General features: G+C 39.9%; 4 protein-coding genes, 1 long non-coding RNA gene and 5 pseudogenes across 12 annotated transcripts; 5 read left to right on the top strand and 5 right to left on the bottom strand.

Annotated features, from left to right (window-relative positions):
- Positions 1–11,924: 11,924 nt before the first annotated feature.
- Gm31171 lies at positions 11,925–13,072 on the top strand. Its single transcript, XR_389572.1, has 2 exons — positions 11,925–12,313; positions 13,035–13,072. It is a non-coding gene; the product is annotated as a predicted gene, 31171 (long non-coding RNA).
- Gm14589 (predicted gene 14589) lies at positions 23,286–24,017 on the bottom strand (annotated as a pseudogene).
- On the bottom strand, positions 35,949–38,991 carry Gm38663 (annotated as a pseudogene).
- On the top strand, positions 48,114–52,212 carry Gm14599 (predicted gene 14599; annotated as a pseudogene).
- Positions 52,213–70,424: 18,212 nt separating this feature from the next.
- Xlr (X-linked lymphocyte-regulated) lies at positions 70,425–91,023 on the top strand. 6 transcript variants are annotated; one of them, XM_011249650.1, is made up of 8 exons: positions 70,425–70,509; positions 71,891–71,998; positions 72,305–72,368; positions 72,639–72,673; positions 80,141–80,258; positions 80,952–81,051; positions 83,551–83,649; positions 83,969–84,188. In XM_011249650.1, the coding sequence occupies exons 2-8, from the start codon at positions 71,929–71,931 to the stop codon at positions 84,107–84,109; spliced, it is 627 nt and encodes a 208-aa protein (XP_011247952.1). In that variant the 5' UTR covers positions 70,425–70,509; positions 71,891–71,928; the 3' UTR covers positions 84,110–84,188. The 6 variants fall into 6 exon arrangements, with proteins under 6 accessions (XP_011247952.1, NP_001278677.1, NP_001278676.1 ...); NM_001291748.1 differs by lacking the exon at positions 83,969–84,188 and adding an exon at positions 89,741–91,023 and having other exon boundaries at positions 70,435–70,517; positions 71,921–71,998; NM_001291747.1 differs by having other exon boundaries at positions 70,435–70,509; positions 71,921–71,998; positions 83,969–84,407.
- Positions 91,024–91,746: 723 nt separating this feature from the next.
- On the top strand, positions 91,747–95,455 carry Zfp36l3 (zinc finger protein 36, C3H type-like 3). Its single transcript, NM_001009549.2, has 2 exons — positions 91,747–94,091; positions 95,188–95,455. Exon 1 carries the CDS (start codon positions 91,896–91,898, stop codon positions 94,071–94,073), a length of 2,178 nt encoding a protein of 725 aa, NP_001009549.1. The 5' UTR covers positions 91,747–91,895; the 3' UTR covers positions 94,074–94,091; positions 95,188–95,455.
- Positions 95,012–95,362, bottom strand: Gm14593 (annotated as a pseudogene).
- Positions 95,456–105,122: 9,667 nt separating the features above from the next.
- Positions 105,123–105,353, bottom strand: Gm6025 (annotated as a pseudogene).
- A 4,817-nt stretch (positions 105,354–110,170) lies between these two features.
- 1700013H16Rik (RIKEN cDNA 1700013H16 gene) lies at positions 110,171–125,240 on the top strand. Of its 2 annotated transcripts, NM_001200013.1 has the most exons (9): positions 110,310–110,379; positions 116,285–116,631; positions 117,055–117,118; positions 118,093–118,127; positions 120,201–120,318; positions 121,100–121,199; positions 122,390–122,488; positions 124,685–124,789; positions 124,955–125,240. In NM_001200013.1, the coding sequence occupies exons 2-9, from the start codon at positions 116,298–116,300 to the stop codon at positions 124,973–124,975; spliced, it is 876 nt and encodes a 291-aa protein (NP_001186942.1). In that variant the 5' UTR covers positions 110,310–110,379; positions 116,285–116,297; the 3' UTR covers positions 124,976–125,240. The 2 variants fall into 2 exon arrangements, with proteins under 2 accessions (XP_006535424.1, NP_001186942.1); XM_006535361.3 differs by lacking the exon at positions 116,285–116,631 and having other exon boundaries at positions 110,171–110,379; positions 124,955–125,239.
- Positions 125,241–129,575: 4,335 nt separating this feature from the next.
- Positions 129,576–143,486, bottom strand: Ct55 (cancer/testis antigen 55). Of its 2 annotated transcripts, none has more exons than XM_006535359.2 (5): positions 143,093–143,486; positions 140,495–140,774; positions 134,282–134,414; positions 131,754–131,866; positions 129,576–130,475 (listed from the first exon to the last, which is right to left on the bottom strand). In XM_006535359.2, the coding sequence occupies exons 2-5, from the start codon at positions 140,570–140,572 to the stop codon at positions 130,284–130,286; spliced, it is 516 nt and encodes a 171-aa protein (XP_006535422.1). In that variant the 5' UTR covers positions 140,573–140,774; positions 143,093–143,486; the 3' UTR covers positions 129,576–130,283. The 2 variants fall into 2 exon arrangements, with proteins under 2 accessions (XP_006535422.1, NP_083418.1); NM_029142.1 differs by having other exon boundaries at positions 129,919–130,475; positions 140,593–140,774; positions 143,093–143,310.
- Between the last annotated feature and the right edge of the window lie 693 nt (positions 143,487–144,179).

Raw genomic sequence — 144,179 nt, 5'->3', positions numbered from 1 at the left:
TGCTCTGGTTAGGACTTCAAGTACTATATTGAATAGGTAGGGAGAAAGTGGGCAACCTTTTCTAGTCCCTGATTTTAGTGTAATTGCTTTAAATTTCTTTCCATTTATTTTAATGTTGGCTACTGGTTTGCAGTATATTGCTTTCATTATGTTTAGGTATGGGCTTGAATTCCTGATCTTTCCATGACTTTTATCATGAATGGGTCTTAGATTTTGTCAAATGTTTTCTTAGCATCTAACAAGATGATCATGTGTTTTTTGTCTTTGAGTTAGTTTATATAGTGGACTAAGTTTATGGATTTCCATACATTAAATGATCCCTGCATCCCTGGGATGATGCTTACTTGATCATAAAGGATGATCATTTTGATGTGATCTTGGATTCAGTTTGTAAGGAAAAGTAATTGTTCCTTTCTGTCATTTTTGTTTTCAGAGTTGGAATTCTGTTCTTGTGGATATCTTCTTTTAGGTTTGTTGAAGGATTACTTTCTTGCTTTTTCTACGGTGTGATTTCCCTCCTTGTGTTGGAGATTTCCCTTTATTATCCTTTGAGGGGCTGGATTCATGGAAAGATATTATGTGAATTTGGTTTTGTCATGGATGGGCAGTGACTTGGCACGAATTTACTCCAGCACCTGCACACATTGCTTGTTTAGTAGTTAGGCACTGAGGAAGCCAGCACCATATTGTAATGGCGATTGTGCACGGCTTCCCACAAGATTCTATTTTCTATCTCTTGTATTCTATTGTTGATGCTCGCATCTGTGGTTCCTGATTTCTTTCCTAGGATTTCTATCTACAGAGTTGTCTCCCTTTGGGCTTTCTTTATTGTTTCTATTTCCCTTTTTAGATCTTGGATGGTTTTGTTCAATTCCATCACATGTTCTCTTATGTTTTCCTATAATTCTTTAAGGGATTTTTGTGTTTCCTCTTTAAGATCTTCTACCTGTTTTTCAGTGTTCTCCTGTATTTCTTTAAGTGAGTTGTTAATGCCCTTCTTAAAATTCTCTACCAGCATCATGAGATATGATTTTAAATCTGATTTTTGCTCTTCAGGTGTGTTGGGTTATCCAGAAGTGGCTGTGATGGACTTACTGGGCTTTGATGATGGTGATTGGTTTTGGTTTCTGTTAGTAAGACTCTTACATATGCCTTTTACCATCTGGTAATCTGTGGTGTTAGATGTTCTAACTGTCTCTGGCTGGAGCTTGTTCTTTCTGTGATTCTGTTAGCCTCTGTCAACATTCCTGGGCGTCCAACACTTTCCTGAGTCCCAGTGGTCACAGCACTCTCTTCAGGCAAGCTATCCTCTTGCAGTGAGGGTGCACAGAATTCTGGAGCTCAGATCCACCTCCTGAGTCCAGAGCCAGAGCCGTCCCTGGAGACAGACTCTTCTCTGGCAAGGAAGGTGCCCAGGGGTTTGGATTTTTGTCCTGCCTCCTGACTGAGGATAATGGCCTGAAGGAAGTGTAGTCTCCTATTCCAACCAGCAGAAAGGAACGACAACACTACATTCTTCTCAAAGCAGTTTATTCAGGAACCTTTCAACATCATGCATGAATCTCTCTCCAGAAATCAATCTCTCCAGGAAAAAACAACAACAACCAAACCACCCCCAACCACAATCCCTTATATAACCTCTCAACCATGCCCCATCAGCCCATTCCATGTAACAGCAGTCCATTGGCCAGAATCATCACTTGTCATATGATCCGATCTTGCATCATGGTGCACCTGTGCAGTTCTCACGCTGGTCGTGGCTTATTTTCAGGTGTATGAGGAAGTCAGGTGCAAGTCATAAGACTTAACTGCAGTCCAGGGCACCTTCTTGTGACTGCTGCCACACCCCCTCCTCACAAGGAAGGCCTTTATCTTCTGCTGCTCCATGTGCTCTCCTGTGTAGACTGGTCTCAGTGCTCCCAAGATCTTGGGTGTGCCAGGGCCTGCCATTTCATGCCCAAGATGGTGCTGGGCTGGAGCCACCAGAATGAATCCCAGCTGCTAGTTAGGTGGGTTTCCTTTATTCCTGTTTCTGCTGGCACAATATCCTCTGGGTTTTTTGGGACAGATTTTGTGTTCTACTCATCAGTGACCTTAAGATCCTTAATGTGCTAGGGCGCCTGCAGCATGGAGAGTCCTCTGGGGACCTTGGGACCCTCTGTCAAGTTCATGCCCAAGATGGCAGGGGGGGGGGGCTGGAGATGACCAGAATGAACCCCAGCACTGGTTGGGCGGGTTTCCTTTGCCCCTGTTCCTGCTGGCACAAGCCCTCTGAGATATTTTGGAACAGATGTTGTGTTCCACTCACCAGTGATCCCAAGATCCTGGGTGTGCTAGGGCACGGGCAGCATGAAGAGTCCTCTGTGGACCTTGGGACCCTTCTCCCAATTTTGTGTAATCTTGAATTAATGAGGTGAAATGATTAAAGTAGTACACAAGGTAAAGTTGAATATTCACTAAGTTACTTGCTCAACAGTCTATGACATATCTTGCAAGTTTTATTAAAGGAGTCTTCATCTTGTTTTGACACAGTCAAAATTATATGATCCCATTTGTATTCCTGATGAATAAACATGGCACACATGTAGAATTTCAGTTACTAGGTAAAAATTGGAAGAGAACAACAAAATAGAAGACTATTTAAGGTGCCCAATGAAAAATAATGAAACCCAAACTTAACAAGGAGGTAGAGCTGAAAGAGCTGAGTTGAGATAAAATAAATAGTAGTTACAATGGATTTAATAAATGTAATAAAACAAGGGGAAAAGACGATTCTTGGGTGAGCTGTTATTTTCTAGTTTGAGTGACTGGACAGAATAATGTCCACTCAATGAAGTGAATTACAACAACAATGACCTGTGACATATTAATTACTTTAGAATAATCTTTTTTTTGTCTATTGAGAGTTGGAGATAAAGAACTTAACAATCTAGTCCACAGAACACTTATCATAAAGAATTCCATTTGAACCTGAGGGGATAAAATTCCCTTCAAATGAATAAAATGATTGATAAGCACTTTGCCTTTCATTGTTGAGTAGATAATGAATGTTGCTTATAAGATAGATAGATATCTTCATATTAGATGGGAGAGTACAACAATGTTATAAATATGAGCCTGAGTGCCAAATGGTTAATATTCTCTAACAATTCAAACTAACTTCTCAAAAAAAGTTCATCAACTTTCATGTATATTGTAACATATGTCAAAAGAAAGAATATTGCAGTTCAAATTCCTCAGCCAATCAGAAGTGCTGACAGAATATTGGAAGGTAAACAATAGAGGGGTCCAGACACTTTTATTTAAAAAACTATTTGCCTTATAATTTTTTGCTGCAAGTTGTTGTCCAGTACCAGTTTCCTCTCCTCTGTGAATTTAGATTCTCCCTCTACTTTTAGTTTTACCTGAATAATTTCACCAAGTGTGTTTTACTAATTCTGTCTTCCTTTTGTTCTACACCAGTTGGCTATTAGGCTTTCACATGTTGCTAATCTAAATTGACATTGGTGTTATGGCTCATTCTTTGACTTCTCAGTTCCTGCATTTCCCATGGAAAGTTTCATACTTATAAGTCTTTGATTGAAATATTCATATTCTTTCTGGTTTTCCATCTTTAAAGGCACTGGTACAAATGATTAATAATATGACACATCACAGAATGATTTAAGAGGAAATGGCTCAAGAAGAAATCAAGGGGTTATACAATTAGGACTTTGATTACCTTTGAGTATACTGTTTTAGGAGAAAGTGAGATTGTTTGTAATGAGATATAAACTGAAAAAGTGAAAGATGCAAACACAAGGTACTTCTACAAATTCAGCAAAAAAAAAAAAAAAAAAGCTATGTAGTACAAGTATCCTGACAGGTGCACATACTACAACAACTGCTGTATACTATCTGTTATGTGTCATGTTACTTAGAAAGCCCATTATATGCTTTGGATATCTAATTAATTCATTCGGGATTATCTGACCTGAGAATCACAGATCTACAGAGCCCAAAACAATACACCATCACTTTTAGCACCACATTTCCTACAAAATCAATCTTAGAACATTTCCAAGGAAAATACAGATATGAAAATTACTCAGCATTTTTTGAGAAGTAGAGTGTGTCTACCAAGCAAGCAATGCAACATAAAAACAGATTGAGAAAAAATATGTTTCACATCAGAGAAAGTCATAATACTTGGCGTACTTGAGATTATATCTAGGATTAAGATTCTGATTGTCTGATTTCTTAAGGAAGACACAATCATAATTTAGAGCACATGCTTTAGTTACTGTTCTGTTGCTGTGAAAGAACAGCATGACAAAGGCAACTTATAGAATAAAGAATTTAATAGGGAGTTCACAATTTCCGAGGGTTATTTCACTATCATCATGGTGAGAGACTGCATGACATGCAGGCAGCCATAGTGCAGGAGCAGGAGCTGAGAACTTACATTGATCTATAAGCATGTGGCAGAAAAAGAACTGAAAATGGCATGGGCTTTGAAAGCTCTAAACCCACCCACAGTGACATATCTCCTCAAACAAGGATGTCCCACCTAAACCTTCCTAAATAGTACACCATTTGGAAAACAAACATTCAAACATATAACCCAAAAAGGTCCATTCTCATTCAAGCCAACACAGCATATTAACAAGAGCAACAGAAAAACTCAAGAGGAATTCTATATCAATAAGACTTTAAGGTAAGTAACTGGAGATCTTTGGAGTTAAGCAAAGGTTGATTTTGTTTTCTTTTTATTTACTTACTAGCTTCTTTAGCGCATTTTCTTTTCTCGTGTGTGTGTGTGTGTGTGTGTGTGTGTTTCTGTGTGTGTTTCTGTGTGTGTGTGAGAGAGAGAAAGAGAGAGAGGTGCAATGTGTGCTTTGAGCTTTACTAAAGTTTCTTTAATGAATGTGGCTGCTCTTGTATTTGGAGCATAGATATTCAGAATTGAGAGTTCCTCTTGGAGAAGCTAACCACAAAAAAACCAAACAACCCAATTAAAATATGGGGTATAACAACCGAGAATTCACAACAGAGGAATCTCAAATGGATGAGAAGCACCTAAAGAAATGGTCAAAGTCCTTAGTGATCAGAGAAATGCAAGTCAAAATGAACCTTATATCCCACTCTATACCAATCAGAATGGCTAAAATCAAAACTTCGGGTGACAACACATGTTGGTGAGGATGTGAAGAAAAAGAAACATTCCTCCATTGCTGGTGGAATTGCAAACTGGTACAACCACTTTTGAAATCAATCTGGAGGTTCCTCAGAAAATTGTAAATAGATATACTTGAAGATCCAGCAATTCCACTCTTGGGATTATACCCAAAAGTTGCCCCACCACACCATGTTCATAGCGGCCTTATTTGTTATAGCTAGAAACTGGAGACAACCCAGATGTCCCATCACAGAAGAATGGATACAGAAACTGTGCTTCATTTACACAATAGAAGACTACTCAGCTATTAAGAACAAGGACATCCTGAGTTTTACAGGCAAATGCAAGGAACTAAAAAATATCATACTGACATCATCCTGGGTGAGCTAACTCAGACCCAAAAGGACATGCATGTTATATAAATGGTATGCATAAGTTGATATTTATTAGATAGATTTGGGCGTTTAGATTTTATTTTTAACTTAGAGTACCCACAGATGCCAGAAAACAAGAAAGGAGCTATGTGGGGATTTTAAGAAAAGGCAATAATAGAACACATGTTGTATTAAGAGGGAGAGGGTGATTATGGAATGAAGGTTTAGGGGTGAAGGAGGAGGCAGTATAAACCAGAGGACATGCTGCATGGAGAAATAACTAATAATGAGGATGTTTTAAAAGGCCATCCATGGAAACTTAAAGTGCTTTAACCCAATTATATATGTTAAAATATATTTATATCTTATACCTGGATTGGTGGCAGCAGATAATGTTCCTACACGAAACCATACTATATAAAATTAAAATAGCATTGCTAAGTATGAGATATTACACTTCAAGTTATAGGTTGCAGAAGGGGTCCTAGATACCCCACAGAACAATATAAACTTATTGACATTGTTTTTTTTTATTTTTTCCCATCATAACTTGATGTTAATACCATATTAAGAAAATGCTAAATACTTTGACAAGACATGATAGGGAAGAAACTCAGAAAGTCTTATCTCAGCTGAGGAGCTCTTGGCAGATGGAAATTTCCCAAGGGAGGGGCAGTCAGTTTGTAGGGATGTGACCTATGTTCCAGTGGCTAGATCTCTATGATCATGCACACAGTAGCAGCACGAACTATACTCTGGGCTAGAAAGGAGAAATAAGAGAGGAGATGTGAGCACTGTGGGAGGAACAACACTAACTAGTTCCTAAGCCAAAATAAAATTAGACTTGAGTACTATGGAAGGAGTTAGAAAAGAAAAGTAGAAGCAAATATTATCTGCAGTTGTAATATTCAACTTTTAAATGACGGTTTTTAATTTAGTATATAGAATAACAGACATGCATATTATTTTGTTGATAGATATCCACTGTTTGGTTTTGTTTCCAATAAATAACCACTTATTGAAAAGGCTAACTTTATTTCAGTGCATGTTTTGACACATTTATTAAAACTAGATGTTCATAGTTGTGTGAATTTATCTGAGTCTTTTATTATGTTCCATGGTCTACATATCTAATTTTCTTCTAGTATAAGGCTATTTTAGGCACTATGGTACTGTTGTGCAATTTAAGGTCATTTAAATAAAATGCTTTAGCTCTTCTGAATAGAATTGCTTTGGGTGAGCATCATTATTTCATATTAATTTATGGATTAATTTTTATCTCATTCCTTGAAGAGTGTCTTTAGAAAAATGTTTGATAACAATGAATCTATAGGTTGACTTTAGTGCAAGAGGAGAGTCGGCCTACAGGGAGGGCTCTAACCTCAGGACACAGGAGGTGGATCAGAGCTCCAGACTTCTGGACAACTGACCTGCAAGAGGAGAGCTTGCCTGTAGAGTGTTCTGACCACTGGGACTCAGGTGAGAGTTGGACTCCCAGGAGTGCTGACAGAGGCTACCAGAATCACAGGAGGATGAAGCTCCAGACAGAGACAGCTAGAACATTAACACCAGAGATTACAAGATGGCGAAAGGCAAATATAAGAATATTACTAACAGAAACCAAGAACACTGGGCATCATCAGAACCCAGTACGCCCACCACAATGAGTCCTGGATACCCCAACACACCCGAAAAGCAAGATGCGGACTTAAAATCATATCTCATGATAGTGGTAGAAGATTTTTAAAAGGGCATTAATAACTCACTTAAAGAAATACAGGAGAACACTGCTAAACAGGTTGGTTGGACTTCCAACCCAAAGTTATCAAAAAAGACAAGAAGGGGCCTTTAAAGAATTACAAGAAAACACTGCTAAACAAGTAGAAGTTCTTAAAGAGGAAACACAAAAATCCCTTGAAAATTTTCAGGAAAACACAACCAAACAGGTGATGGAATTGAACAAAACCATCCAAACTTTAAAAATGGAAGTAGGAACAATAAAAAAAATAAAAAACAAAAACAAAAAAAAAAAAACAACAACAACAAAAAAAAAAAAACAAAGGGAGACAACTCTGGAGAAAGAAAACCTAGGAATGAAATCAGGAAGAATAGATGCGAGCATCAGCAACAGAATACACGAGATGGAAGAGAGAATCTCAGGTGCAGAAGACTCCGTAGAGAACCTGGACACAACAATCAAAAATAAATGAAAATGCAAAATACCCTAGCTCAAAATATCCAGGAAATCCAGGACATAATGAGAAGACCAAACCTACAGATAATAGGAGTAGATGAGAAGGAAGATTTTTCAACTTCAAGGGTCAGCAAATATCTTCAACAAAATTATAGAAGAAAACTTCCCAAACCTAAAGAAAGAGATGCCCATGAACATACAAGAAGCCTACAGAACTCCAAATAGACTGGACCAGAAAAGAAATTCCTCCCGACACATAAAATCAGAACAACAAAGGCACTAAATAAAGACAGAATATTAAAAGCAGTAAGGGAAAAAGGTCAAGTAACATATAAAAGCAGGGCTATTAGAATTACTCCAGACTTTTCACCAGAGACTATGAAAGCCAGAAGATCCTGGATAGATGTTATGCAGACACAAAGAGCACACAAATGCCAGCCTAGGCTACTACACCCAGCAAAACTCTCAATTACCATAGATGGAGAAACCAAAGTATTCCATGATAAAACCAAATTCACACAATATCTTTCCACAAATGCAACCCTTCAAATGATAATAAAGGGAAAACACAAACACACTCATGGAAACTACACCTTAGAAAAAGGAAGAAAGTAATCCTTCAACAAACCTAAAAGAAGATGGCCACAATAACAGCATCCCAAATTTAACAACAAAAATCAAAGAAAGCAACAAGTACTTTTCATTAATTTCTCTTAACATCAATAGTATCAATTCCCCAATAAAAAGACATAGACTAATAGACTAGCTACACAAACAGGACCCAACATTTTGCTGCTTGCAGGAAACCCACAAGAGGGACAAAGACAGATACTACCTTAGAGTAAAAGGCTGGAAACAGAAGTAAAGTGGGAAACAGCTTTACAAGGTACGTCTGGCCTTGAACTTTCTAACGAAATTCAAGACAGTCTATCAGAAGTAAAGTGGGAAATAGCTTTACAAGGTATGTTTGGCCTTGAACTTTCTCTAGTGTTAGGAGCCTTTTTGTTCCTTTTCACATGTTATCAAGTGGTTAAGGCAGGGCTGAAAATTCTGGATGAAATTCAGGGCAATCTATCAGAAGTAAAGCGGGGAGAGAGAGTAGGAGCAAAGAGGAAATATGGTACACAAAATAAGTATACAGGCCTTTCCACGGGTCTTGAACCCGAGGAAAAGTTTAGGTCAGGTAAGAATACCTGGGGAGAGATTAGAAGGAAGGAAAAGAAAAAAGAAAAGAAAAAAGATCAATTAGCGGAGGTTTCTAGGAGAAGGAACCTATACTCATCACTAGATGAGCTCAAGGAGCCAGTTCTTAATAGTTCTGAATCAGATGAAAAGGCTATTAGGGCCTGGAAGGCGCTCTCCCGAGCAGGTGAAGCCACTGGACAACTAACAAAGATCGTCCAGAGACCTCAGGAGTCATTCTCAGATTTTGTGGCCAGAATGACAGAGGCAGCAGAGCGTATTTTTGGAGATTCAGAGCAAGCCGCACCTCTGGTAGAATAGCTTATTTATGAGCAAGCCACGCAGGAATGCAGAGCGGCCATAGCCTCAAGAAAGAACAAAGGTTTACAAAACTGGCTTAGGGTTTGTCGGGAGCTTGGGGGACCTCTCACCAATGCAGGTTTAGTGGCCGCCATCCTCCAATCCCAAAAATGCTCCATGGGCAGAAATGAATCAACGCATAGATCTTGTCCAGGAACAACTAGATGTATTATGGCAAATAGCTCAGCTGGGATGTGAACAAAAGTTTCCGGGATTATGTGTTACTTCCATTCAATATGAGAAATTTACTAGGGCAGCTAATTTGTCAAAAAGTCTTTCTCAGTATATGTTACAGAATTGGACGGCTGAATTTGAACAGACACTTCGGGAATTGCCATCATTCAGGTCAACTCCACGCACTTGGACCTGTCCCTGACCAAAGGATTACCCAATTGGATCTCCTCAGCATTTTCCTTCTTTAAAGAATGGGTGGGATTGATATTATTTGGAGATACACTTTGCTGTGGATTAGTGTTGCTTCTTTGGTTGGTCTGTAAGCTTAAGGCCCAAACTAGGAGAGACAAGGTGGTTATTGCCCAGGCACTTGCAGCTCTAGAACATGGTGCTTCCCCTGATATATCTATGCTTAAGCAATAGGTCGCTGGCCACTCAGCTCTTGCACCCCACGAGGCTAGTCTCATTGCACAGGATAGAGTGAGTGCGCTTCAGCAGCCCGAGAGAGTTGCACGGCTAAGCACTGCAATAGAAGGGCTCTGCGGCATATATGAGCCTATTCTAGGGAGACATGTCATCTTTCAAGAAGGTTGAGTGTCCAAGTGTCCTTCTCCCCAGGAAAAACGACACGGGAGCAGGTCAGGGTTGCTCTGGGTAAAAGCCTGTGAGCCTAAGAGCTAATCCTGTACATGGCTCCTTTACCTGCACACTGGGGATTTGACCTCTATCTCCACTCTCATTAATATGGGTGGCCTATTGCTCTTATTAAAAGAAAAGGGGGACATCACTAAAATGCAAATCAAAACATCCCTGAGATTCCACCTCACACCAGTCAGAACGACTAAGATAAAAATTTCAGGTGACAGTAGATGCTGGATAGTATGTGGAGAAAGAGGAACACTCCTCCATTGCTGGTGGGATTGCAAGCTGGTACAATCACTCTGGAAATCAGTCTGGCGGTTCCTCAGAAAATTGGACATAGTACTACCGGAAGATCAAGCAATGCCTCTCCTGGGCATATACCCAGAAGATGTTCCAACTGGTAATAAGGACACATGCTCCACTATGTTCGTAGCAGCCTTATTTATAACAGCCAGAAGCTAGAAAAAAACAGATGTCCCTAAACAGAGGAATGGTTACAGAACAATGAATTTATGAAATTCTGAGGCTAATGGATGTATCTGGAGGATATCATCCCGAGTGATGTAACCCAATCACAAAGAAGTCACTTGATACGCATTCACTGTTAACTGGATATTAGCTCAGAAACCTGGAATACCCGAGACACAATTTGCAAAACACAAGAAAATCAAGAAGAAGGAAGACCAACGCGTGGCTACTTCATTCCTACCTAGAATAGGGAACCAAATACCCATGTAAGGAGTTACAGAAACAAAGTTTGGAGCTAAGACGAAAGGATGGACCATCCAGAGACAGCCCCACCCAGAGGTTCATCCCATAATCAGCCACCAAATGCAGACACTATTGCCTAAGCCAGCAAGATTATGATGAAAGGACCCTGACATAGCTGTCTCATGTGAGGCTATGCCAGTGCCTGGCAAATACAGAAATGGATGCTCAGAGTCATCTCTAGGATGGAACACAGGGTCCCCAATGGAAGAGCTAGAGAAAGTACCTGAGGAGCTGAAGGGGTCTGCAACACTATAGGTGGAACAACAATATGAACTAATCAGTACCCCCAGAGCTTGTGTCTCTAGCTGCATATGTAGTAGAAGATAGCCTAGTTGGCCATCATTGGGAAGAGAGGCCCCTTGGTCTTGCAAACTTTATATGCTCCAGTACAGGGGAACGCCAGGGCCAAGATTTGGGAGTGGGTGGTTAGGGGAGCAGGGTGGGTTGAGTGTATAGGGGACGTTTGGGATAGCATTTGAAATGTAAATGAAGAAAATATCTTTAAAAATTAAAAATATAAGAAACATGCGGATTGTAATAAAATTTAAAATCACAATAAAAATCTAGTAGAGTGGTAATAAACAAAGAAAGAAGGAAAAATAACAGGACAGTGATGGCGCATGCCTTTAATCTCCGCACTTGGGAGGCAGAAGCAGGCAAATTTCTGAGTTAAAGGCCAGCCTGCTCTATAGAGTTAGTTCCAGGACAGCCAGGGCTATACAGAGAAACCCTGTCTCGAAAAAGAAAAAAAAATCCAAAAAAGAAAGAAAGAAAGAAAGAAAGAAAGAAAGAAAGAAAGAAAGAAAGAAAGAAAGAAAGAAAGAAAGAAAGAAAGAGAGAGAGAGAGAAAGAGAGAGAGAAAGAGAGAGAGAGCAAATTAATAGACTTTATACATTTCTTGATCAAAAAACATGATGATGTGAAAAAGAAACTAGAGAAAATATTCTATTCTCTTCATATTTATGTTTAGAATTAGTGAAAACAAGATTTTGGTCAAGGTAAAATAACCGGTCTCTCTTACAGGTTGCCATGACTACTGCTTTCCTTCTCAGCAATGACATGACAATTGGCACATCTGGCTGGGCCTGTGATGTAACTAGTAAAGTAGCATGAAGTCCTGTGGATGCTTTATAATCCTGCCTGAACCAGGAAGGAGCTGTTTGATGTTCCAGGGGAACTTGCCTTTTTTCATCCTTTGGCTATATTTTCTTCACAAACTTTGTCATTTAGTCATGGACAAAGATTTAGTGCTTGATTCAATTGAGTGGCTGCTTGTCACAATTTTGATCACATGGACAGTACTGCTCTTGTTCCTGATAATATTCTTCATGAACCTATGTGTCGCTCTCTTCCATTTCATTCGTAGAAAGCGCAGCTTTTTCAACATACTTTAAATAGAATGTGGCCACTTTGGATACAGCCGCATATCAATATTGGTGGAAAACATCAAACTCACAGGTCAGCTTTTATTTATGTTCCTAGTTAACTCAAAAACTTCTATACTTTCAAAATATTATAGCAAGGCAGTATTAAGCAGTATGGCATAAATAGCATTATCTTTATAAAAGATCAAAGATGTAGTGACTTTTATGTCTAGTGCTAGCTGGCTTATATCAGAGATCAGGATTTGAGAAAGATGTAATATAAAATTAAAATATAATTTTGGTAATTAAACATATTTCTATTAAAGTATCAGAGAATATTTAGTATGTTTAGAAATATATCCTGTTCCTTTCACAAGTAATTTCAAACTTCAGTATATCTGAAACAGTTCTTCAATGAGAAAGTTGAAAGACAATTTTGACAATATTTAAATTATACTATACGATGTTCAAAAAGATAAAACTATGTCAACAACAAATGATTAAAAATAAAAGAGTAGTAATGAACATATATGTTTTTCACTGACTATCCTTTAAAAGTTCTTAAATAGAAATTGTAAGTGTAAATATTTAAAAGAAATTAGCTCAAATTTGATATATATATTTATCATATATTAAAATATTATCATTTTATTTAAAAATTAAATGGATTTTAAGATTTCCTTGGAAGACATCAAATTTTAAGGAAGATCATACATACTATAGAAAGCATTAATGCTAGAAAATTTGCTATACTCATCACTGATTTTAAAAAATGAGAAGTTTTAAAACCATTTGTATTTTATCTTTCTTCACAGGCAAATATGAAATCTAAATTAAAAGATCTCACCATCAACTGCTATGTGGATCCATTTACTAAGTACTAGTGATGCTAAAACATAATTAAGATTTAAATTTTTAAAATATAATATTTAGCTTTGGCAGTATAATTTTAATAACTAAGGTCATATAGCTTGAAATATTAAATGCCCAGATATAAAATTGTGAGACCCTCATCTTGAAAGTTATGGTAGAAATTAGGCATGAATCTATCGGATAACCATGTATCCTTTAGTAATGTCTAATTGCATATTTATTGTCTCTAACTACTGAATGTTTCACATCTCCAGGCTGTCTCTTTCTGTCTCTGTCTCTTTCTGTCTCTGTCTCTCTTTCTCTCTTTCTCTCTCTCTCTCTCTCTCTCTCTCTCTCTCTCTCTCTCTCTCTCTCTCTCTGTGTGTGTGTGTGTGTGTGCGTGTGTGTGTGTATGCTTGATGTCCTCTGAAAACATCTTTTAAAATTAATTAAAATGTTTAGCTTTATCATTTTATATAGTTTTTCATATAGAACTATCATTTTTAAATAAGTATACAATATAATATAATTTGTCATACATAAATACAATTGTTCCTTCTTCATTAAACTATTCTCCTTGCCTTTCTTCAACCCTGTCCAGACCCCTTGACCCCAAAATCTTCTGGTACTTTCTCATACACACATTTATGTCTGCTTTATGCATGAAACAACCATGCAATATTTTCTTTCCTTTCCACATCATACATTTTAAAGTTTCTGGCCACATTGCTCCAGACATCTTATTTCTTTCAACATAGAACTCTCCATCTTTAACACAAACACACATACACATGCACACACACACACACACACACACACACACACACACACACAATTTTTTAAAAAATATATGCTTGTTTTCCTAAAGAAAACATCTCTTTATCCTGGATAACCTTCTTCAATGGACAAACAAAAAATATGATTCTATATAAATGATCTTGATTAACCAATTCATTTACTAGGCTACAAAAGCATGGTTGACTCAACCACAGATATAAGAACATAGTTGACTCCAAAACAGCTGCATCACTGAAAGGTCTTATTCAGTGTGGAAAACAACTTTCTCCTAGCACCTACATAGTGTTCCTCCTTCAGTTAACCTTACACATCCTGTATACACTTATATCTCCCAAGACCACTTGTAGGTATTTTTTCCCTTTAAGTCAGTTCTCTATTTCTCCAAACATATCATCTCTCCTATTACTACTTGTGTGAACTTCCATGGTCTGTAATGAATTATGTTGGAATTTTGATGGGAATTGTGTCGAACCTTTAGAATGCTTTTGGTAAGCTTGCCAGTTTCCTATGCCATGAGCATGGGAGATCTTTTCAGCTTCTTATATTTTCTTCAATTTCTTTCTTCTTGTCATACAGGTCTTTCAATTAATCAGAATTTATATGGATTTCCTATCAGCCCTCCACCCTCCTTGTATTTATTAATAGTTAACTGCCTATATGTCTCTGAGGAAGAACATGGAATCATGATCCATAATAGCTATAGAAACCATTAACTGCTGATGAATCTTGGGGAGGTTTGATGTATCATCTAACTTGTTTTTTTTTTTTTTCTGTTCCAACATGAAGTCCAAAGTACCACTATCTTGAGTTTCTTTTGATTTAGGATAGTGACTACCTCTTTTATTATTATTATTATTATTATTATTATTATTATTATTATTATTATTCTTTAGTTTCTTATAACTTTCATGGTCAAGAAATTCATTAGAGAATCTGTAAGATATTACCTAATTCATGTGTAATGTTTGGAATATGGTTTTCCATGTATGACATAAATATTGTCCTCTTAAATTATCAACAGTTATGTTAACATGAAGGATAATTGCATAAGATTATGCCCATTTACTTTTGGATAGAGGGGGGAGGACTCATGAATCCATTCCCTTCCCCCAAAGGTAAGTATGCAGTTAACAGTTTCTTGAGGCAGGGCCCCATGATGATTCATTCTTCCCCAAGATTTATAGGCAGTTAACAGTTTCTATGGGGATCAAGAGTCATGAGTCCTTGCACCTACCCCAAAACATATAGGTAGTTAAAAGTTAATAGTCACAAGGAAGGAAGGCTCATGAGGACTCAACACCTCTAGCAAGACTTCTAGACAGTTAAGAGTTTCTGTGATGAGGGTACCGATAGACCATACCTGTCCCCTAACATATAGAGACCATTATTAGTTCCTATGGGGAGATCATTCATGAGGCCATTTACCTCTTCATCTTCACACTGTACCATGCTTTTCCCCTTCTGCTGTATTAAAGCTGAGACCTGAGGAGTGTCTTCTAACATGTCTGGTTTACTCTTTGTCTAACTCACAATTTCTGCGAAATCAATTTCTAGTGCTAAGTTCATGTGGCCACACTCAGCCCCAAGGATATATAGTATATAGACTGTTAACAGTTCCCAGAGATGATGGGGGTGTGTGGGGGGGTGTTCTTCACTATGTGTGGGGGGGGTGTGTGTGTTTGTGTGTGTGTGTGTGTGTGTGTGTGTGTGTGTGTGTGTTCTTCACTGGCAGAACTGCACATAAATTACCCATGATAAGCAGGCTTTTACCCATACATGTATGAATAACCATAACTAAATTTACTATTTTATCAAACTAAGCTTGAATGGAATTATTTCTTGAGTATATCAACAGCTCCTGAAGTATATAGAGATTTATAAAGATCCCCAGGAAGTGATCTCACAGTATTTCATCCCCTGATGTGAAGCATGACAAGAGCAATGAAGAGTTTGATATGACCCTTTTGTATTATTTCTGCTCTGTATGATAAGACATGCAACTGAAGCTAAGCTGTCTGAGGATAGAATGTCTTGATGGCTACCCTGACACAGCTGTCTGTCTTCTATGTGTGGCATGGATTAATATAATTTCTGTCTGCTGTGATAGTTCATTTTCCTTGCTATGGGTGAAAATACATGCATGTGACTGTAGTTGATCTCCATGAAGGCAGATGTCTGTGGGAAAAAGCCCAGAGTACCTATTTTTCTCTACAAAGTGTGGAGCTACAAAGTTCCTTCATGAATGGTGTATTACAAACGTGAAGTTAGCCCCTAAGCTATTGATTGACTTGAGAACATACTGTTTTTGAACATAGGTAGTATGGGACAGGGTTAAAAATGGGTCATAATGTCAGCCACATGGCCATTGTTGTGAATGATATGATTTGCAACTATGTACTTAGGTTCATGCTGCTTTCCAAGAAAGAACTTGATCACCTATGGGAAAAATTACAAAATCAACACAATGCCCAAAACATGTGAATGTTATACCCTGTATTGTTTTATGAATTGTCAGGGAAAGGGAAAAGGGGGAGGGAGAGGAGAGAAAGAATCAGAATGAAAGTACAGATTCGTTCTGTATTAAGAATAAACCCTGCTTGGAACTTTAAAATCCATGGATGGAATCAAATAGTGAATAGACAAAGAATGAATAGATGTCCTAGAGGATACCCCTTGAGTCAATCAGCATAGATACAGAGGAAGAAGAAAACCATGGTACAGTGTGAATATGCAGGTCTTATTAATGAGTCAACACAGGATATTGTAGGAATTAGGGAATATTCTATCACTGAGCTGTTTAAATGGAGAAAGATTATAAACAAGAAGTGAGAGGGATTCTCACAACCTGGCTGATGGGTTACAGCACATGAGACTGGTTTGAGTAGTATGGATGCAGAGAAACTGTGTAATTATTTACCCTTCAAGACAAAGGTGCATAATCTGAGATGGTCTGAGGAAATCAGTACCTGATAGCCTGGCACATGGAAGTAATAGAGACACTTGATTACTGCCAGATGAGCCTTCCCATGAATATCAAAAGCAAGAGAGGAAGTGTGTATATTACTGAGAAACTCAGGACAAGAAAGGTACTTGATGGCCAATTTACTATACTCATAGGACTATGTTCATAAGAGAATTAAGAATGAGGTTGATTCAGAAGGAAGCTCAGGTGGGATATGGGGCTTTAGTAACTATGCTGAGTTCCATGCTGAGACATGATCTTTATGAGACAGGAGAGGCTTCAGCAGATCCAAATGACCAGAATGTAAATTGTGTTTATAAAGTCCTAAAACAATCAAGAAGGACTAGGACAAATAAAAAAAAAAATACCCTGCCTATCACTCACAATGAAATCTACCAACATTTGTTCCCTGCTAAATACTCTAAGGAAAAAGGCCAGAAAGCTAAATTCAGGGCTGTGAGCTTCGGTAAGGGTAAAGCCTGGGCAAAAGTTCATATATGCCAGAGGAGTACAGGTGGAAAAGACTAAGGTTGTTTCAGGGGTGGGGAGCTATTCCCCCAAAGAAATCTATTTATATTTCTCTCAAGCAAGACAGTATAATGGGTATGCAAATTGTTCTCCACCCCCATGCCTTCATAGCATCCAGACATGGCCAATTGAGACCTAATAGGGACTTGAAGCTAAGGCCCAGAAACTGTCAGGCTCAGGGGCATGTGGAGTGCATCTTGTGAGAGCAACGCCAGGTTACTACTTGGGCCTAGATCAGTCAGAGCAAAAAAGTCAGCCCCAGTTTCTCCAAGCCTCTTGAAGGTCCACAGGTACCCTGTGGCAATTCCAGAGGATGTGTAGACTTTGCATGGCTCAGGAGAGGAAGCATAGATTGAAGAGTCTTAAGGAATGCAAATCCTCATATCCACAATGTTTTGCCAAACATCGATCACTCAAGAAAACAATTGAAGCAAGTAAGGAAATCTTCATGCTGCAATAGACGCTGCCAACAGTTTTATTTAGTAGAATTGTAGCTTCTCCAGAGATCAACTGGCACATCCTTGAAATGCTAGGTGGTGAACATTCAGTGATCCTGTCCACATTTTACTAAGACATTTCTTACCATGAATAAAAGTGTGCTCATCTCCTGAGTGTTTTACAGGAACATATACACATAACATTCTAGAACTCCAAAAATATGTGTGTATGCAAAAATGCAAACTCATGTCAAACAGGCCACAAGCAATAGATGAACACATCTATGAAATTCTTGAAACTTGTGAATTTACCAGCAACTTTATGCTTGAGGGAGTCATAAGTTACACACAAAAAGATGAGTGAGAAAAATCCTCCAATAGTAAGTAACTGTTAACTTCAAAACAATGGTAAGTGCTTTAATGAAGGTACCCTATGTGTATGTGTGTAGAAAAGATGCTCCAAGATGCATAAGTTTATTAAGTGAAAATATACAATATGAGATCTCTGGAAGATTCTTCATTGAAGGAGATGTTTCTTAGAAGGATAAATATATTATTTTATTAAGGGGATATTTAGTTCTTTTTACTTTTTCTGTATGTCTTCAGGTAATAGAATTCCTGGAAGAGTATACTTTTGATCATTTTATTTATAGGCCCAACTAGATTAACACTTAAATTTCCATAGCTTAGAACAGATAAACCTCATATTTTATTATTTTGACCAAGAACCATTTTTCACTGGGTTTCAACAAAGGTCAGATATGTCAACATTTTGACATGGTAATTCTAGTTAGGTACCAGCTTGATTTTTTTTCTTATTCAGTGAAATATTTACATGTTCTCTTCAGCATGGAGCCTTACAGTCAGTTTATGGAGAGCAATTAGTAGCCCTGGCAAAAGCCTGAGTTGCTTAGGAGTTCCCATGAGGTGTCTATATTCAGCAACTCAGTCACTTGTAACCTACTCCTGGCACTGGAAGCTTCACTTGGTGCCACGAGAGACCTAGTTGGGGCTTTCTCTCTATGTTATTTGTTGAACCCATAGAAATTTATTTCATTTATGTATGTATGTTAACAGGTTTCTATTATAGGTTTACATATGACCGCTCAGATGGTGGTCCCTGTAGTCCCTCCATACCCAACTTTAAATACTCTGATCCATTTAATCCCCTCATTACAGTCTTCCATGCAGCTGTCTTTCAATAGCTGTATATCCTATTTCTACTTCCTCAGTAAACCCTTCCCTCACCCTAGTCCCTCCCTCTGTATCTAATCTCTGTAGTTATATCAATTATGAAATACCTATCAAGGGCTTAAGAGCTAACATACACATACTTATAAGAGAGTAATTATTGATTAGTTTTCCCATTACCCCACATCCTCACCAGCATGAGCTGTCATTTGTTTTATTGATATTGGCTATTCTGACTGCTGTACAATGAAATCTCTAAGTAGTTTGATTTACATTTCACAGATGACTAAGAATGTTGAATATTAATTTAAAGGTTTCTCATTAATGTTCATCTGTTGAGAATTCTCTGTTTAGATCTCTACCTCATTTAAACTTTGTTTCCTTGATATCCAGTTGTGTGTATGTGTTGTATTTTTTGAGTTCTTACATATTGTATATATTGTACCTCTACCACATGTGTAATCTTTTGCCCCTCTGTAGCCTATCCTAATGATGATGTCCTTTGCCATTCAGGTTTTCAGTTTCTAGAGATTCCATTTATAACTTTTGATCTTAATGTCTGTGTTATTTCTGTCTTTGTTTACAAAGACTTTTCCTATGATAATGAGTATAACTATAAACTATGCACCACTTTGTTTTCTATCAGAATCACTGTGATTTTTCCAGGTTGATAAATATGTATATGTACTCTTCTACATGTAGCCACCCATTTTGAACAGCATCATTTCTGGAAGATATTATCTTCCTTGCCATGTGTATTTATGAATTTCTCATCAGAGATCAGATATCCACAGTTGTATGGGCTTATGTGTGGGACTTCAGTTTCAAATTTAATTGATTAATTGCTCTATTTTTGTCAATAATATGCTGTTTTTATTAATATGGCTCTGAAATACAATTTGAGACTGGGGATCGTGATAACTTCAGCAGTTCCTTTATCATTAAGGATTGTTTTAGCTATCCTGTTATTTGTTATTATTTTGCTTGGCTTTTATTTTCTCTTTCTTTACTTGTGTGTGTGGGGGGGGGGGTCCACATGTGCACAGGTTTGTATGTGTGTGTGTTTCCATATGAAGACTAAAATTGTCCTCTCAAGTTCTTTGACGAATTTTGTTGGAATTTTGATGAGGATAGCATTGAATCTGTAAAATGCTTTTGATGGAATGGACATTTGTACTCCTATTAATCCTACTGATCCATGAAGATGTTAGATTTTTCATCTCTGATATATTCATTTTTTTTCTTCAATGCCTGTAAGTTTTTAGTATGCAAGTCTTTTACTTGTTTGGTTAGAGTTACTCCAAGATACTGTTTTTGAGGTTATTGTGAAAAGTGTTGTTTCACTGATTCCTTTCTCAGTTCATTTGTATATAAGACGGCTGCTGATTTGTTTGAGTTAATTTAATATCCAGCCACCTTGCTAAAGGTGTTTACTTTTGCAAGGCTATGGATGACAGAGAGAAACAAAAGAACAGAGGAAAAGGCTGACAGAGGCTTGAACGAAATGACAAGGGGGTCCTGTTCTCACCTAGAGGTGAGTCCACACAGAGTTCGAGGTGTGGTGGGAATAGGGTATTCTGCAGCATATAGGTTACAGTAAAGTAAAAATTTATTTGAACAGACATGTATGAGAGAACTAGGTAGACTTGAGTCTGAATCATGGAATTGGAGTCTCCACTAAATAAAACTGAGTTTGGATAATGGGCACTAATGCATGTTGCAGGGCTGAGGGTGAGAAAAGGATGATTATAATGGAGGACAAGGATAGTGTGAGTCACTTTTTCTGCCATTGTGTTCATTTGGGGTCCTGGTAGAAATGGTTTTAACTTTTGTAAGATTACAAGAAGAAAAGAAGGGAAGACTAGACTGTAGTGGCTTGAAAACATCCCCAAGAAAGAGAAATTGGGAGTCTGCTGCTATAAGATTTAGTTGAGTCCATAGAGAATGGAGGCAGAAGAGGAAGAAAGTTCTTACAAGTAGTCTCTTCAGGACTGGTGAGAGGATCAGGAGAATTTAAAGATTAAAAAGGACAGTAAAGATAGCCTACTTGCTTCCCAGGCTCACTGATGTATCTGTTCCTAGGTGGAGAAGGCCGCCATGTAATTGGACTGGCACAAAGGGCTGGGGTGGGGGAAGAAATCTGAGTCTTAAGCAGTATTTGACTGAGTGTCTAGGGAATGAAGACAGAGGACAGACACCATTAACAGACCTGCTACAGAGCTTCCTAGGCCAGTGCAACCAGAAGGTTCCCAGGTAGACAGTACAGGGTTGTTGTTGGGTTTTTGTTGTTGGTGGTGGTGGTTTTTTTTTAAGGGGGGTGTGGAGGGGTGGTTCTGGATATCACAATTTTATTTGAAATAATTGTTTAATTCCAGAAATTGGAATGAAAAAGACAAGATTGTAGTTGTGAAATGAAACATCTTTCTTGTAAGGACCTGTGTCACTCTTTGGGATTGTCAGAGTAATGTACCAATCTCAATAACCTCCACTGCTGCTATTTGTTGTTAATAGCAATTTTCAAGTTTGACCTTCATTCATACTTTGTTTCTCCCTGCTGTGCTTCTTGAGGTTGAAAAATGCATCCTGAAAAATGTACTTTATGAATGGAACTATAAAATCTCAAAACCCCCCTTAGCCATGGAGGGAAGAAAATAACTAAAATCATGACAATAGTTTAAATGTGTTTTTCTTAAGACCAAGAAGATAGTCTCAGTTAAGATGAGTTCACACCCCCAGAATACTGTGCTTTCTTGTGACTACAAATTAGATGACATTGAAACAGATGAAGATCTGAACATCACAGTATAAAACAGAGGTTAAAGGAGATGTTGAGGTCAAAGAACAAAGTGGAAATGCCTCCAATGAGAGCTAGGAATCTGAATTTTAAAGGGCTTATGGGGTGGCAGCTGAGAAAGTAGGTTAGTGACATCAGGCTGCAATGTTCCAGTATGTATCTGTGGAAAACCCTCAAATCCAAAAGCTGAATTTGGCCATGTGAAGAATTATAATCTTGAGTCCAGTGAAATTCTGTAAGAATTAGTAGGTGATCAACAAATTACCTGACATGATGATCTTAAAGCTATTTATATATACACTATTGTGATTCTTGGAAATTCCTGATTACTAAGTCACATTTTACATTTCCATTGCACTATCAAGTCCAATGCCTGTGAGTGCTCAACCTTAGACCTGGAATCTGACGATAGGTTCGGAGAAGTGAGATGTCTATTCTCACTTGGCAAGCATAAGAACTGTCAAGGCAAATGAAACTGACCATTTGCTTTCCTTCCTGAGAGACTGTCAGTGGCCAAGCTGCCTTCTCAGACCATAGAACAGCTCTTCTCATGACAGCATTTCTCTGGTAAGACTTCCCATAAGATGACCAAGCTAAACAAAGGGATGAAAAGTAAGTTCCTATGTAAGAACTTATACCTTCTTTAGTGTTTGCTACCTCCATGTTCAAATGACCCAAGAGAAATATCCCATAAAAAGGCTTAAATTAGCCCCAGTTGCTCTATTTAGAGGCTCATCACTGGTTACAACTACTTCCCCCAGATAAAAATAAAATAAAGTGTAATATTAGGGTGGAAAGAGGTATGACTGAGCCTGTGTCACCAAATAGGGGGTTCTGGAAGCATGGGACTATGGATTGGCTGTCCTAAGCTGATGGATCCACAATATTTCTGCTGACATTTATATTTCCAGACATCATGGCCACTTTTAAACCTGAAACTCTGTGAAGACAGCATGTCTGGTACCTGAGAATACTCATGGATGAAAATCAAAATGATCAAAATGAACACTACTGTTAGACCTTAAGAAGTTGGTTAGGTTACCATGCAATATAGTAGTCAGATGTTCTGTTTGTTTTGCTTTTTCCCCATGGGATGCTATTAAAACCACAGTCTCCAACTTAGGCATTTTTTTCCCTTGCGATTATTCGACCTAGATGACCAGGGTAAAAAATTCAAAGTTGATTGGTTAAGTATCCTTTGTTATGGTTTTGCTTTGTTTTGTTTTTCTTGAAGGTCAAGTTTGCTACAAACTTGTGATCCTTCTACTTCATATTTTGAGTGCTAGAGATACAGCATGTTAGAACAGGGCACTGTCCTTTAAACCAGATCCCACACTGAAAGAATCAGGCCATGCCTCCCTGAAGCTCTCTCTGAAATAAAGAGTTAAGAATCGTGGAATAACATCAGCCCATGTCTTATGGTAGATGTAACAGACACAGTCCCACAATCCACAGATCTTTTCTCTATTGAAAGCCTGGTCTTCAAAATGAAGTTTTCATGGTCTTGAGAGGTCATATAAAGTAGGACATTGAGTTTTTATATATTGGAGATCCTGAGAATTACATAGTAGTCTGACACTAATCTGTGGCATACATAATGGAGGTACACCACACTTTTGCCAAATAATGACTCTGGCTGTAGAAAGACCAGCAGCAGACCTGGTCATCTATGGTGTCCTTGATAAAGAGTACCCCCCATCTTAATCAAGGGATCACTTATCAAAAACTCCATTTTTTCCATCAAGTCCCCATAGCTGCTGCTGTGGGACTACTTATTATTTCTATTATACAGATGCTTCGCTGCAGGCTTGGCCATAGATTCAATAAGGCTGTTCTCTTCCCTCAGGAATATGATGATGGGAATGTTGACCATAGGCTGGTGGGAATCTTTCTTGTACTGCATAGTAGTCTGGAATGCATTTACAAGCCCTTGGATGAGATAATATTTTGCTTTAGCCATCAATTCCTGGCTTTTTGATGTTTTGAGGGGAGGTTTTAATGTCATGTCAGAAGTAATTCAAAATTGTGTCATACTACTCTTCACACTGATCCACAATGATCCAAAAGTCATTATCAGCACCTCCATGTATCCAGTGAACATGGGCTTAAGTATGGTGGTATAGTACAGAGAGATATCCACATTGAGTTTTTTGCACTTGTTGCCCAGACAACATCCCTTCAATTAGCATAGCTTTTTCTTAGCTCCTGAAGCTGGATACAGACAGGTACCCCCTGATCTCCTACTGCTGGAAGATAACCAAATTTATGTATACATATAAACATATGTTTGGAAGGCTCAAATTTGGCTGAAAGAGAAAACACTGGGTGGCTTATAGAGCACCATGCTTACTGCAAGTTTGTGGGGAGAATCTCTTCTCATCCTAGTAGCAAATAGACTCTGTGTAATCCCTGGCCTGTGGCCATCTGTTTTCCTGCAGTCTTGGCTGTCAATTCATATCTTGTCTCCCTAGACTCCTCTGAGTATATTGCTCTAGCCATCTAACCATGCTATCTAGGGAACACACTCTTCTTTGTAATTTTTAGTATTGTTTCTTTGCTTTTTATTTCTAATACCTTCATTATGATAGGTTGTAGGGAGGTTTTTCTCAGGTCATATCTATTTGGGCTTGTAAATATATGCTTGGTGTCTAGTTGTCTAAGGTAAGGAAATTCCTGGCTATAACTTCATTCAACTGGTTGTCTAGGTTATTTGAATTTTACCTCAGCTTTTTCTTCTCTGCCATGGACACTTAGTTTTGGTATTCTGAGTATATTCCAGACTTCTTGGAAGTTTGTTCATGCTCAATGATTGTTTCCTTTAGCTATGTCTCATATATTAATTCCTCAACCTTGTCATACATCTTTGATATTCATGCTGCTTAATCATATCTGCTGTTAATGATTTATAAAGTGCCATTTTTTATTGGTAGATTCATTTACAGAATGTGTCTTTCTTTCTTTCTATTTTCATCCTGAATTTTTTCTCCAAGGTTTTAAGCTTTTCTTTCACATTATTGGTCACTTTGTTTACTTTGGTGACTTTCTTATTTGTATCTTGAAATTATTTTATAATTTTTTGTAGATATTTTTTAGATATTTTCTTCATTTACATTTCAAATTACATCCCAAAAGTCCCCTATAGCCTCCCCTGCCCTGCTACCCAACCCACCCGTCCCTGCTTCCTGGCCCTGGCATTCCCCTGTACTGGGGCATATGACCTTCACAAATCAGAGGGCCTTTCCTCCCATTGATGGCTAACTAGGCCATCCTCTGCTACATATGCAACTAGATACATAGTTCTGAAGGGTACTGGTTAGTTCATATTGTTGACCTCCTATAGGGTTGCAGACCCCTTTTAGCTACTTGGGTACTTTCTCTAGCTTCTTCATTAGGGGCCCTGTGTCCCATCCAATAGATGACTGTGAGCATCCACTTCTGTATTTGCCAGGCACTGGCATAGCCTAACAAGAGATAGATATATCAGGGTCCTGGCAACAAAATCTTGCTGACATATGCAATGGTGTCTGAGATTGGTGGTTGTATATGGGATGGCTCCCCAAGTGAAGAAGCCCCTGGATGGTCTTTCCCATCTCAGCTCCAAACTGTGTCTCTGTAACTCCTTCCAGGAGTATTTTGTTCCCCATTCTAAGAAGAAACGAAGTATCCACTTGTTGGTCTTCCTTCTTCTTGAGTTTCATGTGTTTTGCAAATTGTATCTTAGATAGTCTAAATTTATGGGCTAATATCTGCTTATTGGTGAATGCATATCATGTGTGTTCTTTTGTGATTGGGTTACCTCACTCTGGATGATATATATACTCCAGATCCATCCATTTGCCTATGAATTTAATAAATTCATTGGTTTTAATTGCTGAATTCCTTTGTGTAAATGTACCACATTTTCTGTATCCATTCCTCTGAAGAGAGACTTCTGTGTTATTTCAAGCTTCAGGCTATTATAAATAAGGCTGCTATGAACATAGTGGAGCATGTGTCCTTATTACAAGTTGGGACATCTTCTGGATATATGCCCAGGAGAGGCATTGCTGGATCTTCTGGTAGTATTTTGTCCAGTTTTCTGAGGATCTGCCAGACTGATTTTCAGAGTGGTTGTACAAGCTTGCAATCCCACCAACAATGGAGGAGTGTTCCTCTTTCTTCACATCCTCGCCAGCATCTGCTGTCACCTGAATTTTTGATCTTAGCCATTCTGACTGGTGTAAGGTGGAATCTCAGGGTTGTTTTGATTTGCATTTTTCTGATGATTAGGTATGTTGAACAACTTTTCAGGTTCTTCTCAGCTATTCAGTATTCCTCAGTAGAGAATTCCTTGTTTAGCTCTGTACCCCATTTTTAATAGGGTTATTTGGTTTTCTAGACTCAATCTACTTGAGTTCTTTATGTATATTGGATATTAGTCCCCTATCTGATTTAGGATTATAAATACTCAGTCTGTTTATTTGACTCTTCTTGTTGGCCTTTACAATTTTTTATCATTAGGGCTTTGTGATCTTTTTCTGGCATTTATGCTCGCCCATTGTCTTTGTTTTCTAGTATTGAGAAGGCAGATGCCATGAGCAAGTGGGATTATGCTAATGGATATTTCCCTTAATTTTTGTATTTTTGAGTGTGTTTTGTTTTCATATTCTGAGGTGTATGTATCCTCTGGTTTGTCACTGTTATTCTTCTCAAGTGTTTGGTTTGGATATTTTATTTTACATAAGTCCTCAGGGCAGGATGACTTTTCTTGAATTTATTTTCAGAGATAATGATAACTTCAGGAACAACTCTAATTGTTTGGCATAAGTCTCAATGTTAGCTACAGTAAAAGATTGAATAAGATTTGGAGACAATAACATCAGTGTCCTGGGTTGGAGCAATATGGTAAATGTAAGTGGTTCATTGAATGGAGTGTCAAGTATGGGATGAAAAATTCAGAATGGAACCAAACAGGATACATACAAGGTATAAGTTACACAACAACTTAACTCTTAAAATTCAAATATATATATATATATATATATATATGAAATATTTTTATATTAACTATGAAATATACACAGAAACAGAATAAAAATTTTTTAAATGTAAGGATATATATGAACAATTAACTTAAAAGGAAATTTATGTTCTCAGCCAGTGTTTTTTCTTATTTATGGGAACAGACTGTTTTTATGTTTCTTTTATATGTCAATATTCTTCACCAAGTTCTATCACATACTTTCTGTGACCCATAGAGTGCCTTCCTATTATGGCTGAGGTAAGAATTATTGAGGACCATTTATCTTCAGACTTTCTTGCTACCTGTCTGCTATCACCAAAATCGGTTTAAGTTGAGGTCTGTTGTTTACTCCAAATAAAGCAATACATTTCCCTTTTTGCCCACAAACTTACTGAGACTCCATTCAAAACACACGTGCACACACATAGACACACACACACAGAGAGAGAGAGAGAGAGAGAGAGAGAGAGAGAGAGAGAGAGAGAATATTTTAGTAAAATAACGCATTTTTTAAATGGGGTACAGAGCCAAACAGAAAATTCTCAAAAGAAGAAACTTGAATGGCTAAGACAACACTTAAAACTTGTTCAAATTCCTTAGTCATCAGGGAAATGCAAATCTAAACAACACTGAGATGTTACTCCTGTCAGAATGACTAAGATAACAGTGATAGCACATGCTGGCGAGGATTTGGAGCAAAGGGAACACTCCTCCATTGCTGATGAGATTGCAAACTTGTACAATTGTGTAGTTCAATTTGGCAGTTTCTCAGAAAATTGGGAATAACTCTACCTCAAGACCCAACTATACTGCTCCTGGGCATATACCCAAAAGATGCACCACTATAACACAAGGACACTTGCTTAACTATGTTTATAGCAGCTTTATTTTACAGGCAGAAACTGGAATCAACCCACATGCCCTTCAACTGAAGAATAAAGAAAATGGGGTACATCTACACAATGAAATTCTATTTGTGATTAACAAGAATATCATGAACTTTGTAGGCAAATGGATGGAACTTAAGACTACCATGCTAAGTGAGGTAACCAAGACCCAAAAAGGTACATGCACAATATGTACTGAATTTATAAGTGGATATTAGCCATAAAATACAGGATAACCATGCTACACTCCACAGATCCAAAGAAAATAAACAAGAAGGAAGTCCTAAAATAGGATGCTCAAATCTCACTTAGAAGGGGGAATAAAATAATTAGAGGAGGCAGATGGAGGGAGGATGGGAACTAGTGGCAGAGGGGATTGGAAGGAGTATGGGTTCAGTGCAAGGGATTAAGGATCAAGTGAGGGAAGAGACAGTGTAGATCTCTAGATGGCCATGAGAGTGAAGGGAAATCTCCAACTGACAGGGTTGAGGCATCTCAAGGACTTGCCAAAGACCTGTGATAAGGGAGGCTTCCAAGCATAAATTGGGTAGCTGAGAATCACAGCATTGGGGATATTGAACATGTAGATAAGCAGGAACCCCAGTGAAGTGATAGGGACACTAACCCACCCACAAAACTTTCAACCCCAAATTTATCCTTCCTATAAAAATGCAGGCACAGGGGATGGAGCAGAGACTGAGGGGATGGCCAACCAATAATCAAGCCAACTAGAGTCCTATCCCATGGGCAAGTGCCAATTCCAGACACTATTAATGATATTCTGTTATGCTTGCAGACAGGAGCCTAGCATAGATGTCCTCTGAGAGGCTCCATCCAGCAGCTGACTTAGTCAGATACAGAGACACAGGACTAAATTTTGGATGGTGTGCTTAGAGACCATTATGGAAGAGTTGGGGGATGGATTGAGGGCTCCAAAGGAGATAGTAACTCCACAGGAAAACCAACAGAGTTAAATAACTTGAACCCTTGGGACTCTGAACCACCTAACAAAGAAGATACACAGGCTGGATCTTGACCCCCCCATATGTAGAAGATGTAGCTCATTCTTCATGGGGGTCCTGAAGAACTGGATCAGGAGCTATCCTTAAATCTGTTAGCTCTCTGTGGAATCCATTCCCCTAATGTGGCTATCTTGTCTAACCACAGTGGGAGAAGTGCCTAGCCTTGCAGAGATTTGATGTGCCAGGGTGGGAGGATACCAAGTGGGGAGGCTTTACTCTCCCAAATATGAGAGATGGGGATGAGGAATGGAGGAGGAACTATGTGAGGGGTGACTAGGAATGGGAACAGCAATCAGGATGTAACATGATTGGTTTTTTTTTTAAACAGGAATATCAAGAACAGAATAAAAAAAGAATGTGTGCTTTAATTTAAAATTGATGGGTGTTGATGTTGACATTTCCTAGCAAAAGACTAGCATCAACTATTTTTTCATATAGTTAGAAAACTCAAGATCTAGTGCTCTTTAGAAAGGGAGGTCTAAAATGTCTGACACAGAACACACATCTATAAGTGCAAGTGGATGCTTTAGGGAAGAATAACTCTAATGAAGATGAATCCACAAGTTTCTCAATATTTTGATGTTCTGTATACCCGAGAGAAGGTAAAGAGCTGCAATTGTAGGACTCATCCACATGATTCTGCATTATACTGCATAAGTTTGACTGTGTATAAGGACAATTTCTACCTCTAGAAGTGGATTTGTATGTCATTTCCCAAGCATCTTTACTGTTGATGGATCTTTTCTTTTCTATTAGTACTTTTAGGGGTAAAATTACTCTGTAGCTGCTCCAGTGTGTGTGTGTGTGTGTGTGTGTGTGTGTGTGTGTGTGTGTGTGTGTGTGTGTGTGTGTGTCTGTGTGTGTGTCTGTGTGTGTGTGTCTGTGTGTGTGTGTGTGTGTGTGTGTGTGTGTGTGTGTGTGTGTGTGTGTGTGTGTGTGATTTGTTTCTAGTGCCATTGTCTATATTTTCTTCTTGGACATATCTAAGAGATTTAAACAGTATGTGATCTAGATTCCTTTGACTAGTTTAAATGAGGTCCAAGAACAATGATAACTTTCTAGGTATTTATCATTCTATGACTTTAAGAAAGGTCTCTTTGCCCAGATAGAATTTCAGTAGGCCAAATATATTCCAATCATGTCAAGTTTATTGAGGTTACATATTGGAGTACATAATGATATGTGGATGATTATGAGTCAGCTGAAAAGCCCAACCTAACCTAGGTAATGAATGGGTCAGGAAATGTGTATACCTAAAAATTTAAGTCCAACTTTCAAGTACCCCTGCCACAGAATTGTGCTTACAATTTATATATTTCCTGTCCAAATGGCTTTGTGGAGATTAAAACTTTCTGAGATTGTTTGGTCCAGTATTAACCTTGGTGCCATCCTTAAGGTCGCTAAGTACACCTGTGAGGGATTTATTTTCTTAATAAATTATTTGAAGGTGAAATGGCCAACCTTAATCTGGATCTTATGAGGTGGGACGATCCACCCTTAATCTGTAATACACCTTCTTTTGGCAGTCTCTATAAATGATATGGAAGAAGGAAGCTTGCTCCCTCCTTGATGCTTGTCCTCTCTCTTGCTGATGAGTCTATTCCTTCACTGTCATTAGAGCTCACTTCTTTAGGATTCTTGTATATACTCAATACCAGATGAGACATTAAGCTTCATGAACTGAACAACTAGTGAATTCTTGGATCATTCATTGTTGGAGTTGCTGGATTTTAGCCTATAATCTATTCTAGTAAATTATATTTATATATATATGCATTTTTATATATGATATAATATGCATTTATATATGCATATATGTACTTTATGTATATATGCATATATATGTACATGCATGTGCATATGTATACACGTGTATGTTTACACACACATAGATAGATAGATAGATAGATAGATAGATAGATAGATAGATAGATAGATAGATAGATAGATAGAAGACAGAGAGAGAGAGAGAGAGAGTGAGTGAGTGAGTGAGTGAGAGAGAGGGAGATGGATTTTAGGTCCTTCTTAAGATACTGCAAACAGTGCTGTTGTAATGATTATGTCTTCTACTATCCATGATGATTCTGAAGATGCATTTACATAGCCTCTTTGGGTCAGCAGTATTTGGATAATTAAAACTTAACAGTATATGAAATGCCCTCATTCAAATATGAACAATTAAAAATAAAGCATGCTATGATCGGGCACGAATAAGGCCCAATTCTTTTTAAATGGATGGGAACGTATTTCCCATATAATTGCCCCTAAACCAATTCCAATGGAAAGCAAACTATTGTTTTAAGATTACTTTTAAGTGAATATTTATCACATTGCAGATATTATTTTTAAAAAAAAATCTCCCTTACCATCGTTTTCTGTGGAATACAAATATCAAGTACTAAACAGATAAAGCATTTGACTTTGCTAATGTCACATCTAAGTAGGAATTAAATTCTTTAAGTGCATCAGGTCATCACATTCTATTAACCAGTGCCTTTTAATATAAGGCCGGAAATGATAATGTTCAAGGATATATAATACATACACACACACACGCAGAGAGAGAGAGAGAGAGAGAGAGAGAGAGAGAGAGAGAGAGAGAGAGAGAGAGAGAGAGTTTAATTTTACTTAACGAGATTGTTTGAACTAGCTCTTTGAAGATCCAATCTTTGCAACTTCCATTTCCCTATCTCCAGCCATTACTAAGCACATACACATAGTGATTCATAATCTTCTGTTTTTCCCATTGGAACATTGAAGCTCTCTTAACTCTTGTCCTTATCTATATTTTTAAGAACTATATGATAGTGTGTCATATATATATTCTATAATAATCCCAAATCTTGGCAATTGTAGTTGCAGTAAGACTACTCATCCACTCCTATTGATGATAGACAAGGCCTGGCAGAATTGCATCCCATTTGCTATGGAAATAGAGCTCAGTGGGAGGCAGGCTAGGTGAACAAATCTTAAGAAAAATGCACCCTCGGTAACCATAATCTCTTCATTATATTACAGGTACACATTTAATTTTTTTCTCTTTAATCTTTTTACAGTTTCTACATGTTCCAGGCCTGGTGGACACTGTGCTCTTTTAGTCAAACTACAGTTTTGCATAACTTAGCATTTCCCAAGGAGGTTTCTTGGTAAGCCCTTTAGAGCATCAGTTTCTTGCTTTCAGCTCTTCCTTCATACGAGGAATAAACTATAAACACAGTACATAGCCACAGTTTCTGTCATCCATGAGGAGTTGGTCAGTGAAACTACAGATTCTGAGCCTCTGAACTTAGTAATGGTTTACAGATGCTGCTGTGAGCTAAATGAGGAACTAAAAGACAACTTTGTCAGGCACTCAGGTCTGCTTGTGCACACTGTCACTGAATAATAATATGGGTAATGAGAGCTGGCGCTTTAGGGCAGAGTCATTTGTCCCTGGTCAATATGGAAAGTTTTATACATTTCTTGAATGTCATCTATGGAAATGAAATAAATTTTAAATTTAAATTATTTAATAACTACAAGAACAATACTAATTATACTAATAATAATACAGTGACACTAATGAGCCAGCAGTAACAGGGCTTTAGCTCCTATGACAGAAATTGAATCAGGCATTGTGTACACACCCATAATTTTAATTATGAGGATCTTGCTTAGTTTTGTGTATATATAAGTGGATTATCACATGGATGTTTTCCCCCTCTTAAATTCTGAGCATGTGAAGAAAACTGATGTTTCTCTTACTTATACTATTAAGCAGATTGCATAAAAGCTTGGTCATCTTTTCTCATTTCTAAATAAGCATTTTATTTCAATTTGTTGCCATATTGTATGCATTAACTGTTTGGTGGTTGTCTGTTTATTTTTGATTGATCTGACATATAAAACCAGTCTGATAGAAAATTTGGTATGGAATATTATGCATTTTATAAATTTAAAAATATTTTTCACTCACCTCAAAGTGCTCTGTGGTTATAAATTGGCATCTCAGTTAGTAATACACAACACAAATTCTATTCCACTTAACCTTTCTGGAAATAAACTTATACGGTATTGTCTGACTTGAACCTAATAAATTTATTTAACTAAACCAGAGCCATGTTCATCAGTAAGGAAACTACTACTGTCTGTTGTGTAGAAAATGGAAAAGATACTTCTAAAGTAAAAGAAAGAAATGAGGGCCTGCCTTCAGCAGTTTTCAGAAGTCTATGTGGCATGTGCATTTCCCCGAGTCAGCAGCATCTAGGGCACTCAGAATACACAGAGGCTTCCACAGATGTGCCGAGAAAAACCAACTCTTCAGGAATCCCAGGCAAGTGCTTCAAGCCAAGACTTACTTGTGGGAAAGTAGGTGTAAAACCTCCCATCTGCATGGAAGTCTCTCTGAAACTTCCTGTTGGAGGTCTGCTTGTTTTTATATTATTCTATACATTTTAATGTATTTACATTGTGTGTGCATGTGTTTGTTTGTGTACATATGTGTGTAACTATGCACATACCACAGCACATATGTAGAGATTGCAGGACAACATGGAAGAGCCAGTCCTCTTCTCCTACCATGTATATGTTTCAGAGATGAAGTTTAGGTGCTCAGCCTTGAGTGGCAAGTCCCCTTACACAGTGAGCCATCTCCTACATTCCTTCAGCTTTACTTCTTTACAGCGTCTGAAATGTGCCTGTTCATTCATCATGTCAAAACTCACATAGCCTGTGAAGGTGGTCATGCTGCAAACCAGAATGAGAATAGAAAATGTAGCAACCAAAGTTTCAATGAGCCATTGATATAGTTTATCATCCTGTCATTTCCATAGGTGGAAGTGATTAAAACTCTCACCCCAAGGTCTTCTAAGCACAGATGCATTGAACTCAAAGAGACTGTAGCAGCATCTGCATGCACAGTGCCTGCAAGGTCTAAGACAGAAAGAGCCCCAGAAATGAGAGAGAAGTGGATACATGCCCCTATCTTTAACTCAGAAGTTATTTACAGTTTGTAGCTTAGAAAGGAAAAAATCGTTTTTCCACTAGGGTATCACTGGGTATGCAACCCATGCTTAAATCTAAGCCTCTAGCTCAGCATTACATGGCTAATGCAAAACGAACTGAATGGCAGTCTTGGAGGTTCTTTATGTAATAAGGTATTGGCAGAGTTCTTTAAAGAAAAAGAAAACCTTAAGGGCCCTTTGTTTATATATTATGGTTTCCAGTTTTGTGTTTATATGGGATTTCTGAGTGTGTGTAAACATGTATGTCTCTGTGTCTACATGTGTATTTCTTGTGCTTTTTCTTCAGCTCTTTTTATTCTGTTTGCTTTGTTCTATTCTGGTTCATTTGTTTTTATTGTATCTTTATCATCATTATTGTTGTTATTAGTATCATAATTTGTATCATCATTATTTAGATACCTGTTTGTATTCTAATAAAGAAAAAAAGAAAAGTGTGAATTTGGGTGGGTAGAGAAGTGGAGAGGATATAGAAGGAGTTGAGGGGACTGTAATCAGAATGTATTGAATGAAAAGATGTATTTTCAATTAAAAGTATCTTCCCAAAAATGTATATGTTGGTACAAAGGACTCATAAACTGATATTTTTTAAAGAATCATATTGTATTCAGAGGACAAATATGGAAGATTTTCAAACTGAGTTTCATTTTTCAAGTATGGTAAGGACCGTAGAGTTAGTAGCCAAGAACACAGAACAAAACACACAACAGACAAAAGTACATAACACACTCAAATAGACAGGCAGGCATAAAACTAGTGAATGTAAGGACCTTTTTAATGGAGCACTAATACTCCCCCATTCTCCATGAGAACAAACAGAATCCCTGTTGACTCCGATGACTTAGAGTAGGAATTCATCCACCATCCTTTCTCTTCCATTTGATTAGAGCAGACTCAAACCTGCCAAGATTCCAGGGCAGGAAAAATAGACTCCCTCATCCACTTGGGTATATATGTTTCCAGTTAGTGTTACAGATGATCACATGCTTAGACAGCTAAAATAGAGCACATCTATTCTAGTACAGTCCCAGAAGGCAGAAAGTGTAAAAATCAAGGGGATGGCTAGTTTTACTAGTGCCTGGCACCATGGTTAGCAACCTGTAGGTTGTGAGTCCTTGTGACACTTTCACAGGAGTTGCCTAAGACTATCTGTATGTCAGATATTTATGTTATGATTCATAGCAGTAGGAAATTACAGTTATGAAGTAGCAAAAAAAAATAATCTTATGGTTGACGCTCACACAGCATAAGGAAATATATATATGAAGGAACTGCAGCATTAGGAAGGTGGAGAACCACTCTCTGGAACCTTGAAAAGAGAAAGCCTGGTGTGCCTCCCAGCCTGGCCTTGGCATCAGTCTAAGATCTGCTTCTGACTCTACTCTTCTTGCTTCCTTTTGTTTCTTGTGATCCTATGGGGATAACCTAGACAGTATAGTCAAATGCCCTATCTGAGGACATGATCAAAATCCATTTTGTGAAACAATTTGCTGTAGTATCATTAGGACTTGGCTGTCTTTGGGACAAGTGCTCTTTTGTATGCCTGTGTGTGCTTTGCTTTCTTTTTTGTTTTTGTTTGTTTTTGTTTGGTATGGTTTGGTTTGGTTCAAGGCAAGGTTTCTCCGTGTAGCCCTAGCTTTCCTGGAACTCATTCTGTAGACCAGGCTGGCCTCCAACTCAGAAATTCGCCTGCCTCTGTCTCCCAAGTGCAGGGATTAAAGGTGTGTACCACCATGCCCGGATTCTCTGATTTTTTTTTATTCTTCTATTAACTTATTGTTCCCCATTTGGTTTATTTTATTTTATTTTATTTTATTTTATTTTATTAGATATTTTCTTTAGTTACATTTCAAATGTTACCCCTTTTCCTGGTTTGCCCTCCGAAAACCCCCTATCCCATCCCTCCTGCCCCTACTCACCAACCTACCCACTCCTGCTTCCCTGTCCTGGCATCCCCTTACACTGGGGCATCCAGCTTTCTCAGGACTAGGAGCCTCTCCTCTCACTGGTGTCCAACTAGGCTGCTACATATTCTGCTACATATTTGGCTGGAGCTATGGGTCCCTCCCTGTGTACTTTTTGGTTGGTCTTTTTTTTAATTGGATATTTCTTTATTTATATTTCATATGTTGTTCATTTTCACAGCTTCCCACCCTACCAGAAAACCCCTATCCCATGCCTTCTCCACCTGCTTCCATGAGGGTGTTCCTCGACCCGTGTACCTACTCCCACCTCCTAGTGTGGTGGCTAGCAAGGTTAAATCTCAGTCTCCTCATCATTCAGCAGCATATTGGGGATCCTGCAGCTGATGGGGAAAAGACGACCAAATTCTGGGCATTGCAGGGTACCCTCCAGTACATCAATCTCAAGCCACATGTGGGTTCATCTTCCTCAAAAACATCTCGTCCTGTTCATAGCTGTCACTTGGCTCTTTGTTTACCTCAGCCAAGATTGTGGTGTCTGCTGCCTGCACAAGCACTGCCCACTTCATTTTGTGGATCATCTGTGCCAGGAAGTCAGGGTTGAACTCCACAGAGTTGATGCAGATTTCAGTGGCCTGCAGGCTGTGACAGAAGAAACGCATGCACATGGCCTGCACATGTGAGCTTAGGAGATTGTGGGTAGAAGAATGAGAATTGATCCATTCTTATCTCCTTGAACAAAGCTCAAGTCTAATCAGATGAAAAACATCCACATAAAACCAGAGACATTAAAATTAACACAGGAGAAAGTGGGGGAAAGCCTTGAAGATATGGGCACAGGGGAAAACTTCCTGAAAAGAACAACAATGGCTTGTGCTGTAAGATCAAGAATCAACAAATGGGACCGCATAAAATTGCAAAGATTCTGTAAGCCAAAAGATACTGTCAATAAGACAAAAGGGCCACCAATAGATTGGGAAAGGAATTTTACCAATGCTAAATCTAATAGGGTACTAATATCCAATATATGCAAAGAGCTCAAGAAGCTGGACTCCAGAAATTCAAATAACCCCATTAAAAACTGGGGTACAGAGCTAAACAAAGAATTCTCAACTGAAGAATACCGAAGGGCTGAGAAGCACTTGAGAAAATGTTCAACATCCTTAATCATCAGGGAAATGCAAATAAAAACAACCCTGAGATTCTACCTCACACAAGTCAGAATGGCTAAGATCAAAAATTCAGGTGACAGCAGATGCTGGCAAGGATGTGGAGAAAGAGGAACACTCCTCCATTGTTGATGGGATTGCAAGCTTGAACAACCACTCTGGAAATCAGTCTGGCAGTTAGTCAGAAAATTGGACATAGTACTATCAGAAGATCAAGCAATTCCTCTCTTAGGCATATACCCAGAAGATGTTCCAAATGGTAATAAGGACACATGCTCTATATGTTCATCGCAGCCTTATTTATAATAGCCAGAAGCTGGAAAGAACAAGGTGTCCCTCAACAGAGGAATGGATGCAGAAAATGAGGTAAGTTTACACAATGGAGTACTACTCAGCTATTAAAACAATGGATTTATGAAATTTTTAGGCAGATAGATGTACCTGGAAGATATCATCCTGAGTGAGGTAACCCAATCACAAAGAAGTCACTTGAAATGCACTCACTGATAAGTGGATATTAACCCAGAAACTTAGAATTCCTAAGATACAATTTGCAAAATACAAGAAAATCAAGAAGAAGGAAAACCAACACATGGATACTTCATACCTCATTAGAACAGGGAACAAAATACCTATGGAAAGAGTTACAGAGAAAAGGTTTAGAGCAAAGATGAAAGGATGGACCATCCAAAGACTATCCAACCGGGGGATCCATCCCATAATTAGCCACAGAGAGCAGACAATATTGCATATGCCAGCAAGATTTTGCTGAAAGGACCCTGATATAGATGCCTCCTGTGAGGATATGCCAGTGCCTGGAAAATACAGAAATGGATGCTCACAGTCATCTATTGGATGGAACACAGGGCCCCTAATGGAGGAGCTAGAGAAAGTACCCAAGACGCTAAAGGGGTCTGCAACCCTTTAGGTGGAATAACAATATGAACTAACCAGTACCCCCAGAGCTCATGTCTCTAGCTTCATATGTAGCAGAAGATGGCCTAGTCAGCCATCACTGGGAAGAGAGGCCCCTTGATCAAATGTTATATGCCCCAGTACAGGGGAATGCCAGGGCCAAGAAATGGTAGTGGATGGGTTGGGGAGCAGGGCATGGCAGGGGGAGGGTATAGGGGACTTTCTGGATAGCTTGAAATGCCAATGAAGAAGATATCTAGTAAAAAAATTGAAAAAAACCAACAAACAAAACAAACAAACAAACAAAGAAAAGGAATACCCCTCACAAGGAAGCTGGACAAGGCATGAAATAGGACAAAAGGAATTATAGAGAAATATACAAATTTAAAATATATATCAGTGAGTGTTTGTGTGTGTGTTTGTGTGTGTGTGTGTGTGTGTGTGTGTGTGTGTGTGTGTGTGTGTGTGTGTTGGGTCAACATAAATTTAAACATACCAGAGGTATGCCTGGTACTGAAGAAGCCAGAGGAGTGCAAAGAAGTGCACAAAACAGTGGTTGGAAAAATGACTCAGCTGTTCAAAGCACCTTTTCTATGCAGAGGACTGGGCGCAAAGCACCCACATCGTGGCTCTCAATTTATGCACAACAAAAGTTTGAAATAATCAGTGCACACTTCCAGCCTCTGTAGGCAACAGATGCATAAGTGAGAGAGAGGGCCTGCAGGGCCTAGCATACTCTTGTAATTAAGCTCAGAACTAGGAAGGTGAAGACTGGAGAAAGGAAAATACGAGGGGTTGTAGGGGATCTGGATGCTCCCTTCTGATCTCTTAGGACAGCATAGACTCTTGTGGTGTGTGTATGTACATGCAGAAAAAGTCCACACACATTAAATATTTACACACATAAATACATAAAAACCAAAATTGCGTACAAGAGCCTCTACAGTTGAAATAAAGTAGTGTCGTTTGCAGTAGTTCATATGTTACACTTTTGTTCAAGTTTTTCAAGTCTGTAAGGGCTTATAAACCTAGAAACTGGAAATCATTTGTCTTAAAGATGGTAGCTCATTCCCACATCTTGAAAAATCCCTTCAAAACGATGGTGCCTGGTACTCCATGTACGCATGCACAGGGTATATAAAGCAAATCAGCACAGTCCCTGGGTGAGACCTGTTTACTCCAGCTGGCATCCCAAAGGGTCCTCAGAGACCTCTGTCCAGACATTGCTGCTGACAATATTTTTTTACCATTGAAGAGTTGAGCGAGGAAGGGTGCAGTTGTGAAGGTGTCCATCTCTGAAATAACCTGTAAGTGATAATGGGCTCTGATCAGGGTTTTTGGACAGTTAATTGAGGTGTGACGGAGAGGGGCATCTCAAGGAGGTCACTATGTGAGGAAAAGCCTCCTGATTGCCATTTCCTATGGCTTCTGAGGGTAAAATGAAGGTGGGGTACCATATTCATCGCAGAGGATTGAACAGGCCAGGGCTGTAGAGGATTGTGAACCAGGGTCTGAGGATAGGATCAGAGAGCTGGCTGCACGTCTGGGGGGGGGGGGCGAGCTGGGGGCCATGAGTGATGAGCATTGGGGCTTGTCCTGTGTGCTGTAAGGAGCCTTAGGGTCCAACGTGGTGCTTGTCCTGTGTGCTGTCCAGGATCCCTTAGAAACAAACTGAGGATTCCTCCCTCTACATTGTCTTCTCTATGGTGTTTCTTTAGTATAGACTGTATGGACATTGCAGACAGGGGAGTGACATAGGAAGAATGAATGAAAAGAAGAAGAGGACACATTGCAAGAAATTCATATGTCATCTGGGATGGATTCTGACCACAGATCCTCCTGTCTCAATTGCCCATGTACTGTGATTAAAGACTTGCACCACCAAGTTCAGCTTTTTCTCTCAGTTTTAATTCTGTAGAATGGGATCTTCCATTGTAGCTCAGGCTGGCCTGGCTTGGGCTGCCTTGAACTTACAATATTCAGATGTTTGAAATCTGTGGCTTCTCCCAACCCCAAGTTTCTCAAATATAAGAAATTTCTGTGTGGGTGGTGGTGGTAAGTGTTTGTTTTAGACAGAGCTTTGGGTCTTCTTGACATGAATATATAGTTACCATGTTCTTTATCTTTCTGGAGAGCACTGTGAGTTTACGTTAAGATGGAGATACAATGATAAAAGAAATTGCTGATGTTTTGTTTAAAAAGAATCTGTGGGAGATAGGACCAAAATTCAGATGCCTCAAAGGTTAAATGCAAAGACATTTCTTTCCACCAAACCGGCCCATATATCCCTCTTTGCTATTTTTCAAAGTTATAGCCATTTTGAAAAACGAATGCACAAGTAGGAAAACATTGAAAGTAAATGGGAGGAATGCCCTAGGATACATGAGGTACAACTAGAGTAGTTGGAAAAATAGAAAAAATAGCTGTTAAGAGCAACTGTTGGTTGGGCAGTGGTGGTTCACACCTTTAATCACAGCACTTGGGAGGCAGAGGCCAAGGATTTCTGAGTTCGAGGTCAGCCTGGTGTACAGAGTAAGTTCCAGGACAGCGAGGGCTACACAGAGAAACCCTGTCTCGAAAAATAATTAAACAAACAAACAAAAAAATCAAAAAGCACTTGCTCTATGCAGAGGACTGGGCACAAAGCACCCACATTGTGGCTCACAATCTATGAACAGAAGAGTTTCAGAGAATCAATGCTCTCTTCAAGCCTCTGTAGGCAACAAAGTCATAAGTGAGAGAGAAGGCCTGTGTGGCCTAGCACATAAGTGAGAAAGAGGGCCTAGGCAGCCTAGCATATAAGAGAGGTGTGGGGGGGGGGGGGCTTGCATGGCCTAGCACACTCTTGTAATCAAGCTCAGTACTAGAAAGGTGGAGACAGGAGAATACCAGGTGTTGTAGGGGATCTGGATGCTCCCTTCTGATCTCTTAGGACAGCATAGACTCTTGTGGTGTGCATATATATATGCAGAAAAAGTCCACACACATTGTTTACGCACATAAAAAAAATTTAAAAAATTGCTTACAAGAGCCTGTACAGTTGAAATAAAGTAGTGCCGTTTGCAGTGTTTCATATGTTTCACATTTGTTCAAGTTTTTCAAGTCTATAAGGGCTCATAAACCCAGAAACTGGAAATCTCCAGCTGGGTCCTCAGAGGCTTCTGCCCAGGCATCACTACTGACAAAGGTTTTTTACCATTGAGGAGCTGAGCGTGGAAGGGTGCAGTTTTGAAGGTGTTCACCTCTGAGATAAACTATAAGTGATAATCGGCTCTGCTCGGGGTTGTTGGACAGTTATCAGGGTGTGACAGGGTGGGGCATCTCAATCCCAGGTGGTCACTATGTGAGAGAAAGCCTCCTGATCTCCATTTCTATGGCTTCTGAGGGTAAAATGAAGGTAGGGTACCATATTCATGGCAGAGGATTGAACAGGCCAGGGCTGTAGAGGATTGTGAACCGGGGTCTGAGGATAGGATCAGAGAGCTGGCTGCACGTTTGGGGGGGGGGAGCTGGGGGCCATGAGTGATAAGCATTGGGGCTTGTCCTGTGTGCTGTAAGGAGCCTTAGGGTCCAACATGGTGCTTGTCCTGTGTGCTGTCCAGGATCCCTTAGAAACAAACTGAGGATTCCTCCCTCTACATTGTCTTCTCTATGGTGTGTTTATTTAGTATAGACTGTATGGACATTGCAGACAGGGGAGTGACATAGGAAGAATGAATGAAAAGAAGAAGAGGACACGTTGCAAGAAATTCATAAGTCATCTGGGATGGATTCTGACCACAGATCCTCCTGTCTCAATTGCCCATGTACTGTGATTAAAGACTTGCACCACCAAGTTCAGCTTTTTCTCTCAGTTTTAATTCTGTAGAATGGGATCTTCCATTGTAGCTCAGGCTGGCCTGGCTTGGGCTGCCTTGAACTTACAATATTCAGATGTTTGAAATCTGCGGCTTCCCCCAACCCCAAGTTTCTCGAATATAAGAAATTTCTGTGTGGGTGGTGGTGGTAAGTGTTTGTTTTAGACAGAGCTTTGGGTCTTCTTGACATGAATATATAGTTACCATGTTCTTTATCTTTCTGGAGAGCACTGTGAGTTTACGTTAAGATGGAGATACAATGATAAAAGAAATTGCTGATGTTTTGTTTAAAAAGAATCTGTGGGAGATAGGACCAAAATTCAGATGCCTCAAAGGTTAAGTGCAAAGACATTTTGCTCATCATTTTTGGGGGGAAGGGGAGGACTCACATATTAAAGGCTGGCCTGTTTTTGCCTTTGTTAAACTGAGAAATGACAGATTGTTAACTTGGGTTCAGAAGGAGGTTTTTAAAGAAGAGCGTTGAGGTTTTTAAAACAAAGTTGGAGGGAGAAGGACATGATAAATGGGATACATGGAGCAAATGGTAAGAAGAACTGTGTGATATATATATATATATCACTGTATTGAATATGTATATAAAAGTCTCTGATAAAGAAAAAATTTTAAAAATACACATGTTAAAATACAAAAGTAACGATCTTTCATTGAGCTAAGATAATTATTTGACTTTTTGACATTTTTGTTTTATTTTTAATTAGGTATTTTCTTCATTTACATTTCAAATGCTATCCCAAAAGTCCCCCATACCCTCACCCCCCCACTGCCATCCCCTCCACTCCCACTTCTTGGCCCTGATATTCCACTGTACTGGGGCATATAAAGTTTGAAATACCAAATGGCCTCTCTTCCCAATGATGTCCAACTAGGCCATCTTCTGATACATATGCAGCTAGAGACATGAGCTCCGGGGATACTAGTTAGTTCATATTGTTGTTCCACCTATAAAGTTGCAGATACCTTTAACTCCTTGGGTACTTTCTCTAGCTCCTCCATTGGGGGCCCTGTGATCCATCCAATAGCTGACTGTGACCATCCACTTCTGTGTTTGTACAAGCCATTGCTGATCTATAGAGGAATTTTTAACTTGTGCCCATGTCTTCGAGGCTCTTCCCCACTTTCTTCTCTATAAGTTTCAGTGTCTCTGGTTTTTGTTGTTGTTGTTGTTTTTGGTTTTTGGTTTTTGTATTTTTTTGAGTACCTTGATCCACTTAGATTTGAGCTTTGTACAAGGAGATGAGGATAGATCAATTTGCATTCTTCTACATGCTAACTTGCTGCAGACCCTCTGGGTCCCTGTGTCTGCGTGGAACGGGGTCTCTCGACGCGGGTGGGCAACGCGTGGATGAATGACAGACAGACACACACGCAGGAGAGTTTGTGTGGAATCTGAATGTAATTTTTCAAATCGAACATCAGACTTTTTATGCAGAAGACAACGAGGTAGTTGGGTGACATACCCACAAGGTACAAATGAGGTAACCGGATGCTTAATGACTCTTACACAGAACAGAGGAAATGAAAACACAAAGACTGGCAGGAACTGGGCAATAAAATAACTGAGACGGAGTCAGCCCTATCTAAGGTCAGCTATAGTCTTAGAAGCCAGGTGTGAGAACTTTTCACTCCTAGGGCAAGGGCTTTCACACCCAAGTCATGGTTCTAACTAGGGAGTTCGTTCTAGCTAACCATCTCATGAATAATGCAATACTCTAAAACCACAGCCTGATCTACTTCCTAAACCATTGTAAATTCCTGTATATAGGTGTAACTCAGCTATAATTCTAAATATCTATCCTGGTTTCTCCTACGGTCAGAAACTTCTTTCTTCCTTAGTGATGGTAAATTCCTGTGAAGGGCAGTGACCTAACTTTTACTCAAAGAGATAGTGTAATACCAGGGGCAGTACTGAATTCCAAGCGCAAGGTCTTGCTAAGGACGAACTAGGACTGTTGGAACACTGGCGAACGGCTTTAGCTATGTCAGAATTCAATCTTAAAAGGCACTTATGATAGGAAAATATTGAAAGAGAGCACGTGGATCCATACACTAGACTAATGCGGGAATGGAACGCGGGAATGAAAAATTACTGTATGGGTAGGGAACGCTAGACTCCAGGAGGAGAGCTTCCTTGAAAGTCTTTTGCCTCATGAGTGACTTTTAAGCCTCTCGTCTTGTCCAGTTGACTCGACCAGAGAGCGTAGCACTAACTGCCAATTGAGTCAGCATCATTTGTAAAAATGCTGTCTTCCTTCCACTCAGATGGTTATAGCTCCTTTGTCGAAGATCAAGTGACCATAGGTTTGTGGGATCATTTATGTGTCTTCAGTTCTATTCCATTTATCTACCTGTCTATCACTATACCTGTACCATGCAGGTTTATCACAATTGCTCTGTAGTACAGCTTAGTTCAGGCATGGTGATTCCCCCAGAGGTTCTTCTATTGTTGAGAATAGTTTTTGCTATCCTAGGTTTTTTGCTATGCCAGATAAATTTGCAAATTACCTTTTCTAACTCAGTGAAGAATTGACTTGGAATTTTGATGGCGATTGCATTGAATCTGTAGATTGCTTTCAACAAGACATCCATTTTTACTATATTAATCCTGCCAATCCATGAGCATGGGAGATCTTTCTATCTTCTGAGATCTTTGATTTCTTCCTTCAGAGACTTGAAGTTTTTATCATACAGATCTTTCACTTCCTCAGTTAGAGTCACACCAAGGTATTTTATATTATTTGTGAATATTGAGAAGGGTGTTGTTTCCCTAATTTTTTTTTGCAGCCTGTTTATCCTTTGGATACAGAAAGGCCATTGACTTGTTTGAGTTAATTTTATATCCAGCTACTTCATTGAAGCTGTTTATCAGGCTTAGGAGTTCTCTGCTGGAATTTTTAGGGTCACTTATATATACCATCATATCATCTGCAAAAAGTGATATTTTGACTTCTTCCTTTCCAATTTGTATCCCCTTGATCTCCTTTTTTTGTCGAATTGCTATGGCTGGGACTTCAAGTACAATGTTGAATAGGTAGGGAGAAAGTGGGCAGCCTTGTCTAGTCCCTGATTTTAGTGGGATTGCTTCCAGCTTCTCACCATTTACTTTGATGTTGGCTACTGGTTTGCTGTAGATTGCTTTTATCATGTTTAATATGGGCCTTGAATTCCTGATCTTTCCAAGACATTTATCATGAATGGGTGTTGGATCACAAGTTAGAATGGCTAAGATCAAAAATTGAGGTGACAGCAGATGCTGGCGAGGATGTGGGGAAAAAGAAATACTCCTCCATTGTTGGTGGGATTGCAAGCTTGTACAACCATTCTGGAAATCAGTCTGGTGGTTCCTCAGAAAATTGGACATAGTACTACCAGAAGATCCAGCAATTCCTCTCCTGGGCATATATCCAGAAGATGTTCCAACCAGTAAGAAGGACATATTCTCCACTATGTTCATAGCAGCCTTATTTATAATTGCCAGAAGCTGGAAAGAACCCAGATGCCCCTCAACAGAGGAATGGATACAGAGAATGTGGTACATTTACACAACGGATTACTACCCAGCTACTAAAAAGAATGAATTTATGAAATTCCTAGGAAAATGGTTGGACCTGGAGGGCATCATCCTGAGTGAGGTAACCCAATCACAAAAGAACTCACATGATATGTACTAACTGATAAGTGGATATTAGCCCAGAAACTTAGAATACCCAAGATATAAGATACAATTTGCAAAACAAATGAAACTCAAGAAGGAAGACCAAAGTGTGGACACTGTGCTCCTTCTTAGAATTGGAAACGAAACACCCATGGAAGGAATTACAGAGACAAAGTTTGGAGCTGAGACAAAAGGATGGACCATCTAGAGACTGCCATACCAGGGGATCCATCACATAATCAGACTCCAAACGCTGACACCGTTGCATACACTAGAAAGATTTTGCTGAAAGAAATCTGATATAGCTGTCTCTTGTGACACTATTCTTGGGCCTAGAAAACACAGAAGTAGATGCTCACAGTCAGCTATTGGATGTATCACAGGACCCCCAGTGGAGAAGCTAGAGAAAGTACCCAAGGAGCTAAAGGGGTCTATAACCCTATAGGTTGAACAACAATATGAACTAACCAGTACCCCCAGAGCTCGTGTCTCTAGCTGCATATGTATCAGAAGATGGCCTAGTCAGCCATCAGTGGAAAGAGAGGCCCATTGGTCTTGCAAACTTTATATACCTCAGTACAGGGGAATGCCAGGACCAAGAAGTGGGAGTGGGTGGGTGGGGGAGCGGATGAGGAAGTGTGTGGGAGACTTTTGTGATAGCATTCGAAATGTAAATGTAATAAATACCTAAAAAAAATTCTGTACATGGAACAGTTTTTCATTGACTCAGTGTTAATTTTATATTAAGTCAGTTTCTTTTCTAGGACTCCTTTGTACTTCTTTCTTTATATGGCACAGGACAAAATCGAATTCTTTAATGTAACCCTTATTACTTTTAAAATTTTTATTTTATGGTTATGGTTGCTTTGCTTGCATGTGTGTATGCACACAACTTGTGTGTCTGGTACCTGAGGAGGCCAGATGAAGGCATTGAATCATCTGGAACTGGAGTTATAGGTTGTGAGCCACCTTGTGGATGCTGGGAATCCAATCTCAGATCTCTGGAAGGGAACCAGTGCTCTTAACTGATGAATCATCTCACCAATCCCCTCATTGATTTTTATAAAATGAATTATGTAACTGAAAGTGAAAGACAACTTTACTAACCAGTGAGAGAATGAAACTCAGATCCCAAAGAATCGGTTTTAAATTATATGTAATTGAATGTTGCATGAGCTTTCTTAGAAGAAAATATTTTGTCTTTGAGATATGGTCTCACTATGTAGGTCAGGCTGGCCGGAATTTTCCTATATAACCTATGTTGTCCTTTACACTGGAAATCTCCTGCTAAGCTTCCTAGACTAGGATCATAGACCCAAAACGTCTTACATGGCTTAGGAAACAATGCTCTTAATACCTATTTTTTAGACATATTTATGTGTATTAGTGTTTTGCTTACAGGTATATATGTGCACCACATGTGTGTCTGTTGCCCATAGATATCAGATGATTATTTCAGATACCTTAGAACTGAAGTCACAGATAGTTGTGATCCACCATGTGTGTGCTGGACACCAAACCTAGGTCCTTTGCAAAGAGCAACAAGTGCTCTTAACTGCTGAGCCATCTCTCTACCCCCATGAAACAATATTATATTTAAGAAAAACAGTATTTTTAAGGTTATGCATTTTATAAAATCATTTTGATAACTGAAGGATTTGCTCTGTTTGAAGGAGGCATAATAATCATATAATAATCTGTGTTATATATTACTATATGTGTTGAGAGTGTTAAATATGTACACCATAATATAGAATCTTACTAGCTAACAACTGAAAGCTAACTATGTATGCTAGAAGGTTGCTAAATATTTTTGAAGCATTACTATTTTTATGAACTGCAGTAGTTACTGATGAGAAAGTCCTACAAAAATGTTCTTCAATTGTTTTTGTAAAAGATATGTTCTGAAGTATAATTGACTATACACTTTAGAAATAATTTTATTGGATTTAAAAAACCTGGGGATCCTTGTTTTAAACATAGAATTTTAACATTTTTATAAATTTTTATGTATATAGGTGTTTTGCCTGTAAGTATGTCTGTGAGTCATATACATATGTACCTGGTGCCTGCAGAATTTAGAACAGGGCATCACATCCCCTGGAACTGGAGTTGGAGATGTTTGTGAACATCATGTAGGTGCTACAAATCAAACCCAGGTCTTATGAAAGAGCAACCACTCTTAACTACTGATCCTTCTTTCCAGCTACCCTCTTGGTTTTCTTTTGTTGGGGGGTAGATTATTTTTGTGACAGGGTCTCATTTTGTAGCTCTGGCTGTCCTGGAACTCACTATCTCGACCAGGCTAACCTGGAACTCACAGAGATCTGCCTGCCTCTGCCTCCATAGTACTAGATTTAAAATTGTGAACCAACATGCTTGGCTGCCCTCTTATTTTAAATTGAATATTTTAAATAATGAGTTCTAACAATTACACAGCCAAGTGTGTTCTTTCAGTTGCATCATCTTTTATAGATTTAGAAAAGAATTAGCCTTTATTAAAGTGATTCCCCATGAAGAAATTAAAGCCCACCTTTGATCCTTTGTTTTGTGCATTTGTTCTTTTGAAAACTGTTCTTGAAGTTTAAAATTATCTTCCTTACAGAAATCAAAATTCGTATAAGATTAGATATTTCCTGTTCAAAATACATGGGAGTGGAATTTTCTGTGTTGTGGATCATTTCTCTAGACTTCACTGGTTGAACGTCCTTAATCTGAAAATACAAAACCCTAAGTATTCTAAAGTATGAAGCATGTTGGTGAAATCTTTCAATTTAATTTTAAGTTTCCTTGGCATTACTGAATGAATTTTATCTATATTTATATTTACTTGAATACATGGAATCAACTAAAGTTTCTTCAACATGACACTTTGTTTTTAATATAGGTGACATTAACAAGAGGCTTCACATAAAGAGAAAACGCATGGAAACTTATATCAAAGATTCTTTCAAAGACAGCAACCAGAAATTAGAACAACTTTGGAAAACGAACAAACAGGAGAGGTAGAGTTGTTAGTTTTGTAGGATCACATTTGTAACATTTTTAAAATTTTTATGTGGCTGAAGTTAAAAAAAAATCATGTCTGAGCCTTTAGTAAAAATGTGTGGCTCTGATTTGGCTAAGCAGTTAACCCTATAACTTCATGCTTTCCGGGAAACGAAATCTAATTCGTAGAAGTGTGTGAAAATTTTTTACTTTAATTAACTGTTAATGAGATTTTAAATTTTGATTTACATTCATTTTGGAAATACAGAAGTCTTGCACAAAGTCTTACAAATGTAATTTGTGGTTTATTATGTTTAACTATATGGAAAAGGATCAATTACATATACAGACAATTTATATATTTTAACTGTCTCCTGTTTTGCTCTAAGTCTTAACTGAGTCAATATAGGAAAAATAAATTAGACCTTATACTTGGCAGAAAACGGTGAAAAAATGACTTTGAAATATAATTAATTTTTTTAAAAAATACATATATATTAAAAAACATCGTTAATTTTGAAAAGCTAAAGCAAAAAAGAAGACTTCTCTGATAATTTGTTAGGGAAGAAACTATAATGATTTCCCATTAGATAATTTTATACTGCTGTTTTTCTTTTTATAGTATGAAATGGTCAATTTAATTTGTTTTAAATGTTATTTTTCATATTGATTTGAAATATGACTGCTTTCATTACTTTGCTTTACAGAAGGAAGATCAACAACAAATTTTGTGAGCTGTATATGACTACATTTCAGAAGTTTGATATGGATGTCCAGAAATTCAATGAAGAACAAGAAAAATCAGTGGTTGGTATCATAACTACCTTTATAATTAACCTAGTATAACTAAGTATCAAGTAGGAATGGAGAAACTAGCCTTGTGTTGGGCACATGAAACTAAATTAAGTTTCATTATCTATCCTTGGTTGTGTTCTATTCCTGCTGAGTTGTAAACCAGAGAGGTATGGTCACATACTATATCAATGAAAAGCACTAGGCGTTTTATGGTAGACCAGATCTTAAATTTTCAAAAGGCAGACATTTGCTGAAGGATGAAGAGAGGATCACCAGTTTCTACAAAAGGAAGCACAATATGTCAGCCTCAGGTACAGTCGAAAGGAGAGGGAAAGCTTACTTACTGGTGTCATCTGGACTCTGTTGTTAATATTAGAAAACCAAATCAAACTGGTAAATCAGTTCTTACAATCCTAAACTTAGTACAAATTTAGTAACAACAGTGGATGGAAACAACCTTTCTCAACAGCCCTGGCAGAATATTCCTGTGGAATAATATCAAAAAAACTATTTTAAATCATCTCTCCATTACTGTACCAATCACTGTAGTCATCACATGGTTTCCAAGTAAGATCTCAGACGATGACCATATTAACTAGTTTTTTTATTTGATTGGTTATTAGTTTGGGAAGTACTCAATTTGAAATGAACAGGAGATCCATTCCTGTCTGGGAAGGCATTGAGGAAGCTGCCATTATGAGTCAGTTCTGGAAAGAGATAGGGGATAAAGATAAAAAATAAATAAATACTCCAATTGAAGGCAATTTTTAAACCTTGAACTGTGGATGAAATTTCAAGGGGGGGTGATCATCTGTGTAAATGAGGAGTCTAAACACAGACCCCCAGCGTACTTCAATATTTGTAATTCTTCATGGAGTGCGGGGTTGGGGGGTGAGAGGGAACCAGTAAGGGAAGAGAACAATTGGTAGGAAGAAATCTACCATGAGTGAAGGGAAACTTTTAAGAAAGAAAAGATCACTAACTGTGTCACATGCTGCTAATGGGCCAAATAGAATAGATTTGCAGGGCTGGAAGATGGTTTAGTTGTAATTTTTCTCCTTGTAGGCATGGAGACCTGAGCTTAAATTCCCTGCATAGGCATGCACGCACACACCACAACCACCACCAACAACAACAACAATAAACTATCAAAACTAAAAACAAACCACCACAACAATAAAACTTGGAATGGTGGTGAGCATTTTAGAAACACCAAACTCAGATTTAGTTTAGAGATAAGAAGATTCCCAGAGCTTCCTAGCCATCAGGTGTAGCCAAATGGATGAGCTCTAGGTTCAGTGAGATCCTGTCTCCCAAACAGTCGGATGTAACCAAAGAAGACACCCAATATTAATGCTTTGTCTTCATATGTATACATGTGCACGTTTTTTAAAGGGAAACTTCGCAAAGTGGAGGTCATTGTACATAATCAGGATGATTTGAGTGGAGATGTGAGGTACAAAACTGATCACAGTGAATAAAAGACAAAATAAGAATGTACTAGCCCAAGGAGAAAAGATGTAAAGGGCTTCTCTTAATTTTTTAAAAATGCAAATTTCCATGGTTGTGTGCCAATATAAAGAATGCAAAGAGAAATTTATATTACTACTTCGCTGTGTTACTTGAGATTGGAACCAAGAGAAAACTAATCTACCACTAAACTTTGTCCACAGACATCTATTTACACTTTATTTTGAGGCTGGGTATCTTTAATTGATCAAGACTATTGATGATCTTGTGATTATTCTAACTCAAACTTTATAAAAGTTAGTTTTATAGGCATTACACTGAAGGACAGCTAGAGTCATACATTCAAAATAACAGTTACAATTGCTGAAATTCTTGACAATAGTTGAGACAAGTGAAGACATTGGACTTAGTAAAGAACAAGTATAAGGCATCCATAAGAAAGGAAGAGAAAGTAGAAGACATGGCACATAGACCTTAAGTGGGGGGTATATACAGAGATGATATAGTGAACCACCTTCTAGGATTGCTTCTGCTATTTAGTAAAAGGAGGCCATCTTATGGTAAAAACATTAACACTAGCTAGAGCTAAATTTCCCAGGCTAGGATTTTACCAAGTTCATGTTTACATGGGGCATGCCTATAAACATAAGCACTTGGAAGGCTAAGGCCAGTCTGTGCAGCATGGCAAACACTTTCTCATCAAAAATTTTTCCTAACCCCACAATTGGTAGTATAATTGTATTTCCTGTTACTGTAAAAATATAAGTATATTTAGTCATAATAGTTGTTAAAATGTTAAATCAGGTGGAAAACTATTCCTTTTAAGTTTCATATGGAATTGTTTTTGCTCACGTAAACATTTTAGTATTGGAGATACATTAAGTGGTTGACTGTTAGTCTAGCATTCATGCTGCATGGCAGTAACAACATAATGAACAGAATTGTTATAGTAATATTTTCCTTTTCCATTTGGAGAACAATTATCAAAAAGAACAACAAGCATTAAAACTGTCCAAATGTAGTCAGAGCCAGACCCTGGAAGCAATTAAAGACATGCATGAAAACTACATGGAGGTATGTTGCTCATGGTCCATAAAATGTCCTTAGGAAACTAAATATGTTTTAGGAATCATAAAGTTTAACTACTTACTATTTTCAATTGTTTCTGACTGAAGTGAGTGGTATTATCTGTAACATCCTTATGGCTTTGTAGGAATTATTCAAGACCTGAAATGATCAATTGGGAATTTGACCTCAGATGTACCTCATAGTTTATTAAGACTATAATTATCCTGCTTAACTAAACATAGCACGTCTATACATCATTTGCACAGAATCTTTCATATTTGTATCCTTGGGAGTTTGTTTAGTAAGAAGTGCTTTTCTGTTTTAGGGTCTGATGAACTTGGAGACCAACAACTACAATATGCTTTTTGATGTAGATGGTGAACTGAGAAAAGAAATGTCAGTGTTTAAAAAAGACCTCATGAAGCATACTCTGAAGTACTCTTCTAGTTTCCCATCTTCAGACTAAGGAAGCATGCATATTTTGCACTTGCTGGTACATTTGTAACCAAATAAAAAATTCGCTAACTTTTTTGTCTCCTATGAAACAGAGTTTGAAAGGCTCTTTAATCCTTGTTATTCTGATGATTCTAAGAAGGAAGTTAACCCCCAGTGAAGTTATTACAAAGTTAACTAGGAGGTATACCTTTAGAGTCAAAATAGAACTCCTTTATTTTTAAACATCTTTAATCATTTTCTTATTTAAGTGTAAGAGCCTGTTTATATTAACTTCCAAATAAAATGTTAATAAATATGTGAGTGGCAAATAGTCCTTTGTACTGAACTTCCACACACTAATGTAGTGAATTATTTAAAATTTATTCTTTAATCTTTTTTTAAAGTCCAAACTTTATCCCCCTCCTTGTCTGCCCTCTGACTGTTTGCATTTCCCTGATGATTAGGGATGCTGAATATTTTTTCAGGTACTTCCAAGCCATTCTGTATTCCTCAGTTGAGAATTCTTTGTTTAGCTCTAAGCCCCATTTTTTAATGGGGTTATGTGATTTTCTGAAGACCACCTTCTTGAATTCTTGATATTAGTCCCTTATATGATTTAGGATAGGTAAAGATCCTTTCCCAATCTGTTGGTGGCCTTTTTGTATTATTTACAGTATCTTTTGCCTTGCAGAAGCTTTGCAATTTTATAAGGTCCCATTTGTGAATTCTAGATCTTACAGCACAAGCCATTGCTGTTCTGTTCAGGAATATTTCCCCTGTGCCCATATCTTCAAGGCTTTTCCCCACTTTCTCCTCTATAAGTTTCAGTGTCTCTGGTTTTATGTGGAGTTCCTTGATCAACTTAGATTTGACCTTTGTACAAGGAGATAGGAATGGATCAATTCACATTCTTCTACATGATAACCGCCAGTTGTGCCAGCACCACTTGTTGAAAATGCTGTTTTTCTTCCACTGGATGGTTTTAGCTCCCTTGTCAACGATCAAGTGACCATAGGTGTGTGGGTTCATTTCTGGGTCTTCAATTCTATTCCATTGGTCTACTTGTCTGTCACTATACCAGTACCATGCAGTTTTTATCACAATTGCTCTGTAGTACAGCTTTAGGTCGGGCATGGTGATTCCACCAGAGGTTCTTTTATCCTTGAGAAGAGTTTTTGCTATCCTAGGTTTTTTGTTATTCCAGATCAATTTGCAGATTGCCCTTTCTAATTCGTTGAAAAATTGAGTTGGAATTTTGATGGGGATTGCATTGAATCTGTAGATTGCTTTTGGCAAGATAGCCATTTTTACTATATTGATCCTGCCAATACATGAGCATGGGAGATCTTTCCATCTTCTGAGATCGTCTTTAATTTCTTTCTTCAGAGACTTGAAGTTCTTATCATACAGATCTTTCACTTCCTTTGTTAGGGTCAGGCCAAGGTATATTATATTATTTGTGATTACTAAGAATGGTGTTGTTGCTGCTCCAATCCAATCGCGCAAGACCTAAGACTGCATTAACTAGGGAGGCAGATAACCCGGCTTGATCAGGGGCACAAGTCCCTTCTGGTCCGCTCCAGTACCAGGGTGCTTTGCCCACAGAGTCTCCGGACACCCACAAGGACCCACCCAGTTTCCCCCACAGGATCTTAAGACCTCTGGTGAGTGGAACACAGCATCTGCTCCAATCCAATTGTGCGGGACCTGAGACTGCATTAACTAGGGAAGCAGATGACCCACTTGATCAGGGGCACAAGTCCCTTCCGGTCCACTCTAGCACCGGGGTTCCTTGCCCACAGAGTCTCCGGACAACTGCAAGGACCACACAGGATCCCCCACGGGATCCTAAGTCCTCTGGTGGGTGGAACACAACTTCTTCCAGGAGGCAGGTTCAAACACAAGATATCTGGGCACTATCCCTGCAAGAGGAGAGCTTGCCTGCATGGAGCACTCTGACCACTGAAACTACGGAGAGAGCTGGTCTCCCAGGTCTGCTGATAGAGGCTAACATAATCACCTGAAGAACAAGCTCTAACCAGAGACAACTATAACAACTAGCTTCAGAGATTACCAGATGGCGAAAGGCAAACGTAAGAATCCTACTAAAAGAAATCAAGACCACTCACCATCATCAGAATGCAGCACTCCCACCCCACCCAGTCCTGGGCACCCCAACACACCAAAAAGCTAGACTCGGATTTAAAAGCATATCTCATGATGATGGTAGAGGACATCAAGAAGGACTTTAATAACTCACTTAATGAAATACAGGAGAACACAGCTAAACAGGTAGGAGACCTTAAAGAGGAAGCACAAAAATTCCTTAAAGAATTGCAGGAAAACACGACCAATCAGGTGATGGAACTGAATAAAACCATCCAAGAACCTAAAAAGGGAAGTAGACACAATAAAGAAAACCCAAACTGAGGCAACGCTGGAGATAGAAACCCTAGGAAAGAGATCTGGAAACATAGATGCGAGCATCAGCAACAGAATACAAGAGATGGAAGAGAGAATCTCAGGTGCAGAAGATTCCATAGAGAACATCGGCACAACAATCAAAGAAAATGGAAAATGCAAAAGATCCTAACTCAACACATCCAGGAAATTCAGGACACAATGAGAAAACCAAACCTACAGATAATAGGAGTTGATGAGAATGAAGATTTTCAACTTAAAGGGCCAGCAAATATCTTCAACAAAATTATAGAAGAAAACATTCCAAACCTAAAGAAAAAGAGCCCATGAACATACAAGAAGCCTACAGAACTCCAAATAGACTGGACCAGAAAAGAAATTTCTCCCGACACATAATAATCAGAACAACAAATGCACTAAATAAAGAGAATATTAAAAGCAGTAAGGGAGAAAGATTAAGTAACATATAAAGGCAAGGCTATCAGAATTATACCAGACTTTTCACCAGAGACTATGAAAGCCAGAAGAGCCTGGACAGATGTTATACAGACAGTAAGAGAACACAAATGCCAGCCCAGGCTACAATACCTGGCCAAAGTCAAAATTACCATAGATGGAGAAACCAAAGTATTCCATGACAAAAACAAATTCACACATTATCTTTCCATGAATCCAGCCCTTCAAAGGATAGTAACAGAAAAAAAACAATACAAGGACAGAAATCACGCCCTAGGAAAAGCAAGAAAGTAATCCCTCAACAAACCAAAAAGAAGACAGCCACAAAACAGAATGCCAACTCTAAAAACAAAAATAATAGGAAGCAACAATTACTTTTCCTTAATATCTCTTAATATCAATGGGCTCAACTCCCCAATAAAAAGACATGGACTAACAGACTAGGTACACAAACAGGACCCAACATTCTGCTGCTTACAGGAAACCCATCTCAGGGAAAAAGACAGACACTACCTCAGAGTGAAAGGCTGGAAAACAATTTTCCAAGCAAATGGTCTGAAGAAACAAGCTGGAGTAGCCATTCTAATATCGAATAAAATCGACTTCCAACCCAAAGTTATCAAAAAAGACAAGGAGTGACACTTCATACTCATCAAAATAAAATCCTTCAAGAGGAACTATCAATCCTGAATATTTATGCTCCAAATGCAAGGGCAGCCACATTCATTAAAGAAACTTTAGTAAAGCTCAAAGCACACATTGCACCTCACACAATAATAGTGGGAGACTTCAACACACCACTTTCATCAATGGACAGATCATGGAAACAGAACTAAACAGGGACACAGTGAAACTAACAGGAGTTATGAAACAAATGGACTTAACAGATATCTACAGAACATTTTATCCTAAAACAAAATGATATACCTTCTGATCAGCACCTCATGGTAGTTTCTCCAAAATTGACCATATAATTGGTCACAAAACAGGCCTCAACAAATACAAAAATATTGAAATTGTTCCATGCATCCTATCAGACCACCATGGACTAAGGCTGATCTTCAATAACAACATAAGTAATAGAAAGCCAACATTCTCGTGGAAACTGAACAGCACTCTTCTCAATGATACCGTGGTCAAGGAAGGAATAAAAAAAGAAATTAAAGACTTTTTAGAGTTTAATGAAAATGAAGCCACAACATACCCAAACCTATGGGACACTATGAAAGCATTTCTAAGAGGGAAACTCATAGCTCTAAGTGCCTCCAAAAAGAAACTAGAGAGAGCACACACTAGCAGCTTGACAGCACATCTAAAAGCTCTAGAAAAAAAGGAAGCAAATTCACCCAAGAGGAGTAGATGGCAGGAAATAATCAAACTCAGGGGTGAAATCAACCAAGTCGAAACAAGAAGAACTATTCAAAGAATTAACCAAATGAGGAGTTGGTTCTTTGAGAAAATCAACAAGATAGATAAACCCTTAGCTGGACACACTAGAGGGCACAGGGACAGCATCCTAATTAACAAAATCAGAAATGAAAAGGGAGACATAACAACAGATCCTGAAGAAACCCAAATCCCCATTAGATCCTTCTACAAAAGTCTATACTCAACATAACTGGAAAACCTGGACGAAATGGACAAATTTCTGGACAGATACCAGGTACCAAAGTTAAATCAGGATCAAGTAAATGATCTAAAGAGTCCCATATCCCCTAAAGAAATAGAAGCAGTCATTAATAGTCTCCCAGCCAAAAAAGCCCAGGACCAGATGGGTTTAGTGCAGAGATCTATCAGACCTTCAAAGAAGATCTAATTCCAGTTCTGCACAAACTATTCCACAAAATAGAAGTAGAAGGTACTCTACCCAACTCATTCTATGAAGGCACAATTACTCTGATACCTAAACCACAGAAAGATCCAACAAAGAGAAATTCAGACCAATGCCCCTTATGAATATCGATGCAAAAATACATAATAAAATTCTCGCTAACAGAATCCAAGAACAAATTAAAGCAATCATCCATCCTGACCAAAAAGGCTTTATTCCAGGGACACAGGGATGGTTTAATATACGGAAATCCATCAAAGTAATCCATTATATAAACAAACTCAAAGACAAAAACCACATGATCATCTCGTTAGATGCGGAAAAAGCATTCGACAAGATCCAAAACCCATTCATGATAAAACTCTTGGAAAGATCAGGAATTCAAGGCCCATACCTAAACATGATAAAAGCAATCTACAGCAAACCAGTAGCCAACAACAAAGTAAATGGTGAGAAGCTGGAAGCAATCCCACTAAAATCAGGGACTAGATAAGGCTGCCCACTTTCTCCCTACCTGTTCAACATAGTACTTGAAGTCCTAGCCAGAGAAATTCGACAACAAAAGGAGATTCAAGGGATACAAATTGGAAAAGATGAAGTCAAAATATCACTTTTTGCAGATGATACGATAGTATATATAAGTGACCCTAAAAATTCCACCAGAGAACTCCTAAACCTGTTAAACAGCTTTGGTGACATAGCTGGATATAAAATTAACTCAAATACGTCAATGGCCTTTCTCTACACAAAGAATAAACAGTCTGAGAAAAAAATTAGGAAAACAACACCCTTCTCAATAGTAACAAATAATATAAAATATCTTGGCGTGACTCTAACTAAGGAAGTGAAAGATCTGTATGATAAGAACTTCAAGTCTCTGAAGAAAGAAATTAAAGAAGATCAGAAGATGGAAAGATCTCCCATGCTCATGTATTGGCAGGATCAACATTGTAAAAATGGCTATCTTGCCAAAAGCAATCTACAGATTCAATGCACTCACCATCAAAATGAAAACTCAATTTTTCAACAAATTAGAAAAAGCAATCTGCAAATTCATCTGGAATAACAAAAAACCTAGGATAGCAAAAACTCTTCTCAAGGATAAAAGAATCTCTGGTGGAATCACCATGCCTGACCTAAAGCTTTACTACAGAGCAATTGTGATAATAGCTGCATGGTACTGGTATAGTGACAGACAAGTATACCAATGGAATAGAATTGAAGACCCAGAAATGAACCCACACACCTATGGTCACTTGATCTTTGACAAGGGAGCTAAAACCATCCAGTGGAAGAAAAACAACATTTTCAACAAGTGGTGCTGGCACAACTGGAGGTTATCATGTAGAAGAATGCGAATTGATCCATTCCTATTCCCTTGTACTAAGATCAAATCTAAGTGGATCAAGGAACTCCACATAAAACCAGAGACACAGAAACTTATAGAGGAGAAAGTGGGGAAAAGCCTCGAAGATATGGGCACAGGGGAACAATTCCTGAATAGAACATCAATGGCTTGTGCTGTAAGATCGAGAATTGACAAATGGGACCTCATGAAACTGCAAAGCTTCTACAAGGCAAAAGACACCGTCAATAATAAAAAAGGCCACCAACAGATTGGGAAAGGATCTTTACTTATCCTAAATCAGATAGGGGACTAATATCCAATATATATAAAGAACTCAAGAAGATTGTCTCCAGAAAATCAAATAACCCCATTAAAAAATGGGGCTCAGAGCTAAACAAATAATTCTCACCTGAGGAATACTGAATGGCTGAGAAGCACCTGAAAAAATTTTCAGCATCCTTAATCATCAGAGAAATGCAAATCAAAACAACCCTGAGATTCCATCTCACACCAGTCAGAATGATTAGATCAAAAATTCAGGTGACAGCAGATGCTGGCTAGGATGTGGAGAAAGAGGAACACTCCTCCATTGTTGGTGGGATTGCAAGCTTGTACAACCACTCTGGAAATCAGTCTGGTGGTTCCTAAGAAAATTGGACATAGTACTACTAGAGGATCCTGCAATACCTCTACTGGGCATATATCCAGAAGATGAACCAACTGGTAAGAAGGACACATGTTCCACTATGTTCATAGCAGCCTTATTTATAATAGCCAGAAGCTGAAAAGAACCCAGATGCCCCTCAACAGAGGAATTGATACAAAAAATGTGGTACATTTACCCAATGGAGTACTACTCAGCTATTAAAAGGAATGAATTTATGAAATTCCTAGGCAAATGGTTGGACCTGGAGGGCATCATCCTGAGTGAGGTAACAGAATCACAAAAGATCTCAAATGATATGTACTCACTGATAAGTGGATATTAGCCCAGAAACTTAGTATACCCGAGATATAAGATACAATTTGTAAAACACATGAAACTGAAGAAGAACGAAGACCAAAGTGTGGACACTTTGCCCCTTCTTAGAATTGGAAACAATCGGAGCCCCGGGCTACCTTGCCAGCAGAGTCTTGCCCAACACCCGCAAGGGTCCACACAGGACTCCCCACGGGACCCTAAGACCTCTGGTGAGTGGATCACAGTGCCTGCCCCAATCCAATCGCGCGGAACTCGAGACTGCGGTACATAGGGAAGCAGGCTACCCGGGCCTGATCTGGGGCACAAGTCCCTTCCGCTCGACTCGAGACTCGAGCCCCGGGCTACCTTGACAGCAGTCTTGCCCAACACCCGCAAGGGCCCACACGGGACTCCCCACGGGACCCTAAGACCTCTGATGAGTGGAACACAGCGCCTACCCCAATCCAATCGCGTGGAACTTGAGACTGCGGTACATAGGGAAGCAGGCTACCCGGGCTTGATCTGGGGCACAAACCCCTTCCACTCCACTCGAGCCCCGGCTACCTTGCCAGCTGAGTCGCCTGACACCCGCAAGGGCCCACACAGGATTCCACACGTGATCCTAAGACCTCTAGTGAGTGGAACACAACTTCTGCCAGGAGTCTGGTTCGAACACCAGATATCTGGGTACCTGCCTTGCAAGAAGAGAGCTTGCCTGCAGAGAATACTCTGCCCACTGAAACTAAGGAGAGTGCTACCCTCCAGGTCTGCTCATAGAGGCTAACAGAGTCACCTGAAGAACAAGCTCTTAACAGTGACAACTAAAACATCTAGCTTCAGAGATTACCAGATGGCGAAAGGCAAACGTAAGAATCCTACTAACAGAAATCAAGACCACTCACCATCATCAGAACGCAGCACTCCCACCCCACCTAGTCCTGGGCACCCCAACACAACCGAAAATCTAGACCCAGATTTAAAAACATTTCTCATGATGATGATAGAGGACATCAAGAAGGACTTTCATAAGTCACGTAAGATTTACAGGAGAGCACTGCTAAAGAGTTACAGGCTCTTAAAGAAAAGCAGGAAAACACAGCCAAACAGGTGATGGAAATGAACAAAACCATACTAGAACTAAAAGGGGAAGTAGACACAATAAAAAAAACCCAAAGCGAGGCAACGCTGGAGATAGAAACCCTAGGAAAGAGATCTAGAACCATAGATGCGAGCATCAGCAACAGAATACAAGAAATGGAAGAGAGAATCTCAGGTGCAGAAGATTCCATAGAGAACATCGACACAACAGTCAAAGAAAATACAAAATGCAAAAGGATCCTAACTCAAAACATCCAGGTAATCCAGGACACAATGAGAAGACCAAACCTACGGATAATAGGAATTGATGAGAATGAAGATTTTCAACTTAAAGGGCCAGCTAATATCTTCAACAAAATAATAGAAGAAAACTTCCCAAACATAAAAAAAGAGATGCCCATGATCATACAAGAAGCATACAGAACTCCAAATAGACTGGACCAGAAAAGAAATTCCTCCCGACACATAATAATCAGAACAACAAATGCACTAAATAAAGATAGAATATTAAAAGCAGTAAGGGAGAAAGGTCAAGTAACATATAAAGGAAGGCCTATCAGAATTACACCAGACTTTTCACCAGAGACTATGAAAGCCAGAAGAGCCTGGACAGATGTTATACAGACACTAAGAGAACACAAATGCCAGCCCAGGCTACTATACCCGGCCAAACTCTCAATTACCATAGATGGAGAAACCAAAGTATTCCACGACAAAACCAAGTTCACACAATATCTTTCCACGAATCCAGCCCTTCAAAGGATAATAACAGAAAAGAAGCAATACAAGGACGGAAATCACGCCCTAGAACAACCAAGAAAGTAATCATTCAACAAACCAAAAAGAAGACAGCCACAAGAACAGAATGCCAACTCTAACAACAAAAATAAAAGGGAGCAACAATTACTTTTCCTTAATATCTCTTAATATCAATGGACTCAATTCCCCAATAAAAAGACATAGACTAACAGACTGGCTACACAAACAGGACCCAACATTCTGCTGCTTACAGGAAACCCATCTCAGGGAAAAAGACAGACACTACCTCAGAGTGAAAGGCTGGAAAACAATTTTCCAAGCAAATGGACTGAAGAAACAAGCTGGAGTAGCCATTTTAATATCGGATAAAATCGACTTCCAACCCAAAGTTATCAAAAAAGACAAGGAGGGACACTTCATACTCATCAAAGGTAAAATCCTCCAAGAGGAACTCTCAATTCTGAATATCTACGCACCAAATGCAAGGGCAGCCACATTCATTAGAGACACTTTAGTAAAGCTCAAAGCATACATTGCACCTCACACAATAATAGTGGGAAACTTCAACACACCACTTTCTTCAAAGGACAGATCGTGGAAACAGAAACTAAACAGGGACACAGTGAAACTAACAGAAGTTATGAAACAAATGGACCTGACAGATATCTACAGAACATTTTATCCTAAAACAAAAGGATATACCTTCTTCTCAGCACCTCACGGGACCTTCTCCAAAATTGACCATATAATTGGTCACAAAACAGGCCTCAATAGATACAAAAATATTGAAATTGTCCCATGTATCCTATCAGACCACCATGGCCTAAGACTGATCTTCAATAACAACATAAATAATGGAAAGCCAACATTCACGTGGAAACTGAATAACACTCTTCTCAATGATACCTTGGTCAAGGAAGGAATAAAGAAAGAAATTAAAGACTTTTTAGAGTTTAATGAAAATGAAGCCACAACGTACCCAAACCTATGGGACACAATGAAAGCATTTCTAAGAGGGAAACTCATAGCGCTGAGTGCCTCCAAGAAGAAACGGGAGACAGCACATACTAGCAGCTTGACAACACATCTAAAAGCCCTAGAAAAAAAGGAAGCAAATTCACCCAAGAGGAGTAGACGGCAGGAAATAATCAAACTCAGGGGTGAAATCAACCAAGTGGAAACAAGAAGAACTATTCAAAGAATTAACCAAACGAGGAGTTGGTTCTTTGAGAAAATCAACAAGATAGATAAACCCTTAGCTAGACTCACTAAAGGGCACAGGGACAGCATCCTAATTAACAAAATCAGAAATGAAAAGGGAGACATAACAACAGATCCTGAAGAAATCCAAAACACCATCAGATCCTTCTACAAAAGGCTATACTCAACAAAACTGGAAAACCTGGACGAAATGGACAAATTTCTGGACAGATACCAGGTACCAAAGTTGAATCAGGATCAAGTTGACCATCTAAACAGTCCCATATCACCTAAAGAAATAGAAGCAGTTATTAATAGTCTCCCAACCAAAAAAAGCCCAGGACCAGATGGGTTTAGTGCAGAGTTCTATCAGACCTTCAAAGAAGATCTAATTCCAATTCTGCACAAACTATTTCACAAAATAGAAGTAGAAGGTACTCTACCCAACTCATTTTATGAAGCCACTATTACTCTGATACCTAAACCACAGAAAGATCCAACAAAGATAGAGAACTTCAGACCAATTTCTCTTATGAATATCGATGCAAAAATCCTCAATAAAATTCTCGCTAACCGAATCCAAGAACACATTAAAGCAATCATCCATCCTGACCAAGTAGGTTTTATTCCAGGGATGCAGGGATGGTTTAATATACGAAAATCCATCAATGTAATCCATTATATAAACAAACTCAAAGACAAAAACCACATGATCATCTCGTTAGATGCAGAAAAAGCATTTGACAAGATCCAACACCCATTCATGATAAAAGTTTTGGAAAGATCAGGAATTCAAGGCCCATACCTAAACATGATAAAAGCAATCTACAGCAAACCAGTCGCCAACATCAAAGTAAATGGAGAGAAGCTGGAAGCAATCCCACTAAAATCAGGGACTAGACAAGGCTGCCCACTTTCTCCCTACCTTTTCAACATAGTACTTGAAGTATTAGCCAGAGCAATTCGACAACAAAAGGAGATCAAGGGGATACAAATTGGAAAAGAGGAAGTCAAAATATCACTTTTTGCAGATGATATGATAGTATATATAAGTGACCCTAAAAATTCTACCAGAGAACTCCTAAACCTGATAAACAGCTTCGGTGAAGTAGCTGGATATAAAATAAACTCAAACAAGTCAATGGCCTTTCTCTATACAAAGAATAAACAGGCTGAGAAAGAAATTAGGGAAACAACACCCTTCTCAATAGTCACAAATAATATAAAATATCTTGGCGTGACTCTAACTAAGGAGGTGAAAGATCTGTATGATAAAAACTTCAAATCTCTGAAGAAAGAAATTAAAGAAGATCTCAGAAGATGGAAAGATCTCCCATGCTCATGGATTGGCAGGATCAACATTGTAAAAATGGCTATCTTGCCAAAAGCAATCTACAGATTCAATGCAATCCCCATCAAAATTCCAACTCAATTCTTCAACGAATTGGAAGGAGCAATTTGCAAATTTGTCTGGAATAACAAAAAACCTAGGATAGCAAAAAGTCTTCTCAAGGATAAAAGAACTTCTGGCGGAATCACCATGCCAGACCTAAAGCTTTACTACAGAGCAATTGTGATAAAAACTGCATGGTACTGGTATAGAGACAGACAAGTAGACCAATGGAATAGAATTGAAGATCCAGAAATGAACCCACACACCTATGGTCACTTGATCTTCGACAAGGGAGCTAAAACCATCCAGTGGAAGAAAGACAGCATTTTCAACAATTGGTGCTGGCACAACTGGTTGTTATCGTGTAGAAGAATGCGAATCGATCCATACTTATCTCCTTGTACTAAGGTCAAATCTAAGTGGATCAAGGAACTTCACATAAAACCAGAGACACTGAAACTTATAGAGGAGAAAGTGGGGAAAAGCCTTGAAGATATGGGCACAGGGGAAAAATTCCTGAAGAGAACAGCAATGGCTTGTGCTGTAAGATCGAGAATCGACAAATGGGACCTAATGAAACTCCAAAGTTTCTGCAAGGCAAAAGACACCGTCAATAAGACAAAAAGACCACCAACAGATTGGGAAAGGATCTTTACCTATCCTAAATCAGATAGGGGACTAATATCCAACATATATAAAGAACTCAAGAAGGTGGACTTCAGAAAATCAAATAACCCCATTAAAAAATGGGGCTCAGAACTGAACAAAGAATTCTCACCTGAGGAATACCGAATGGCAGAGAAGCACTTGAAAAAATGTTCAACATCCTTAATCATCAGGGAAATGCAAATCAAAACAACCCTGAGATTCCACCTCACACCAGTCAGAATGGCTAAGATCAAAAATTCAGGTGACAGCAGATGCTGGCGAGGATGTGGAGAAAGAGGAACACTCCTCCATTGTTGGTGGGAGTGCAGGCTTGTACAACCACTCTGGAAATCAGTCTGGCGGTTCCTCAGAAAACTGGACATAGTACTACCGGAGGATCCAGCAATACCTCTCCTGGGCATATATCCAGAAGATGCCCCAACAGGTAAGAAGGACACATGCTCCACTATGTTCATAGCAGCCTTATTTATAATAGCCAGAAGCTGGAAAGAACCTAGATGCCCCTCAACAGAGGAATGGATACAGAAAATGTGGTACATCTACACAATGGAGTACTACTCAGCTATTAAAAAGAATGAATTTATGAAATTCCTAGCCAAATGGATGGACCTGGAGGGCATCATCCTGAGTGAGGTAACACATTCACAAAGAAACTCACACAATATGTATTCACTGATAAGTGGATATTAGCCCCAAACCTAGGATACCCAAGATATAAGATATAATTTGCTAAACACATGAAACTCAAGGAGAATGAAGACTGAAGTGTGGACACTATGCCCCTCCTTAGATTTGGGAACAAAACACCCATGGAAGGAGTTACAGAGACGGAGTTTGGAGCTGAGATGAAAGGATGGACCATGTAGAGACTGCCATAGCCAGGGATCCACCCCATAATCAGCATCCAAACGCTGACACCATTGCATACACTAGCAAGATTTTATTGAAAGGACGCAGATGTAGCTGTCTCTTGTGAGACTATGCCGGGGCCCAGCAAACACAGAAGTGGATGCTCACAGTCAGCTAATGGATGGATCATAGGGCTCCCAATGGAGGAGCTAGAGAAAGTAGCCAAGGAGCTAAAGGGATCTGCAACCCTATAGGTGGAACAACATTATGAGCTAACCAGTACCCCGGAGCTCTTGACTCTAGCTGCATATATATCAAAAGATGGCCTAGTCGGCCATCACTGGAAAGAGAGGCCCATTGGACTTGCAAACTTTATATGCCCCAGTACAGGGGAATACCAGGGCCAAAAAGGGGGAGTGGGTGGGCAGGGGAGTGGGGGTGGGTGGATATGGGGGACTTTTGGTATAGCATTGGAAATGTAAATGAGTTAAATACCTAATAAAAAATGGAAAAAAAAAAAGAATTGGAAACAATCACTTATGGAAGGAGTTACAGAGACAAAGTTTGGAGCTGAGACAAAAGGATGGACCATCTAGAGACTGCCATTTCCAGGGATCCGTCCCATAATTAGCCTCCAAACGATGACACCATTGCATACACTAGCAAGCGTTTGTGAAAGGACCCTGATATAGGTGTCTCTTGTGAGACTAGGCCGGGGCCTAGCAAACACATAATTGGATGCTCACAGTCAGCTATTGGATGGATCACAGGGCCCCCAATGGAGGAGCTAGAGAAAGTATACAAGGAGTTAAAGAGATCTGCAACCCTCTAGGTGCAACAACATTATGAACTAACCAGTACCCCAGAGCTCTTGACTCTAGCTGCATATGTATCAAAAGATGGCCTAGTCAGCCATCACTGGAAAGAGAGGCCCATTGGACATGCAAACTTTATATGCCCCAGTACAGGGGAACAACAGGGCCAAAAACTGGGAATGGGTGGGTAGGGGAGTGGGTGGGGAGGGTATGGGGGACTTTTGGGATAGCATTGGAAATGTAATTGAGGAAAATATGTAAGTAAAAAAAATTTTTTAAAAAGAAGGGTATTGTTTCCCTAATTTCTTTCTCAGCCTGTTTATCCTTTGTTTAGAGAAAGGCCATTGATTTGTTTGAGTTAATTTTATATCCAGCTACTTCACTGAAGCTGTTTATCAGGCTTAGGAGTACTCTGGTGGAATTTTCAGGGTCACTTATGTATACTATCATATCATCCGCAAACTGTGATATTTTGACTTCTTCCTTTCCAATTTGTATCCCCTTTGTCTCCTTTTGTTGTCGAATTGCTCTGGCTGGAGCTTCAATTACAATGTTGAATAGGTAGGGAGAAAGTTGGCAGCCTTGTCTAGTCCCTGATTTTAGTGAGATTGCTTCTAGCTTTTCACCATTTACTTTGATGTTGACTACTGGTTTGCTGTAGATTGCTTTTATCATGTTTAGGTATTGGTCTTGAATTCCTGATCTTTCCAAGACTTTTTATCGTGAATGGGTGTTGGATCACCAGTCAGAATGGCTAATATTCAATATTCAGGTAACAGCAGAGGCTGGTGCGGATGTGGAGAAAGAAAAACACTCCTCCACTGTTGGTGGGATTGCAAGCTTGTACAACCACTCTGGAAATCAGTCTGGTGGTTCCTCAGAAAATTGGACATAGTACTACCAGAGGATCCTGCAATACCTCTCCTGGGCATATATCCAGAAGATGTTCCAACCAGTAAGAAGGTCACATGCTCCACTATGTTCATAGCAGCCTTATTTATAATAGCCAGAAGCTGGAAAGTACCCAGATGCCCCGCAACAGAGGAATGGATACAGAAAATGTGGTACATTTACACAATGGACTACTACTCAGTTATTTTAAAAAATGAATTTATGAAATTCCTAGGCAAATGGTTGGACCTGGAGGGCATCATCCTGAGTGAGGTAACCCAATCACAAAAGAACTCACATGATATGTACTCACTGATAAGTGGATATTAGCCCAGAAACGTAGAATACCAAAGATACAAGATACAATTTACAAAACACATGATACTCAAGAACAAAGAAGACCAAAGTGTGTACACTTTGCCCTTTTTAGAATTGGGAACAAAACATCCATGGAAGGAGTTACAGAGACAAAGTTTAGAGCTGAGACGAAAGGATGGACCATCTAGAGACTGCCATACCGGGGGATCCATCCCATAATCAGCCTCCAAAGATGACACCATTGCATACACTAGCAAGATTTTACTGAAAGGACCCTGATATAGCTGTCTCTTGTGACGCTTTTCTTGGGCCTAGCAAATACAGAAGTGGATGCTCACAGTCAGCTATTGGATGGATCACAGGGCCCCCAGTGGAGGAGCTAGAGAAAGTTCCCAAGGAGCAAAAGGGGTCTGCAAGCACATAGGTGGAACAACAATATGAACCAGTACACCCAGAGCTCGTGTCTCTAGCTTCATATGTAGCAGAAGATGGCCTAGTCAGCCATCATTGGGACGAGAGCCCCCTTGGTCATGCAAACTTTATATGCCCCAGTACGGGAGAATTCCAGGGCCAAGAAATGGGAGTGGATGGGTAGGGGAGTAGGACGGGGTGGGGGCAGGGTATAGGGGACTTTCAGGATATCACTTGAAATGTAAATGAAGAAAATATCTAGTAAAAAACTGAAAAAGGAAACAACAACCAAAAAACAACAAAAAAAATAACAATACAAAAGGAATACCCCTCACAAGGAAGCTGGACAAGGCATGAAATAGGACAAAAGGAGTTATAGAGAAATATGCAAATTTAAAAATATATGAGTGTGTGTGTGTGTGTGTGTGTGTGTGTGTGTGTGTGTGTGTGTGTGTGTGTGTGTTTTGGGTCAACATAAATTTAAACACACCAGATATATGCCTGGGACCTGAAGAGGCCAGGAAATTGCAAATAAGTGCACAAAACAGTGGTTGGAAAAATGACTCAGCTGTAAAAAGCACCTTTTCTATGCAAAGGACTGGGAACAAAGCACCCACAACATGGCTCTCAATTTATGCACAACTAAAGTTTGAGATAATCATGCACAATTCCAGCCTCTGTAGGCAACAGAGGCATAAGTGAGAGAGAAGGCCTGCAGGACCTAGCACACTGTTATAATCAAGCTCAGTACTAGGAAGGCGGATCGAGGAGAATACCAGGGGGGTTGTAGGAGATCTGGATGCTCCATTCTGATCTCTTAAGGCAGCATAGACTTTTGTAGTGTATATATGCACTTGAAGAAAATGTCCACACACATTAAATGTTTATACACATTAATATATAAAAACCAAAATTGCATACAAGAACCTCTACAGTTGAAATAAAGTAGTGCCATTTGCAGTGTTTCATATGTTACAAATTTGTTCAAGTTTTTCAAGTCACATAGCAACTAAAACAATAGGACCACCTGCAGGAGGTCTTCCCAGATATACGCACAAAGGAAAGGAGAAACATCATAAAAATAAGAGGTGGACCATCTGGGAAGAAGAAGGGTCTCAGCAAGAGTGGGAGAATTATGAATAAACTACTGTGGGGTATAAATATATGAATTGTTAAAAGTACATAATACAGGTTCACTTTTGTTGTCCACTATGTAATTTATATGCATATGACATTTGTTCCAAACCAAACATTATATATTTATTATAAATAATTAAGAAGTTTCTGTGTAGAGTTTTGTGTGTGCTAGGCAAATGCCCTACCAGTCCACTATATTTCTAGCTTTAATTTTTTATCGTCCTTTCTTCACAGAGATGAACTAGACAGTATGTTGGATAAATCTGGAGGTATGTGTTTTTGGAGATATTTGCCTATTGTTTGAAGAGGCCAGAAGAGGGCACCAGATCTCTATAAACCCTATAGTATAGGGGGATAATTTTAGGTTTCACAGTAATTGCAGTTTTCTTAAAAACACATACAGATGACTTCTCACCCAACGTTCAGACCTAAAGAATAGCTGAAGATGTAGCTCAGTGGTACAGCATCATGTAAAAGCTATGCGTTTCATCTTCAGTGGCAGGAAAAAAAACAACAACCAACCCACCAAATTAACAAAAAAACCTACCAAACAAACAAAACAGAGCAATAAGCCTCGCAAATGGAATGTTAGTTTGTCCAGTTTGCCCAATTAACTGCAAATTGCAATGTGAGCAAGCAATCCAATTTGCTGTTGTAAAGAAACAAACAAGACCAGGATTAAACATTTTAGGAGCCAAACTTAGGCATGATTACAGAAATACAAAAAGAAAAAAGAAAAAAAATAGAGACATTGGCTACAGCAACAGAACAAACCTCGCAGAGGGGCTAGAGAGATGGCTCTTTTGGTAAAGTGCTTTTCTTGAAAGTATATGGACTTAGGTGGGGGCCTAGGATACACTTTAAAAAGGCAGGCTGCAGCCCAGTGCTGAGTAGGTGGAGTCAGCTTGCTGGCTATCCAGGCTAGTGGCATTGGTGAGCTGCAGATTCAGAGAGACCCTGTCTCAAGATTTAAGTTGGGTCAGGCGATGGTGGCGCATGCCTTAAATCTCAGCAGTTGAGAGGCCCAGGCAGGGGGATTTCTGTGTTTGAGGCCACCCTGGTCTACAGGGTGAGTTTCAGGACAACCAGGGCTATACAGAGAAACCCTGTCTCAAAAAACAAAAACAAAAACAAAAAGCCCCCCAAAAAAACAATGTAAGTTGGAATATGATTGAGAATACACCAGATGCCTCCTTATGCACACATATACTGAAATGTATATACATAATTTTTACTGAATCTCTTTTTTATGATTTACACAATCCATTAAAATTATGGTGTTTTTTTTTCTTTTTCTGGAAATAGACAATATTAGGAAAATGTCATATTTTTATAATGTCCACTGTATAGTAAAAATAAACACCTATCGAGAGAAATTGATCCAGCATACCTTAAAACACACACAGGAAAGGGATGGAAAGATGGCTTAGAAATTAAGAGCATTTGTTGCTCTTGGAGAGAACCAAGGTTTAGTTCCTAGGACCCACATAATGGCTCACAGCCATTTTTAATTCTAGATCCAGGTGATTTGGCATCCTGTTCTATTTTCTACGAACCCCAGACATGCATGTTGTATAAATACAAACATGCAAAAACACGTTAGTTAAATAAATAAAACAATTTAGAATTGCACACAACAGCCCCTTCAACTGAAACAAAGTAGGAGAGTCTTTTGGGAATTCATTTTATTTTAACTTTCAAGTTAGTATTGCAAACTTGGAAAATGGAAAGCCTCTGGGTAGTAGTGGCAGCTAAAATACTACCTCCTTTTTGCTGCTTCGATGACAGAAGACAGATAGAGCCTCTCTCACCCTTAGTACGCATGTGCAAACACGGCCAATCAGCAAGGGGCTTGGCTGAGACTGTTTTCCCGCTGTCCCAACCCTGTTACCCAGTATGCTTTGTGGTGGCCACGAAGCCGAGTTCTTGAGGAAGCGAAGTTCTTGAGGAAGCCGAGAAGTTCTTGAGGTATCATGGTAGGGAGAAGTCTCTGTGGAGGGAGTCAGTGACCTGTTGAAAGTTGGTTAATCCTGGTTCAGCTGGGGGTCCGGGTGGAGGGGCGGACGTGCTACTTCAGGAGTAAGGAGAGGAGGTGACCCTCACGGGACTCTGGACTGTGCTACTTCCGGGTTCACAATCGACTTTACCCACCTAGGCCTCTGTGGAGAAAAACGGAAAACTTCGCTAAGGGCAGGAGTTTAAACAGACAGCACCTAGCAGAAAGCAGGAAGGCCAGGGAATTGGAGACCCTGAAAGTCTTTCTGGGGCCTGGGGATGTGAGGTGTGAGTAAACTGGATGTCGGTTAGTGGTGGAAACAGACTAGAACGTTTTCAGTGCTGTTGCTGCTGCTGCCCACCAGGAATTCATGAAAAACAAACTGAAGACCAGTCTTCATTTTCCTCTACCTGGTATTGAAAGGCCAGATTGCCGAAATTTGTATATATAGGCTCCAAACTGCCTCCAAATCCAGAGGCTCCTCTCAGCCTCAGAAATGCTGGGACTTCAGACATAATTCAGGCCAGGCTGTGTTTATTTATGTGTTGTTTTGGTTTAGGGAAGTGAGCTCTAACTCTGTATCTCAGGCGTGTTGGAAACCTCATGTGCAGCTTGGACTTTCCTTGAAAGTGAAGTCCTCAGCCTTACAAATGTACAGGAACCGGAGGAAACATGCTTGTTTTATTTTTTATTTTTAATTTTTTTTGGTTTTTTTTTTATTGTTGAAGATTGAACCCAGAACTTCTTGCTGTAGGAGTAAAATATGTGTCCAGCCAGGCAGAACTTTATATTTTAGATTTGCTTTAGATTTGTATTGCGATGGAAATGATTGAGGAGCTTGCTTGTGATAATAGGAACTATGATTTTATTTGGAGATTGAGATGCAGACACATTTGCTCAAATTTATCAAAAACCTAGCAGGAGTGGAACCAAAATGCAGATCCTCCTCTGATTAGATATAAACCCACTTGAAGTCACAGTTAAAGCCATCATAGTGTATGTGTGTGTTTGTGTGTGTGTGTGTGTGTGTGTAGCCCAAAATACTTCATTCAACTTAACTAATTCTTTTTTTAAAATGTGTACATATTGAAGTTGAGGTTATTAATGACTATTTTTGAAGGCAACTATTGTGTTCCATATTTAAATACTAAGGTCTTTAGTATTAAATCAGAGGGTAATAGAAATATGGTTTTATCTTTAAACCCTTCATGCAATTATGAAGTGCTGTTTTTATAAAAATCATTCCTTAATGTTATTATATATTTCAATTTTATTAGCTTAAGTGATTTTGGGGATTCAAATGGCTTGAGAAAATTTCTTTTTATTCTAAATCAGAAAACCTAAATTTCTTAGTGGAAAGGCAGTGTTTTGAATATTCTCTAGAGACAACAATGGAAAACTGGGACTTGTCAAGTGATGAAATGCAAGATGGGAATGCTCCAGAATTGGACGTTATTGAAGGTACCAGATATATAATGTTGGGCATTGATGTTACACTTCCTTTTTTCTCAGTTATTCTAATTAGGCTTGTAACAGAGATCGAAAATCTCATATTGTATCTCTTGTCTTTAATCACAGCATGTAAATAACTAGCTTAAAACATATTTTTAGATGACAAGTAGACATTACTTGATTTTGTTTAACCTCTGGACAAATAATAAATCTGTTTAAAACCTAATATTGGCACTATGCCTGAATGATCACAAAGTGTTTCATTAAAATTTGCAAAAAAAAATGTTTTAATATCTCGTTTTATTGCCAACCCAGAACATAATCCAGTAACTCGTGATGATGAGAATGCAAATCCTGAAGAAGTAGTTGGAGATACACGGTAATATGTTCAAACTTATTATTTCCTTCATAGTGTAAGTACTTCCAGAAAAGTTTAATTGATTGTATAGCAAGTAATCTATATTAATATTTAGCATATGATGTATATTCCAAACAAGAATTCCGTAAGATTAATCCTTAATCTGAATGGATTTCTTGGAGGATGTAATGCTGTGGGGCAACTCTCATCGACCTGCTTGTAGGACAAAAGCTGAGCCATCAAACTGTATCTTCAGAATCCTTACTTTTTAAAACTTTAATTTCTTCACAGATCTCCAGTACAAAATATTCTGGGAAAATTTGAAGGTACATTTTTGGATATATAATTTGTTTAAAACTATATAGTATTAACATAATTTATATATTAGGAAATATTAGTTAATATACTCTATGACATCTGAATGACTTATTCCTATTTATATGTAGTATTTTGTGAATATTGTTATTTTAATTTTTATTTAGTTATTTATTTATTTTTATCCGATATTATCTTTATGTACATTTCAAATATTAGCCCTTTCCTGGTTTCACCCCAGAAAATCCATATTCCATTAGCCCTCCCTGTGCTTCTATGAGGGTGTTCCCCCACCCACCCACTCCCACCTCCCCACCCTGGCATTTGCCTACAATGGAGCTTCGAGCCTTCACAGGACCAAGGACCTCTCCTCCCACTGATGTCTGACAAGGCCATCCTCTGCTATATATGCAGCAGGAGCCATGGGTCCCCCTCTTTGTTGGTGGTTTAGTCCCTGGTGGATCTGGGGGGTCTGGTTGGTTCATGTTGTTGCTCTTCCTATAAGGTTGCAAAACCCTTCAGCTCCTTCAGTCCTTCCTCTAACTCCTCCACTAGGGACCCCATGATCAGTCTTATGGTTGGCTGTGAGCATCAGCCTCTGTTCTTGCCAAGCTCTGGCAGAGCCTCTCAAGAGACAGCCATATTAGGCTCCTATCAGCAAGCACTTGTTGGCATTCACAATAGTGACTGGGTTTGGTGTCTGTATATGGGATGGATCCACAAGTTGGGCAGACTCTACATGGTCATTCCTTCAGTCTCTGCTCTGCACTTTGTCTCCATATTTCTGCCCAGGAGTATTTTGTTCCCCATTCTAAGAAGGACTGAAACACCCACATTTTCCTCTTCCTTCTTCTTGAGCTTCATGTGGTCTGAATTACATTGTGGGTATTCTGAGCTTTTAGGCTAATATCTATCCACTTATCATTGAGTGCATACCATGTTTGTTCTTTTGGGATTGGTTTACCTCACAGCAGATGATATATTTTAGATCCATCCATTTGCCTGTGAATTTCATGAAGTCATTGTCTATGTACCATTACCATACATTTTTATCACTATTTCTCTATAATACAGCTTGAGGTCAGGGATGATTACCCTGCAGTTCTTTCATTGATGAGAATAGTTTATCGATATCCTGGATGTTCTTTATTCAAAATGATTTTGAAAATTGCTCTTTCTATCTCTATGAAGAATTGAGTTTGAATTTTGATGGACATTGCATTGAATCTGAAGATTGCTTTTGGCAAGATGGCTATTTTTACTAAATTAACTGTGCCAATCTATGAGCATGAGAGATGTTTCCATCTTCTGAGACTTTCTATTTCTTTATTCAGAGACTTGCAGTTCTTGTCATACAGATCTTTCACTTGCTTGGTTCTAGTCACACCAAAGTATTATAATTTGTGACTATTGTGAAGGGTATTGTTTCCATAATTTCTTTTTCAACCTGTTTTTTCTTTGAGTAGAGGAAAGCTACTGATTTGTTTGAGTTAATTTTATATCCAACCACTTTGCTGAAGTTGTTTATCAGGTTTAGGAGTTCTCTGGTGGAATTTTTGTGGTCGCTTAAATATACTATCATATCATCTGCAAATAGTGATATTTTGACTTCTTCCTTTCCAATTTTTATCCCTCTGACATCTTTTTGTAGTCTAGTTGCTCTGGCTAGAACGTCTAGTACTATAGTGAATAGGTAGGTAGGGAGTGGGAAGCCTTGTCTAGTCTTGTCATGTCTGATTTTAGTGGGATTGCATGAAGTTTCTCTCCATTTATTTTGATGTTGGCTTCTGTTTTGCTGTATATTCCTTTTACTATGTTTAGGTATATGCCTTGAATTCTTATCTTTCCAAGACTTTTATCATGAAGGGTTGTTGAATATTTTCAAATGATTTCTCACCATCTGATGAGATAATACTGTGGGGTAGTTTTTCCCTTGAAATTGTTTACATAGTGAATTATGTTGATGGATTTCCATATATTGAACCGTCCCTGTATCCCTGGGATGAAGCCCACTTGATCATGAAGGATGATCGTTTTGATGTGTTCTTGGATTGGGTTTACCAAAATGTTATTGAGTACTTTTGCATCAATATTCATAAGTGAAATTGGTCTGAAGTTTCCTTTCTTCATTGTGTCTTTGAATGCTTTGGGTATAAGTGTAATTGTGGCTTTGTAGAACAAATTGAATAATGTTCCTTTTCTTTTGACTTTGCATAATAGTTTGAAGGGTGTTGGTATTAGGTCTTCTTTGAAGATCTGATAGAATTCTGTACTAAACCCATCAGATCCTGGGATTTTTTTTGATTGGGAGACTATTAATGACTGCTTCTATTCCCTTAGGGGTTTATGGGAGTGTTTACAGGGATTATATAATCCTGATTTTAATTTGGTACCTGATATCTGTCTAGATAATTGTCCATTTCTTCCAGATTGTCCACTTTTGTTGAGTATTGGCTTTTGTAGTAGGATCTGATGATTTTTTTTTTTTTTAGATTTCCTAAATTTCTGTTATTACGTCTCCCTTTTCATTTCTGGTTTTGTTAATTTGGGTACTGACTCTGTGCCCTCTCTTCAGTCTAGCTAAGGGTTTATTCATCCTGTTGATTTTCTCAAAGAACCAGCTCCTGGTTTGGTTGATTCTTTGTATAGTTCTTTTTGTTTCCACTTGGTTGATTTTAGCCCAGAGTTTGATTATTTCCTACCTTCTACTCCTCTTGGGTGAATTTGCTTCCATTTGTTTTAGAGCATTTATTTGTGCTGTCAGGCTGCTAGTGTATGCTCTCTCCAGTTTCTTTTTGGAGGCCCTCAGAACTATGAGTTTTCCTCTTAGGAATGCTTTCATTGTGTCCCATACATTTAGATATCTTGTGGCTTCATTTTCATTAAACTCTAAAAAGTCTTTAATTACTGTCTTTATTTCTTCCTTGACCGAGTTATCATTGAGTAGGTTGTTGTTCACCTTCCACGTGTATATGGGTTTTCTATCATTTATATTATTATTGAAGATCAGCCTTAGTCCGTGGTGACTTGTTAGGATGCATGGGATTATTTAAATATTTTTATATCTGTTGAAGACTGTTTTGTGACCCATTATATGGTCAGTTTTGGAGAAGGCATCATGAGGTGCTGAGAAGAAGGAATATTCTTTTGTTTTACGATAAAATGTTCTATAGATATCCCTAGATATAGATATCTGTTAAATCAATGTTTCATAACTTCTGTTAGTTTCATATTGTCTCTAATTTTGTTTATCTTTCCAGGATCTGTCCATTGCTGTGAGTAGTGTGTTGAAGTCTCCCACTATTATTATGTGGGGTACAATATGTACTTTGAGCTTTAGTAAAGTTTTTTTTTATGAATTTGGGTGCTCATGCAGTTGGAGCATAGATGTTCAGAATTGTGAGTTCATCTTTGTTGATTTATCCTTTGACAAGTATGAAGTGACATTCTTTATCTTTAAATTTTTTTCGTTAGTTGTTGGTTGATTTTATTCCATAGGCGAATAGGCTATTCAGGTTGTTTCCTGGGTTAGGGGATTTTTGCATTTTGCATTTTCTTTGACTGTTCTGTCAATGTTTTCTATGGTGTCTTCTGTACCTGAGATTCTCTATTCTATCTCTTGTATTCTGTTGGAGATGCTTGCATCTATGTCTCCTAGGTTTTCTTTCTCCAGGTTCATCTCTCTTTGTGATTTCTTTATTATCTCTATTTCAACTTTTAGATCCTAGATGGCTTATTTCAATTCCTTCCCCTGTTTGATTGTGTTTTCCTGTAACTCTTCTTTATGGGCTTCTAGCTGTTTACCTGTGTTCCCTGTATTTCTTTAAGTAAACTATTTTTGTTCTTAAAGAACTCTATCATCATTTTGAGATGTGATTTTGAATCTGAATCTTTCTTTTCCAATATGTTGGGCTATCCAGGACCTGCTGCTGTGGCCAAACTGTGTTCTGATCATGCCAACTAGTCTTGGTTTCTATTGCTTATATTCTTGTGCTTACCTCTCACCATCTCATTTTCTTTGGTAATACTTTCCCTTGCAGTCTCTGACTGGAGCTTCTCTGTTCTGTAACCCTGGTTGTGACGGAACTCATCAGAGTCCAGCTGTCTCTGGGATCCAGGGATCCTGAAATTCTGGGACTCTGGGTTTTTCTGAGCTCCTCAAAGTCAAGCTGCCTCTTCGATCCTAAATCCTGGCATGTTCAATCTCATTAGATCCTTCTGTGTCAGAGAACACCTGGGAGTTAAGCTTTCTCTGGGTGTTGCAAGTTTTGGTGGGGTGCCAGCACCCTAGGTTTTCTCTGGACACGGGTGCAAGCTGCAAGGAACCCGTGCCTCTAACTGGGAGGGTGATTTTGTTTCCGTGGTTCTTGTGGGGGTCCCACTTACGCAGGGTGATGGGAAAGATGTTGTGCCCTCTGCTGTGATCTTCTGTCAGAACTCCAGTGTTTCTGGGTTTGTCTGATCTCCTGGGAGTCAAGCTTCCTCTGTGATCCTGTGATCTTGGGCCTTTCAGAATACCTGGGAGTCGGGGTCCCTCTGGGTGTTTTAAGAGTGGGTGCAGAGCCGGCAACCCAAGTCTGCTCCAGGTGCAAGTTCAGGACGGAAGGAATCCATGCCACTGACCAGGCAGGGGTTCTTGTGTCCCTGCATCCTTGGGGACTCAGTTACTCCTGATGTTGGGGCCTTTCCCGTGATCCTGAGAGTGTTAGAGCACCTGGGAGTTGAGCTTCCTCTGGGTGTTGTGGGACTAGGTGCAGAGTCAGCACCCAAGGTCTACTCATGACACAGACTCTTGCAAATATTTTTGATTTACCATCGTGGACTTATTTTTTCCTGTCGTACAGAAAGTGAAAATGGTGCTTTTTGAACAGGTGTGACATTAATGAAACTTCATTTTTTTTGTATGTTTGTGTCTGTGGTGCATATATACACATGTGGAGGGCAGAGGAGGATGTTGGGTGTTGCTCTATTACTTTCTACCTTATTCCCTTAAGACAGGCTCTGTCACTGAACATGCAACTAGACAAGCAGCCAGCAAGTCCTAGCAATTCTCACTCTGCCTACCACAGTGCTGCTATTGTAGAAGCAACCATCCATGGTTGGTTTTGTAGATGGGTACTAGATTCAAACTTGCGAAACACCTCCTTCTACAGTAAACCCTATTTACTACTGAGGCATCTTTGTAACTGCTTTCAAGGGATTTTTAGAGGAAAAAAATAGATGTAAACATTTTTACAGTTCCATGTATTCAAAGATAAGTGATATGTATAAAAAATTCTGTACATGGAACAGTTTTTCATTGACCCAGAGTGAATTTTATATTAAGTCAGTTTCTTTTCTAGGATCCTCTGTGCTTCTTTCTTTATATGGCACAGAGCAAAACTGAATTCTTTAATGTAACCCTTATTACTTTTTTAAAATTTTATTTTATGGGTATGGTTGCTTTGCTTGCATGTGTGTATGCACACAACTTGTATGCCTTGTACCTGAAGGAGGCCAGATGAAGGCATTGAATCCCTTGGAACTGGAGTTATAGGTTGTGAGCCACCTTGTGGATACTGGGAATCCAATCTCAGATCTCTGGAAGGGAACCAGTGTTCTTAACTGATGAATCATCTCTCCAGTCCCCTCACTGATTTTTATAAAATGAATTATGTAACTGAAAGTGAAAGACAACTTTACTAACCAGTGAGAGAATGAAACTCAGATCCCAAAGAATCTATTTTAAATTATCTGTAATTGAATGTTGCATGAGCTTTCTTAGAAGACAATAATTTGTCTTTGAGATATGGTCTCACTATGTAGGTCAGGCTGGCCTGAATTTTCCTATGTAACCTATGTTGTCCTTTACACTGGAAATCTCCTGCTAAGCTTCCTAGACTAGGATCATAGACCCAAAACGTCTTACATGGCTTAGGAAACAATGCTCTTAATACCTAATTTTTAGACTTATTTATGTGTATTAGTGTTTTGCTTATAGGTATATATGTGCACCACATGTGTGCCTGTTGCCCATAGATATCAGATGATTATTTCAGATACCTTAGAACTGGAGTCACAGATAGTTGTGATCCACCATGTGTGTGCTGGACACCAAACCTAGGTCCTTTGCAAAGAGCAGCAAGTGCTCTTAACTGCTGAGCCATCTCTCTACCCCCATGAAACAATATTATATTTAAGAAAAACAATATTTTTAAGGTTATGCATTTTATAAAATCATTTTGATAACTGAAGGATTTGCTCTATTTGGAGGAGGCATAATAATCATTTAATAATCTGTAATATATATATATATATATATATATAACTATATATGTTGAGAGTATTAAACATGTACACCATAATATAGCTTCAACCTAATTACTGAAAGCTAACTATTTGTGCTAGAAAGGTACTAAACATTTTCTGAAGCATTACAATTTTAATGAACTGCAGTAGTTACTGATGAGAATGTCCTACAAAAATGTTCTTCAACTGTTTTTGTAAAAGATATGTTCTGAAGTATAATTGACTATACTCTTTAGAAATAATTTTATTAGATTTAAAAAACCTGGGGATTCTTGTTTTGAACATAGAATTTCAACATTTTTATCAATTTTTATGTATATAGGTGTTTTGCCTGTAAGTATGTCTATGAGTCATATACATATGTACCTGGTGCCTGCAGAATTTAGAACAGGGCATCATATCCCCTGGAACTGGAGTTGGAGATGTTTGTGAACATCATGTAGGTGCTAGAAATCAAACCCAGGTCTTATGAAAGAGCAACCACTCTTAACTACTGATCCTTCTTTCCAGCTACCCTCTTGGTTTTCTTTTGTTGGGTGGTGGATTTTTTTGTGACAGGGTCTCATTTTGTAGCTCTGGCTGTCCTGGAACTCACTATCTCGACCAGGCTAACCTGGAACTCACAGAGATCTGCCTGCCTCTGCCTCCATAGTACTAGATTTAAAATTGTGAACCAACATGCTTGGCTGCCCTCTTATTTTAAATTGAATATTTTAAATAATGAGTTCTAACAATTACACAGCCAAGTGTGTTCTTTCAGTTGCATCATCTTTTATAGATTTAGAAAAGAATTAGCCTTTATTAAAGTGATTCCCCATGAAGAAATTAAAGCCCACCTTTGATCCTTTGTTTTGTGCATTTGTTCTTTTGAAAACTGTTCTTGAAGTTTAAAATTATCTTCCTTACAGAAATCAAAATTCGTATAAGATTAGATATTTCCTGTTCAAAATACATGGGAGTGGAATTTTCTGTGTTGTGGAACATTTCTCTAGACTTCACTGGTTGAACGTCCTTAATCTGAAAATACAAAACCCTAAGTATTCTAAAGTATGAAGCATGTTGGTGAAATCTTTCAATTTAATTTTAAGTTTCCTTGGCATTACTGAATGAATTTTATCTATATTTATATTTACTTGAATACATGGAATCAACTAAAGTTTCTTCAACATGACACTTTGTTTTTAATATAGGTGACATTAACAAGAGGCTTCACATAAAGAGAAAACGCATGGAAACTTATATCAAAGATTCTTTCAAAGACAGCAACGTGAAATTAGAACAACTTTGGAAAACGAACAAACAAGAGAGGTAGAGTTGTTAGTTTTGTAGGATCACATTTGTAACATTTTTAAAATTTTTATGTGGCTGAAGTTAAAAAAAAAATCATGTCTGAGCCTTTAGTAAAAATGTCTGGCTCTGATTTGGCTAAGCAGTTAACCCTATAACTTCATGCTTTCCGGGAAACGAAATCTAATTCGTAGAAATGTGTGAAAACTTTTTACTTTAATTAACTGTTAATGAGATTTTAAATTTTGATTTACATTCATTTTGGAAATACAGAAGTCTTGCACAAAGTCTTACAAATGTAATTTGTGGTTTATTATGTTTAACTATATGGAAAAGGATCAATTACATATACAGACAATTTATATATTTTAATTGTCTCCTGTTTTGCTCTAAGTCTTAACTGAGTCAATATAGGAAAAATAAATTAGACCTTATACTTGGCAGAAAGTAATGAAAAATGACTTTGAAATACAATTAATTTTCTTTAAAAAAAGATACATATATATTAAAAACATCATTAATTTTGAAAAGCTAAAACATAAAAGAAGACTTCTCTGATAATCTGTTAGGGGAAAAACTATAATGATTTTCCATTAGATAATTTTATACTGCTGTTTTTCTTTTTATAGTATGAAATGGTCAATTTAATTTGTTTTGAGGGTTCTTTTTCATATTGGTATGAAATGTGACTGCTTTCATTACTTTGTTTTACAGAAAGAAGATTAACAACAAATTTTGTGAGCAGTATATAACTACATTTCAGAAGTTTGATATGGATGTCCAGAAATTCAATGAAGAACAAGAAAAATCAGTGGTTGGTATCATAACTACCTTTATAATTAACCTAGTATAACTAAGTATCAAGTAGGAATGGAGAAACTAGCCTTGTGTTGGGCACATGAAACTAAATTAAGTTTCATTATCTATCCTTGGTTGTGTTCTATTCCTGCTGAGTTGTAAACCAGAGAGATATGGTCACATACTATATCAATGAAAAGCACTAGGCGTTTTATGGTAGACCAGATCTTAAATTTTCAAAAGGCAGACATTTGCTGAAGGATGAAGAGAGGATCACCAGTTTCTACAAAAGGAAGCCAAATATGTCAGCCTCAGGTACAGTCGAAAGGAGAGGGAAAGCTTACTTACTGGTGTCATCTGGACTCTGTTGTTAATATTAGAAAACCAAATCAAACTGGTAAATCAGTTCTTACAATCCTAAACTTAGTACAAATTTAGTAACAACAGTGGATGGAAACAACCTTTCTCAACAGCCCTGGCAGAATATTCCTGTGGAATAATATCAAAAAAACTATTTTAAATCATCTCTCCATTACTGTACCAATCACTGTAGTCATCACATGGTTTCCAAGTAAGATCTCAGACGATGACCATATTAACTAGTTTTTTATTTGATTGGTTATTAGTTTGGGAAGTACTCAATTTGAAATGAACAGGAGATCAATTCCTGTCTGGGAAGGCATTGAGGAAGCTGCCATTATGAGTCAGTTCTGGAAAGAGATAGGGGATAAAGATAAAAAATAAATAAATACTCCAATTGAAGGCAATTTTTAAACCTTGAACTGTGGATGAAATTTCAAGGGGGAGGGATCATCTGTGTAAATGAGAAGCCAAAGGACAGACACCCAGAGCACTTCAATATTTGTAACTCTTCATGGAGTGGGAGCGGGGGGTGAAAGGGAACCAGTAAAGGAAGAGAGCAATTAGTAGAAAGAAAATTACCATGAGTGAAGGAAAACTTTTAAGGAAGAAAAGATCACTAACTGTGTCACATGCTGCTAATGGGCCAAACAGGATAGATTTGCAGGGCTAGAAGATGGTTTACTTGTAATTTTTCTCCTGTGTAGGCATGGAGACCCGAGTTTACATTCCCTGCATAGGCATGCACACACACACACACACACACACCACCACCACCACCACCACCACCACCAAAAACAACAACACTACCACCAACACCAACACCACCACCATCAACAACAACAATGAACTAGCAAAACTAAAAACAAACCACCACAACAAAAAAAGGTGGTGTGGTGGTGAGCATTTTAGAACCACCAAACTCAGATTTAGTTCAGGGATAAGAAGTTTCCCAGAGCTTCCTAGCCACCAGGTGTAGCCTAATGGATGAGCTCTAAGTTCAGTGAGACCCTGACTCACATCAGTGTGGTACAACTAAAGAAGACACCCAATATTAATCTTTTTTCTTCATATGTATGCACATACAAGTTTTTCAAATATAAACTTTGCAAAGTGGAGGTCATTGTGCTTAATCAGGATGATTTGAGCGGAAATGTGAGGTACAAAACTGATCACAGTGAATAAAGGACAAAATAGGAATGTAGTAGCCCAAAGAGAAAAGTTGTAAAGGGCTTCTCTTAATTTTTTAAAAATGCAAATTACCATGGTTATGTGCCAACATGAAGAATACAAAGAGAAATTTATATTACATCTTCCCTGTGTTACTGACATTGGAACCTAGACAAAACCAATCTACCACCAAACTTTGTCCCCAGACATCTATTTACACTTTATTTTGAGGCCGGGTATCTTTAAGTGATCAAGACTATTCATGACCTTGTGATCATTCTAACTCAAACTTTATAAAAGTTAGTTTTACATACATTACACTGACGGATAGCTAGAGTCATACATTTAAAATAACAGTTACAATTGCTGAAATTCTTGACAACAGTTGAGACAAGAGAAGACATTGGACTTAGTAAAGAACAAGTATAAGGCATCCTTAAGAAAGGAAGAGAAAGTAGATGACATGGCACATACACCTTAGGTGGAGGGTAGATACAGAGATGAGGTAGTGAACCACCTCCTGGGATTGCTTCTGCTATTAATTAAAAGGAGGCCATCTTATGGTAAAAACATTAACACTAGCTAGAGCTAAGCTTCCAGGGCTAGGATTTTACCAAGTTCATGTTTACATGGTGCATGCCTATAAACATAAGCACTTGGGAGGCTAAGGCCAGTCTGTGCACCATGGCAAACACTTTCTCATCAAAAATTTTTCCTAACCCCACAATTGGTAGTATAATTGTATTTCCTGTTACTGTAAAAATATAAGTATATTTAGTCATAGTTGTTGTTAAAATGTTAAATCAGGTGGAAAACTATTCCTTTTAAGTTTCATATGGAATCGTTTTGGCTCATGTAAACATTTTAGTATTGGAAATACTAAATACATTAAGTGGTTGACTGTTAGTCTAGCATTCGTGCTTCATGGCAGTAACAACAAAATGAACAGAATTGTTGTAGTAATGTTTTCCTTTTACATTTGTAGAACAATTATCAAAAAGAACAACAAGCATTAAAACTGTCCAAATGTAGTCAGAGCCAGACCCTGGAAGCAATTAAAGACATGCATGAAAACTACATGGAGGTATGTTGCTCATGGTCCATAAAATGTCCTTAGGAAACTAAATATGTTTTAGGAATCATAAAGTTTAACTACTTACTATTTTCAATTGTTTCTGACTGAAGTGAGTGGTATTATCTGTAACATCCTTATGGCTTTGTAGGAATTATTCAAGACCTGAAATGATCAATTGGGAATTTGACCTCAGATGTACCTCATAGTTTATTAAGACTATAATTATCCTGCTTAACTAAACATAGCACGTCTATACATCATTTGCACAGAATCTTTCATATTTGTATCCTTGGGAGTTTGTTTAGTAAGAAGTGCTTTTCTGTTTTAGGGTCTGATGAACTTGGAGACCAACAACTACAATATGCTTTTTGATGTAGATGGTGAACTGAGAAAAGAAATGTCAGTGTTTAAAAAAGACCTCATGAAGCATACTCTGAAGTACTCTTCTAGTTTCCCATCTTCAGACTAAGGAAGCATGCATATTTTGCACTTGCTGGTACATTTGTAACCAAATAAAAAATTCGCTAACTTTTTTGTCTCCTATGAAACAGAGTTTGAAAGGCTCTTTAATCCTTGTTATTCTGATGATTCTAAGAAGGAAGTTAACCCCCAGTGAAGTTATTACAAAGTTAACTAGGAGGTATACCTTTAGAGTCAAAATAGAACTCCTTTATTTTTAAACATCTTTAATCATTTTCTTATTTAAGTGTAAGAGCCTGTTTATATTAACTTCCAAATAAAATGTTAATAAATATGTGAGTGGCAAATAGTCCTTTGTACTGAACTTCCACACACTAATGTAGTGAATTATTTAAAATTTATTCTTTAATCTTTTTTTAAAGTCCAGACTTTATCCCCTCTTTGTCCACCCTCTGACTGTTCCACATCCCATACCTCCTCTCCCCACGCCCATCTCCAAGAGGATGTCCTCACCATCCTACCCCCATCCCACCAGACCTCCCTATTCCCTGGGGCCTCAAGTCTTCTGAGGGTTAGATGCACCTTCTCTGACTGAGTCCAGACCCGGCAGACCTCTGCTGTATGTGTGTTGGGGGCTTCATATCATCTTGCATATGCTGCCTGGTTGGTGGCTCAGTGTCTGAGAGATCCTGGGAGGTCCAGGTTAGTTGAGACTGCTGGTCTTTCTACAGGGTAGCCCTCTTCCTCAGCTTCTTCCAGCTTTGCCCTAATTCAACCACAGGGGTTCCCAGCTTCTGTCCATTGGTTGCATGTAAATTTCTGCATCTGACTCTTTCACCTGCTGGTTTGGTCTTTCAGAGGGCAGTCATGATAGGCTCATTTTTGTGAGCACAGCATAGCATCAGTAATAGTGTCAGGCCTTGATGCCTCTCCTTGAGCTGGATCCAAATTTGGGCCTGTCACTGGATCTCCTTTTCCTCAGGCTTCTCTCCATTTTTGTCCTTGCAGTTCTTTCAGACAGAAACAATTTTGGTTCAGAGCTTTTTACTGTGCGAATGGCAACCCCATCTTTCTACTTAATGTCCTGTCCCTCCACTGGAGGAGGACTCTACAAGTTCCCTCTCCCCACTGCAGAGCATTTCATCTAAGGTCCCTTTCTTTGAGTCCTGAGATTCTCTCACCTCCCAGGTCTCTTGTACATTCTAGAGGGTTTTCTCTACTCCTACCTCACAAAGTTGCCTGTTTCCATTCTTTTTGCTGGTCCTCAGCACTTCAATCCTGTTCCCCACCCCCACAATACCTGATCATGTTCCTTTATTCCTGGCCTTGTCCCCTTTTCCACCCAGGTCCCTCCTTCCCACTCCCTGTAGTGCTTTTTTTTTAACTTTCTTAACATTTCTAATTATTTTTGTTCATAAAGGTAATTGAAATTTATTTTTGATTCATTATCTTATTAGTTCCCAAAGGTACGAGATACAAATATAGCAGGTACATTGGTTTGATTTTATTTCATTTCATTTGACTTTTGAGATAGGCTCTTAGTATGTTGTGTATTGTCCAGAAATGTCTAGAATGTCCAGGTTCAAGGTGATCTCAGCATTTTCATGTAGGTGACAACATACCAGGCTTACATTGTTCTTAAGAAAATAGTCCCTCAAAAATCTCCTATAAACACTATAAAATTAACACCGTCAGCTTTGAGAGATGAAAATATTTCCTGTTCACTTACAAAATTCATTGAAAGAAAGTATATTTTTCTTGAAACAAACTAAACTGCAAACTGTGAGGCAGGATAAAAGGATTGATTGGTCCCATCTCACTGTTCCAGGCCCAGCCCCTTCTCTCTGTTCCCATTGTTCTTGTTTCTGAGCTCTCTGTCTCTGTCTTTGTTTCCAGCTTCCCCTCTATCTGTTCTCTTCCCCACTTTTTCTGACCTAATGGCTTCGCTTCAGTCTGTCTGCCTCTATCCCTTCCCCACTTCCTCACTCCTCTCCCCTCCCCCAATAAATTCATTTTATACCAGGTCTGTTGCATGGTATAATTTTTCAGGGGCACACCTTGGATGAGCCCACCAAAGGTACTCCCTTGCCATGTTATATTTCATAACACTAACACATTAAATGCAACTGACAAAACCTATAAATATTAGTTTGAGACATGGATTTTTGTATTCCCATGAAGGCATCAAAACATCATTTCATTGAGCTTGGCCTTCAGATAAATGACACCTAACCTTACCTAATGATTAAGAATGCTTTACATGTGTCTTCAAACATAAATGATCAAGAATGCCTCCTAATTTGATGCTCAGCAAACATACAGAAGTTTGATTTTTAGATTCATTCTTTTTTTTTAGTGTTAGTATTTCATTTATTCAGGCAGATTCAACATACATATTATCCAACCTACTATTCTGTGTATTGAAAATATATCAAAATTAAAACTCACAAATACTCACACACTGTGTCAGTGGCCTGTTCAATGTATTTAGAGTCATTCTTAAGCTGTTAGTCTTCATTCCTCATTATTTCAAATATTCATTTATAGATAGAAAGAATTGAAATATTTGTTTTACCAAATACTCATTATTTAAACATTTCTTTTAAATTAATCATACTGTTTTTCTAAACTTACTTAAATGAATTAATCATCCCAGATAAGCTGTTGAGTGACTTCCTGTATTTCTGTCCATCTTATTTTGAGATAGTTGTTCTCATTGAACCTGGAGCTGGCCCTTTCAGCTACACTGGTACTTCAGCAAGCCCTGGCATCTATCTCTTTCCAATCCTCCAGGGCTGGGTTACAGACAAGTGCTGACACACTTAGTATTTACTGTGAGTACAAACACTTTACCCAGTTAGCCAACTTCCTAGCTCCTATCCAACTATTTTTTAATTAACATTAAACATTGTTTAGATCAAAATAATACCCTACTTTGTGCGCTGAGTTACAGACATTTTTTTTCCTTGCAACAATGTATATCTGTCATTGCCTTTGGCACACATAAATCCACAACCTTGCTCCAGTGGCTAGAGCATTGTTCATTTAATCCAGTGATAACAAAAGTAGATGCAGCAGGAGCAGCAGCTGCCCCAGGTCCTCTCAGGAGCTCTTGCATTTATATCCTCTCAAGAGTCCCTAGAATTTCAAACATAAACTATCTGCAGCTGGGGACAATATGAAGCAGCCCTTTATCCCACACGTGAGATTAAAACAAAACAAAACAAAAAAACGTACTCATATAACATTACTGGGTTTTTAAACAAAGCAAAATTCTCACACATTCCTTCCTATAAAGAGGATGGAGGATCCTACAACTCAGAACTAAATAAAACTTAAGGAAGCTCGGAAAGCTGTAAGGTTTGCTGGGGCCTCCCAGAGGCTGGGAAAGAGGAAAACAATTGCTGGGGTGAATAGATTATCTCTTTGGTATAGCTGCCTGCTGGTTGAGAACGGAGCTCCTGGGGCCAAACCCCAGCACTCATGCTGGGGTTGATTCTCTGTGATGCAGCTGCATTTAGAGCCAGCCATGTTCCTGTAAAGAAATGCCCCACCACCACCACCACCAAAAGAGAAAAAAAAAAAAAAAAAAACACAACTCACTGTTTCACAAGGTAATATACTTAGGTAGAACTATATCTGTCACAGTTGCCCTATCAGGAGTAAATAGGCAGCTAACTGGACCTGTTCTGAAAGTGTCTATTAGCATTTCTTTACCTTCTATGGACAGGATACATAGCCACTACTTGCTAGGTTTGACCTGGCCCTGCTTTGTGGGACCAGCCTGCTTATTCTGTTATCTACTGTATTTGTCTGACTCAGTTGGGCCAACGAGTTACTTGGACCCTGCTTTATTTACCACATCCACTTTTCAAGTGTAACAAAATCACCTACTCCATCTAACAACATGGAAGACACTATGTTTTGATACACATTGCTTCCCAACAGTGGAATGACAAGAAGATCAGAGCCGTCCCCTAAGACAGGGACAAATGATCCAAACAATTCTATTCTCTACCCTAGGACAACCAGTGTCAATACTTTTGTATGTCTGTGCAACCATAGATTATGGCTCATCAACTTCATTGAGCCATTGGCAGAACTCAGAATGGGGATACAGGCTAAATGATAACTACATGTGTGAACATCCTTCAACTCTGGCAGGTGCACCCCTAAAGCCCTTTTTTATGAGCCACCTGGCAGGAGAAGTGAAAAATGTTGCTCCTTCAAAAGGAGCCTGCTGCATCAGACTGTCAACTAGGGACCTGGTAACGTTCTAATTTCAGTATCCCTAACTTAAGAAACCCCTGATGGAAAACCAGCTGGCAGATTGGAATGGGCATGAACACAGGGACTGTGTTATATTTCAAGAGAGTTTCTATCATGCATTAAGACACATCCAGGCCTTCCATTCTTTTTATGAGGAAATAAAAATTAGCCCACTTCTCATCACTGCCATAGCAAGAAATCTGTATTTGGTCCTGGTAGACACTAGAGCCCAGAAGCTAAGGGTCTATTTTGGCCATGTATGTAAAGAAACTAATATGGAAGATCAATGGCCTTGAGAGACAAAAAATAACTAGATTCCTGCAATCCTTTGTATGAGATAAGATGCCCCAGTCCTGCTACAAAGGTTTGACTCCCTAAAACTTCAGTTATTGGGGATAGGTGTGGTGGCACACGCCTTTAAACCTAGCACCCCAGAGTCAGAGGCCTCTGTGATTTTGAGGCTAGCCTGCTCTACACAGTGTGTTCCAGGTTACTCTGAGCTACATAATGAGACCCTGTCCAAAACCAAAATCAAAACCGAAATAAAACTTCAGTTGTTGGGGAAAACTGACCTACCTAGTGGAAGTGTGATTTAAACTTCTGCTGGAAGCCCCACATGCCTGGGCCAATGATTCTATAATGCAGTCACTTAGGAGATCCAATGGTGTGGATCCCCAAACCACTTTGAACAAAACATCTTTCCCTTGTCTAGTTTCTCTCATTCCTGACAGGCTTGAAACAATGTCAATGCAGATATCAGGTACCATGCCCTCTGTGGACTATACTGGATATGTGGGGGACACAGCCTAGATTGTACTTCCTCTCAACTCATCAGGACTGTGTGTGTTGGGGTCTAGCTGTACAGTTTTCTTCCTGTTCCAACTTACCAGAGGGGACCATTTAGAAATCTTAAGTACTGGGAGTCTCAAAGTAAATGGTGTGCCCTACAAATTGGCAACTAGAAATAAAATTAATGGCCATCTGAGTATAAAATCCATTATCTTGGTCCAGCTACCTGGACAGAGGATGGGTCCTGAGGCTACCATACTCCCAGGTATATGTGAAACCATGTTATCAGGGTAAGGCAGAGTTGAAATGATTATTATTATAATATTGTGACATATAAAATTATTATTAACTGTACAATACAAGTACAGTTGAAATTATTACTAATATAACTCCAAAAGCCCTTAATGTACTGTTGTATAATACTGTCCTCAGAGAATCAAAACCTTCCACCCTGCAGGAATCTCCTTAAGCAGGGAGATAAACAACTCAAAAGAGCTTCAGGAAGCTCTTTAAGCAGGAAGGTAAACGCCTCCAAAGAGCTTCAAGGAGTCCCCCAAACTGAAAACATTCACTAGGCTCCTCCCTGCCAGAGGAAGGACTAAAAGCTGTAATTCCCTCTCAGATGCAGAAAGCTGAGCTACAATTGAGGAGTCGTGGTGAAGATGAGACTAGTTGTCCGAAAGAAGCAGAAACCAGTTGAGCTGGAGCTGCCATGCCTGGAAGAGGTTTAGACCCACTGAGACACGTGGAAAGGACTCTCTCCAACCTGTTGAGCTGCCTGCAGGCTGTGCAGTGTGCTCCAGGTCCCCGGCTTTGTGAGCTCTCACCCATCCTGGGGTGGGCTTTGGTGATGCAGCTGCCTCCGAGTTATTTCTGCTCCTGTAAGTAACCCCTCACACATATTCCTGTAAGGAATCCCAGTAATACTCATGGGTCCACCAAGTTGGACTTCATTGACATCTATAATATAGACAGTCCTAATTCTACCACAGTTAATGCAATAGCCAAAATTTGGCCTTTATTATTACAGATTGTTTATATTTGCTTGTTTATTGTGTATAAGAACAACTCAGTGGAATTCTCCCTTTCTCCCATGTGGATTCAGGCCTTGAAATTCAGGTGGCAGGCAGGGAAACAAGACATTTGACTGGCTCAGCCTTCTTGCCAGCTCTGATTTTGCCATCTTTAATGCATACAGCATTCAATGGCCTAAAGTTCAAATTATTTGGATTTATTTATTCAAATTCATTTGTTTATTTAATGTGTTTGTGTGTGCATAATCTCATGCCACAGTACACATGTGTGGATGTCAGAGAACAACTTGCAGAAATTGATTTTCTCCTACTTTTTGCATACTAGGGATCAAACTAAGGTCTTTAGGCTTGGCACTAAGCACCTCTACAAGGTGAGCCATCTTGATATCCCGAATTCTACCACCCTGGATGGGTGCAGAAGAAAATGGCTTTAATTATTTTATTTTATTTTATTTTATTTTATTTATTGGGGGGGGGCACATTTCACTCACTGCTGCACAGACCTGGCAGCCATAAAGAGAACTTTACAAGAATTGGTTCTCTCCTTCTACATCATGGATTCAGGAACTCCAGCTCAGTCCATCAGGTTTGGTGGCAAGTACCTTTCTCTGGCCCCTCAGCCATTTCACTACCATGTTGAAAAATATAACACCAAATGGTTTAATTATTTTATTTTCTGTGTGTTTGTATGTGAATACAAGAGCACAATGACAACAGTGTAGAGGTCAAAGGACAATTTGCAGAAATCAGTGATCAATTTCTGGAGTTCTGTACTCAAAGTCAGATTTAGTGGCAAACCCCTTTACCCACTGAAGCATCCTGCTGTAATTCTACCTTGAATGCATACAATAAAGTTGTCTGTTTTTAAATTACACTTGTTTGTTGGAGTGTGGGGAGGTGGAATATGCACACATATCATGGCACACACAAGAAATAAGGTCAAAGAACTGGAGGAAGTGGGTGGGCGGGTTGGGGAGCACCATCACATAGAGGCAGAGAGAGGGGGGATAAGGGGGTTGTGGAGGGGAAACTGGGGAAGGAGATAACATTTGAAATGTAAATAAATAAAAACAAATTTATAAAATGGGGGGGGGGAGAACTGGAGGAAATCAGTTCTCTCCAGGGTGTAGGTTCCAGGCATGTTTGGCTGCAAGTCTGTATCAGCTGAACCATAGGATATGCGGGAGTGAGGTTGGGGGAGGGGTGTGTGCAGCGGAGGAACATTAACTGGGCTGCTCTTTACAAGAACATGGGAGTTATGGGATTATGTGGAGTCTAGTGATTATCTTTCATTGCTTTACTCAAATATTAGGACAAACGCAAAAATCTTGAAGCTGATAAATTAGAATAGAGCCCTCCCACAGCAGGAGGGCCTGAAAAGCAGCTTTAACACTCAACAGAATGCATGAGCGTGAGAGAGGCGCTAAGATCTTTGCTACTACTCTTCATCCTCCACTTGGTGGCGTACCTGCACATCTTACGTACGTCTGCCTTACTCTGCTTTTGCCCTTTCCCCCACCCCACCCAGCCCTCCTGCTGGGCTGGGACTCAACCTTTTAGCTCCTCCCAGCTCCGCCTACCTGCCCTTTTTGCCTCATGTTTGGAGCTCGCTGGCTCTGCCTCCCTCGAAGGTTTCTCCGGGTCCTCCTTACTTAAAGCTCAAAACGGCGCAGGACATAGGACAATGTTCACAGTTCTATGGACTTTCTGCAATAGAGACTTAGAGTGCAAGACCGAGAAACTATGGCCAACAACAATCTGAACCGCCCGCTCAACACTAATGTGGCTGATTCTTCCAACTCCAGCTCAACACCTGGCACTGCTCCACCACCATCTTCCAGCGACCCCCAAGTGCTCGGCCACCAGGCTCCCAGTTCCAGTGCCTCCAGCCTCACCGAGGACTGCTCGTCCAGTTTTGCGAGAGACCTGAACAGCTACAATAATGGTCAGTCGGGGGCAACTGGTGCGGTGTCCTGGGAAGCTCCCCATGAGCCCTCAGAGGCTAACGCGGTGTCGCAGATCCACCCGCGGAATGGCGAACATAGCCTGCAGCAGAAGCCTAAGCCACAGAAGGTGAGCGGCTCGAGCTCCCTGGCCACTTCTGAGCGCTATAAGACTGAGCTATGTCGGCCCTTTGAGGAAAGCGGCATTTGCAAGTATGGCCACAAGTGCCAGTTCGCGCATGGCTACCGCGAACTGCGTACCCTGTCAAGGCACCCCAAGTACAAGACGGAGCCTTGCCGCACCTTCCACAGCGTTGGCTTTTGCCCCTATGGCACTCGCTGTCACTTCATTCACAACCAGCCCGAGCAGCAACCTGTGCTTTCCGAGAGCACCTTGGAGGAGCCCAGCTCCTTCAATGGCTCCAATGTGCTGCATTTGGGCGTTAACGGGGAGCAGCAGCCCGGACTGCAGAGTGACAGCCCTTCGGGCTTCCTGTCGGTCAACAGTCAAGCCCTCCAGGCACCTCTGCAGCTCAACCAGCAGGCGTTGAGCTCAGGCGGGGTTATGCCCTCATCACACCCTGCAGCCGCCAACCTCCGGATGATGTGCTGCAGAACATCATCCTCTACCACAGCCCACGACGCTGACAAAGACCCCGACAAAGATGCTGACAAAGACCCGAGCAACAACTCAGCCAACGATGCCCTCGCCTTCCCCCAGGAGCCAGGTGACTTCTCTCCTGTGGCATTCCAGAACCCTAACACTGCTACCACGACTCCCACTGCCTTCTACAACAACCAGCAGCAGATGGGCCTGGCAGCTTCCGCGCAGTTCCAGATGCCCCTTGCCAGGCCTCTGCCTTCAGCCACCATCTTTGGCCAGGCCAGTGTTGGTCCTGCCCTTACTCCTGGTGCTGCCATGGCTCCTGGAGCTGCCCTTGCTCCTGCGGCAGCCCTCACTCCTGCGGCAGCCCTTGCTCCTGGGGCGGCCATGGCTCTTGGAGCTGCCATGGCTACTGGGGCTGCCATGGCTACTGGAGCTGCCCTCACTCCTGGGGCAGCCCTCGCTCTTGGAGCTGCCATGGCTGCTGGGGCGGCCCTTGCTCCTGGAGCTGCCATGGCTCCTGGGGCTGCCATGGCTACTGGAGCGGCCCTCGCTTTTGGGGCTGCCATGGCTACTGGGACTACCCTCACTCCTGGGGCTGCCATGGCTCTTGGTGCTGCCATGGCTACTGGAGCTGCCCTCGCTCCTGGGGCAGCAGTGGCTCCTAGGGCGGCCCTTGCTCCTAGGGCTGCATTTGCTCCTGGGGCGGCGGCCCTCGCTCCTAGGGCTGCCCTCCCTCCTGGAGCGGCCCTCACTCCTGGGGCTGCACTTGCTCCTGGGGCGGCCCTCGCTCCTAGGGCTGCCCTCCCTCCTGGGGCTACCCTCCGTCCTGGGGCGGCCCTCATTCCTAGGGCGGCCCTTGCTCCTGGGGCTGCCCTCGCCCCTGGAGCGGCCCTCACTCCTGGGGCTGCACTTGCTCCTGGGGCGACCCTTGCTCCTAGGGCAGCTCTCGCTCCTGGGGCTGCCCTTGCTCCCAGAATTACCATCACTTCCAGGGCTGCCATCACTCCGGGAGTTGCTATTGCTCCAGGAGTTGCCACAGCCTCTACCGGCATATTGGCTCCAGGTGCTGCAACTGCCACTGTGGGCAATACATCCTCGACTACTATCACTGCTGCCACCGCTGCAGAGGGTGCCGCACCACACTTCACCTTCCAACTGCCAGATGTCGAGTCGGAGTCTGAGTCTGAGTCGCTAGAGTTCGACGTGGTCACCAGCACCCTGGATTCCCTGTTGGTCAGTGATGACGAAGATGAAGACGACTTTCTGAGGCGTTCCTCGAGCTCCAGCAGCCTCAATGAATCCGAATTCGACAACACCAACTCCAGCCGCCGTCTGCCCATCTTCAGCCGCTTCTCAGACTCTGAAAAATGAAGCAAAAAGATGCCAGTGGTAAGGAAGAGGTGGTGTTAGGGTGTTGGGGGAAATCTCTTGCTGTTTCTCCCCTGTTGAAAGCACTGGGCGTGGGGGTAGGGTGGGGTGGGGTGACAAAGCCATAGGACAATTTGAGGGTCTCTCTGAAAGCTTGGACTCAAAGGTTACGGGGGACCCCATTCCCGTTTTGGTTTTCTTGTCTTGGTTATTGTTTTCATTGTTATTATGTAGTTTAATTCTTGTTGAAAGGAAAAGGCAAAGAACTTTTTTGTGTTAAGCAATGTGTGGTTCTGAAGAAGATAAAAACAGCAACAAAAAACCCACACGTTTTTGTGAGACACAATAAAAAAAATAGGCCTAGCAGCATATTTTTCCTTGATAACCTTAGTTCCATCTCTGATGTGGGAATTCTTACCTTGAATGGCTTAGAATTGTCTTTGACCAGTGTCAGCCAAGCAAGCGCCCCCTCCCTTGCTATACTTTTAGAATTCAACATTTTGCCAAGAGTATGCCTTGATAAGAACCCTTGGCTCCTCCATAGTCTGTGGTTGTTTCTGTCTGTTTTTAAAAACAAAATTAGAAGTGACTTGGGGGTCAAGAGAAGCTTGCCTTCCAAAGTTTGGTACTGGTTTCATCACCACCAGTTTGTGGATGATTAGCATAGAGCCATTTCATGGGCTCTCTGGAAGCCTCCAGAAGAGATTAGCTTAAGTTGTTGGAGGAAAAACTGCTTAAGTTTTAAGGGTTTTAGGTAGATTTGCACTGCTGTGCCTTAAGTCAATATAAAGAAAACCATTTATTTATGACCTTGTGAAGAATATATGCTGAAAGTTCTGTTTGCACTGTGACCATCTAGCTAATGAAAAAACAATAGATACATTCCTTTTTCTTTCTTTTTTTTGAAATCAAAACTTTTATTTTATGACTGAATGAAATCCTCACGATGAACTGGATGCTGCAACAGCTGCCCTCTTGGGTCTAGGTGTTGTTCCTTCATGAAATCCATGTCTGAATCTGCGATAGACAATCCTTACATGCCTCATCAGACCAGTCCCGGTAGTGTTTCATCTCTTAGCCTTGCCACTCCACTTATACTTTCTCTTGTGTTTGACAGGTTAGCCACATTTGCCACAGGTCAACTTCTGAAGGTGGTAGGCCTTGGAGCTACAGCGGCGGCACAGCATATATGTCTTATTGTGATGCTTTCCAAAGGATGAAGTTCCTTTCATCATCTTGCTTCTACCAGCGAGGCCAAAGAGCTAGATACGTTCCTATATTATGTTTGCTATTATTAATGGATGGGATATAAAGATGTTCTTTCCATGGTTCTATACATTTATGTGCATATATATCTTTCAATAAAATGTAGTCTATTAAATGTCTCCTTTTGCAGTTTCATATATGTACAATGGCTCTGGTTATTCTCCCCCCCCCCAACCCTCCCTTATCTTCCTCCCAATATTGTCAGTACTGTAAGGCAGGGTGGCCCCATTGTAGTTGATATAGGACATAGCCAGACGCCAAATTCCTCCCGTACAAGTACCTCTACACACAGGTCCCTTTCCCATGTTCAGGTGTTTTTGTTTTGTTTTGTGATACAGAGAGCCTAACCAGGCCTATCTCTGTGGATACATGTCTGATGATATTGAACCCCCCTCCCTTCGACTCCTTCACTAGCTAATAATAATAATAATAATAATAATAATAATAATAATAATAATAATATAGCTCAAAGGCGTAGGATTCCTCCCACAAACCACCTCCATCCATTAAAATTTCAAAATAACACTATTTTTTAAAGAAAATTATTTATTCGTCATGTGAGAATGTGTGGAGGCCAGAAGGCCACAAACACTATTTGTGGGAATGTTATTTCTTTCTACCTCTTGGATCTTGGGGATTGAAGTCTGGTCATCAGCCTTGCCAGCAGGTACCTTTACTCAGTGTTAAATGAAGACAGTAACTATTTCTGCTCCATAAGATTCCTGTGACTACGGTTTTAGGTCTGGGTGACTTGTTCAAATAGAAATGCAAAAGTTTATGGGCTAAAGAGATGGCTCCTCAGTTAAGAACACTGGTTGCAGCCGGGCAGTGGTAGTGCACGGCTTTAATCCCAGCACTTGGGAGGCAGAAGCAGGTGGATTTCTGAGTTCGAGGCTAGCCTGGTCTACAGATTGAGTTCCAGGACAGCCAGGGCTACACAGAGAAACCCTGTCTCAAAAAAACAAAACAAAACAACAACAAAAAAACCCCACACTGGTTGCTCTTTCCTAGCACCCTAATTAAAATCTCCACACTCACACAGTGGCTCCCACAGGTCTGTAACTGTAGCTCTAGAAGATCAGATGCCCTCTTCTGCCCTCCGCTAGCATCAAGCACATGGGTTGTATAGATAAACACTCGGACAAAACAACCATACATATAAAATACTTTTTTAGTGCTAATGTTATGGTCAATGCTGGCACCATCATCATCAATATTATTTTGATGGGAGGGTACAGGGTCTCCCTGTGTAACCTTGACTGATTTGGAACTCACTATTTAAATCAGGCTGGGCTTAAACTTCTAAAGATCCACCTACCCCTTTGTTTGTTTTCACATTTTGGGGGGTTTTTGATGCAGAGGGCTCAGGATGATCTTGGCACCACGGGCACTGGCACTGTTAGGTCATACTAATGAATTATGAAGACTCTTTTTGTTGACCCGTAGAATCCAATGTTCTGTTTCTCATCCTTGACCCATATTATTCACTGTCTGCTTATTATTCAAGCCACTACATTCTACTCCTTGGCCCACATAAGCTGGTAGCTACATGATAATGCAAAGTATATTTAGTCTAAGTTCAAAACTTCACACAGTTTATCATCTCAATACCATTTAAAAATTCAAAGTCTCTCTGTCGGAATTCTTTTTTAATTTTAATTTTAATTTTTACTTATTTTATTTACATCCCACTCACTGACCCTCTCCTAGACACCTCCTCCCACAGCCCTTCCCCTTCACCTCCCCTTATCCTCTGAGCAGGTGGGGGCCCCCTGGGTATCCCCTTACCCAGACACATAAAGTCTCTGCAAGGTTAGGTACTTCCTCTTCCACTGAGACCAAACGAGGCAGTCCAGCTAGAAGAATATATCCCACAGACATTTGAATGTTTTAAATACCATCAGAGAGTTAATCAGATGTATCAAATTTGTAAATGGTGAATCAAAGTCATGAGCTGATAAATCAGCCTTGGATCTTTTATATTAGTTTCTAAAATATTTTATATTTATATCTTTTGTATTTGGTCTGAAATATTTGTTTCTCATTGAGACTAAAATTTCCTTAAATTATAACTATTTTTGAAATATTTGATGTGGTCTACTATGACAAAATAAGAATAAGTAGTGATAAAACAAAAAAATATATAATAAAAGAGAACATTTTGTCATCTCAAAATAAAAAAGTTCAAAGTCTCTTCTGAGATTCGTGTCAGTCCCTATAAAAGATACAACAGCACAGGATACACATTACAATTCCAAAAAGGAGGAAAGGGAGCCCAGTGAGGACATACTGGACCAAAGCAAAGCAGCTGGGCAAACTCCAAACTCTGCATCTCCATGTCTGTTGCCAAAGTACTCTTCCGTTCTCCAACTCCCTTCAGCTTTGTTGACTGCAGCACACTTTTTTCTCTTGAGCTGTTTCTACATCCTGATAGCATCTCTCCTCAGCAGCTATCCCACAGCTCTGGCATCTCCAATATCTTGGGGTCTCCAAGGCAATCCAGGCTTCAGCTTCACAGCTTTATGCAAAGGCCTCTCTGGCCCTCCATTCAGGTTCATCCCTGACACATGTCTGACTTCAGTGGCTTTCCTTAGCCCAGGAAGGGACAGTTCATTACTCCTTTCTTCTATCCTTGATTCTAAAGCCAGAAGTATAAGTTGTGAAGTTCTGCTGCTTCCTGGGGATGGAACTTGGCCGTCTTGTTCAATTACATTTGCATCAACTTTCTGTTGTTGATGGTTTCCTTCACTGTTTAAGCTTTTCTTTAATTACCTTTTGCAAGGTGGAAGCTTAGCTGGGTAACATCTTGCCCTGAAGTCATCACTCCCTTTATTCCATTTAGCCTCAGGCTCTTCTTCAAACTTATTTCCTCAAGACCTGAACTTTCTGTCTTCTATATTACATTTCCTGGTTCTCCTTTTCTCCTCAAACTGTACGTTTTGTCTTTGTCCGTGCCCAGATTGCTCCTTTTCATTATAGATCTGTGTAAAAGTGACCACTAATAATCATGTGACATAGTCAATACTAAGATTTTCATTGCCATTAATCTAAAACTCTTGAATTTAGCCCAAGGCAGATTTTTTAGGACCCAGTCAGAAAGTGGCCACATTCTTTGCAAAAAATATCACAAGAATGGTCTCTAGGCCACTTACTAATATTCTTCTGCTCTGAAACTTCTTGAGCTGGGCCCATGTAGTTCAAATCACTCTCAGTACTGTCTTCCATGTTCCTACTAGGATGGTCCATTAAGCTCAGTTTAAAGTTTCCAACTACTTTTCTAGTCAAAAGTTACAAAATCTTCCATATTACTCCAACAAACTGCATAGTCAGGCCTATCACAGCAATACTCTGCTCCCTGGTACAAATTTCTGTCTTAGTCACTGTTGTGTTGCTGTGAAGAGACACCATGACCAAGGCACCTCTTATAAAAGAAAGCATTCACTTGGAGATGGCTTACAGTTTTAGAGGCTTAGTCCATTATCATCATTGCAGGAAACATAGCAGTACCCAGGCAGACATGGTGCTGGAGAAGTAGCTGAGAGTTCTATATTGTAATTCACAAACAGCTGCGAGAGAGCTGAATCTGGCATGGGCTTCTGAAACCCCAAAGCCCATCTCAATGACACACTTCTGCTACCAAGTCTATACCCACTCCAACAAAGCCACACCTCCTAATTATTTTAATTCTTTCAAATAGCGCCATTCCACAAAGACTAAGCGTTCAATAAGGAGCCTATAAGGGCCATTCTTACTCAAACCAACACAGCTCCTAGAAATGCTTCCAAATGGCAAGTGGTGGCCAATAAGGCAATCTAAGCATGCTTCGAGGCCCTAGGAATACAGTGTTGCGAAGGAAAACAAAAAAGAATTTGTTGGCCATATATGGAGAACGAACATTTGGGAGTGAGGAATGAAGTATTCTCATATATCCATAAATGTTTCTCAAGTGTAACTTCCTGGGCAGCAGAAGCAGCACTACCCAAAACAGCTTAGAAAACAATTTTGAGATTTGACAGAAAATGAAAAGTACTTGGTTTCTTGGCCCAGCCCAGTGTGGTACTTTTGTCTCCGTAGTGTCGCATTCAGCCAAATAATTTAATTATATCATCTTAAAATTTTCTTTGCTTACTTCTGTGTTTGTGCACATGTGTAGATATGTCATGGCCTCATTGTGAAAGCCAGAGGACAACTTGTGGGAGTCAATTCTTCTCTTCCACTATGTATGTCCTGTGGCAAAAACGCAGATGATCATGCATGCAGAGCAGCACTTTTACCAGTTGAGCCATTTCACCAGACATTGTTTATCTCTTTTATGCAAGAATTAAAGATAATTTGAGAGCTAGAACAACCTTAATAATGAGACAGGAGCCAGGGACTCTGGAACAGAAACCAGAGATTCTGTAGTCTGCCACAGATAGCATAGACTCCAGAGATCAGGGCATAGCTGCTCATGCCCTACTATGCTAAAACTGCCACAACTATTTCTACAGAAACCTGCAAGATTCCTATGAGTGTGACTTCACACCTTTTACCAGGAAGACCAGAGACTATAGTAGCTTCTCACCCCCAAGCCACTGCGAATTCATTAGGGCCTGGTTGCTGGCTGGCTCTATATGCTGCAGGTAGCACGTCATTCCCCTGGGTCCCCCAGGGTCTCAGCAACCAACTGTCTATAAAAGCTGCAGAGATATTCATGTCATTCTTCTCCATGATGGCACTCTTCTGCTGCCCAATATTTGCCAGTCACTAAGGTGGAGTTGGGTATAGAAGACCCTAAGGAGATGAGGCTCTGCTTGTGATGGCTAACATTCTTGTATAGTCTCATTCATATTCTTTTGGTTCAACTGTTGGCTCAAGTGTCTGTTCAAGGGCCTTAGCCTTGAGCTCCACAAGAAGTAGAATGTAAGAGATATTGTCAGTGGTGGCATCTGGTAACATGAGGAGAAAAGATGTTTTGAGACATATACTAGGTTCTCTACCTGTACCACCTGCCCTGCTTGGCCCAAGAGAATATAGCATATGACTCAGTTTCTTCTTTCTGTCCTTGCAATCCAGGGATGCTTATAATGCACACTCAGCTGGCCAAATGACCATCACAGAAACTCTATTCATGTTCATCTCTTTTCCACTGGGTTAGAGAAGGAAACAAAGGAGGGATACTACTGGAGTGTCTCTTTTACCAGGACTTTTCAACATTGACCCCACACAAACAAAATTCCTATCCCCACTTGAAGCATGGCAATTTTGGCTATTCTAGCTAGATAGATTGCTTTAGGAATTTCTGTCTCAGCCTCCTGAGTCCTGAGAGATAAGACCATCAAGCCCACATGACTTTTACATGCGGACTAAGCATCACCAACAGAATACAAGAGATAGAAGAGAGAATCTCAGGTGCAGAAGATACCATTAAAAACATTGACACAACAGTCAAAGAAAATAAAAAAGCAAAAAAAGCTCCTAACCCAAAACATCCAGGAAATCCAGGACACAATGAGAAGACAAAACCTACGGATAATAGGTATAGAAGAGAGAGAAGATTCCCAAGTCAAAGGGCCAGCAAATATCTTCAACAAAATTATAGAAGAAAACTCCCCTAACCTAAAAAAAAAAAAGAGATGCCCATGAACAAGAAGCCTACAGAACTCCAAATAGACTGGACCAAAAAGAAATTCGTCCCTACATATAATAATCAAAACACCAAATTCACTAAACAAAGAAAGAATATTAAAAGCAGTAAGGGGAAAAAGGTCAAGTAACATATAAGGGCAGATCTATCAGAATTACTCCAGAATTTTCACCAGAGACTATGAAAGCCAGAAGATACAGGGCAGATGTCATACAGACCCTAAGAGAACACAAATGTCATCCTAGGCTACTATACCCAGCCAAACTTTCAATTACCATATACAGAGAAACCAAGATATCCCATGACAAAACCAAATTTACACAATATCTTTCTACAAATCCAGCCCTTCAAAGAATAATAGATGGAAAACTCCAACACAATGAGGGAAACTATACCCTAGAAAAAACAAGGAAGAGAGACCCTGATAGTGAAGTACAAAGAGGAAAGAACGAATTAATCAGGACACATAGTACATACTATGTTAGTGGAAGACATATATGCAAGGGCAAAAATAGAACAATATGCTAAGAATTCCTTCAAGTATGGAGTACCATAGAAGCTACATAAGGTGAACAAGAATGAAGGGATCTTCTAGACATTACAAGTTCTTACTAGATGTGGAGAAGTCAGACAGCTAGTTTCCATAGAACACAGCTGTAAGGAGGTTGGGCCTATTCTGATGGCAATGGTGAACACAGACTGGACAACAAATAGATATGCATTTATTATATTTGGCAAATTAAATAGTAATGTTAGCTATCTTCCTGATGACGTTTTTGATCCTCTGGTTTTCATTGACATCTAGAATTGTCCACTTGTTTCCTTTATCTCTATACAGGGAAGAATGACCTCTTTTTCACTGAACAAGCTAGATACGGAGATGTTTCATGGCCTATGAATTTACCTCTTTCTGACCCATTCTTTCTCAGCTACTCAACTCAACTCTCTTGTTCCCACACTTTATTCACATCTTTGCTAAAAATGCCACCTTGTTGGTAAGGTCATCTTCTAAAGGCCTTTATGATTTATCTATCCAAAACTTTGGCAGCTGTGCCAGGCTTTGTAAACAACCTGGTTGGTAGGCAAAGTTTATAAAAAAGGTTACCTGCAGGTTCACACCTCATCTTCATTTCTTATATTTTTTTTACATGCTTTCTAAATCTTCAAGGCATGCAAAGTTGAACATCATATCAGCAATGTAATGAAAACTTTTCACAGAGGGTGGATGGGATAACAGAGCCAGTGCCAGGGTCAACATCCCATAACAAACAGTGGGATTTGTGAAGATTACATACAAGCAATATTCAGAATGGCATTCAAAGTGAATGGGAATTGGTTTGGAGAATTAGCTGGTAATGGAATATATATAAAAAAAAAAAGATAGAAATTGCCCATCATTTTTCATCAGCTATTTTGTCGAAAGTGTGATATTGAGTGTAGCAATATGGTTAGGCCAAAGTACTTTAGTTAACTCTATATGACTGCTTTTACAATTCTCATTCTCAAGGTGGTGGTGTGTGGTGTGTGTCTCACTCGTAGGACATTCTCTTGCAGGAGAGAAATGAGCAGAGTATACACTTGGGGTGACTGCCTACTCCTAAACCAAACCTAGTCCTTTCCACATGAACTATTCTACTTTATATTCAACTTCTGCCCATCTGTCACAGTGTTTTGGGGGTTACCACAGATTAATAGCCACTTGGTTCCAGTATTCACCAAAAAAAAAAAAAAACAAGTTTTTTTTTCTTTTCACAATAGCAAAGTATCAAACAATTGGCAATTCATTGGGCATCTGGTTGCTATATATGGCTGCTCTCGGTTTTGAGTCAGTTTGGCCATAATATTAAGGATGTTTCCCATCCCATGAAATTCCTTTAGTCTTTAGTATAGACCTACATTGAGAACCATATGTCTACCACTGTTGTTTATTTCTTCTATCCCTTTGATGGGCTGTCATTAGGTGCTTTAGAACCTTCCAAACACTCACAAACACATTTGGTTTCTCATTAGTTTTCTCCTAGGAACAGTAGCTTGACATAAATCTTGACATATTTTCTTTTCTGTAACCTGTACAGTAGGTCCCATCTTCTACTTTTCTTTTTGTTTAGCCCCTTCTGTATGCTTCAGCATGTTATAAATCCAATTCAGATGCTAATCTATGTCATTCAGATCTACAATATCCTCTCATACATCTAAAGACTATGCTTAATCATCAATATTACACCCCCATCTTAGTTATAGTTTCATGATAAATCACCACGACCAAAAGTAACTTGAGGAGAAAAGGGTTTATTTTGCTTACACATCCATATCATAGCTCACACAGAGCAGGAACCTGGAGGAAGGTGCTGATTCAAAGGCCATGGAAGGGTACTGCTTACTGGCTTGTTCCTCTTGGTTTCCTCGGTCTGTTTTTGTTTCTATTCTTTGCATATACGCTGAAAGAGAGAGAGAGAGAGAGAGAGAGAGAGAGAATGCCTCCCAGAGATATCAACCGAACATGGCATAAAAAATTACAATAAGACTGGGTACAAATCTTCATGTCATCAGCCTACTTTCTTACAGAAGCCAACCACTAGGGCATGGATGGTATCACCCACAACGGGCTAGACCCTTTGCCATCAATCACTAAGTAAGAAAACTGCCTAGGCTTGCCTATGGCCCGATTTTATGGAGTCATTTTCACAATTGAGGTTCCTTCTTCTCAGATGACTTTAGCTTGTGTCAAGTTGACATAAAACTGTCCAGCACAACCCCTCTGCCTAAGGTTCAGGGATGATCATGGAAAAGATGGCAAAAGATTACAGGGTCAAAGGTCAGGGAGGAGTAAGGCTGTCTTCTGGACATGTCAGAACAATTGAAGTTACAAATTCAAAAAAGCTGTGTTTTCCTCTACAGAACTCATACAAAATCAAGCCAGTCAACATTCTATAATGAATTGCAAAGTGGCTCGTGAACTCCTCCTCTTAGCTAAGGAGCTATTGAATATTGATACCTACTAGAAGAGGGAGAAATAGATTTCATTAAGAATGCAGCACCCAGTAGGTTAGTCATGCTCCAGTGGATTTCCCTACACCCATGAATATACAAGTAGCACAAAATAGACTGATTTTCACACTAGAAGGATAACTGAATTACAGAAGAAGAAGAAGGAGAAGGAGGAGGAGGAGAAGGAGGAGGAAGAGGAGGAGGAGAAGGAGGAGGGGAAGGAGAGGAGAAGAAGAAGAAGAAGAAGAAGAAGAAGAAGAAGAAGAAGAAGAAGAAGAAGAAGAAGAAGAAGAAGAAGAAGAAGAAGAAGAAGAAGAAGAAGAAGAAGACATGAAGAAAGTTGGGGGGAAGGGAAGGGGATGGACATGGGGAAAGAGGAAAGAGGAAAGAGTAGGTTTAATATGATCAAATATACTAGGCACATTTATGAAGTTTTCAAAAACTTAACACATTATACTAAAAAAAGATTATTTCCCATGATGGGGCATGCTGAATATAAAGCATAAATGCAAGTCAGAATGTTACAGTGAAATTTTCAGCTGTTCAATATTATAACAATTTATAAATAAGCTTGTGGGCTAGCAAGATGGCTTCACAGTTAACAGCATTGGCTAGTTTTCCAACATCTACATGGTGGTCCACAACCAACCATAACCCCTGTGCCAGGGAATCCAACAACCTCTTCTGACCTCCACCTACATGTACATGCATATAAAACACTTGTATGCATAAAATAAATAAATCTAAAAAAGTAAATGTCATTTTTATCAAAATGAAATGCATTGATTAAATTTATATTAAAAAAATGATTAGACAATCACGAACATAAATACAGTGGAAAATCTCAGAGAGAGAATTGTTCCTCTGAGAATGGATGAGTCCCTTTATAACAGGTGAATAAATTTCTCTGGCCTGACCTTTTGAGTTACTTGAGTAGGATTATATAGACCAGTATTTGGGGACAATGAAATATATAATGTTGTGTCCTTCTTGAGAATATTTAAGGTGAGGCACCAGGAACAAATTAGAAGTTTGTCTCTACTTGTTTGTATAAGACCTGTAAATAATTAGGTAGGTTCCAAGCAGTTCAGCTCTAGAAAATGAGAAATTTTGCTTTTTTTTTTTCTTTTTGACTTTTCAGGGTTTTTAATAGTCATATGCAGAGGTCTGGATCATTTCAGCTCCTTCCCTCCCAACCCTGGGAGTAGGGACTGCTTCAGCTTCTCTGCCTTCTCCTTGTCTGTGATAACCAGGGTATAAAAGTACCTGTTACAGCGAAACTTGAACTTCATATTATCCTTTTTCTTTTTGATCTTGACAGATTTGGCATCCTTCTGCCTAGCTATGAGCAGAACGTCCTTGATTTCCTCAATTTTCCAAAGCTCGGCAATGAGATCTGACATCTGCACAGGGGCAAGAACCAGAGAGAACAGAAAAGCACTTTTAAAAAAATTGTTTTGCCTCTACAGAATCTACACCTATTTAGAAATTTAATAGTGATCACAATGGACATAAAACATAAAATCATAAAACATTCATAGACTAATTAACCTAATGATATTATTAGTATGGAAATTAATACATAAGTAGAAAGTGGCCTTCAGAGGGGTTAAAGTTTTGGAATAATTAGTTCCACTAGAATTCTACAGAACAACAGAATGTACCTTAATCCATTTGTGCTACTTTATAAGAATATGTGAGACCAGATATTGTTTGAAGAATAAAATTTTCTTTCATCGTACATCTGGCATTTGAGGATCCTAAACTGAATTTCCTAGCAATACAGTTGTCTAATAAGGGCTGCTCTGCTTCTAACACATTTTCAATAATGTGCCTTCTGGAGAGGAGGAAATTCAGGTTCTTAAATGCCAGAAGACATAAATACAGTGGTAAAAATAAGGACTTTTTCCCATCTAGCCTTTTATAAGTCCCATTCATAAAGGTTCTACCCTCATGAGTTAAATCATTCCCCAAAGGACTCACCTCTTTGCACCATTAGGTTTTTGGCTAAGTTTCAACATGAATTTGAGAGGAGACAAAAACTATAGTATCATTTGCTGCAGAAGGAGGAATGTTGCTCATGTTGCCCAATCCCATGAAATCTCCAAACGCACAAGACCTGAAGGGAGACTTTCCAAATAACTATCTTAGTGGTAGTATATGCTTTTATCCTAGTACTCAAGCAGCAGAAGCAGGCAAATCACTAAGTTTGACACAAGCCTGGTCTATAGACTGAACTCAAGAATGTCCAGGACTCCAAGACTTGTTTCTTATCAATGAGGTCACCCAAGGTTAAGATGACATAACCCACTCTTGGTTTGATAGCCTGTAAGAAGAAGAGATTGGGGTTAGAATTCAGGCCCTTCCTCCCTCCACCCGGTGTGTTTCTCCAGGCTATTTTATCTGCATATGACAGTGGCATATGTGTGTTGTCATACTCTGGAGCCAGACTACTGGGTATTACATTCTAATTCCTGGATGTAATGCTGTAAGAGTCATCTTTCTCTTATAAAATGTGGAAGCCAACATTGAAGTCTGTTCCACTGGCATTGGTGAAGAATCAGGAGATCAAAATTTTTCTCAGCTATATATAAAGTTTGAGGCTACTCAGGGCTATATAAGACCCTATCTCAAAAGTCAACAATATAAACAGAAATATTTGTAAAGTTATTTCCAAATATATAAAAAACATGCAAATAATGGCACGTGGAATATGGATTAGAAAACAAAGTCTAAGAACTCATGAGATTAAAAAACTAAATAAAACTATGGGGAAAAGTTAGTGTCAATCTAATACCTTCTAATTTATTTACTGAAGTTAGCAAAAAATTTAGCAACCAAGCTGACATCAAATAGAGGTCATACAATAGCAAGATGCATTGTGTGCCTCATGAGAAACAGAAACAAAACCAGCCAACAAATTTCAGTTTTTTTTTCAGTTGTTCTCCCAAATAACTTCTGTGACCAAAGTAGTTTGCTCCAGAAATTCAAGGTTGTCTGGACACTTAGAAAACCCTGGAATTCTTCATGTCAGCAATATTAATAATATAATAACAATACAGCTCAGTGACAGTGACTAAACCTAAGAGCGGGTATCAAGAAGGGGTATTTTTGCCTTTCTTCAGGTGGTCACTGAAGAATACACCAGTGACAATATGGAACATGCTCAAAGTATATAGCATATATCTATAAAAATGACCTTCTGTAATGTGGTATAATAAAATTATAATTAAGTAAAATAAAATAATGACATTCATTTCTAAAATAAAATTAAAGACTAAAAAGGGGAAATTCCAAAAGGTATATAAGGAATGTAAATAGAGAAAAAAAAATAAAAGACAGGGTTCACAATGAAAATATAAAAAAGCCTCAATATAAAAAAAATCTCAAGGAGAGAAAAAGGAACAGCATTGTTCAGAACTTTAATACTAAACTAAAACAGGACAAAATAAGGACAAAGGTCCATCTAGTTTCTGTCACACATATGGGAACAAAATGATGAACAAATAACACTAACATGCACTCAAAATCCACTAAATTGTTGCCAGCACACATTTACTACCAGACGGTAAATTTGTTGTAACATTAGGAACACATATAAGTTTTATTCAGCATAACACCTCAAAGGGAAAGGCATATGATCATTTAAACATATATAGAAATACAATTTAGTAAGTGGCAATATGTTTATGAATTAAAATTTTTAAAAAATGAAGAAGCAACGTCTCTTACAAATTAAAAGCAGAAGGTAAACATTTAAAAGGGGAAACTACCAAAAACCTACATAAACATAAACTATCACCATTAACAGAAACCACAGAAGCATGTCCTTAACAATGGGTTTAAAGCAGAGAGTATCAAATATTGATGATCTAGTCATTCATAATAAAGCATCTTACCCATATAATCAAAAAAGGGGGAAGGAGAAGGTAAGAGTTGAAAAGTAAAAAGGAAAACTATCATTATTTTCAAATAATATTATTAAATACCTACATTTTCTAAAGTAATTTACAGATTAATAAAAATCCTCATCTTAATGACAATGACATTTTACAAAGAACTAGAAAAACATTGCCTTAAACAATGTCTCACGTAACTTATGTTAGAACTACAAAAGAAAACTTTCAAAGCATACTAAAAAGACAGTAAACAAAATAGTAGGCAATAACAAAGACTCACAAATATCACAGCTATGGAGATGCCTAAGTGGGTAAGAGCACTTGTTGCTTTTGCAGAGGACAGGGGTTTGATTCTCAGCACCCAGATGGTGGCTCACAATCATCTGTAATTCCAGTCTAAAGGGAGTGATTCTGATGCTAAGGTCTTGTCCAAATACATTTTTAAAATTTAGCAACACGCTGTTATGGGGAAACCACCAGAAATGACCACTTAGGCAGTTTTAGCCAAATGAAAGTATTTGTTCCAATTAGCTTGGGTTATACAAGGTTTTTGAGGAGCCAAGTATAGCCTTGAGTATTTAGGGTAAGGATTTTTTAAAGAAAAAAAGAATATCTTGGTATCTCACTCACCAGCTGAGGAGTGGGGTTGGGGAAGTTGCAAATAAGCAGTTAAACAGAAGCTAAAATAAGCTATTATTTGTAAGGAGAGATATGCACAAGCAGGTAGTTTAACAGAAGGTAAGAGAAGCTGTTAACTAGGGCTCTTGATTACGTGTTCCTAAAATAGAGTTGAGCAATTTTTCACAGAATTCTCCATCAAGGAGATCAAATTCTGGTCATCTCTTGTGGGTTCCCTGTAACACGCTGGAGAACACAGAAAGATTCAGAGACTGTACCTCTACATTTAGGGGTCTAGGAACTCCCAGGATCAGGCAAGAGTGTATACCCTGGCTGGAGAGGACTATTAGAGTGTACAACCTTAGATATTCCAGGATCCAGGGAAAATCTTCTCTGACCAATTGCTACAATGTGCTCTGGGGGCACAATATCAACATCCCCCCCCCCTAAAAAAAAAACAATAGGTGAATCTGAACACCTCCAGAAATAAGTTTGGTTTTTAGGAGTAGACCAGGCTGGGCTCGAACTCAGAAATCCACCTGCCTCTGCCTCCCAAGTGCTGGGATTAAAGGCATGCACTACCAGTGTCTGGCTTCACTTTGGGCTTCTTTAGTCGTCTGAGTATTGCTCCTCATCCCAGGGTCTCAGTCCTGTTGTCTGTGTGTAGTGGGGAGGGGCCTGGCCTGTCATCCTAGGTGCCCCCTGTCAACTAAGCAGAGTACAGGTTAGGAGTAGGAAATAGGTCTCGGAGCTGCTGTAAGCAGCTAGGTGAGGCCAGGCAAGGGAGATATAGTTTTCCTAGTTATGCCAAGGGGGAAAGTGATAGTTCAATTCCAACCCTGTCCTTTTCTACTAGTGACTTTTGTACAATTGGAAGACCCCAAGCCCATCCATTTTTCAGAGAAACTACAGGACTTTATCAGCCTGTTGGAAATTGTTTAAAGGTAAAGGTGCCTGCTGCCTGGCCTGACAAGGACCAAATAATGGACAGAAATGACTGACTCCCTCAAGGTGTTCTCTAACCTATACACAATCACTATATGCCTTACCCACAAATAAATGTACATTTTTATTTCTTTTTAAATTTTTAAAATTTATTTTTCCAGACAGGATTTCTTTTGAGTAGCTCTGACTATCCTGGTACTCACTGTGTTGAGCAGGCTGGTCTCGAACTTTTGAGTGGTGGGATTAAAGGCATGTACCACTACTGCCTGGCTTTTTTTCTCTTTAATTTTAAAAATTATTTTGATTACGTGTATGGGAGGGTATGTTCACATGAACACAAGTGCCCATAAAACTCCAAGGTGTCAGATTTCCCCCGGAGCTAGGGTTACAGGGAACTGTAAGCCATCTGATGTGCTAGGAATCAAACTCAGGTCCCTCGGGAAAAATGGCGTATGCTCTTAGCCACTGAGCTATCTCTCTAGCTCCAAATGTAAAACTTTAAAACAATTCTAATGGGCTGGTTAATGTCCACATTCATTCACCCCAACTGGTCCTTTCTAATAAGCTGTACCTCACCCTATACCAACCTACATGACCCAAGTTCCACCCTGTTGGATTTGCGCCTTCTCTCGCACAGCCCTCTCCTTGTCGATGGGGCCTGCCTCTTGCCCACAAAGCCCTGATCCTTGCCTGTGTCGCTACCATCCACATCTAAGCCCCGCCCCTCAAGGAGCAGCCCACCACGGGGTGCCCCACCCACACTCAGATTTCTGCTACACTCAAAAGAGCCTAGCAACCCACACACGCATGCGCGGCATTCATCCAATCCACGAAGCTACTGGTTGAGACTTTCCTGCTTAAATTCGCTTACCTCAGCCTCTCCTCACAGTAGTGAAGCGGAACGTTGGTGGGGCCAGAGGTCTTGGCCTCTCCTCGAAGGCCGCTGAAGCCGACCAGGGGTGTGAAGGTGATTATTTGTAGAGACAGTAAACCTGGTTCAGCCAAGGCCGTTAGTTCAGGCGGGAAGAGGGGATGAATGTGATGACGGAGTGTAGAGGAGGGCAAAGAGTGAAAAGGAAGGATTTGGAGAAGGAAGGTGAGAAGGAAGGAGTGTGAGAATGGATGAGAAGGAAGTAGGATAGGAAAGTACACCCTTGCGGGAGGCCTGGTCCAGGCCCCCATTTGATCGGTGAGACAAATCCTTTTGGCATTACTCGAGCCCTGCGGAGGTCCCCGAGGGGAAGATGGAGGCGGTGGCGAACCCTGCCGAGGTCCCCAAGGGGAAAATGGTCGCCGAGGGGAAGGTAGAGGCAGTGGTGAGCCCTGCCGAGGTTTCGAGGGGGAAGATGGAGGTGATAGTGGTCGCTGAGGTCACCGAAGGGAAGATGGAGGCGGTGGGGAGCCCTGCCAAGGTTGTCGAGGGGGGGAAATGGAAGCGGTGAGGAGCCCTGCCAAGGTCCCCGAGGGGAAAATGGAGGCGGTGGCGATCCCTGCCAGGTCCCCAAGGGGAAAATGGAGGCGGTGGTGGTCGCCGAGGGGAAGGTAGAGGCAGTGGTGAGCCCTGTCGAGGTTTCGAGGGGGAAGATGGAGGCGATAGTGGTCGCTGAGGTCACTGAGGGGAAGATGGAGGCGGTGGTGAGCCCTGCCGAGGTCCCCAAGGGGAAAATGGAGGCAGTGGTGGTCGCCGAGGGGAAGGTAGAGGCAGTGATGAGCCCTCCCGAGGTTTCGAGGGGGAAGATGGAGGCGATAGTGGTCGCTGAGGTCACCGAAGGGAAGATGGAGGCGGTGGGGAGCCCTGCCAAGGTTGTCGAGGGGGAAAATGGAAGCGGTGAGGAGCCCTGCCAAGGTCCCCGAGGGGAAAATGGAGGCGGTGGCGATCCCTGTCTAGGTTCCCAAGGGGAAAATGGAGCGGTTTTGGTGACCGAGGGGAAGGTAGAGGCAGTGATAAGCACTGCAGTGGTTGTCGAGGAGGAAAATGGAGGCGATAGTGGTTGCTGAGGTCGCCGAGGGGAAGATGGAGGCGGTGGTGAGCCTTGCCGAGGTTGTCGAGGGGGAAAATGGAGGCGGTGGTGGTCACAGAGGAAAAGGTAAAGGCGGTGGTTAGCCCTGCCGAGGTCCCCGAGGGGAAAATGGAGGCGGTGGTGGTCACCGAGGGGAAGGTAGAGGCAGTGGTGAGCCCTGCCGAGGTCCCCGAGGGAAAAATGGAGGCGGTGGCAATCCCTGCCGAGGTCCCCGAGGGGAAAATGGAGGCGGTGGTGGTCACAGAGGAGAAGGTAAAGGAGGTGGTTAGCCCTGCCGAGGTCCCCGAGGGAAAAATGGAGGCGGTGGCGGTCCCTGCCAGGTCCCCAAGGGGAAAATGGAGGCGGTGGTGGTCGCCGAGGGGAAGGTAGAGGCAGTGGTGAGCCCTGCTAAGGTTTCGAGGGAGAAGATGGAGGCGATAGTGGTAGCTGAGGTCGCGAAGGGGAAGATGGAGGTGGTGATGAGCCCTGCAGAGTTTGTCAAGTGGGAAACATGGAGGTGCTTTTGAGCCTTGCGGAGGTGAGCAGAAACTGGAGGCGAGGTTGTAGAGGGGAAGATGGAAGCAGTGGTGAGCCCTGCTGAAGTTGCAGAGCAGAAAATGGTGACCCCTGAGGACGTCACCGAGGGGAAAATGAAGGAGGTAGTGAGCCTTGCCGAGGTTGCTAACAAGAAAATGGTGGTGGCGCACGCCTTTAATCCCAGCACTTGGGAGGCAGAGGCAGGCGGATTTCTGAGTTCGAGGCCAGCCTGGTCTACAGAGCAAGTTCCAGGACAGCCAGGACTACACAGAGAAACCCTGTCTCGAAAAACAAAAAAAAAAAAAAAAAAAAAAAACAACAACAACAAAAAAAAAAAAAGAAAAAAAAAAAAAAGAAAATGGAGGCGGTGGTAAATCTTGCTGAGGTCCTCGAGGGGGGAAAATAGAGGCGGTGGTGATCCTTGCAGAGCTTGCCGAGGGGATTAAATGGAGGCAGTGGTGGACCTTCTGAGGTCATCGAGGGGAAGCGGTGGGGAGCCTTGCCGAGGTCACCGAGGGGAAAATGGAAGCAGCGGTAAACTTCACTGAGGTCGGAGAGGGTAGATGGTGAGCCTTGCTGAGGTCACCAACAGGAAAATGGAGGTGGTCGGTGGTGAGACTTGCTGGGGTTGTTGACAGGAACATGTACCTGTGGTGAACCTTGCTGGGCCTTGAACAGGTTGAAGCCTAAGTGGGAGGAAGGACAACCTAGAGCAGTATGGAGGCCCTGGGAGGTTTCTGCTGTCATTACAAGGGTGGCAACTTAAAGCATGGGGCTGGGGTTGGGGGTGAAGGCAGAGGCTAAGAGTGAAGAGAATCTTGTGGTAAGGATTAAAATCTATCCACGTCTTGCTTATCTCTAATCTCTCCCAGTTAGTTTCCCTTTTGTGCTAAGGAGGAAGAGGAGCAGGGAGAATGGTTAGGAGCAAGGAAGAAATCCGGATACTAAGAAGAAATACTGTGATGTGGAGTTAGAAAAAGGAGAGGCTATAGACAAGTTGAAGCTAGGGAGGAGCTTACCAGGAAGATGAGTTAGAGAAGTGATGGGGGGGGGGGGGGCTTGGAGACCAGTTAGGTGGCTTTCCCTTTTAGAGTAAGGATGAGGAGGAGCAGGGGAGTGGTTAGGATTGGGGATGAGAAGGAGCTGGAGAAGGGTAAGGAGCAAGGAAGAAATACAGAGAGAGGAAGTTTGGGGGAGGGAAAGAATGGGTGGCATGTCCAAACTGGGGAGGAGCTAAGGGTGAGAAGATGGGAAGGGGCTAAAGAGGAGGCTGTAGAGTTGAGGCAGTGATGGGGATGGAAAGAACTTGGGAGAGTCTACAGATAAGGAAGGCCTGTCCAGGGGTAAGGAGCAAGGAAAAAATGGGCAAAGAGTAGTTGGATAGGGAGACGATGGAGATGATGGGGGAGAGTAGAAGCTGGGGAAAGACTAGGTGTCAGAGTTGAGAGTAGAGGTTTGGGAAATAGGGATTGGGAGGAACAAGGAGGAAAAACCTGGTGATGAGGAGTTAGGAAGAGGAGGGGCTGTGGGGAAGTTGAAATTGGGGAGGAGCTTAGCAGGAGGAGTTGGAGCAGAAAGAAGTTGAGGAAGGCTAGGAGATAAGAGATGAATATGACGAGGATCTGGGAAGAAGCTAGGGATGAGGAAAACCTGAGAGGGGATGAGAAAGGAGAAAATAGGGCATGAAGGAGATATGGAGGAGGTGGGGAAAAGTTAGGGGCTCAGGAGCTGAGGAAGGATTGGGATGAAGGAAGACGCCTGAAGAGGAGATGGGAGAGAGGAGGTATTGGGAGATGGTAGGTGAAAGGAGTGAATAGGAGCTGGGGCTTATGAAAAGGAAAGGTTAGGGGTGATGCAGAGCCAAAGGGTAGAGAAGAGCTAGGAATAAGGATGACTTGGGGAAGGGTAAGGAGCAAGGAGGAAATGGATGCAGAGGTGTTGTGGGGGATCAGGGGAAGACAGAGGACAGGCTGTGAATGAGTTGAAGTTTGAAAGGAGCTAGACATGAACAGGTGCTCTGGAGGGGCTAGGAGTAAATGTGAGAAGATATTAAGAGTAATGAAGATTTTAGGAGGGAGAGGAGTCTTTGAAAGAGGGCGAGGAATAACTATAGAGGGGTAGGTGTTTGCTAGATGTGGGAAGTACTGGGGAAGAGTTAGAAGAAAAAGGAGAGTCAAGTAGCTGGAGGAGCTGAGGCTAGTTGGAGCTGTGAAGGGTCTAGAAACAAGAAACAATTAGAGTTGGGAGGATCTGGCTAGAAATATTGGATTAAGAAGAGTTGGGGAGAGGTAAGAAGCAAGAAGGAACACAGGGTGAGGAGCTGGGCAGGGACAAAGATGAGGAAGACCTGAGGAGGTGTGAGGGACAAGAGACCCAGAGCTACTGGAGCTAAGAATGGGGAGGAGCTGGGTATGAATTGAAGCTGGTAAGGAGTTGGGATGTGGGTGAGCTCAGAGGGGGGCTAGGGTGAGGAGCTGGGCAGATGTAAGAAACAATGAGGAACTAGATTTTGGAGGTGGGGAATCTAGTGGTAAGTAGCTGGGAATGGGTTAGAAGGTTGGAGAAGCTAGGAGGGCATGGGGCAAGGAATACCTGGGGAGGGACTAGAAGCAAGGGAGCAGCTACTGGTGAAGATGAGCTAGAAGGTTAGAAGGAGATGGGGAGAAGTTAAGAGTAAGGGGGAGCTGGGTGAAGGCTAGGAGCAAGGTGGAGCTGTGATGTGAGGATGATCTGGGGAGGGGCTGTAAGTGAGAATATGCCGAGGAGGTGTGGAGGAAATAAGGAATAAGGTAACAAGGAGGAAATAGAGTTGGGATGGGCTTATAGTCGGGGTCTAGGGAGGTCTTAGGGATTAGAAGATGCTGGGTAGTGGTTTCTGGGGGACAGGGTGAGGGCCTGGATAGTGAATACGGATGAGGAGGAGGTTGGGGGGTTGGGGAGGGGCTGGGGGAGGTTTAGGGGAGGAGCACCTAGAAACAAGGAGGAACTAGGGTGAGGAGAAGCTAAGGGTTTGGGAAGAGCTTGTGGGGAAGAGAACCTGGGGGGGATGAGATAGAGAAAGGAGGAACTGAGAGTTGTTAAGGGAACTACAGGGGAAAACTAAGAAGAGGAGCCAGGGAGAAATTAGTGGGGAGGGGAAAGGAATGAGGAGGAATGGAAAGGGTGTGAGGTGAAGTGAAACTGGGGAGAGGGTAGGGGAAGGAAGACCTAGTGGGTTAGGGAAGTTGAGAAGAGATTGGAGGGACAGAGTAGCTGGAGAGAGATGGAGTAAGAAGAACCCAGAGAGCAACAACAGGCTAGATTGAATAGGGAGTGTGAATCCTTAGCCGTTGAAGTGGATTTGAAGGAATAAAAGCATATAGGAGCTAATGTCAAGGAGGAAGGAGCACAGTGCCAGGAAGGAACTAGGGGTGAATCAGGAGTGTGGGGCCCCAGAACTATTGAAGCTAAATAGAGTTGGGGGACTAGGGGTGGCAAAAGGGCCAGGAAACAGGGGTTCTAGGGGCCCTGGTAGAGTTTGGGCTATTGAGGAACTGCAGAACAGGTGGAGTCCAAAATGGGGAAGGGAGAAAAAAAAAGCACAAAGAAATTAGAAAAGGACAGAAGTGAGTGGGGCAGGCATGGCCTAGAATAGGGAAGAAACAGCTATTACTGTACAGCCAAGATAGATTCAAACTGGTGAATCTCTGGCCTTAAAGTTCCTGGGATTAGAGGCACGGATCACCACATTGAGCTTTTTCTGTTTTACTTTTGTAAGATAGTATCTTACATTGCAGCCCAACCTGGTCTGACTTAGGTAGGCCTTAAAGTTGCAGGCTTCTGCCCTTGACGTCTTAATTTACCAAGATTTTCCTCCACTTTAGAGATAGGGCTGTGCTGGCTTCTTATGGGCCTGGCATGAGCCTCATGGTTAAGCTACATTCCCAGTGTTATACAACGTTCACTTTTAGTATTTATTTTGTTAGGAGCAGATTTTTGGCACTCTCGTGTTCTATTTTTTCCAGCAGTATATATCTTTGAAATGACATACAAACTTGCATATTTGCTCAAATTTATCAAGAATTAGCAAAAAAAGGTACATAAAACTCAGAACACTGAGTGAATGGGTGCAAACATGGTCCAAGTTAAACCACCTTGTTTTAACTTCTTTTTACATTGACAAGTGACAAATTGTTTACCTGAGATCCACTAAAGTAAGAAACCAACATTATTCAAATAAGAGCATCTTGGTTTTATATAATAATTTTCTAAGTAAATTTAAATAATGCCTTTGGATTCAAATGGCTTGAAAGATTTGTTTTCCTTATTTGTTTTTCTTACTATGCTTTAAAACAGAAAACATACAATTATGTTTCCCCGTGGAAGAAGGGACCCTGAAGAATTTAAAAGCACCCCAGAGGACCCTGAAGAACCTGAAAGCACCACAAGGGACCCTGGAGGACTTGAAAGCACCCCAGGGGACCCTGAAGGATTTGAAAGCACCCCAGGGGATCCTGAAGGATTTGAAAGCACCCCGGGGGACCCTAAAGGATTTGAAAGCACCCCGGGGGACCCTGAAGGATTTGAAAGCACCCCAGGGGACCCTGTAGGATTTGAAAGCACCCCAACAGAGGAAGAACATTTAGCAGTTTATTCCTTTGATGATGACTTTCAGCATCCCAGGGTTTTGCAGAGGAGTGAAGGTACAAGGTGTCAAATGTTGGGTGCTGGCAAGCTGCCTCAGGGGGTACATTTTATTTAATTTTATCCAAGATAGTCTTGGAAATTAGTTTCTGTAAATGGCCATGAATGGTGATCTAACTTCATCAAAGAAAATTTTGTATTCATGTATCTAATACAAAACCTTAAGTTGCCAAAAGTCTGTGAAAGAATGTAAAAAAATTTTTTTAAGTTTTTTCAAGACAGGGTTTTTCTGCGTTACAGTCCTGACTGTCTTGGACCTCTTTGCAGGCTAGGCTGGCCTCAAATTTACAGAGATCTGCCTGTCTCCGCCTTCAAGTGCTGGGATTAAAAGTGTGCATCACCATACATGGCTTAATTTCAGTTTCTTAAAATAACATACTTAATTTCAAAAGTGTTTTTCTTTTTCTTTTCCTTGTCAACAGAACTGCGTTCAACATCTGATTCATGTCGGGAGAGAAGTCCTGTAGAACTGTTTACAGATCCAGGGTAAAATATTAAAAGTTATCTTTGTTGAATAATGTAGTTCAAGAAATGTTTGCTTTGTTTATGTAATAAGTAGCATACATAAAATATTTGCTATTTCTCGCAAGAAGAAAATAGGAAAACTCCTTATTCTACCTTATGAATTCTTAATTAGACAGTGTTTAATATCCAACAGAGGGTTTTATGCATGCTTGGGAAATGCTCTATTACTGAACTACAGTAACAGCTTTAATAATTTTTTTTCCATTTTTTATTAGGTATTTAGCTCATTTACATTTCCAATGCTATACCAAAAGTCTCCCATACTCACCCACCCCCACTCCCCTACCCACCCACTTCCCCTTTTTGGCCCTGGCGTTCCCCTATACTGAGGCATATAAAGTTTGCGTGTCCAATGGGCCTCTCTTTCCAGTGATGGCCGACTACGCCATCTTTTGATACATATGCAGCTAGAGTCAAGAGCTTCGGGGTACTGGTTAGTTCATATTGTTGTTCCACCTATAGGGTTGCAGATCTCTTTAGCTCCTTGGGTGCTTTCTCTAGCTCTTCCATTGGGAGCCCTGTGATCCATCCATTAGCTGACTGTGAGCATCCACTTCTGTGTTTGCTAGGCCCCGGCATAGTCTCACAAGAGACAGCTACATCTGGGTCCTTTCGATAAAATCTTGCTAGTATATGCAATGGTGTCAGCGTTTGGATGCTGATTATGGGGTGGATCCCTGGATATGGCACACAATATGTACTCACTGATAAGTGGATATTAGCCCCAAACCTAGGATACCCAAGATATAAGATACAATTTGCTAAACACATGAAACTCAAGAAGAATGAAGACTGAAGTGTGGACACTATGCCCTTCCTTAGAATTGGGAACAAAACACCCATGGAAGGAGTTACAAAGACAAAGTTTGGAGCTGAGATGAAAGGATGGACCATGTAGAGCTTTAATAATTTTTAAAAATGTGGTTTCTTCATAGGGAAAAGGTGGAGGTTATGCTTGGAAGAATTGGAGGTATGTTTTTTGATAACTTTATATTTTTATAAAATTGTTTAAAACTACGTAACAATCATCATAAAATATGTTAGCCAGTGTACTATATGTCTGCAGTTCAATGCCTGTTTTCATAAGATTTTTCATAAATATTTATGATTTAGCATCATAGATATTCTTCCTTAAATGTTTCCATGGTGAGAGAAGCAAAAATGATGTTTTTAGACATGTGACTTCAATGGAATTTCAGAAGAAAATAGGAAAAGTCCTTATACTTCTTTGAACAGGTGTAGTGATGTACTATTTCTGTATATCAGTTTCTTCTTTTACTGTCTATGTTATTTTTTTATTCAATTTATTTCTTAGGATTTATACTGTATTCCTTTCTGTAGAGTAGGTAGCATAAAATTTAAGCTTATAAAATAACTCCTTGTTAGTATTTTCATTCTAATAAATTATGTAACATGAAACTTTGATAGACAGTAAGAAATTTAAAATATGAGCCAAAACCCTTCTGTTTTTAAGAACAATGTTAAAGATCAGTTATACTAGCTTTCTTTTCTTGAAGAGAATAGTCACTGTTGTTTACTTTGTTTTGAGAATGTCTTAGTATGAGGCTGGCATTAGCACTGTAGATTATCTGACTTAACCTCAGAGATGTTGGCATTATAGGGACAGACAAACCCAACCAAGGGTATAGTACTCTTTTTAAAAGTTAATAGAGGACAGATAAATGGCTCAGTGGTTTAAGAACACTGACTGATCTTCTAGAGGAATCCAATTTGATCCCCAGCATACCCATTGTGGCTCACAGCCATCTGTAAATTTAGTTCAAAGGGATCCAGTGTCTTCTTTTTGCCTTAGTGGGAGCCAGGTTCATGGTGCACTGGCCTAAATGCAGCCAACCCTTCCCCACACATACAAAAGTAGTTAATATTAGATTTTAAGGATTACTCACATAATCAACATTTTTGGAAGAAGTACATGTTTTATAATCTGTTGTCTCGTCTATGTATTATAGCTGCTGAGATCATCTTTCATCTATGTATAACAGGAAACACTTTGATTTAGCTGCTACAATGATAAATTATTGATAGAATAATAGAGCTTTGCTATGGTTACTAAAAGTAACTGGTAAAAACAATATTTTTTTCCTTATTGAGTCACAGTTTGATTATGCAGCTCTGGGTGGCCTGGAACCTGGTATGTAGGACAGGTTGGCTACAGACTGAATTAGTGGTATATACTACCATTCCTGGCTACCACAGAATATTTGATATTTCAATTTTTGTATGAACTGCTTGCTGTATAGAAGCATGATGAAGTATAAAGGACAACCAAAGCATACTAAGAAGATACGATAGGCAAGCACTTACCAACTGAACGACAGCTGCACCTTCCCATTGACAGTCTCTTTTACAAGTAATTTTAATAATTGAATTAACTTTTCTTTTTGGTTTTTAGTAACAGGGTTTTTCTGTGGCTTTGGATCTCCTGGAACTCACTCTGTAGACCAGGCTGGCCTACAATTCTCTGTAGATCTGGTTGGCCTGAAACTGACAGAGGTCCACCTGCCTCTGCCTTTCAGGTGCTAGGTTTAACCTATTTTAGATTCTATTTTTAATAACCTATATCATTTCTTTTTCTTAAACAATAGCTCAGGTAAGTATGTTCTTCCAGTATAGAATGTTTTATAATTTTTTTTAATTCTTTAATAGATAATGTCCACCTTCCCCTCTTGTTTATTAGCTCATTTTTATCATCTCTCCAAACATCATCAGTTAGGAAAGCCTAATTGTGCTGTGGTTGCAAAAACTAACTAGGACCAGAAATGTTTCAGATTTCAAAGTTTTAAATTTGGAATGTTTTCATAGACGTTGCTGATGGAACAGACCTGGTCTGAAAATTCCAAATACCAGATGTTCAAAGAATGAAAATTGTGTGCAATCACGTTGACAACATTTTAAAATTTAGTATTAAATGTCTTTGCTATTGATGAGTGTACATTATTCAAATTTGTAATTATTTGAATATGTAGGAACAAAATAATTTTCTTTGACATTGAATTCTAATCAACATTAATTTTTAATATAGTTGACATTAACCGTGCTCTTAGTGCTAAGAGACAAAGAATGGAGACAACTGCCAGACAGTCTTTTGAGGGAGTTGAGCAGAAAATGAAAGAAGTTTGGAACTCTCATGAAGATGCAATGTAAGTTTTTCTTTAAGAACCATGTTTATATCAATTTTTAATATATACTGATATAAATCACTCAAGAAAAATGCTATCATCTGTTTATTTGAGAGTTTAGTGGAAAAGTTTGACTTGAGTTTACTCTAGGAAGGTACCTGTGTGACTTACTTACTGCCTTTATAGAGTTGCTTCATAGAAGCCAATGAAGAATACATTTTTCTCCTTTAAGTAACAATTGAGGTTTATTACTCCTTGGTATTCACTCTTGAAATTAGTTGGATAAATTTTAGATGAATAGAATCTAATAATTGTTAGCTAGTTCACTATGGCTGACAGTGTAGAGCAAGGTCAATTTGAACATATTAAACACTTAGATCTTGTTTTATTCTAAATTGTGGTTGTGCCAAAATGGGGAGTGGGGAAATTAGTGAAATGATTGTACTTGTAAATCATTTGATATTTTTGTGAGAATCTACATTCAGTAGAAAAAATGAAAAATAAACTATTTAGAGATATTATTTTCTGAAAATTGATATGTGTCATAAAAGTTCCCTAGTTTTCAAAAGCTGCTGCATGAGAGGGACATTTACGTTAGGAAAAGGTACTTCTGGAATCAATAAAAATTTAATTTACTTCTGACTTTTCCATCAAAATATATAACTATTATTTCCTCTTTATACTTTGAGAGTGTGTCAATTCAATTTTGTCTCTAATGATTTCATGATAGTATAAGAGGTTACACTATTACTGTATGTTGATTTCACAATAGTATGAGGTAAAACATTATGATGTTTTACAGGGCACAGCTTAATGAAGAGTCTGCTCAGGCATTTGCAAATCTGTTTGAGCAATGGAATGAGGATTTTAAGAAATTCCGAGAACAACATGAGAAACTTGTGGTTGGTATTGCCATTGCAATTAATCTATTATAAGTAAAGCTTAAGTAAGAATGGTGAAGCTATTTGAGTTGAATGAAACACATCCAGGCTTCTTTAGAAACAGAAATGTCCAAGAATGAGTGATGTCCTGAAGACAATTTCCTACCTGTGTGGGGGATTATTTTAGGGTGCTGAGGAAGGGGAAAATGTGAGGAGTGAAAGAGTAGCCTCATTTAGACATAATGCTTGCTAAAGAAAAATACAGAGGGCAGTCATCTTAAAATGTAATTTTCTGAGTTTAGAATAGTATTGTTTTCTAGCCGGGCATGGTGGCACGCACCTTTAATCCCAGCATTCAGGAGGCAGAGGCAGGGAAATTTCTGAGTTCGAGGCCAGCCTGGTCTACAAAGTGAGTTCCAAGACAGCCAGGGATATACAGAGAAATCCTGTCTGGAAAAAAACAAAACAAACAAACAAACAAACAAAAGAATAGTATCGTTTTTCTAAATTTAAAGTTTTAGGGTTTCATGGAAGGAGTTACAAAGACAAAGTTTGGAGCTAAGACAAAAGGATAGACCATCCAGAGACTACCCCACCCGGGGATCCATCCCATAATCAGCCACCAAACCCAGACAGTATTGCATATGCCAGCAAGATTTTGCTGAAAGGACCCTGATATAGCTATCTCGAGTGAGGCTATGCCAGTGCCTGGCAAATACAGAAGTGGATGCTCACAGTCATCTATAGGATGGAATACAGGGCCCCCAATGAAGGAGCTAGAGAAAGCACCCAAGGAGCTGAAGGGGTCTGCAACCCTATATATAGGTGGAACAACAATATGAACTAACCAGTACCCCCAGAGTTCGTGTCTCTAGCTGCATATATAGCAGAAGATGGCCTAGTCGGCCATCATTGGGAAGAGAGGCCCCTTGGTCTTGGAAACTTTATGTGCCCCAGTACAGGGGATTGCCAGGGCCAAGAAGTGGGAGTGGGTGGGTAGGGGCGCAGGGTGGGGGGGGGTTATAGGGAACTTAGGGAACTTTCGGGATAGCATTTGAAATGTAAATAAAGAAAATATCTAATAAAAAAAAGTATTACGGTTTAAGCTGCACCTCTGAGGGACTACGTTTGCCTTGCACATATGCAACCCACAGCAACAAGCAACTCTTTCCAAATTCGTAATACAGTTTTTTTTTCTTTTGTATTTGTAGAATGATTTTAAGCAACAGGAGAAGATTTTTCAACGAACTAGATTTGTTCAGAACCAGAGAATTAGAACAATTAAAGAAATACATGAACAATTCTTACAGGTATGTTTGCATGATAACGTTATGTTCCTTAAAATAAATTGCACATTTTTCCATACAATAATAATTTCCATTTTGAATGAATTGTTTCTAATTGACATGATAATTAGATATATGTAGCATTTGAATGGTTTCATGACAGTTATTAAAGACAGAAGTTGTGAATTTCCTATAGATACATATTTGACATGTAGTATAGCCATATTTCAAGTTTAGTCATTGTTTTTTACTTAACTAAAGAGAGAAAGACTGCATATCATTTTTATGGTCTTTCTCTTTGTATCCCAGTATATATTAAATAGGAAAGGCTTGAAATAAATCTTAAGTATGTAAGGCAAAAGATGCCCTGGAACTGGAGTTAAAGTTGCAAGCTGCCTTGTGGGTACTAGGAATGAAACCCAGGTCCTCTGAGAGAGCAGCTAGTACTCTTAACTGCCTAGTCATCTCTCCAGCCTCAGGAAGGAGCCAAATTCAGTTAAAGCCTTTTTTGAAATTTAGTAGGGAATACCTTCTGGTGTGTTAGATTTTAGAATGATTGATTGCAGTGGCTAAAATAACTTTATATGTTAATTTATAATGTTAGCTCAGAATTTAATAAAGGTTAAAAGTTGTTGCTTGAGAATTAAGGACATGCTGGTAAATTGAGGTATAAACAAAAACTTTAAAATAAGTATTTTAAAGAACTTTAACTTCTACACAAGTTATTTTGTGTGTTTTCAAATACAGTTCTTGCTAGTTTTCTCTACTGTTCCCTGAAAACAATTTGTTAATTGGTACCAATAGAAGTATGTTCTAGATAATATCACCAGATATTACTATTAGTTAGGAACTTTAATATAATTTTAAATTTTTCCATAGCCTGTTTTCACATTCAGTAACTACTAGAATGCTACCATTTTTTATCTCAATAGTACTTCATTATTTATTAAACTCTTATTTCATAAATAGCTCATGCTATTTAATGTTCATATGATCCTTTGCTTGTACTATGAAAACTGTTTATTCTTCAGTCAATGCTTCAAAGCCTTGTCATATTATATTTTTAAAACATGTCCATTTTCCTATACATCTACTAACTTCTCATTTTCTGTTCTGAAGATGCCCCATGACATGAGTCTCTTTTGAGGTTACATTTATCATAATTGTGCATTAACACACACACCTTTCTACATAATCATTTTCTCTGTATCTGCTGTCTGGATATACTAACTCTTCCCCTCACTTAAATATTTTAAACTCCTTTTCATTAATTCAAATTGGTTCTTTTGTCACACAAACTGGAAACATTTTCCACTTTGTACTTTATATTTATAGGAAGCTGCATTGTCTGTCATTCCCAATATAGTTTTTGTGTTATTTCCATTTAAATTTTTATTTTCTCTGGAAAACAGGAACAATTATGTATTATCATCTTTAATTTTTCCATAGTACTTAACATGATATTTGTCACTTGGTTGATGATTTTTCTCACTGGAAAATGATTAGAAAAGATTTAAAGTATCCTTTTAAGTGGATATCACATGCATACATTATTAGTGCCAAAGAAACTTGGAGAGATGGATGGATGGAAAGTTGGAAGGTAGCTTGGTTAATATAGTGAGATACTGTATTACGAAACAGAAATAGAAATTTTGCTATTAATTACTTGAAAAAGGATTTCATTTTTCCCTTTAGTAAATTCATGTCACATTAGGTCACACTGACTTTTGACCTTAAGTAGATTGTAGCCTGATGTTTCAGAAATTCACTAGAATTATTCACAATTATGATGCTTGCCAAAAAGATCCTGCTTTGTTGCTCTATTTTTTCATTTTCCTTTCTTTGAGAAAAAGTGTATGCATTGCACAGGCTAGCTCTCAGGCTCTCGGTCCTTCCAGTTGTGCTTGGGAACTTTGGGATCCTGTGCCCAAGCCTCCCCTCTCCTCTCCCTGTCTTGACCTTAATATTCCCTCAAACCATTTCTTGAGCAGAGAGTGCCATTGGATATTCTATAATTATATTTGGCTCATGTCTGAGTTACTTTACATCCCAACAGTAGGAATTTGGGTCTTTTTGTATTGGATAGTTGTTTTTTGTTTACTTGAAATAATGTGTATTACTTCAATATTTAAAATTCACTTTTGAATTTTTATTTGAAAAATTTACAATTTGAGGTGAAAAGATAATGTCATAGGAATAAACTAGTCTTTCGTATTTTAGAAATTGGAAGACCTGGAGAGCAAGAATGATGATCTGCTTACTAGAACACAAAATGAACTTAAGGATGAAATTAATGATCTGCAGAAAAAAATTTTGAGAGAATCTGTAAGTTGTATTTCAAACTGAAAAAAAAATGAATTAATGAAAGCACTTCATAGTGGATAAGTACCACTAAAATAAAATATCCTTGCTCTCTCTCTCTCTCCTCTCCCTCTCCCTTCCCCTCCCCTCCCTCTCCCCCTCCCCCTCTCCCTCTCTTCTGAATTACAGGAGGAGTCTACGCTCTTTTGATGGGAAGAATATTTGAAGAAGGAACTTTAACTGAAGTGATACAGTTCAAATGCCAGCGAGGATCCATGCTTGAAGACAAGTATTAGGATAAATGATGAGATCATTAGTCATTAGTTTGTCTCCCTTGTTCTTTATTTAGAATAACATCCAGTTATGTTAGTATCAACTATTCCTGTATGTCAAGGATTTGCCTCTTTTGTTATAATAGAGTGAATTTTTGTATGACACTGTTGAGTTGTTATCAGTAAAAATGATTGAAGTTTGGATATTGACTTTAGTATATTTATCACTTCCAAAGGCAAAAAATTCAGGTATAGAACATTACGTTGGTTTTATTTCATTTATTTTTCTGACAAGGTCTTACCATGTTTGCCATGATGGTGTCTAACACTGAACCAAAAAGAAACTTAGATATAATCTCAGGTAGTCCTTGAATCTTAGCCTCCAAAGCACCGGAGAGGACAGGTGGGCACCACTATGCCTAGTTTACATGGTTCTTTAAAGAGAACCCCTTCAGTCCATTTTATGTACTTATTAAATTGTTTAGCCCATTCTAAGAAAATGTATCAAAGAGCTTGAGTTCATGTCTTGGCATTAAACAGTTAAGACATCAAGCTGACTATATATACTAGGGTTTGCTTTGGTTTTGTTTTTTGAGACAAGGTCTTGCTATGCAGCCTTGCTTGGCCTGCAACTTGCTATGTACACCAGGCTGGACTCAAACTCATATATTCAAACTGCCTCTGTTTCCCAAATGCTAGGATTAAAGGCATGTACCAGCATGCCTTGCCTACACATTAGTTTAAGACATTACAAATTTCATTTCCACGGGCCATGAGAATGTCATTGGGATTGGTCTGCTATTAAGTAGCATGTGTCCTTAGTAGGATTTAGTAATGATTATCATGATTATGAAATAGTAATACTTATCATGAAGGCAGGGCATGGAAGTACATGCCTTTACTCCCAGCATCGGGAGTCAGAGTCATGCAGATCTATTGAATTTGAGGCCAGCTTGGTCTACCTAAAGCAATTTCCAGGACAGCCAGGACTACAGAGTGAAACCCTCTCTCAAAATTTTAAAAAGGATATCATGAGTTCAGCTAATTTTTATTGTTTAAGGATGTTGCCTCTGCCTCCCAAGTGCTGGGATTAAAGGTGTGCGCCACCATTCCCGGCTATATCTGTCTTTAAAGATAAATTTCCAAATGATGGAAACAGATGCTTGGGGAATTCTGTGGAAGAGGGGGAGGAAAGATTGTAGGAGCCAGAGGAGTGAAGGTCACCACAAGAAAACCCACAGAATCAACTAACCTGTGGTCATAGGGGCTCATAGGGGTTCATAGAAACTGAACCTACAACTAGGGAGCCCGCATGGGCCTGACCCTGGCCCTCTGCACCTATGTTACAACTGTGTAGCTTGATCTTCTAGTGGGACTCCTAACAGTGGGAGCAGGGGTTGCCTCTGTTTCCTGCCTTTGGAACCTTTTTTTCCTACTGATTGCATTGTCTAGTATTAATAGAAGATAAGGTGCCTAGTCTTAGTGCAACTTGATATATACAATGGCAGGTGGAGGTCCATGGAGGCCTGGCCTTTTCTGAAGAGAAACAGAGTGGATTGGGGGAAGGGAGGGGGAGAGACAGGAACTGAGGAGAGGAGGGAGGGGAACCTGTGGTCTGAATGTAAAATAAACAATAAATTTCCTAGAATAGCATTCCAAATGCTTGAATATTAATGTTATCAACATTTCCAAGTTTCATTTTTACATTCATGATCAAATATGAACAGTTTAATAACTTGACTTTTAAGACGTGTGTTTTGAGCCAAGAGGCCTTGGTTTGTACTTTTAATCCCAGCAGTGGGGAGGCAGAGGGAAATGGCTCTGAGTTTTAAGGCCAGCCCAGACTCCAGAGCAAGTTCTAGGACACCCAGGGTTACACTGAGAAACCCTTTCTCTAAAAGACAAAACACAAAACAAACAAAAATCATTTTCCAGAGACACTTAACAAAACGTGGATTAATAAATGTGAAACTTTTAACATATTTTTGGAATTAGTAGTTGGCATTGCTCTCAATGAAGCATTTAAAACCATTCCTTAAATTCTGTTTTTGTCTTATATAACCCACTCTCATCATATAGTGAATATTCTCCAACTTAAAAAAAAAAAGACATGTCTAAGTTATCCTTTTCTAAACTTGTATAGCTTCTATAGAAAGAAATTAGTCTTTCACCATTAGTGCATAATTAGATTAAGAGAAAGGTTTTATTCCTTTTTGTATGTGTGGTTCTGGAATCCTTCTAATGTCTTGTATTGGAGGGAATCTCTCAGGTCACCCATGACATAAAGGCCAGGTTCCTTTCATCGCTAAGAATTGAGCAAGACACATGGTAGTAGTAGTAGTAGTAGTAGTAGTAGTAGTAGTAGTAGTAGTAGTAGTAGTAGTAGTTAGAGGCTAGACTTATTAGAAGTAAAAAATAAAAGCATAAACTCTGTTGCACAGAACAGGAAGTGCCTGAGTAAGTAGGTGTGTGGCTCAAGAACCCCATTTGATGTGTCTAGGTGCTTTTTATTGCAAAAGAGAAAGTAAAGGTTCTCTAAAAAGGTGGGGCCTTGGTTGGCTGTTCGTGTCATTAATGTTCTTTGCTGGAAGGGTTTTGTACAATCCTTACGGCAGTCAAAGGGATGCTTTTTTATTTTTTCGGTTATTGTTATCTCTTTATGACTCATGGTCATGTGTGGCTGGCCCTGTTTTCCTGCCTCATTTTCTACAGGGCTGTATTTCCAACATGAAATAGGAATTTTAAATACTGATCAAGTTTCTAAGGAATTCTTTATGTTTCAAGTTACTGATAGTTACAGAGATGAAATAAGTACTTCAGAATGATCTCAGTGTACTTAATTCACAGAAGAATGCTTTTCCTTTTAAGATATATTATCTCTCTTCACTGTGCCTGTTAATATATATAAAGTACATGCTTCTTACCTCCCTAACTAATCACCAGACATATGGCATATGGGCAGCCCATGTCTTTGAAAATACACCCTTTCTTCAGCAAGCCCACCTTCCTCTTTTCCTCTACTGAACTGACCTAAATGGCAACTTTTTAAAAAGCTGTTTGCTATGTCCCTACCACACCCTTCATGTGACATTGCCCCCAGGTAGGTAATAAGGCCTTTCCCAAAGGAACCCCTGGACAGTTGTGTCACATGCTGGAGACATTCCTGTATGGCGTAAGGGTATGTTGTAGACATTGTCTGTGACTGTCTTGTTGACTAGTATACCCTACTACAAGAATGGAGCTACGTTAATGTTAACACCACCACGTAAATGGCCAATTGTTATCTGGGCAGCCAAACATTCAGTCTCTTAAATCTCCAAACCTTCCAAAATAGCAATTTAGGGAGCAACTAAATAAAGGGGTACATATTATGTAGTACGGTACACTGGTTAAGGATATAGGTGAAAGTATCTGGGTAGGAATAGCTTACTGCCAAATATTCATGGGGTTAGGAACCTAAGAAACAGTGACATGAGCCAAGGTCCAGTAAAACCTGGACTTGTGTGCTTTTCATTCTAGATCACAGCCTGATCCATAAAACATAGTTTGTAAGAATTTACTTAAGATTGAACCAGTTCACTCCTACAATCTTAATGACAAAGTGGAGTAAAACCCATAGGACCATGGGGAGTGCTTACTAGAAATACAAAGCAAATTCATAATCAAGCTTACTCAGGGCCAGGAGCATATGGTAAACTAGTGATTCTTAGGGACAGTGTTAGAGCCCACTGTTACTTTCCATAGGTTTCACAACATGGCAGTCACCTGGGTACATGCTGTTAAGAAAAAATCAAGGAATCTCATGGGGTAGACCAGTGGGATCCTGGGAACAGTTTCCAGCTTAAGAAACTTCCCTTCCAGGAACAAAATACCCATGGAAGGAGTTACAAAGTGTGGAGCAGAGACTAAAGGAATGACCATCCAGGGACTGCCCCACCTAGGGGTCCATCCCATAAACAACCACCAAAACCAGGCATTATTACAGATGCCTACAAGAGCTTGCTGACAGGAGTCTGATACAGATGTCTATTGAGAGGCTCTGCTAGTGCCTGGCAAATACAGAAGTGGGTGCTCACAGCCATCCACTGGACGGAACACAGGGTCTTCAATGGAAGAGCTAGAGAAAGTACCCAAGGAGCTGAAGGGGTCTGCAGCCCGTTAGGAGGAACAACAATATGAACTAACCAATACCCCCCAGAGCTTGTGTCTCTAGCTGTATATTTAGCAGAGGATGGCCTAGTCGGCCATCAATGGGAGGAAAGGCCTGTGAAGTCCTGTGAAGGTTCTATGCCCCAGTATAGGCGAATGCCAGGGCCAGGAAGTGGGAGTGGGTGGGTTGGTGAGCAGAGTGGAGAGGGAATAGGGGGTTTTCAGAGGGGAAACCAGGAAAGCGGATAACATTTGAAATATAAAGAAAATATCTAATAATTTTTTTTAAAAAAAGAAACTTCCCTTCCTTCATAGTATTTAGATTTGCTATGATTCTTGCCTGTAGCTAGGCAGTACCTACCACTCAAAGGGGATCATGGAAAACGATGTACACCCGTACAGCAATGCTTTTATTTAAAAAAAAAAAACACGAGCTAGTAAACAACTAATAATATACAGAACAATTTTACTCCTAGAGACTGACCGGCAAATTAACTACAGGTAAACAGTATTGATGCTCAGACAACAGCTTTATTGAAGGTATAAACAACCACCCTGTGTGTATGGCTTTGGCATTCTAACATGGGAGGATGGGTTCTACTAGAAAAAAATATTAAATTTAGCAAACTAAGTAGATAATGGAAAATGAAAAATTTCATGGGAAAAGTAAACCCTGTACACAGCAGAAGGGAACTCAAAATTGAAGGCATCTGTGACTTTAAATTACACACATTCACTTGCTGGCCTCCCTCTGCATGTCTCTCAATCAATAAACAAAGCCACTAGCAGGATTCCTGACCTTGGAAAAAAACAGAATTTAACCTAATATGCAGTGTTGTTTCTTTGCTGTAGACAAAAAACAAACAAACAAACAAACAAACAAAAATGTTTGGGGATGTTTTCCAGTAGATCAGGCACCTTTCTAAAGTTAGTTCATACTTCCAACAAAATTACCAGGGCATTTTCAAGAAAAAAAATGTATTTTACATGTGTTTTGGCTAACTGTTGCTATTCCTATTCTACAAACTATTGCATTAAACCAGGCCCTTCATTACCCATACAAATAACACTGAAGAAGGCACACAGGGGTTTGGTTCCTACAATACTTGTACTGGGGTCATTGCAACTGCTCTCCAGAAATAGTTGGATTGCATGCTCTGCACTGCAACCACATTGACAACATCATCTGGTTGCGGCACATATCCAGAAGGAAGTTTAAGAGAATCCAAGGTGAAAAAGATGGTGTCTTCCAACACCCCAGTGCTTCCATCTGTTCTGGTAACACGGACCTGTAATTTTAAAAAAGATGGCAGCAATAAGTATAGAAAATCATCGTCATAGACTCTGCCCTTCTCTCTAGCCCTAAGCAGCAGACTTCTGGATTCCACCACAAATTCCCATCGTGCTTTGCAGCTTAGCAACTCTAGGTTGTGTAAACACCATCTCCCACTTGCACCCCTACCTCCCCACCTAGGTTAAACCTCAAAAGATCAAAGCAGTCTCTGGGGATGGGCACCAGGTCTCCACTGAGAGAATTGTTTTCTATATAATTACCCACAATGGGTGTGAACTTGTAGTTAAGGCTCATTGCTTGAAAAGAAAGGAGTGAGAAAGGAATGTGTTGTTAACCTTCTCCTCTGCTTCCTCTGTTGCCTTAGAAGCATATTCCTTCATTTTTCTGATGGTGCAAAACAAATGCCAGCCAACTCATTTTCAGTTTTTCCTACCCGTATCATACTCACATGCTAGTGAGGAGTTCAAGTGACACTCCACCCATTTTTCTTAACAATTCCAAGAAACCTGATTATTGTTTTTGTTGCTCTTAGAACACTCTAATGCTTCCCAGACAAGCAATTTGTATCATTATGTACTACATTAGTCTCATCAATTCCTTTGAGAATTACAGTATTTTTATTCACTTTACACCCTCATCCCAACCCCCCCCCCCAGCTCCTCTCCTCTTTGTCTCACCCCTCCTAAATCCCTCCCTAGTGCCCTTTCTCCTTCTCAGAGAAAGGGAGACCCACTTGACTGCCACTCAACCCTGGGACATCTGGTACCAGTAGGATCAGGGACATCCAGTACTAGCAGGGCCAGGCACATCCTTTCCCACTGAGGCCTAACCAAACAGTACAGGTAGGGGGAAGGGGATGGAGTGGCAGGGAACAGAGACAACAGTCCCTGCTCCACTTGTAAGGAGACCCACATGAATACAAAGCTGTACATCTGCTATAAAAGTGGAGGGGGCCTAGGTCCAGCCCTGTATGCACTTTGGTCGGTGGTTCAGTCTCTGTGAGCCCCCATGGGCCCAGGTTAGTTTCTTCTTGTGGTGTCTTTGACCCTTCCAATTTGCTCACTTCTATCCCCCACTCTTCCACCACCACAGTCCATGGGCTCTGCCTGATGTTTGGCGATGGGCTTCTGCATCTGCCTCCATCTACCTATATGGTAAAGCACTTATTTTTGGTTTCCTAACACTTGTAATATACTCCTGAGCAGCAAAATACAATGATCACCAAAGAAAAGAGAAGCAGAAACAAAGAACAAGTGCAGCCCGCAGAAACTACCTCATTTAAATGGCAATGTTTCAGAGGCTTCACCAAGATGGCCCTTCTGCTCTGGGTGTCTTGCTCATCAGAAAATTCAATTTCTACCAGGTCACCATTATAAGGTTTGAAATCTGTAACAGTCATGGAAGGAACTCAAGTTAGAAGAGACAATGTGACATTTCACCATTTCCTGGAACGTTAGCCCTGACACAGTTTCTGTTACACATAAAGTACATTTTGAACATTTAGAACCCTAGGGTTGGAGAGATTTTATTGCTGTTGCAACGAACTCAGGTTCACCTCCCAGTGTCCCCAGCCACCTCTGGCTTACCTGTGGATTCCTCTGGTCTCTGTGGGTACCCACATACATGTGGCATACACTTGCACAAAAGCATACATCCACATAAATAGAGGCACTGTTTTGAAAGCAATGAGGGCTGTAGAGGTGGTTCTTCAGCTAAAGGTACTTGTTGTTCTTGCAGTGTGTCTGTGTTCAGAGTTTCCGCACCCACATGGAGGCTAGAGATGCCTGTAACTTCCAGCTCTAAAGCCTCTGTAGGCATGTGAGCAATACCGTACACATACATGCAGGCAAACCTCTCTCGCATACACATAACATTTTAGAAAGATAAAAGTGGAAAAACAAGGTGTCTGGAACAGCATAAGGCAGTAAAATAACACAATAAACAGGAATAGCACAATAAACGGAAGGAAATAACATATTCATATTCAGTTTAGGGCAAAACATGATGACTTTTTTTCTTCTTTCCATTCTTTTTAGTTTCTCCTTGAAGAAATTATTGAGGTTGTAGCTTAGTTAGCATGGGCAAGAACCAGAATTCGATTTTGAGCAACACAGTGATAATAAAAATAGTAATGGGTTTCCCAGTATTCATTCAATAGCATTTATTCTGACAATTATAGACACGACTGGCTGAGGCCTTTAAGACGGGTCCCTAGTGCTAGGGATCAGTACCACCTTTTATAGCCACAGTCTTTTCTTCCCCAAGAACAGTCTGCTACTATGACTAACCCTATTCCACAGAAGTAAGCTGTTCCACCTATGCCTTGGGTCCTATCCTCTATTTATAGCTCAGGGACCTGACTCCATCATTTCTTCCTGCCCTCCTCAGCACCTTTAGTCATATCCTTTGCACTGTAAACATGTCTGAGTCCTTTCCACTCTAAGAAGAATATTTTCTAGCAGCCTTCCTGTTGTTGACAACTTCCTGTTGGTATAGGACAGGCTAATAAATTGTCTTTGGAACTTTCCAATCACTGGGACCCTTTCCTCTGAAAACTGAGAATTTCTGAGGGAAAATGTTCTACCATCCTAGACACCAAGCAATTATCATTGGAGAATTCCTGAGATAACAACCAATATCAAGTTGAAGTTTTTACACCCAAGAAAATTAAACTAGAAAGCACTTTTGTGTAGCTGGGACAATGTCACTCTTTATCAAGTTAAATGGCACCTGACTATGAGTTCATCTTGGTACTGGAAAGCTGAGGCAAGAAGAGGGTGTGATTTTAACAGTTTGAGACAAAACACTGGACTATAGCAAGTCCCTGTCTCGAGATGGGGGGCAGGCAGGTGTTATAATAAAGATAACAAGTTTACATTTCATTAGGTTTATAGTTTATGAGATTTACATTTCATTGTGCATAAAACTTTTATTTTTCATTTTGTCTTGGTCTCCATTTTGATCGTTAAAGACACAAAGTGGCAGCATATAAAGTTCCGAATGCACAGTACACACAGCCCAGTTAGCCTTCTCTGATTCTCCCTAGCACTGCTTTTGCCCAATGTTTATTCTCTTCAGCTTAGTTTAATGGATTCACAGGTCTGTCTCTGAATCCCAATGATACTATGAGCTCTTAATAAGCAAGGTTTAGTGAAGCCTTCTATATTTTCTCCTCTGTTTTCAACATTTAGAACTCTCTCTTAAACCAAATTAAAATCCAATAGACTCTTTAAATGATCATGTCACTGCTTTAGATAAAAAAAGAATAAAATGTTATATCAGATAAATACAAATAGAACTCAACACTGAGTGCACATATACATGGCTTTTCAGGCTATTTCCAAGCCTTAATTTAAAGCATTTGAAGCATTATGAAATAGTCTCTTTTCATTTGTGTAAAGGCGTTAGAATAGAAATTCAATACCTATGTAAATAAAAAGTTGCACAAATATTAGTGTACCCAAACAAAGATGTAACAAATGATAGCATGAGCCCTTTGTGTCCCTTGCTACGCATTATTTTCAAACTCCAGTGGTCCACTTCACATATTGAAGTGAAGCTGAAAAGTGCCGAGTATAGCACTGGGAATGCAGCTCTGTGATGGAGCCCTTGCCAAACAAGCACAGGCCTGAGTCTGCTCCATGCAAACATCTAAGTATATTGCACTAGTGATTGTAATGCACAAACCCTCTCATCAGATCAGCATGTTCCAAATGTGACCCTGAAGATGACACCTACACCCAACTGGTAATATTTCAAATGGGTGAAACCTCATTTTACATTTAAAAATGGGAGTTGTACCTTTACAAGCAATGTCTAGAGAGAAGGAAAATCCGTGACCATTGTAGTCAGCATCACCCACTAGAGAGGTGATAGAGGCAAGCAAAATTCTCATGTGAGATTCTGAGGGTTCTTCATCATGGTCATTATCCACCTGTATAACAAATAAACATAGTAACTAACTAACTTTAAAATGTTACTTCAAACAAACCAAAGCTAAAAAAAAATAAAATAAAATAATAAAAAAATCTGAAACCCATCCTAAAATAATTGTTCAAGAAATAGTTCAAATAACGATCACAGATAACTGACACATAAATTGGCATGCACTAGTGAAATAATGTTTGAACTTCATATCATTTTTACTGTAGTTTTAGAGTAAATTTTGAGAATTGGGAAGAAAGGACAGAGTGTTGCCACATACTCACATCGATTATAACTGATAAGCCAGAACCAACACTCTTTATAAAATCCAGAGTTTACATTAGGGCTCAGGCTTTGTGTTGTACAATCATGAATTTAAAATTTTTCTTCTAAAACCATTATTTGCCTGTCTGCCAGACTTAATGTGCTGCTAGTGTTTATGCAAAAAAAAAAAAAAAAGATATATGGCTGGGTGGTGGTGGCGCACACCTTTAATTCCAGCACTCGGGAGGCAGAGGCAGGTGGATTTCTGAGTTCGAGGCCAGCCTGGTCTACGGAGTAAGTTCCAGGACAGCCAGGGCTACACAGAGAAACCCTGTCTCGCAAAACAAACACCCCCACAAAAAAGATATATGGCTTCTACTTATCAGTAATTAAAAAATAAAAAAGGAGTAAACCATAATTCAAAGTAAGTCATGGCATGTGATAAAAAAAAATTTAAAACTGGTCCCTGGACTTCCAAAGGAAAAGAGAATTAAGATTAAGAATATTAAGAGTACAGAAAAAGGTTTTCAGGAAGTGATTTTTGACCTGGGCTGTGAAAGAAAAGATTATCTGGTAAGCTGAGCTGGGAGTTTGTCTCTATGTGTGTTTGTGTATGTGTATGTGTGTAAGAGTCACTGAACTAGAAAAGGGATCATGAGACAGGAGGAAGAGCAGGGGAAAGACGGGGTCATAAAATGCATGTGACATAAAACAGAAAGGGGGAGGGGAGGAAGGTAAGGGACACACAGTGAACACTGGGAGGGCAGTGGGGACGGGGGTGGGAAGAAGGGCAAAGAGGAATGGTATATAAGCATGAAAACAGCATAATGAAACCCATTACTTTGTATGTGAACTTTAAAACTCATTTTAGAGTTTGTATATGAGTGTTTTGCTTGCAGGTATGTATGTGTGCCATTGTTGCTAAAATTTCTTCCCTTGGAGAGAGGTGAACAACATCTACTACCCCCTCTCTAAGATCCCAGTGACAGAAACAGGAATCCACTGGAGTTTGCTCTCAGGAGCCAGTGAGTTTATTAGGCTTCAGAGCATAGGTGAGGGGTTACTTATGGGGGTGCGGGCACTACTTCCTCACACAGACACATCTGGAAAGCCTTACCTAGCAGGGAAGAGTGCTTCCTGTAGCTGCATAGACAAAACCATCTCCCTAACCCACAGCAGTCTTCCCTGGCCTACTCAAGCCTCTTCCCCAGGTCATATGCACAGTTGATAGAGAGCAGTTGGCTATTTAGGTGGAAGGGGGATGGTGGCTGAACAGGTAACAAGCCCAACTGGAATGATCATTTGAAAGTGGGCAGAGCTAAGTGCACCAAATACCAGTTGCTTGACTTGACATGAGCCTGCCGGCTGCCTTCAGAGATCAAAAGCAGAGACCTGAAAAGGTTATCAGATCCCCCAGATCTGGAGTTACAGATGGTTGTGAGAAATCATGTGGGGGCTGGGGATTGAACCTTGGTCCTCTGCAAAAACAGATGTTCTTAGTTGCTGAGCCATGTTTCCAGTCCCCAAGCTAATTTAAGAAGACTCAACAGCAGCAGCAGCAACAACAATAATAGTAATAATAACTAAAAATCAGGAAAAGGGAGAAAAGGAGAACTTGGGGTTGAAGTTGGGCAGAGGGCTAGGGAGACAACAAGGGAACAATAGAAGGGTAACTAAATCAACGCTAAGATTCCAGAGCAGAGCATCTGGGGAGAAAAAAGACCTTCGAGATAAGTATGAGAAAATAAATCTAATGGCCATATGCCACCTTAAATATGATGAGTCTCATCTGATCTCAAAAGCTAAGCAAAATTAGATCTAGTTGACTCTGGGACAGAAAAAAATAACCAAGAGCTGGAGGCTCTAAAACTCACAGTTAATTTAGGACTTTATCTAAAATAATTTTTAAAAAGCTTGAAGGGGTCTGCAACTCTATAGGTGGAACAACAATATGAACTAACCAGTACCCCCAGAGCTCGTGTCTCTGGCTGCATATATAGCAGAAGATGGCCTAGTCGGCCATCACTGGGAAGAGAGGCCCCTTGATATTGCAAACTTTATATGCCCCAGTACAGGGGAATGCCAGGGCCAAGAAGCAGGAGTGGGTGGGTAGGGAGCAGGGTGGAGGAAGGGTATAGGGAACTTTCAGGATAGCATTTGAAATGTATATAAAGAAAATATCTAATAATTTTTTTTAAAGTGGAGAAAAATAAAATAAATAAACTGCACAGGATTGACATAAAAAGCATCTACATTTTTATTTCTTAGAATTACAGTCATCTTTATCTTATGTTGTTTTTCTCATTACAAAAATAACACATATTCAGCATATAAAATGTATAAAAGACAGAAAAGCAAAAATATCACATATAATTCAGAAATCCATTCCCTAGCCAATAACTGCTGGCCATGTTCTCAAGAAGTAACCAAGATAACAACATCTTGACCTGATCTTACTCCATTTTGAGTCTGCTCAGATAATTTTCATCCCTCATTCCATGAACAGTCACATCTGCCTTGGCCACACATTAGAGGCTTTCTAGGACCCTGACCATGGCCTAGATGTATAATCTAAGTACCTATTGAATGTATAAGCAAAACTAACCTAGTGGTTTTCTCCGGACCTATGCCTGACAATATCATTGCAGGTTTTTGCCTTTATAAACTCTGTGCCTCTGAGCTTCGGTGCCAAGAGTTCAATGTAGCAATAACCTATTCTCCATTCTCAGCTAATAAAGGACTCACATTTGGTTTTATATGGTAGTAGTCTGTAATTTTCTTCCCTGGACTTGTTCTACAATCTTTTAAAGGAAAAGGTAATACCACACATGTATAATAAATATATAACAAAATGGAAACAAATAAACCAGTTTATTTTAACTTTTTAAAGATATCATGGTGTCCCACGAAAATGTGCTGTAATTTAGTGGCACTATTCCACAGTTGGGCATACAACTTATAATCTACTACACTACATACTTTCCTAATATATACATGTAGGGCCAACTATCAGGAGCAGATTTTGTGCTCCAAGGTTTCCATTGAGAATTCCCACAGCTGCTGGCCTATGGTATAAGCCCAGTGGCCCTGGGCTCCGTTGTGCCCCACCCCAGCTTAGGGCCTACTCTAACATCTGCTGTGGCTCCTGAAGCCTTCAGAGCCCCTGAGTGCCCTGATGGGAGAGATGGTATGCTGAAGGGAATAGTTAAAAGAAACAATCCTGTTGGGAGGCCACCAAGGAGGCTGTGCTGAGGTGGTAAAGTCAGCCACACAGGGCCAGTAGTCCAGAATTTCAAGGAAGCCTGTGCAACCTGGAGTGGCAGAGCAGCCTTTGTTAGCTTGCAAACTTGGCTGGTTTGCTCTTCTTACCCGGTCCTCTGAAAGAAGAAGAGGACACCTTTGCACAGACTCAACATTGGCCTACTTTTTCGCACTCATCCCTGCCCTCTCTAGCCCCTAGCCTCAGGCTTCACTCAGAGCTGAAGCTGCTGTCCCCATCCTGGGGCAACTGTCTTCACTTCAGATTGGCCAGAATGAACCCAGCTGGACTTGTCCTGCCTCTTTGAAGATTTCCCCGAGGCAAGGAGTAAATTGAGGCTGCTTTCATGAAGTTGTCTCTAAACTGACTTGGTCTTTGGGGAGATTCAGTGTTTGGACTGTTTAGAGAGCTTTACCAGTTTTCTTGTTATTGATTGGTTTATTTATCTATTTTTAATTCATTGATTTGTTTTTCTCTTATAAAATACATCCCTGCCGCAGCATCCTTCTACTCTGCCCAGTCTCCCTCACCCCCGCCCCTTTGCATCTAGTATTATTGTAAATGACTTGTTTGTTTGTTTGTTTGTTTGTTTGTTTGTTTGTTTTTCTGGGGCAGGGTTTCTCTGTGTAGCTCTGGCTATCCTTGAACAATCTCTGTAGTCCAGGCTGACCTCGAACTCACAGAGATCCTCCTGCTTCTGCTTCCCAAGTACTATGTAAATGACTCTTACACAGCTATTTGCTCTGAATGGCAAGGCCCATTTCACAAGTCATCATCAATGCTGGAGACATATTTTGATGACAGAGCTGCCTTTGAGTCACCTGGGGTCCTCTGACTAATCTGCCTGTAAGCCTCCAATAAGCTCACTACATATCCAAGTTAGAGTTGGCTAGAGTCATTTCTTTGGTCTGTGTCTGGTGTTCTATCTGGAGTGAGTAAACTTTTTTTCCTACATCCCTAGGAACAAAAGAAAGTAAGGGTGACTCAATTTGTGGTTTTCAATGTGACTGTCTAGAAGGAGAAAGCATTGGTTCACACTACTCTTGCAAAATGTCTGTATTGGAGGAAGCTGTGACTGGGTGATGTCCATGCCTATACTTGCAGAATTCAGAGGCCCTGCATTGGGATCTTCTGCGATGGGTCTCCACCTTACCTTTGAAGATAGGCTCTCTAATCAAAGCAGAATGCCATAACTGGCTAGACTGGCTGGCCAGCAAGCCTCGGAACTCTCCTGTCTCTGCTTCTCCAGCACTGCGATTAAAGGTCATGCTGCAAGTGGGCGCTGGCCCAGGCCACTGTGTTTGTGCAGCAAGCCCTTCACAGGCTGAGCCATTTCCCTGAACCTCCTTACTCTCCTCAAAGTTGATGGCACTTTAGGAAGCTTCTAAACAATGAATGACCTTTTCATCCTTCAGATGTAGCTACACTCATAACCCCGTTGCAAAGGAGTAACTAAAACTGTGGTGATCATGACTTATGGGGCTCATTAATTAAATTTGGTTGTGGGGGCAGGAAATGAGTGAGAATTTCATGCATTATCAATTAATTTTCACATTTCCAATTTGGAAGACCTTGGATTCTCCATCTATTTAACCTCCATCTGCACCTGTCAAAACCAGTTTCATGATTATTGATTGACTCAGTTTTATCCATAAATCCAGTACTAGGCTCACATCTCTTTACCACCACTGAGTAGCTATGTGGATGATCCATTGTGCCCTCTGACATCAATGCTCTGTCTTCACACTAACCAACAGGCATACTACATGTGGACATCTAACTGGTTTTCCTCCTCCTAGTCCTCCTCATCTTCCTCCTGTACTTCCTTCTCTCTCTCTCTCTCTCTCTCTCTCTCTCTCTCTCTCTCTCTCTCTCTCTGTACGTGTGTGTGTGTGTGTGTGTGTGTGTGTGTGTGTGTGTGTGTGTGTGTTCGAGCTCATGGTTGGGGGTTTTGAGACAGGGTTTCTTTGTGTAGCCTTGGCTGTCCTGGAACTAGCTTTGTAAAGTAGGCTTGCCTTGAATTCACAGAGATCTACCTACCTTTACATCTCAAGTGCCAGTATTAAAGGCATGTGCCACCACTGTCTGTCTGGCTTTTCACATCTTAGATAGCTAAAACTCTTAAAGATTGACAATACTTCCACTCTTGCCAGCCCTGAGAAATAAGGAGTCTCATGTTCTGCTGCTAGTGGTGTCAATTAGTAATAATAATAACCTCATTTGCATGTATCGATCAAAATGATAAGTATCTGAATTTTGGTGCTAGATTCAGATTCTGTAAATATAAAAAGGTTTTAAACTGGGGAACTCCATAGTAAGTAAACTGTACTTTAATAAAGTTATTTTTTAAAAAAATAATTAAGGTATATTTCTGTTCATCTAGTAATTAACAAATAATACAGACCTATTATTTGCATTATAAGAGGAAGTTGTAGGATAATATAAACACTAATAATTATTGTTCAATACTGAAGAATAAATTATGCAATTTGAACTTTTCTAAATAGATACTGCTACAAAATAGAACAGATGTCCCATGCAATACCCTAAATTAGACTTCAGCTTACATCCACTGCATCATGTCCACTTAAGAGGGGCTGAAAACTGGAAGCCACAGTGAAGGAACTCAGAAACAGAGAGAGCATCCAGGATATACAAGTCTTACTGTGACTGCGTTCAATCCACGAGGGCTTTGTTCTTCCACAGCTGCAGGAAGGTTTGGCTCAGCTTTCAGAGGATTGTCGCCAGTCTCAACGTCAGCACTGGAGCGGGTGTGCTTAGTCATGCAGTCATAGTTACTACAGGACCCTGCCACAACTCCCTGTTTGTTTTGTAGTGAGGTAGCATCTAAAAGATGAGTAAAGACAAATTTATTTATATAAATTATTTTCAAGTGCAACGCATACTACAAATAAGTCCTACCAGAGAAGCTGTGGTAAAGAATCATCTAAGACTGGAAATAAAGAAACTTGGAGCTGAGATAGGAATTGGTTGGTAAGCAATGATTAAGCATGCAGGACTCTGGAAAAAGAGTGACAAGGTTTAACTCTCTCTCTTTCTCTGTCTCTGACTTTCTGTCTCTGTCTGTCTGTCTCTGTGTCTCTGTCTGTCTCTGTGTCTCTCTGTCTCTCTCTGTCTCTCTCTGTCTCTCTCTCTCTCTGTCTCTCTTTCTCTGTCTCTCTCTTTCTCTCTCTGTCTCTCTCTCTGGTCTTTTGTTTGTTCAATCTGGGTGTTTCTGGGTATGAGTTCTGCTGAGCCACCAGCTAGCTTGTGTACCCTCTTTGCTGTCTGCCTACTTGACTTGGCTGTAGCACAGGCATGGCAATGCTGGAGCTTCTTTTGTTAGAACAGAGATACCATTTACCCCAGCCACACTTCATATCATTTATTGGACTCTCACTAGCTAAATGCAAGTCTCCTAATAACCCACTGGACAGGCAATCAGTGGCAGACTCCAGAGCATTTGTTTAAGGATACAAAGTGAGTGAGTAAACTTTGATTCCTATTTCCTTACTCGTCATAGATATATAATTAATTTGTTTGGCTTCTGATACAGGTTGTCTTAAACATCATCTATAAGCTAACGTATTAAAAGCTTAGTCCCCAATGTAGGAGTGTTCAAAAGTGAAACCTTTGGATTAGAAAGGCTATAACATCGTTAGCTGAGTCATCTATTTATGAATTTGTATATAGCTTCATAAGTTTGGGACTAAAAGCCTTTGTTATAAAATTGATCTTTTTTTTTTCTCCTTTCCTCCTGACTGTCGTGAATTGAGCAGCTCTGATCCACTACATCTTCCCCACCAGGATGTTCTGTCTTGCCAGATTCCCAGCAACACAGTCAAGTGACCACTAACTCAACTCTCAGAAAATACAAAGCACAAGACGGGCATTTTATCACAGTAACAGAAAGCTGGTTCAGTTAAGAAATAAAATCAGTGGGCTAGCCAAATGGCTCATTGAGTCTCTCCCCAAGCCTGACAACTTGTAACCCCATGATCCTACAAAATGGCAGGTGAGAACTGACTCATGAGGTGTGCTGTTGCGCAGCTATAGTCACACGCATCAAAACAAACAGATAATTTTTAAGATAAAATAATTAAGAGAAACGACTACCGTAAATACAGAAGGTAATCTTCCTGTGACCTATGGTAAAGTGGGTGGGCGGAAACCTGGCTTAACGGGGAGACCTGGTCTCAAGTAAAATAAAAAAGGTCCTAAAGTACGTGGAAAAACTGGGACACAGATATCTCCTCTCTTTCACCTCTACCCTCCACCCTTTCTCTGATTTCCTACCTCTGCCTTCTTTGTTTAAAAACTATCTTATTGTTTGTTCTTTAAGAATTTCATATATCATCTGATTAAACCTACCCCACCTGTTCCAGATCCTCCCAGATCCACCCTACCTCTTTAGTCACCCAACTTACTGGTCTCTCCCAGTTTTTCTTTTTAGCCCATCGAGTCCAATTTGTGCTGCCCAAATACTTTTGGGTCAAGAGCCTGCCCTGGAGGGTGGTCGAACTAGCAGTGGTCACATCCTTAAAGAAAACTGGTTCTCCCTTTCCTAGCAGCTATCAGTTGCCAGTAGCTCCTCAGGTATACTGCAAAAGCTGCTCGCGCCTCACTCCCCACTGCTTTCTTTGCCTTTTGCCATACTTTGTCCTTTTTATTTTAAAGAAAATTTCAAAAAAAAAATTGTGGGTGTGTATGCACATACACATCAGCACTCGCGTGTGTACACACACACACATGCGTGTGCGCGGTTGCTCCTGAGTGTATGTATGTGAACCACGTGCCCTCAGACAACAAAAGACTACTTCTGAGACCCAAGAACTAGCGTTATTGGGCAGTTGTGAGCAGCAATGAGGCACTGGGAACTGTTCTAAACTGCTGAGTCACCTCTGTAGCCCCCATTATTTTAAAGTCTTTCTCATTCCTTTGGGCAGGGGAGTTCTGGAGTGAGTCCATGCAAGACTATCCAGTAGGTGGCATACGAGGGTGCAAGGCAAGGGACTGGCAATACCCTCACTCTGGAGACAAAATGGTGCTGCTCTGGCCAGGTACGGGCTGGGGGAGGGAAGGGGGTTTCTAAGTTCTTCGGATTCTGGACTAGAGATAAAACACACCTCTAAGGGGTCTTTTTAGACAAAGAATTAGTGCAGTACCTTCCAAGAGCTTCTGCCGCTCTTCTTTGGCCTCCTTCGGGTCTGCTTTCCTTTGAAAGAAGGCACGAAGTCTGGAAATTAGCCGGTGCATAGTTCGTGCTCTGAGCAACCTTGGGCACCAGGTGGTACCAGGACTAAGGCTTCCTTCTATCTAGTTCTCTGTCTCCCGGGAGAGCCCTAATCAGCAACTCTCACAGACGCCAATTCTACGTCCGTCCTCTGTACAGCCTGTCTAGTCTAAGACTCCCACAGGGGGCAGAACTGCCACGTGTGGAGTGCCAGGGTAGCTGCTCAACCAGCCAATAGGAGAGTAGTTTACTCAAGGAAAGCCACTGACATGTAGCAAATAGGAAGGATAAACTTTCCATGTTTGTCCCATCACATAGCGCTGAAATCCAGTACTCCACGTAAAATGACCTCCACCCATACACTTTTATAGGTTCGGGTTTTTATTGCTGTTGTCATTGTTTCGTTGGTAAGAGGTTTTTTTTTTTTTTTTTTTTTTTTTTTTTTTTTTTTTTTTTTTTTTTTCTGTGTTTTTGAGACAGGATTTCATTCTAACCTAGGTTGCCTCAGATTCATGACAATCTCCTGTCTCGGCTTCCTGAGTGCTGGGATTATAGGCATGAGTTACGTCACATCTTAGAGGACTGATCCTACTTGAGGAAAACCACAGGAAACAGACATCTCTGTTTACAACAAGAGATTATTACTTTAAAATGTTAAAAAAAAAAAAAAGAGGCCATGGTTTCCTGACTAGAACTCCAGAAGCACTGGAAACAACAGCAAGAATAAGCAAATAGAGAGCTGCACTGGGAACGCATATCAGAAGATGACGGGGTTAACAAAAGTTAGTATGTGCCCTGTCTCTCTCCCCTCAACCAAGCAATGTGCTGAAAGGGTGGGCCCAGTAGGAGGTCAAAAAAAAAAAACCTAAGAACTTCTGGTATTGGACAGGACATTCAGCTCAAAAGAGATCTCTTATCTTCTTTGTCAGATGTCCCTGCTACAAACAGCTACAATGACAAAGGCCCAAACAAAACAACCAGTACCTCTTGTGATTAACCAGACCATCACATGGCTACCC

The sequence above is a fragment of the Mus musculus genome, chromosome X (genome assembly GCF_000001635.26).
Source record: "Mus musculus strain C57BL/6J chromosome X, GRCm38.p6 C57BL/6J".
NCBI classification, from domain to species: domain Eukaryota; kingdom Metazoa; phylum Chordata; class Mammalia; order Rodentia; family Muridae; genus Mus; species Mus musculus.
The sequence above is the reverse complement of the archived record's forward strand: the minus strand, read 5'-3'. Positions and strand labels throughout refer to the sequence as shown.

Coding starts and splice junctions, on each gene's coding strand:
- Xlr (NM_001291747.1), top strand. CDS start 71,929: ATGGAAAACTGGGACTTGTCAAGTGATGAAATGCAAGATGGGAATGCT. Junction 72,369..72,638: donor GAAGTAGTTGGAGATACACG/GTAATATGTTCA, acceptor ATTTCTTCACAG/ATCTCCAGTACAAAATATTC. Junction 72,674..80,140: donor TATTCTGGGAAAATTTGAAG/GTACATTTTTGG, acceptor TTTTTAATATAG/GTGACATTAACAAGAGGCTT.
- Zfp36l3 (NM_001009549.2), top strand. CDS start 91,896: ATGGCCAACAACAATCTGAACCGCCCGCTCAACACTAATGTGGCTGAT.
- Ct55 (NM_029142.1), bottom strand. CDS start 143,183: ATGCACCGGCTAATTTCCAGACTTCGTGCCTTCTTTCAAAGGAAAGCA. Junction 131,867..134,281: donor TCTAGACATTGCTTGTAAAG/GTACAACTCCCA, acceptor TGACTGTTACAG/ATTTCAAACCTTATAATGGT. Junction 130,476..131,753: donor AACATTGCCATTTAAATGAG/GTAGTTTCTGCG, acceptor TTAAAATTACAG/GTCCGTGTTACCAGAACAGA.
- 1700013H16Rik (NM_001200013.1), top strand. CDS start 116,298: ATGTTTCCCCGTGGAAGAAGGGACCCTGAAGAATTTAAAAGCACCCCA. Junction 117,119..118,092: donor GAACTGTTTACAGATCCAGG/GTAAAATATTAA, acceptor GTTTCTTCATAG/GGAAAAGGTGGAGGTTATGC. Junction 121,200..122,389: donor AACAACATGAGAAACTTGTG/GTTGGTATTGCC, acceptor TTGTATTTGTAG/AATGATTTTAAGCAACAGGA.